The sequence below is a fragment of the Eumetopias jubatus genome, unplaced genomic scaffold (genome assembly GCF_037043125.1).
Source record: "Eumetopias jubatus isolate StellerSeaLion01/CBP00866 unplaced genomic scaffold, mEumJub1_p1.0 scaffold_6, whole genome shotgun sequence".
Lineage (NCBI taxonomy): Eukaryota > Metazoa > Chordata > Mammalia > Carnivora > Otariidae > Eumetopias > Eumetopias jubatus.
In genome coordinates this window covers 16,654,441-16,798,619 of record NW_028274812.1, presented here as the reverse complement: position 1 = coordinate 16,798,619, position 144,179 = coordinate 16,654,441, and the positions used below count along the sequence as shown (strand labels likewise).

The 144,179-nt window shown below is 45.1% G+C and overlaps 1 protein-coding gene across 1 annotated transcript; it reads left to right on the top strand.

Annotated features, from left to right (window-relative positions):
- The first annotated feature begins 39,086 nt into the window (after positions 1-39,086).
- On the top strand, positions 39,087-121,260 carry PPP1R14C (protein phosphatase 1 regulatory inhibitor subunit 14C). Its single transcript, XM_028103373.2, has 4 exons — positions 39,087-39,398; positions 94,176-94,259; positions 95,663-95,695; positions 121,186-121,260. The coding sequence occupies exons 1-4, from the start codon at positions 39,087-39,089 to the stop codon at positions 121,258-121,260; spliced, it is 504 nt and encodes a 167-aa protein (XP_027959174.1).
- Positions 121,261-144,179: the final 22,919 nt, after the last annotated feature.

Sequence of the window (144,179 nt, the reverse complement as noted above, 5' to 3'; positions counted from 1 at the left end):
AGAATGGGTGAGAATATGTAAATGGTCATTTGCGATTAAGTGCAATTTCTCTTATAGCATGTTCGCCACATGAACTATTACACAGTGAGACCCAGTATGATATATCCTGAGTGAAAGGAGAAGAAATAGCAAAAGGATACATTTTTTTTTTAAAGCTTATGCGTCAGGACCAGCCCTTGGAAGCTCTGTGGAGAGAGTGAGCCTTGTAAGGAGGCAGGATTCTGCACAGCACTGTTTATGGGGAGGGAGGAGCCTTTACATGCAGGCATGCTGGGGCACGTGCCTGGGGAAACCAATATCGGATCTGCCTTTGGCCTGAGGAGAGACGCTTCAGTGCCTTCCACCTCTCTGCCCTTCCCTTACACAATCCTATTTCCGCCCTTGCAAAGCCAAACTCCTGTTTGGGCTGTTCCTTGTATGGCACCTACTTAGCCCTTGTCTTGTAAGTTGGTCTGGAAAATTATTTACTCCATGTCTCCATTTACTCTACAGAAAGGTGAAATGAAAAGTCAAAGAATACGCTAGATAGTCAGAGATGGTGGGTTTGAACTCCTGTTGCTCGACGTCAAATGTAATGTTCTCTCTGCATTCCTGGTTACTTCTGAAAGAAATTCTCAGGAGGCTTCCTGCACTGATTTGCTCCCTCTCTGTTATTAAACTTCTAGCAGAATGCTAATAACATCCTTTGTGACCAGTGGTTTAAAACTGTTCAGAGACCGTGCGAATCTTGCATCCTGCGGCCACTCTAGCTAAGAGGGGAGATGTGTCAAGAGGGGATGGCTCTCTGTCGACCAGCCTGTTCTTCCCAGAGGCTGGCCGGTGGCTGGGCTGTTTGCAGGGGTCTGGTATGGGCCCAGGAGGGGAGAGGTGGGAAGGGAGTTAATGTTTATGGGACACCAGCGACCCATCCAGCTCCATAGTGGGAAGAGTAGAGACAGTGTTCTGTCTTCGGGTTCTCTGGCAGCGAGGAGGCAGGCTTGTGGCCGGAGTCAGCTGACTAATGCTTCTGCCTGGGATTCCAACTTGGAAGGAGAGGCCCCTGAGTGCAAGGAGAGTCAGGGATTACTCACGGCAGCAGCCTGGGGTGAGTGCCCAGTGGGGAAAGTGTGGCTTCCTAAGCAGAATATTCTGGGGGGGATCCTGGCTGGGCCTTGCCCAGTCTGGTCTCTGCGGTTGGCAAGCCTGGATTTCCAGCCCTCCCATCGGTCCTGAGGGACTCCCTTTCAACAGGCTCTTTGTGCGAGAGATGGTTTTTCTTGTGTGTGGTTGGAAACTCTACTGATGTAGCCATGAGGAGGTAGAACCGGAATTCAAACGGGTCTCTCAGATTCTGTAAACCATTATGTATTCTTCTATACCCAAGAAAGTGATTGGAATCTGAGTGACTGCCAAACCCTGTCTAGTTTGTACGTTTGTGAGAAAAAGGATTTCCAAGTACATCAGTGATCAGAGAGATCAATAGTGATCACACACACACACATGCACACACACACACACACGTTCAAGTTGATTGGCAGGTTTTCATGAGGGAAATTGATTAAGCTTTCCCTTGCTGGCATTTCCAAGGGGAGAGAGAAGACATAATGTTTACTGAGTGGTTGTAAGTGCAAGAGGCTCTGGGCAGGCCGCAGAAGTGGGGGTATTGGTTAAGAACAGATTGGAGAGTCAGATCTGATTTCATATTTAGGTCTGTTACTTAATACACCTTTCTGACCTTGGGCAAATGATTTATCTTCTTTGAACCTCTGTTTCCTTATTTGTAGAATGGGGATAATAGCTATTTCATGGAGGTTCCCTTGGCACACATAAAGTAACTCACACAGTGCTTGGCACATGGCAAGAGCTTCGTACATGGGAGTTATTCTTTTTATCTAAATATATTGCCTCGTTTAGTTCTTACAGCGTTGCTGGTAGGTGGGGGGCAGTTATCCTTTCTTGAATAAGTCTAGGAATCTTACTTGCTGGCACATCCTTTTACCACCTTCTAGAAGGGGAATGTGGGTGTGGTTGAAAGCAGGTGAGATGAGGAGGAAGACAAACAGATCTTTATAAAAGTTCTGTTTGAGCCTAAAAGGTAAGCTGGGTTATCTTTTTCCAGGCTCATTATTGCACTGTTTGTTCACAGCTACTTTGACCTGTTCATTACACCTGCCGAGACAAATTTAGATCTCAAAGAGGCCATCAGAAGCTAAGGGCCCCCCCGCATGTTATGAGAAACCATGATACAATTCCCCTGAATTGAGTTACCCACATTATCCCTCGCCTCCCAATGCTCGGGTGCCTGATACACCCGGGCGAGGCCCCCAGCTCCTAGCACCCCCACTGTCGGATGCGGCTTATGCCATGTAATGGGAGCCACGGGCAGGTTTTGAGCAGTACCAGTCGAGGAGCTGAGGCCACTTCACCAGCAAAGGGATGATGAATTTTGGGGAAAGAACTGAATCCACTCAGAAAATAAGTCAATCAAGATGTACTCACTAATGAATACATAGTAGCCATTCACGTTGTGTTCTACTACGACACAAGGTAACCTACACGAAACCTCTTTGTCAGTAAGCTTGGCAAGTAACAGGCATTAAGGGAATGTTAGTTCCCTTTCTCCTTTTCGTCTACAAACTTTTTTGGTGGCTTGTCAAAAAATTTCATCTGAATTAGCCTATGTAATTCTCGTAATGATTTTTAAGAGATGTGTGTTGCTTTTCGTTTCTGTGTTAGAGAGGTGAAAATTTGGAATTTGGAAGAATTTTTCTAGGATTGTGCTGTCTGGAAAAGGTAGAGCAGGGGCTCAAACCCAAATCTTTTGCACACCTACCTTGTTTTCATTCATTCCCCATTTGTGGATCATCTTCCATGTGCCTGGAGCAGGGTCGGGCACCAGCCATGGTCCCTGCCTGCAAGGAACTCCTGCTGGTTAGGGAAAGTCTTTCCTTTTTGCCATCCTGTCTGAGACAGCGCCATTTCTTTTTCTGGCTCTAATTAATGATCCATTCATATCCCAAGGCCCACGGATGAATAGCTATATTCAGGTATCCAATTTATGGTAATTTTCTTTGGAAGTCAACCAGTTTTGGGGCTCCATTTCAATCTGCCCACACATTTCATAGTTAAACTGTCAAAAATGATGTGGAATGTGGAAATATTTTTTACAAGGCCCCAAAGAGGGGCATTTCAGGAGGCTGTGACAACCCGACTCTCTTCAGTCGGGGAAACAGGGATGCCCTAGAGTTAATGCACACCCAACTGTTGTGTTTGTGTGTGTGTGTGTGTGTGTGTGTGTGTGTGTGTTAAGTCTGCTTTATTTTTCTTATAAGACAAAGCTGGGTTTATTGCTTACCCTGGAAGGGAGACAGCTACTCCAACCAAGGCTTGCTAGCATCTCGGAGGGGTAAGTGTAAAGTTAGGTTATTTATTGAGACTCTGAGGTCTAGTCTAATGCAAGGCTTTTAACGTGGTGCTTGATTACAATTGTGTTATTTTTTTTTAAAACTTGAGAATTAGCGCCTTGAGAAGAAAAGGCTGAGAAAGTTCTTTAGAGGTTTGGGGTTATTGTCCAGGTCAGGTCTTCCTCTCATCACACTGTGACATCATTAGTCCCACGAAGTCCAGCTGAGGAATGTAGGGACTGAGATACCAGGGGCCTGTATATGAGCGTGTAGGGCCACTTTGACTTAAAAAAAAAAAATTTATTTATTGGGGCACCTGGGTGGCTCCGTAGGTTAAGCGTCTGCCTTTGGCTCAGGTCGTGATCCAGGGGTCCTGGGATCGAGCCCTGCCTGGGGCCCCACCTCCCAGGACTCAGGCTTGCATCCCACCCACCCCCACCAGCCTCCACCTTTTAGCCTGCCTCTTCTGGCCTCCACCCTGCCTCTGGCAAGTGCTCAAGGGGGAGCCTGCTCTTCCTCTCCCTCTGCCCCCCCACTTGTGCTCTCTCTCTCTCTCTCTCTCTCTCAAATAAATAAAATCTTTAAAAAAATATTTGAGAGAGAGCAAGTGAGAGAGCTCATGGGTATGTGTGCAAGTGAAGGGGAGGGGCAGAAGGAGAGGGAGAGAGAATCTTAAGCAGACTCCGTGCTAAGTGTAGAGCCTGCTGAGGGGTTGGGTCCCAGGATCCTAAGATCCTAAGGTCAAGACCTGAGCTGAAACCAAGAATTGGATGCTTAACTGACAGCGCCACCCGGGCACCCCTGATTTCTCTTAGTTCACTGCTACTTCCCAGCTTAGGCCAAGGACAAAACCTCCTTTTCTTTCCACCCCCCAAAAGCTGAAACTTCCAGGGAACCTCATATACGTGACAAAATCATAACCATAGCAATCATGACAATACTAACAGCCAACATTTGTGTAGCCGGACTTTGTGCAGGCAACTGGGCTAAGCATTTTACAGGGATTCCTGGCCTTAAAACCCCATGACAATGCTGTCAAGTGGGAGCTGTTTTATTCTTACTTATGAAATGGGATAATGAAGCTTCCTGAGGTTTCATACTGGGATGAGGTGCGAAGTAAGGCTGGAGTTGGAGTCCAGCCAAGGCTCTGTGAACTCTTATCTGCGGTGCTACAGAAGCTCTCTCCCCTTTTCAAATTTCTCGTTCCTACCGCAGATTTCTCTAAAGCCGTGTCCACATGTTTGCTCACAAGGGAGAAGACTGACTCTCTGGGTACAGAGCTCCTCTGTTCTTGCAACCTGGTGGGTAGTGGAACCTTGAGTCCACGTTTGAGTGATTAGGTAGACCCTCCCCTTCTTGGGGGCAGAGTCTCCCCTCTTTTGCACTGTTCTGCCTGATTCCCTGGGAAGCCATCCAGGCAGGAACGGCTTCCTCAGTGACTGCCAGCCCACCCACTGGCCCCTCTGCCAAGGTGAATCATCACTGTGTGGCTCTTGGTTTCCTGAAGGTGTTTCTGTTGGGATAGTCCCAACAGCTTTGACGTGTGTTATGACAAGTCAGCGATGGAGAAGACACCGTGTTGGGCTGGCTGGAATGGATTTTCAAAGAAATAAGAGAAAACTGTCAACATAAAAGGTGCTGCTGAGAAGTGGGAGGATAGCACAACTGGTTCATTTACTTCCCTGGCTTTGGGCAGACATCTCTAATGGTTCCAGAGACATGACATTCTACCAGGTTAAAAGGCTTCCTGGTGGGGTGCTGGTTAAGTGTCTGACTCTTGATTTCTGCTCAGGTCATGATCTCAGGGTCACGAGATGGAGCCCCTCAGCGGGCTCTGCCCTGGGTGTACAGTCTGCTTAAGATTCTCTCTCTCCCTCTGCCCCTCCCCTGCATTCATGGAGAAGGAGACCCCACTCTTCCCTGTAACCTGTGTGTAACAGCTGAGTGATTATTTCTAGTAGCAACTCAAATTCCACCACTGCCCCCATTCAAGCTCAACCGTCAATTCATTTCTAATTATTTTTCCTTAAGTAGAAATGGACAAAGGATTGCCCACTTGGTGGAGGGGGTGATGGCTGTTCCACTTTATTGTCTTAGGAACAGGGGCTGCGGGGGAGGCAAGGGTGCGTGGGCCTTCATGGGAGAGAGGAGGGTGAGGGGAGAGGTGAGCCCCAAGCTCAAGCTCAGAAGTCAAGGGCCATGTCCCAGAGACCAGGAACCATGGCTGTAAGAACTTCTGGAATCTCTGTGGATGTTCTGGGTTTGCTTAGTTTTCTCACTGTAAAAATACTTTATAAAGAAAGGCTGTCTATCTATGCTTGCTTCCTGGGCAGCAAAAAGGATGAGGAAGAGGAGGTGGCAGGGTGATGGCTGAATCTTAGGATCCTGGGGGGATAATAGTCCTGAGGGCAGGTGAGGAGGCTGCTCTGTCAGGGGAGGAGGCAGCCTGAGTCTCGGCCACCTGAACTAACGACGAGACAGCAGCGTGCGACGTGATTTGGGGTCTCAGAAAGGGCCCTGACATTCAGGGGTGGAAAGACCAGGGGAGAGTTGATATGAATCCCAGCGTGGTCTCCAACACACTTGTCAACTCTTAGTAAAGTTCACGGCATCTTGACATACCCCTACTAACATCCCACCTCCTCCTGAACTGTGGCTTTTTCATTCCTTCTATTTTTATCTGTTCTTGTCAAAGATTGTTGTTTTATATGGAACTAAGGTGGAGAGAAGAAGGAAACAGACTTCTTGGAACAGGTGGACTTTAAAGGCGGAGCTTTGGGAACAGAGGCTAATTTTAGTTTAGAAGGAAGACAACCACAAGTAAGTAAACAGAACAAATGAAGAAGGGAAGAAACAGTAAAGAGAGCATATGGATACGTTATTCCAGTGTCATGTGTCTTATCAGATGCAATGACTTTGCAGTCTTCTACTTATTCAATAAGTACTTACTAAATACTCCACCATGCCTAGGAACCGCACTATTTGCTCTGGAGGAGGCATATAGGAATCGGAGCTGAAGTACCTAACAGAGGCAGGTGGTGACAAGTGAGAGAGTGAGGTCCAGAGCCGGTGCCACGGGGGCTCAGAGAAGGCGGGATCCATCTCGGCTGGGACAGTAGGGGAAAGCCTTGGGGGGAAGGAAGCCTGAGAACTAGGCTTTGAAGCATGGCAGGTGGGATTTGGTCATGTCAACCTGGTGGGACGTCCTTGGTGGGGAGAACAGCAAGGACTAAGGCACAGCATGAGCCAGGGCAGGGCTCAGTGAGAGGAGAAAGCCTGGCCGAAGGGAGGCCTGATGTGGACTGGGAGAAAATTATGTTGGAATGAAGTTCTGAGCCAAGATCTGGAGGTTCTGGAATTCCTTTTTGGTCAATGAAGAGACACTGGGAGCCCTGGGCCTGTCCATAGGTGGCTGGAAGAAGTGGTGGCCAGGCTGTGGGTAACAGTCTGGAGTTAGGGTGCCTGCAGAAGCCCACCTCCCCCTGCTCATGGCAAATGATGACATTATCCAGGTAATCAGCAGTGTGACCAGGCGCCACTGGGCTTCTTCGGGCTGCTGTGGCCACTGCCAATAAAAGAACTCCGAGTAAGAAAGTTACAAAAGTCAGGGCCCTTGTGAGGCGACTTGGTGTGATGCTGCACAATGGGTTCTTCTGACCCCATCACCGCTTCTCAGTGGTGGTTTGCTCTGAATCCTGCTCTGGTTAGGACTTCACTCGCTTAGGGTTTGGAAGCTGAACAACCCCCTTTTGTGAGGAGACTACATGGTAAGTGTGAGGGAATTGCCGGGTGGTAGGGCATACGCGTTAAACCCACACATTGTCACTGTCCTTGGGATGGCAGCTCCGCCCCCCCGCCCCCCCCCCCGCCCCGTGCCACTGACCTTCCACACTGGAATTCTGAAGAACTACATGAAGTGATTCTGAGCAAATTTGTGGAAAAGTACAACCCCAGATAACCATGACCAAATCATTTGTGTTCCTAAGTGTTGGTTTTTTTCCCACAGGGTGAGCAATTCTGTAGTACCATGAAGTGTTATCTAGATGCTGAATATTTGTGTAGTCACAGGGCAGGGCAGCATGCCATCACCCATACCCATTTTGAGGAGGGGTGGATAACACATGTATTTAAAACTGTGGTCAATCAGACTGGGTCCCGGGTTGATGGCACCAACTGAGCTCCCAGTGGGCAACCAGCTCCAACTAGTCATGTGATAAGGTATGGTTTTAAAAAGTGTTGTTATTTAGAATTTTTCATAGAAATTCCCAGAAGTCTGGTGGCATCCAGCCAGCATCTATGCATCGTAAAGAAAAGATACAGTTCATCATCTTTTGATAACTCTTCAGCTATTTAGAACTGATCTTTTATGAGCCCACCCAATGTAAGGGAGCCCCTCTCTCATTATCCCCTAATCTCATTTTCCTTTCATTATCTACATTAACCTATTTGTTTGCTTCTTGATTATCTGACCCTTCATGAGAATGTAAACCTCCAGTGAGCAGGAATTTTTCCACCTGGCTCACTGCTGTGTTCACACTTGTGGGGAACAGTGGGGGACCTACATTTTGCCCATTTGTTGGGTTAGGCTTTCTGCGTGCCCCTCCTTGGCGTCTGACCTCCAGATGTGAACCCTCTTCATCATCCCCCTCTGTCCTTCATCTGATCTGGAGCTTTACATAACATAGAGCTGGAAGGAGAACCTGCTTCTATAGGTCCTCATTAAGGTTTTTGTTCATAGGTAAAAGCACTTGCTGGTTCATTGACCCCCTTTGACATTGATTTATAATGTAGTTATAGCGAAGTCTCAATCTTTAAAGAAAGTTTATACGTATACTGAAATATAATTTCATCTTGTTTTCTAAATTTATTATTCTTTGCAATGGCGGAAAAGGGAAGGCAGGTAGGTGATGACATTGCTCTTTGGCCAAAGACCACCAGAAACCCACCTGTGGTTGAACAGGTTGGGTTTGTTACTCATTGTGGTGGGGAGGACCCACACCTTGGGAATCTTGAGGCGTTTCAGTGAGAGGGCATGAGAAAGAATTATAGCATTTGGTCTTGCATTCATTGCTTTTTGGGGAGGGTTTGATGAAGGGTAGCTTTGCTTTGCATTGGATGCTGTCATTAAGAAGTGGGAACAATTCTGTGGTTGTGTACCTTAAAAATTCTCATGGAGAAGGCAAAAAGAACAGAGGAGGCTGGAGCGTTGACTGGTAAGGAAGCAACAGTCACTGACATTACCTGGGACAGGAAGATGGTGGTCATTTTTGTTGAAGCAGTGTTATTATTTTTGTCTGTGTTCAGACATGATTATGAGGTGGTCCTGGTTTTGTCTTGCTCCATCCTGGTCACACAATGGCTTTGTCTGGTATCCATGTTCTGTGAAATTGTTTATGTCCAACAGAAGAACATCGGGGCCTAGCTGTGCATGTCAGGCCAGCTCCTGAAGGTCTAGAGCTTCACTCTTTCCCACCAACAAATCACAGAGGGGAGGCCTCTGCCATGATTTGGACGACCTACAGGAGCCAGGTGGATGTTATTTGAGCAGCACATGGAAAAGTCTCACCTCAAAACTCTCAGTACTAAAGTATAGGCTCCATTTTTAACACATAAATATTCTTTTATGAAGGTAAGATTTGCATTTAACATTTTAACAGTTCTGCCTGTATGGGAACACGGAATAATTTTTCTCTGTGTACAAATAAACAGGTTTACTTAAATGTTGACAATAGTGTTGCCTTCTCAAGTTCTCTGTTGCTTCCAACGCCATCAATATCTTTGTGGTGCATCAAGAGGGATTTCTTTTCTTGGCATCCAAACACCAGAGATCTACTAGGTGACAGTTTGTCCACAGGCTGAAGACCTGGAGCTCAACAAACAGGCTTGAGATGGGACACAGTTGTGTGCATTTAAGGAAAATTGCTTCCTGTTAAAACTTGGTAGAGGAACCAGGAGTGTCCTAATAGAGGCAGGGGCATTACTGTTTAAACTCAGACTTTGGGGGCACCTGGGTGGCTCAGTCAGTTAAGCATCTGCCTTTGGGTCAGGTCATGATGCCAGGGTCCTGGGATCAAGCCCTGTGTCAGACTTCTTGCTCAGTGGGGAGTTTGCTTCTCTCTCTGCACTCCCTGCTTACCCCCAACCCTTGTGCTCCCTCTCTCAAATAAATAAATAAATATAAATAAATAAATAAAATAAAATCTTAAACAAAAACAAAAAACTTCCTCATCCCGTGGGGAAAACGATTTGTTAAAAAAAAAAAAATCAAACAAACCAAAACCAAAACAAAAAACAAACAAAAAGAACCTCCCCCCAAAAACAAAACTCAGATTTTGAAGTCAGGCAGACCTGGATTTGAATCATCCTGGGCCTCCCATTTGCCTGCTGTATGACCTTGGGCAAGTTACTCAGTCTCTGTAGATCTCAGTTACTTCCATTATAAAGTGGTGATAAACATACCCATAAGTTTGTTGAGAGGAGTAAACCAGCCATGACAATGGGAAACATATTATTTGCATTGAATATGTGTGTGACCCGTGGTAGCTTTATTTATAGTGTCAACCTTAAAAATAAAATAGCCAGTTAATTTGGCAGAAAAATGCATTTATTCACGAAAAGCAGAGCAATTTGCAAATCAAGTTGGGCAAAGTACGGTAACCCATAGGCAAATCCAGAGAACAAAAGAGAGGGACTTGCTTTATAGAAGAAAGGAGATAGGTGGGAGGGGCTGTTTGGGAGGAAAGTCCATTGGAGGAGAGCAAGAGTTTGGGGTTGTGGTGACTTCTCATTGGCTGAGTTATGGCAGTTCTCATTGGCTGGGTTGTTGCTGGGTCAGCAGAAACTTTTCTTTCTTCCGGCTGAGAAATGCAAGCTAAGCTTCTTCCTGCTGGGTTCTGGGCAAGGGGTAGCACGTTAAAGCTCCGCCCTCAGGGCTTGCAGACTCCACTTTAAATGAGGTTTCCTTTACTCATTTTCAGAGTAGTTATCAGAGAATTGCCACCCAGCAATCATTCCTTTAAGAGTCCAGGGCGAATCAGAGGGAGATGACAGTGAGGGTCTTCCTAGGGTCTTCCTTGCATTCTTGGGTGGAGGAGAGGTGGGTGGTAGTTGTGGAAGGATTGTTTGATTTGGATTCAGGTGACTGAGGTGTAGTTCTGGTTGGTCATGGGGAGGCTTGTCATTTTGAACAAGCCTTTTCATCTTTCTGAGCCTGATTTTGTTTATTTATATAATCCGAATGAGAATGCCTGACTCTTTGCACCATGCAGAGTTAAGGTGAGGATGGAATGAGCCAGTAACAAGCCATGCATATTTATATGAGGGGACCACAAGGAAAGCATGCTGCAAAGGCACGTGGCATTATGAAGCATGAGATGCTGTTCATGAAACTTAGGAATTGATCATATACTCGCTCCTAAAAAGTTGCCTTTAAAGTGAATTTAGAGCATATTCCTTGTGTTTTTTAATTTTTGGGGGGTATAATATACAAAAGTACACAATTTTATGTATGTTTATCTCCATGGAACTGCTACCCAGATTAAAGTCAATGTTTCCAGCACTTGGAAGGTTTCATCATGCCCCTTCAGAGCCCATACCCCTCCCCCCCACCAGAGGTTGCCACTCTGTCACCACTGATTTATTTTTGCCCATTCTGTAACTTCATATAAATAGGATCATACAGTGTGTTCTCATTCATGTCTAGCTTGCTATGTTTTCACAATGATTATGAGAGTCATCCTGGCTGTGGGTGCCAGTAGTTTTGTTTGTTTGTTTTTGAAATGGGTGAGGAGCATTCCTTGGTTAATCACAGTTCTTCTGTCTGTACCAGCCATTCTAACGTTGATGGACATTTGGGCTATTTCCAGTTTTCGCCTATCATACGTAACACTGCTATGAACTTTCTTCTTTTAATGTTGGCTTCTGTTATATAATTTCAGATGAGTCTCCTGGAAGACACTTTGACCTTGACAAGTAATAGGAAACATCAAACATTTAAATGAAGGCTTCCACACTTCAAGGACAATGACCATTTCAAGCACCATCATTCTTGTAAGTAAATCGCAACTTTGTAAAGTGAGTCCCTGCATTATTTTTCTCTTTGGCACACAAGCAGAATAGTTCCCAGCAGCGTTTTGCATACTGCAGATTGGGAACCACCAGTGTGTTGTAAAGGAAGAAAAACTTTTTTTTTTTTTTTTTTAGGAAACAGAAAATAAGAGGAAAATTCAAACTCTTTTAGCTTGGTAAGGGCAAGAATCATTATCTTCAGACTTCTGTTTCAATGATACATGCAAGCGTTCTCTGGGTTGTAACTAACAATAAAGAAACACTTGTCCTGGATCCCAGAGTGATGGAATCTACAACTTCTTTCTGGGAAGAAACTAGCATCCCTGATAAAACACTGAAGATTTTCTGAATTTAATGGGATTAAGACTTGCTCAAGGATACTGGTCACCTATCCACCCAACTGTCAGTGAGTATCAGTTAGGAATCTAGTGACCTTTATCCAAACATTCCTTTTCTTTTAGTTGTTAGTCTAAGAATAACCATTTTCTTTTTCCATAAAATGTCCCCGCCACAAATAAAATCTTTGAATGGCTCACTAGAGGCCTTTACGGCAAGACTGTAAAAATACACTCTGAAATGTGTTCATAATTAGATTGATAAAGTTTCCTAAACACTATGTAAAATATTTTTCTTTCTGTGGGTCAGGATAAAAAAAGTCTGGAAGTCACTGAATCCAGGGGACAGAATGGTCGCAGACTGGTGGAGCAGAACATGTGGGAGTTGGTGGTTTCGCAGATAGGGACCCCAGATCTCTGCAGTGGATTACAGAGGCTCTTGTCCCCGGACAATACCTTCTAGAGAGGAGACCAGGTGTGGACTCATCCAGGGATCCCTGAAAACAGGATTTGTGCCAGGACATCATTCTGGGCCAAGACCTGCCTCTGTGTGAGACAGCAGAGTAGAAGGCAGGGGAAGAATGGGGCTGACTGCAGAAGGCAGAGGAGGAATGGAAGGCTTATTGAGGATTTTACTGGGGAGTGTGATTCCCAGGAAAGAAGGAAGGCTGTGTTACTGAGTTGCCTGCAGCAGGGGTCACTAGTCCCTGGATCATTGGGACCCCCTGAGGAGCCATCTGAAATGCATCTCAAGACTGCCCATCAGGGGAAGAGAGGGGAAGGACTTTCCATCACCTTCTGTGGGTTTGCCTGTAAGATGTTAACTCTCCCATCTTCCAGTTAGAGATTTGTGGGCACCAAGTGGGTTCCTGAGGCATCCTGCTTTGCATCTACAGGGAGGCGCTGGCTTGGGTGGTAAGAGACTTGAGGTGTAGGTGGAAGTGACTGGAGCTGTCAGTGGGTGCCCCAGTGGAGGCTGAAACAAAAGACAGGTGAGGTTGAGGGGGTCCAAAGTGGTAAATAAGAAATGTCCCATACAGATGGTGAAGCAGTAACACCACACAAGGTTATTCCTTGGGACAATGTTTAGGTCAGCAAGATAGAGACTGAAAATATTTAGACATTGGCTTCAGCCTTGGGTTTTGTTTCTTCCTAGTAGTAATCTTAGTACAGTAAAGTCTTCTTAATATATCTGCTCAGAGCTAGAAAAAACAACACAATGTTCCAGTTGAAGATTTACCAACAAACCTCACTTCTGAATGCCATTGCCTGGTGGTGCCTCACAAGGCACATATTGTGCCTGAGATCCTATCCAGAGCCTGGATGTCTGTGTGATTCCCATCTTGAAATTTCCATCTCAGCCTCTCTTCTGAGTGGAGGGTCCATTTACTTTATTATCTTTAAGAATCTTCCCATAGGAAGGACACCTGGGTGGCTCAGTTGGCTAGTCATCTGCCTCTTGGTTTTAGCTCAGGTCATTATCGCAGTGTCGTGGGAGTGAGCCCTACGTTGGGCTCCATGCTCAGTGTGGAGTCGGCTTGGGATTCTCTCACTCCCTCTCCCTCTGCCCCTCCCCCCACATGCTCTTTCTCAGATAAATAAATAAATCTTAAAAAAAAAAAAAAGAATCATACAAGTGGAACTTACCACACAACCTCTTGGAGACAGAAATCCACACCAACGTCCTGCCCTCTTGCCTTGTCAGTCATGTGATTGGAACACACAAGTCCGGAACCCCTTCGCACGGTCAACCAGCTGTGAAGTCCCAAGTCCACCCGTCCCCATCTGTAAGTCTGTCCTGTCTATTCTCTTCGCTGAGGTGGCTTAGTTCATCGCCTCTGCCCTGGGTTGTAGCCATAAATGGCCTCCTGACTGTTGCTCTGCTTTTATTTTCTTCTGCCAGTCGTCCGGGAGGACGTCCCTGACTGCCCAGAGATCTGGGGGCAGGGGTGGTGGGGTGGAACAGGAGAAGTCACATGGTCTGGTGATCCTCAACCCACAGAAAAGAAGTTGCCTAGGTGGGACCTGAGGTTTTTTATAACAATTACCAAAATCGGCTCTTGCTCGTTCACCAAGTCTACCATAGTTGTGATGTGATTCCCACTCCTTCCTGCCCTGGCTTATCCACTTGTAACCTTCTGGGAGGTGGGTTCTTGGACACTCAGTACTGCTTCTGGTCCCCCATAAGCAAGCATTTATGACATGCTGCAACGTGACTGTGTATGTATTTAGTGGTAGCTGGAGGTCTGGCGGTGATATTGGACCTACGACATGAAACATTCTTCACAAATACCACGGGAAGGCAACCCAAAGAAGACAGTCACTGACCAGCAGGGCCTTCTTGGCTCTTAGCCGGGCCTCGAAATTTCCTGTTTCACTTGCTGAGTAGGGGGAAAAAAAAGATGATTTTGGTCACACTCCCTTGGGGGTGGGGTGGGGATTTAACTGAGCGACTATTGGAAAGCATTTAACATGTAAATGATTGCCTAATGTTGCAGTAATATGGATTTCCCATGGGCCAGCTATGTTCAGACTTAAGTGGAGGCATTGAGAGATGTAAAATGTGGAAGATATATTCCCCTCAAAGCGCAGGGGGCAACCTATGTACATGGACCAAGTACAAGGTCAAAGAACGCAGGGCTGAAATGTAGGGGCAGAAATAGAGGCTGTTGGAGGAGAATTTGCAGCATCCTTGAGAGCCAGTCGTGGAAAAAGATCTACAAAGGAACCACCCTGGCCTTATAGTGTATTTTAGAATTATAGCTCACAACATACCCAGTGCATTTGCCTGGTTTTCCTAAAGTAGGATATTTTACCTGACTGGAGTTTCACTGAAGGTTCATGAGGCACCTTTTCTTGTAATTCTAGTTACCAGCTATTTTTCTCTGATGGCAAAATATGTGAAGGAAGGGAGAGAAATTCAGTCATCTGTTTTTTTGCTTACTTTGCATAATTGAATTTTTTTATTTTTTAATTTTTATTTTATTGGAGAATAGTTGACATAGGATATTATATTAGTTTCAGTTGTGACAATGTATTGATTAGACAATTCTATACATTACTCATGATTGAATTTTAAACTGTTCTTTCAAGTGTGGGCAGCCGGTAGACTGAGACAGGGCAAATCTCTGGTAGAGCTTCCCCAGCCATGGGTTAATGAAAGCCGTAAGGAAATAAGCATGGACGTGTTGCCTTCTATCAGTGTTTACTGTGTGACATGGAGATTAATTTTACTTTAATTAGAATCATCAGTGTGGTTTCAATTTCTTTAATGAATGCCAGGTTAAATCCATTACTTATTTCCCAGCTGTGAAAGAGTGCCATTCTTCGCTAACATGTGCATATTCCAGAGGTCAGGTTTTTCTTTCTTTATATAACAGGAATTTTTCCTTTTGTTGCATGGTTAGGATATTTAACTTGTTCATTCTGCCAAAAACTGAACATTTATTATCACTGCTTCTTAGATTGAATGGACTCATTTGATTTAGGGCAAAACTTCCCAACATCTAACAAAAATGATTTATTCTTAAGGCAAACGGGAGATAATTGCTTCAGTAGGTCAAACTCAGCACATCTGTTACGGGCTGAATTGTGGCCCCCACCTGGATTCATTCATATGTTGAAGACCTAACCCCTCATTCCTCAGACTATGACTATATTTGGAGATAGAACCTTTGAAGAGACGATCAAGGTACAGTGAGCCTTTAATCTAACCTGACTCCTGACTGGTGTTCCTATAGGAAGAGGAAATTTGGATGCACACAGAGACACCAGGGCTGGACACAGAAGAAAGACCAAGTGAGGACACAGCAAGAAGGAGGCCATCTGTAAGCCAAGGAGAGAGGTCTCAGGGGAAAACAAAGCTACTGGCACCTTGACCTTGAGCTTTGGGCCTCCACAACTGTGAGAAAATAAATTTCCATTGTTTAAACCATCCAATCTTTGGCATTTTCTTATGGCAGCCCGAGCAGACTAACACAACATCCAAAACCAAGTTTATTATTTCCTCGTTCAAACTCATTCATTCTGTGGCCCTCAGGGGCATTTACTGCTCACTGAATATCCATATAATTCCCCCTGAAAGCCCCGCAGACCTGCAGTTAGGTGGGGCCATGCAGTCATTCTGGTCTGTGAGTGACACCAGTCTCATCCCCTGTCACAGTGACCAGGGAGGCTACTATTATTCCAGAGGCGGAGCTCCAAGATGGTGGACGTTCAGTCTCCCTGGGAGACTGAGTGGAGCAAAACCTCCCACCAACCAGTGTAGGGGGTGTTTCCCAGGTGAGAAGTAATTCATTACTGTATTAAGCCTAGGATTTGGAAGCTTAATTTGTTTCTTCAGCTTAACTGTGTTTATCATGCGTGACCAGTACAATCTTTATCCTCTTGGTTCGTCTGGGCATGGAAGTTTAGCCATGCATTGGATTCCTCTCACTTCCTAATTCCACATCTGATAGGTCATTTGTCCTTCCCACGCTACTCTTGCAACATTCCATGGATCTGTCCCTACTTTCCATTCACAGAACAAATGATAGTGATGATGATGATGGCTCATTGTTCCAGGCACTGCTGTGGTGCATTACATATATGAAGTCATTGAATTGCACGACCTATAAGGCAGGTACTATTTTCATCCCCTTTTTCAGGTGAAGAAACTGAGGTACAGTGAATTTAAGTAACTTTGTTCAAGTTCACACAACTGGTAAGTGACAGAGCTGGGATTTGAATCTTGTCAATCTGGTTTCCATGGCCTTCACGTAATTTCATGGCATTAATGTCCCTTCAAGTTCTGATCCCAGTGCACACTCTCACTCTCTCATCAAGGACCACCCTCTACCCTGACTACTTCCAATCTCTTACTCTACTGACAGTCTAGATTGTTTCTCCAAACCACTCCTGCATTTGCCAACCTCAGTTTCATTGTTCAAGCTCTTCCACCAGAATCACTCTATTTCCCAATCCCTCTCCCCTGTGGTCCTCCCTGCCTACATCCTGTGCATCCTGCAGTACCTCCCTCATTTGCTACCTCTTCTGGGAAGCCTTCCTTGGGTCATCTTCATTCAACACTCTCCAAATCCCTGGCCTATACTTTCCTTTGAGCGCTCATGGTTTGCTTATTTGTATATGTGTTTATCTCTCTCCCTGAAGTATAACCCCCCTGAGCACTGGGACCATGTTTTCTTTTTCTCTAGATCTCCTCTATAGGTAATGAGCACCAGTGCATTGCACGTAATTGTTGAGTTATAGATGTCAGTTGCAATTAATTGAAACTTTCCTTGAATGCATTGCTACTTGACAGAATATAATAATTGTTACCCCTTCTCACTTTGGCCACAGTGGCTTAGAATTCCCAATCACACTGAGTGAAAGTGACTTTGTTAACATCAGACCATTTTTTCTTCATGCCTCTCTGCTTTCATTTCTCTGAGTTTGATGCTATTGCTTCTCATCTGTGTTATATTATCAAATTGCTTCTTTGGTTTTTATATTAGAACTGAGTTTCAATGGATTTCTATTATTCCTTAGCTTTGATTTATTGATTAAGGGCAGTCTTTTATCCTGGTGGTACTTTTCAAGCATGTGGTGATATATGTTCCGGCAAATTGAAAGAAAAGAGAAGGATGGTGTTCCTGCCTTTTCCCCTGCAGTCATCTTTGAGTATTTTATGAAGCCTCAGCCCTCTTGTCTCACGGGTGGGCAGGAAGCTGAAAGGAATGTAGAGTTTGGTCACTCCTGCCACACGTGTTTCTGATTCAAATGCAGGATGGAATTGAAACTTGAACAAATTTTCTGAAGACTTCAGGTGACCATTTTCCCTGAAGAATGTGTTTGTGTTAATTGAATTCTTACCTAAGCATGCATTTCCCATGGTATGGCAGCCATCCTCAAAGATGGCCTCCAACAGTCCTTGCGTCCTGGTATTTATGTTTCTTCTCTCACACTGAATAAGGGCGCAATCCCATGTTAAACGATAGGATATTGCAGGAGTGATGGGGTATAACTTCCAAGACTAGATTATAAAAGACATTCTGGTTTCCACCTTGCTCTGTTAGATCACTTGCTCTGGGAGAAGCCAGCCTCCAGATTGTGAGGACCTGGAGTAATCCTTTGGAGAGGTCCATGTGGCAATGAATTGAGGCCTGTTGCTAACAGCCAGCACCAACTTGACAGTGACGTGAGTGAACCCTCTTGGAAGTAGATTCTCCATTCCTAGCCATGCCCTCAGATGATCGCAGCCTCAACTGACATCTTGTCTTTAATTCAGGAAAGACTGGAGCTAGGTCGGCTCAGCTAAGTTGCTCCCCAAATCCTGACCTACACAATCTATGTGAGATGATAAATGCTTATATTTGTTTTCAACCACTAAATTTTGAGGTAATTTGCTGTGCAGCAATAAATAACGAATACACATGGCATGTGCAGTTTGATTTTACTGGTTTCTTTGTGAATCCATGGTCTTGTGTTTTCAGTTGTAACAATTTTTAGCAATACCTGGAGTATGACTATTCATATGGTAGAAGTAAAAATCAGTGGTATAAAGGAAAAATCACCATGGTTTGGTCAAATGCTCAGCATGGAGAGATTGCCTCAGTTTCCTGCTTCACTTGTGCCTGGACCCCCAGAACTGCCTCATGGCATGCTCACACTACCTGCTTCACCCCAAGACTCCTTTTGCTCCCTCCCCTGAGCCACCCTCACCCCTCCCTCAGGTGCATTATTGCTGCCATCAGGACTCAGAGGCACCCACCAGCCTCAGGTCAACCTGGACCTCCACGCCTCTTATGTCTACTATCATGCCTGATTGCTCTGCTGGGGATGTCATGACTTTGAGGACCCTTGCAGAAGACATTCTTCATCAATCCCAGAAGGAGAGAAAATGTGCCGAGAAGCCCATACAGGGGCAAAACCACCAAAAGCAGTGAAGTCTGTACTTCACTGAGGTGGTGGGTAGGAAGTGGGGAGAACATGAGTCATTCACGACATCAATAGACCTAATAGCCCCAGACACACAGACCAAGAGACCAAACTAGCTCCAGACACACCCGACCCCACACCATTACCTGAATGAGCAGGTGAAACCGCCCAAGGTAACTTAACACAAGACAGCCCTTACATGCTGGAAGTGGGGAGGAGGGGGGTAGGAAGGGGTGGGGAAGATGAGTCATTCACCATGTCAATAGACTGAACTAGATTCAGACACACAGACCAACAGACCAAACTAATCCTAAACACACATGACCTCATGTGTCTAGCCCCAGACACACATGACCCCACGTGGGGGACCTCTTTGACACCACTACCTGAATGAGCAGGTGAAACCTCCAAAGCTAACCTGCACTAGACAGGCAGTACATGCTGACATGGCAGACTATCTCCTCGACAAGTACGCCTGGAGACAAACAGCGAGAATGAGGTCGTGGGCTACTTCCTTCTGGCCTTGAAAAAGGTGGCCTGGCCTGCTGCCATCTGCTTCCGAAGGGGCCCCTGGCTGATGGGGGAGACGTCTGCATCCCCTGCCTGAGACACTGAATCTTCCCCACTCCTCTTGTTTTTCTTTTCTCTACCTTATTCCTTCTCTATGCTTTCCCACAGCAGCACAGTTAGAAAATGGGTCTTTGCAACCCTAAACGGTGCATTTGAAGCACTTAATTAGTGGACATTCTGCATCTCTTTAGAGGCAAGGAGTATGGAAAACATTGCACAAAATTCTGTAAGGATTAATTCTACTACTTTTGAAAGATAAAAATCGAAACAAATACTTTAAGGGCATGCGCGTTTCCTTTAAAATGTTTGCTAACACAAGCCATCTCTGATTTAAACATTTGCCACGGAGCTATACAATTTAGAGAGAAATTAAAGTTAAAATCTGTATGGGTAATGTAGTCAGTGTTCAAACCATACTGGATAATTTAGGCAAGAAAATATACCTCATTTACTTTGAGTGAATCTGCAAAATGCCATAGTTGCCAACTTTTCACTTGGTTCCGTATTGCACAGATAGATTTTTGGGAAAGATACCAATAATTCCAGTATAACGATACATACAACACCTGTCACTGCCCACCTCAAATCACTTAGGGCTCGATCCCAGGATGCTGGGATCATGACCTGAGCTGAAGGCAGACGCTTAACGACCGAGCCACCCGGGCGCCCCATCACTTAGGGTTTTAATCTGCTGATGCTCACTTAGAATGAGCAGGTCAAACTTGGCTACGTGTCTATTGACAGTGGCCTTAGGCAGTCTGATAGCTTATCTGAGCCCTAGGGTCTGAAGGCCCACAGACGGTTCTAGTCCTTCCAACCCTCCGAGGAAGCTCAGATCTTCCCTGTGGCTCATGCTCAACTCCAGGCCTGCCTGGTCATGGCTCTAACATCTCTGTCCTAATGTCCTAGGCCCCACGGTCTGGGTTAGAAAGCCGCCAGCCTGAGCCTGTGGGGCAGGGTCGGCTGTTTGTCCCTCTAGCTCTTGCCTGTCTTCCCCGGTCCCCCAGGGCTGACCTGCCCAGACTGGTTCTCAGTGGCACAGCATGCTTCCGGGACAGAATGGTGCCAACTGCCTTTTCCTATTCCTGGTGTCTGTCAGGTGCCTTACAAAGTGGTCAGCCCCAAATCCACTCCACCCACACCTCCACAAGAGCTATTGTGTTGTTGAAACTGCCACGGGCACTTCCTGGGAACGTGGAATTAATTAAACAGAAACCCACAGTGAACGTATGAGCAAATTCTAAAGTGTTTGCTCCTCCTGGGCTGCCAGGGCAGGAGAATGCTCTGTGCCTCTGACCTTGGGCAAGACACCGGGGGCCTCCAGCTCGCAGCTAGCGATGGGAGCTCACAATCAGGAGTCACGTTCTCGCTCCTGGGTAAGGGACGTCTGGAAGGGAACACTGTTCTCCAGGCGCACAATCCTTCTATGGGGGGCCAAGAGCCTCTTATTGTCCCCAGTTCTCTGACGTGGCCTGGACACCCGAGGACGGCCTGGGGTGAAACCCTGAAGTGGGTGGGCTTGTCCTGTCGCTCTCTCTCCCCCAGCACACCAGGTTTTCTCATCCTCTCTCTCATGCTCTTGTTCCAGGTGCCACCCCTTCTCACCACTGGCTCCCCACTGCCCAGGCCGCAGGCTTCATCTGAGGCCAGCTTCCCCCGGGTCTGTTAGGACATCGCGGGCTTCACCTTCTCACCTTCTCCTCCAGGTTCCACTGACTCGTGGGCTGAGCAAAGAGACCACAGCACCCCACGGTTCCCTCTGCTTCTGAGGAAGCACTGGACATCCTAGGATGCTCCGTATGCACGGGTAACATCTGCACTTTGTGCAGCCCAGTGCGGCCACGGGGGAAGCAAGTGCCGCCTGAAGGAGGGGTATGGGTGTGGGTAGGTGACAGGAAGCATCTCTAAGGTGGTGCGCGTCCTCAGACGAGACGAAGTCGGCGAGTCGTAGTTTCAGGCTCACAGACATATTCTCTTGTTTTTTTTTTTTTTTTAAAGATTTTATTTATTTATTTGAGAGGGAGAGAATGAGAGATAGAGAGCACAAGAGGGAAGAGGGTCAGAGGGAGAAGCAGACTCCCTGCTGAGCAGGGAGCCCGATGTGGGACTTGATCCCGGGACTCCAGGATCATGACCTGAGCTGAAGGCAGTCGCTTAACCAACTGAGCCACCCAGGCGCCCGACATATTCTGTTCTACTTGCAGGTTTCCTAAACGTTTATGTTGTTATCAACATTTTAGAATTAGCAGATTTCACATTAAAAAAAAATCTGTACTTCTGGATTCTCCTGAAAACCGAAGACGTGACCATGTGGGGCCCAAATAGATCTTGGTAGATGTGAAGAACATGCTCTGCGTTTAATGTGCAAATGTGCGGGCTGCACACCCATCCTCGGGCCCTGAGGGCTGGAGGCTGGGGAAGGCCTTGCTGCCAGGGGTGAGGAGCCACCTGGACCCTGGGTAGCTGGTGCCTGGTGCCACTTTGGAGGAAGTCAGAGTCAGGATGCTTGGCTCAGAACCTGCATGCTTGGAATCAAAAGAAAGTGACAGAAGTGAGCGATGAACTTGTACCTGACGAAACATGGTTTCACAATGAAGCTGATGTCAACACTTGTAACCAACTCAGAAGCCGTATTGCTCGGGAAGTTCCTTAGAAGCCACAGAAAATCAATTCTGCGGAGGTGGGGGCTGGAGCTCAGGGCAGGCCTCCAGCGCGTAGGACCCAAGCAGTCGCTCGGCACCCTCGCTTGGAAGGGCCTCATGCGGGGTTTAATGCTCTGTTGGTGTGGTCCTGAAATTACTACTAATCTTTGAACAAGGGCCCCACACCATACACCCTCCCCCAATGATAGAGCCGGTCCTGGCCGAGCTTAACCAAAGTGGGACCCCCCTACCTCATCGAGAGGATCTTTTTGAGACTGGATGCTTTAAAGAGATATAAAGTGTTGATGGATGCCCTGCAGCTCTGGTGTTCTGAGCAGAGAGTGATTTTGTTTAATACCGTGTAATATGGTGCTAATCAGAGAAATTAGAGAATCCGGTCAGTTGGTGGTAGCTCTCCTAGGAGAATGTGGGAAAAACCATGCCAGGCCTCATGTTAATCACTCCATAATACAGAATCTAACCCCATGATCTCGTTTCATCCTTGTAAGACCTCTGTGTGAGAGCTACTATTCTTGTATCTATTTTACTGAGGCTAAGAAAATGTAATATCTTGCTCAGATCAACCAGCTACTAAGTGACAAAGTCCAGATTCTAATCCAATTTGCTCCGACTCCAGGGCCTACTATGGATTACTGCCATAGTTAAGATTTTTGTCAGTTTTTATTTGTCAGAAAAGCCCAAAAAACAGAACTTTAAAGTAGTAACCAAAACTCTTCTTATAGCCTACAATGTTCAGAATGGAACATCTTTATTGCAAGTGGGAAATAAAGTTCAGGGTTTACCCATAATCTCACAGCTCTATGTGGCAAAGACCGTTAGGGGCCCATCAAAACCTGTGTTCCCCTTTCTTTCCTAGAGACTTTATGGCTGAACTCTATTTCCCAGGTGTCTTTGCCTCTTGGGTTCCTGGACCCAATTCCTGTGTGTGTGTGTGTGTGTGTGTGTGTGTGTGTGTGTGTGTGTGTGGTTCCCATTGAACACCAGGCAATTCTCTCTCACCAGCAGGGTGTCTGAGAATTCAACTCAAGTCAATTTTTTTTTTTTTAAGATTTTATTTATTTATTTGAGAGAGACAGAGCATGAGAGAGCACACAAGCAGGGGGGAGGGGTAGAGGGAGAAGCAGACTTTTGGCTGAGCAGGGAGCCTGATGTAGGCCTCGATCCCAGGACCCTGGAATCATGACCTGAGCTGAAGGCAGAGATGCTTAACTGACTGAGCCACCCAGGCGCCCCCAACTCAACTCAATTCTGACACTACCCAGATACAGTATCAGACCTCACAGATCTCACAGGTTAAGGGTTCAGTCAGACACAATTGTCCCTCCTCCCTCCCCCACCCCACCTTCAGAGGCCAGTTGCAAGTCTGGGTTGTCACCTGTACTTCTGACAGACCGACTTTAAATCAGAGGTTCCCACACCTCCTTGGGTTTGATTTATTTACTAGACTGGCTCACAGAACTCAGAGAAATATTTTACTTACTAGATCACCGGTTTATTGGAAAAGGATGTACCTTAGACAGATGAGAGAGCGGCATAGGGCAAGGTGTGGGGAAAGGGTATGGAGCTTCTATGCCCTCCCTGGGGCTCCACTCTTCCCAAATCTTCAAGTGTTTATCAACCTGGAAGTTCTCCGAACCCTCCTCTTTGGGGTTTTTATGGAGGCTTCATTAGCTAGGCATGGTTGATTAAATCACTGGCCATCGGCAATTGGTTCAACCTCCAGCCCCCCGCCTCTCCCCAGAGGTCGGGGAGTGAGACCAGAAGTTCCATCCTTGAATCACAGGGCTGACTCCACTGGCAACCAGTCCCCCATCCCCAGGTGAGCTTCCAAAGCCATCTTATTTACGTAACAAAAGATACCTTTATCAATCTCAACACTTAGGACATTGCAAGGGTTTTGGGAGCTGTGAGACAGGAACTGTGGATGAAACCCAAATATATATGAGAAATATATTTTGGCCATCTAAATGACCAAATATATATTTCTTACAAATAAAAATTTTCATATCTTGCAATCAGGAGTGGCCCATGTGACTGAGTCCTACCCAATAGATGGTGGTGTGTGCCATTTCCTGGCCTGGTTTATGGAAATTTACCCCATGCTGTTTTCCAGGCTTTCCTTTTCTGAAGGCTTGATTTCCACACCTGGGACTACCTTGAAAGTCACAACTGAAGATGACAGAGTTTTCATAGCCTGAGTGACTATGAAATGACTCCATAAAGAGGGGCTGCTACAGAGCAGGGCTGTTCATCCATCCGGAATTAATATGGGAGCAGAGCACAGACTTCTGTAGGGGTGGAACCGTTACGTATTTTGGATTTTGGCCATAGCAGTTAGTTATTCTAATGAACACACACTGCAATACTGATGTATAAGCAGGTGCATAAGCAGAGCGTGTGACTTGGCCAGATGGGGACAAGTGCCACATAAAATCCATGCATGGTGTTCATTTCCCAGAAAATAAATGTATTGATTACAGTATTTCTGAATAGTTTTAAGATGTCATTTAATGCCAATAAGGGCTCAGCCGACTAGCTCCAGCCTAGGAGGTGTCCAAGGGGGGTGGTTCAAGGAGTCCAGAAATAAACACGATCCACATGTTATCATGGCCACATCAGGTAAAACATCCCCACTAGCAAAGTCCTCTCAATCCCATTCTAATTTCTCATTTGCACTAAAAAGAAATTTACTAGAACTTCCAGGAGATTTGGCAAAAGGATGTCATCACTTGATCCTGCAAATAGAATCATCACTGCTGTGCCCTTCCCTGTCTGTTTAAAATTTAATTTCAATCTGGCCATTCTAACCATGTCCAGGGGAAATGTGACATCTGGAAAGACAGCTATTTAAGCAAACAAACGGTTCAGCTTTTTAAATAAATGAGATTAATTTATTTGCCAACACTACCTTTCCTCCCGTAGGAAAACAAGCCACATCTCCAGGTCCTTCCCAATTACACCATGCTTCGCACGCTGTACATGGCGTGTTACAATGGAAAGGCTCCTCTGTACTTGCCTGACTCCATGGGGAGAGAGAATTGAGGAAGCGAAGGCTTGCTGAATTTATGAAGGGCGCTGTGGAGTGTCAGAATCTCAGTTGGCAGTAACGTGAGTGTGTTGTGACCAGAAAGAATGTTCCCTGCAGGGACTCAGTACTGTCTCAGCACAATGGCCAGACTTGCATGGAGCGAGTACTTCGCAAACATTTGCTGGAGGAATGACTCTGATCCGAGGCTGCATAGCATCGGGTGCTACACTGCCTGGCTGGCTCTTACCAGCTGTGTGATTTGGGCAAGTTACTTGACCTCTCTGTTTCCGTTGCCTCATCTACAAAATGATGAGTTGTAAGGATTGAATGGTTAGTAGATGTAAAAGAAGCAATCGTGAGATGAGTTGGCATTTAGGAGCATATATGAGTATTGCTGTTGTTATTACAGTGATGGTATTAATATTCTCCTTGAATCTTGACTTTCAGAATGCTGACGTGATTCTCAATGTTCCTCTCTTAATAAGCTTGAGTGGAAGAGTATAGCGAGTTACAGCTTATCAAGATGGTATTTTCATGTCCAAATAGCATTTGGTATTTAAATATATGGTTTTTTTTTAATTAACATATGTAGTCATGTATTCATTATTAAATCTACTACTTGCCAAATACCATGCTAATAGGTAGTAGGGGTACCAAGCTAATACAGTAAGCCAGATCATTCTTTGTTTTCTTCCGAGATTTTATCATCTCAACCCTCTTGGTTAGAAACCATATTTTTCCAGCCTCACAAATTTTATGGAACCACTCTGACTTTGTATCTTATCTATTTAAACTTTTACAAGCTGGTTCTTTCTTGCCGGACTTTTCTGCAACATTCTTTAGTCTACTAAGGAAGTATTGGGTCTGGTTTCCATTAATTAAGAAATTAGCTGACATTCAGTGCATTTGTATAAGAATGAATACCTCCACTTTTTTTTAAAGATTAGATTTGAAAAAGTTAACTTCTAATTCTTTTTTTTTTAAGATTTTATTTATTTATTTGACAGAGAGAGACGCAGCGAGAGAGGGAACGCAAGCAGGGGGAGTGGGAGAGGGAAAAGCAGGCTTCCCGCTGAGCAGGGAGCCCGATGCGGGGCTCGATCCCAGGACCCTGGGATCAGGACCTGAGCCAAAGGCAGACGCTTAACGCCTGAGCCACCCAGGCGCCCCAAAAAAGTTAACTTCTAATTCTAAGTGTGTTATTTTGTATTTGTTTCCTTTTTTTTCCCTACAAAGTGAAAAACAGAAAATTTGCAACATGGTAGGATGGTGGATGATGGTGGGAGTCACTGACCAGAAAACGTGGGCTATGAGCCAGGGACGTGCCACCAGCAGGATGGGCATGAGCTGTCACTCTCTCTTTGGGGACCATGGTAGACGACGCTAGTTGCCTGATGTCATTCTTCCTTGCAGAGCCTGGACATGGCCTCACAGCCCAGCTCCAAGCCTCATGCTAAGCGGCCCCGAGAAGCAACATGAGCTGCCACTTGAGAAGAAACTTATTTTCCACCTCAAGTCTGCAGGAGGCTCTAGCTCGTCACCAGGTACACACTTGCTTTTAAAGGCTCCTAGGGCTAGACTAACAAAGTACACAAATTGGGTGCCTCAGTCGTTAAGTGTCTGCCTTCCACTCAGGTTGTGATCCTGGGGTCCTGGGATCGAGCCCCACATCGGGCTCCCTGCTCAGCACTGGGCTCCCTGCTTCTCCCTCTCTCACTCCCTTGCTTGTGTTCCTTCTCTCGCTGTGTCTCCCTCTGTCAAATAAATAAATAAAATATTAAAAAAACAAACCAAAGTACTACAAATTGGGTGGCTTAAAACCACAGAAATGTATTCTTTTCCAGTTCTGGAAGCTCAAGGTTAAAAAATCAAGTTGTTGGCAGGGCCATGATCTCTCCGAAGGCTCTGGGCAAAGATCCTTCCTTGGCTCTTCTAGCCTCTGGTGGTTCCTGGCAATCCTTGGTGTTCCTTGACTCGGAGATGCGTCTCTCCGATCTTTGCCTCCGTCATCCACGGTCTTCTCTGTGTCTCTCTAGTCTTCCTCTGTGTCCCTGGGTCTCCTTTCCTCTTATAAGGACACCAGGCGTGTTGGATCAAGGGCCTACCCTACTTTGGTACTTCCTCCTAATTACATCTGCATTTGTAGACAATGATCTATTGTCCAATAAAGTCACATTCTGAGGTTCTAGGGAGGGCATGAATTTGGGGGAGTTGGGACACTATTCAACCCAGCACAGGCTTGTTGCCTGTGTCATTTTCATACGGCTGGTTTATCCCGGTCAGTAGTTACCACCTTGGTGCTGAAGGATGAGAGAGAGGGCTGGTGGAGGGTGAGGGGGGGGGAGATGGGCGAATGGGGGATGGGGGGGCGGGGGCTGGGAAGTTGCCGGGTGGGGAGGAGGTGAGAAGTGGAAGGCATGTGGCAGGGGAGAGCCCTGTGAGAAGCTCTGCCTGTGAAGGGTTGTGGTGGCGGGACAGGGCACCTGGAATATGCACCTGGGGGAGGTAGGAGACCCAGAAATCAGGAAGAAGGACACACATCACCCACTCACAGCTTGGCTCACGGCCTGGAAGCCAACAACTGCATGCCAGGATGAGCAACGGCAGATGGCCCAGCTGACCTCCCCATGTGTGGGGTCTGCCCTGTGGCCCAGCCTGACTGATTGTACAGGACGGGATAGGGGATACGGCACAACAGGTAAATTAGATTCTCACCCTCTTTCCTAGGAAGACTCCACATTTCTTGGTTCACCAGAAGCATGAATTTACCAGCATTTTTATTTTCTGAAATGATGGCTGTGATTATAATCGCAGTTCTACGATATATACAGTGACAGTTTTGGAAGTACCTTGAGGCTTATCTTCATTCATTATGCTTTACAGCATTTCTGGGCTTTTCTATATAGAATCTTCAGAAGGGTTCAGAGAGCCAAAGGGCATTTGTGGAATTTTTAATAATTTTCTCTCTCTGTGGTTTGGGCAGCTGGGGCAGAGGAGGTTAATGCCATTTATTACTCATTCTGCAGCTTACTGCTTTGCTGTCTACACCGAGGGCATTATGCACACTTACTGCTTGGCTCATTTTCTGGGTTATAACATTATTGCTGTACCATGACATATAACATTATAATTTGGTCTGTTTCTGACATTATATATGCAACATAGTGTGGTTGATTTTTCTGTTATTTTAAGTAAGAAAGCTAGATAGAAATGCCATTCTCCAATTTTTCAACATGTTATGATTCCTAGGATCTACACAAGGTTCTGACAGACCATACTCTCTAAGGTTTTTTTTTTTTTTTCCTAGATAGGTAATTAGATTTTTTGGTGGTATGAGAGATTTACTTATTTATACAATCATATAACTATATCTAATCCCTTTATAATTCTATAATCAAGGTGTTTTGTCTATCAATAAATATCTACCCTTTATATTTCAAAACCATTGCCAAATTGCTTCACCAGTTTCAGATTGTACAGTGAAATTCACACTGTGACTGAATAGTGCATTTTTTAAAGAAATTGACATACTTGATTAAGCACTTTTGGAGGGTTGATGATGATGATTCTGAGGTTTTTGTGGAGCACAACTCCAGAGGAGAGTTAAGAGTGGGAAAGAATGGAAGAAGGCTGAGAAAGTTGTCACACATAAGACTGTCCCCAAATGGTCTGTGGCGGTGGTCCTCAACCCTAGCTGCACAGGGGAATCACCCAGAAATTTTGAGCAGCACCAGCACCCAGGCCTGGCTTCCATAGGCTTTGGCTTAATTGGTGTGCCATGTGCCCAGCATCGGATTTGCCTCCCACGTGGCAGGGACCATGGAACTGAACAGCCAGCAGGTGCTATATATAATTGCTGATCTATTTCAGACGTTATCAGTTTTCAAAGCAGAGAAGGGGAAAGGAAAAGTGACTTCATCAATAAAAACAAAACTTGGCTCCTCTAGACTTGGAAGTAGACTAGCAATCTTGGGAGGGGTGAGTTCATGCTCCTCTGAGGCTGCCTGTCCCCTGAGAGTCTCTCACGAGGACTCCAGGCTACACTGAGCCAAGCCAGAATGGAAGGAAAGGGGATGCTGAGTGCCCATGACCCTATGGCCTTGCCCTAAACACAGCCCTGTCCTAACACCCGTGCATAGAACTGAGGGCAGACTGGGGACATTCAAGTCAGATTTTACTATCAGCTAGGCCAGCCGAAGCAAAATAAGATCCCAGCTCCACTTCCTATAAAACCTTAGGTTGGAGGTAGGGGTTACTTAACTTCTTTTAGCTTGACTTCCTTATCTTTCATATGAACAAAGTCATCAATATTGTAGGTAGATAATCGTGTGGGATTGTGGGAAGTTTAATGATATAGCATTTATAATAAGATGCCTGATGCCTAACAGATGTCAGTGATGAGTAGCTTTTGGTATTGTTAGACTCAAAATGTTATCACCTTGAGTCGTTTGCTCCAGATAAGACTAGTTCAGGACCTGCCGACCCTGTTGTGGGTCCGCTTCCCCATGGAGGACACCATAAGCAGAGTGGAATTAGCTCTAGATCATCATCCCCAGTGTAATCACAAGGCCAAGGAAAAACCTTTTCTCCCATCTCCCTCTGCAGCAGCTAAAGAGTTGTTTCCAGAAGAAGGACCTTCCAGATCTTGAGACAATTGACGCTGGGAATGTCAAGCCCCTCATGAATAACCAGCCCCCTGTACCCTGGGATGGGGCCCACTGTAACACAATGCAACATGCAATACAACACAATCAACACAGCATAATAATCCCCACAGTCTTGAGAGACACATATGGGAACAGGGATGTTGATTCCTAAAGCAAGGATTCTCGCGCCATCCTCTACAGCAATGGTGTGCAAATAGATCTATCTCACACTTTCTTTACCATTTATCCATCAATGGCTACTTAGGTTGTTTACATATGTTGGTTATTGTAAATAATGCTGTAATAAACATGAAGGTGCAGGTATTTTTTAGTTAGCGTTTTTGTTTTCTTTGGATAAATACCCAGAAGTAAAATTGCTGGATCTTACTGTAGCTCCATTTTTTATTTTTTAAGGCACCTCCATACTGTTTTCCAGAGTGGCTGCACCAGTTTGCATTCCCACAAACAGTGCATGAGGGTTCCTATTTCTCCACATCCTCACCAACACTTACTATTTCTTGTCTTTCTGATATTCTCATTTTAACAGGTGGGAGGTGATATGTCATGGTTTTGATTTGCATTTCCCTGGATTAATGATGTTGAGCATCTTTTTAAATACCAGTTGGCTATCTGGAGTGTCTTCTTTGGAAAAATCTTCAGATTCTCTGCCCATTTTTTAAATTGGATTTTTTTTCTTTTGCCCTTGAGTTGTATGAGCTCTTTATATATTTGGGATATTAGCCCCCTGCCAGTTACATGATTTACGTATATTTTCTCTCACTCAGCAGGTCGCTTTTTCATTTTGTTGATGATTTCCTTTGCTGTGCAGAAGCTTTGTAGTTTGATATGGTCCCACTTATTTACTTTTGCTTTTACTGTCAGATTAAAAACAACAACAACAACAACAACACATCACCAAGACTGATATCAAGGAGTTTACTGCCTATATTTTCTTCTAGGAGTTTTACAGTGTCACGTCTTACATTCAAGTCTTTAATCCATTTTGAGTTAATTTTTATGTATATAAGATACTGGTCTAGTTTCATCCTTTTGCATGTGGCTGGCCAGTTTTCCCAGCACCATTTATTGAAGAGAGCATGCTTTCCTCCTTGCATATTCTTGGCTATTTTGTCATAAATGAATTGACCACATATAGTCGCTTTATTTCTGGGCTCTCTATTCTCTTCCATGGATCTATGTGTCTGTTTTTATGCCAGTACCATACTGTTTTAATTGCTTATAGCTTTGGACTCACCTCGGTTTTTATCAAAGTTTTCCGAGGAGGAAATAAAAACTAGTGTCTCATTCTCTCTAACTAGAGGACAATGCCCAGTTATTATCGCTATTATGATAGCTATTAAAGTATATAAGCTGTTTGAAATTACAAAATGGCTCAGGGTTTTGCAGGGTGTGGTTCCTGACCTGGTGCCAGAGGGCGAACGGTTTGTTTCTGGTCCACGCTGAGGTAAGTGCAGAACTCAAGAACTGGTGTCTCGAAAGTTTTAGAGACATTTGACATTGTCATAGGACAAGTGGGGTCGCCTGGGGTGAGGGGGCAGGGATCAGACTCGCTTGGTGCGTTGAAGGCGGCTCAAGCTACAGACCAGCTGTGTGCCTCAGGACCACACCTCTTCCCACAATGCCCTGGGAAAAAACAAAATTGGTGCTGCCCCACAGATGGCCTAAGGTGGTGGCCTTCTGACCAGTCCTACTTTTACAGTTTGAAAACAACAGCTGGGGGAGACTGTGACCAGCTGATGGTGGAGTCTTGATAGGAGTAGGGTTGGAATGACAATGTGATTTTACACCTGATGCCTCAGCCATGTCTCATAACAGCCTCCAACCAACCAGGTGCTCAAAAGCCAAGACTAAATGCCAGAGGAAGAGGTGACTCAAAATCCAGCTCAAGTGTAGGGTCTTGGGAGGTCTGGGTGACAACCGTTTCCTTTGCTTACCATGGAAACCTAGTAAGAATCCTGGGAGTATCTCTGTAGAGGGGAGAAGTGTGACTTCCTATGATTTAGAGGAACAGCTAGCATCAGACAGGGCGCCTGTACTGAGGAGTGATGAGATCTGCATTTTTGTGTATTTATATTGGACGATCAAGAAAAAAATGTGTTGAGCCAGAAGTGGGGATGGTTTCACTCATGTATTGCTTTGGGGTGCCTACCATGTTGTAAGCACTGTTGTTGGTCCTGAGAATACAGACTCCACTTGGTCACATACTTGTCTTCAGGGGTTTATAATCTGGTGGGAGGGACAGATGACCCAAAAGACTCCTTCCACCATCATATAATATATACTGCTATGTAATATATAAATATATAATAAATATATAAATATATTTATTATATTATATATATTGATTATATATATTTTATATATTATATAATATATATTAATTATATATATTATATAATATATAATTATATTAATTATATATAATATATTATATATAATATATAAAATATATATATAACATATGTAATATATAAAATTTAATATCTTATACAATTATATATATAATTTTCAAGTGGTCATAAGAGTGAGGAAGAGAAAGAGAGCAAGGGGACAGAGGTTCAGAGAGAAGGCCTGTCTGAGGAGATGACATTTGAGCAGAGACTTGATCACAGAAAGGCTTGATGGGCGATGTGATAGATGGTGGCCAAGGGGCAGACATGAGAGTGAGACCTTGCTAGGAAATTGGGAAGAGCTCAGTTAGGGAGGTGACTAACCCCAGTTGGGAGTGTGAAGGGTTAGGCTGGCACCATGGGGACCTGGGAGGTGAGGTTGTAGGCACAGACAAAAGTAGACAGGCAGTGTTCCGTATTTGGGAATCCCAGGCTATGTAAGGTGATGGGCAGAGTGAAGTGTGTGCGCCTGGGGGTGCAGTGGGGAGTATTTGAACACATGCTAGAAAAGAAAACAAGAGAAGCCTTATGGGCAATGTGAAGTTGTTTGGACTGTAGCCTGAAGAGAACGGGGAAATGTGGAGGGAATTTTAAGCATATGATATGATATGATCACATTTGCTTTTAGAAAGCTCTCTGTGGGAGCAATAGAAAGAATGGGCGGGAGGCAGGGTGTGGAGGCAAGCAAGGAGACCACAGAAGAAACCCAGACGAGAGTGTGTGGACAGAGAGGAGAGGAGAGGGCAGACAGGACCCAGACAAGCATGGGATCATTAGGGTTTGCTTATTGATGGATTGGACACAGTGGATAAGACCAAGAATTTCTAAGTGTAACAAGAAGTGAATGGTGTTACACAGTCCCGCCAGAAGGCAAATTGGAAGTGAAGCAGGTTCAGCTTGGAAGATGGTGTTTTGGTTTGAATTTGTTAATTTGGGGATGACTACAAGACATCCAGGTGCAGGTCCCAACCGAGTAAGCAGTTAGAGATACATGCTTACCTTCCTTTATTTGGATTTGCCAATGGGGACAATAACTGAATCACGCTCTAGGGTTTGTGGCAACAGGATGCCCATGGAGATGATTTCCCACTGCTTGCTTCACATCCCTGAAGTGAAGATGTGCCTGTGGCCATAATTTCCTGGGGACACTGTTGGACCAACAGTGAGTCAGTCCCCTCTGCCATGTTTACGGCATGTTATGTTCACACACAACAGCGGGCACTATTTTATTGTTTTAGGTGCTTTATTTCCAGTGACTCATTTTCTCTCAGAACAACCTTTTAGACAAGCACTGCTGATTGTTCTCTAGATGGAGACATGAGAAGGCACAGAGAGGTGAAGAGACTTGCCAAGGTCATACAGCGCCTATGTCGCAGAGGCCAGATTCAATCCAGGCAGCTGGGCGGCAGGGCTTAGGCTGGTAACCACCACAACATACTTGTCGGCAAACTGGAGGCTCTACCAATCCCTGGTGTCCTCCTGATCTTTACCCTCGAGGCCCTTCCCCATTCCCTGAGGGAGGAGCATGGAGGTCCAGCAAAAGGTATACCTTTATGTCCAGAATATTTTTCCTCTTTAGTTCTTTTGTGGCATCTTCAGGAGGATCACACACATGCCCGAGGTCAGCCATTTTGGGTCAAAGTCATTCACCAGAACACTTGATGACCTAATAATGACAGAAAGAGAGTGCCAGGGGAATAAATAACCAGCCCCGAGTGTGCCATGAAGGCTAAGGAGAGCCAGGATCTGTTCTCGTAGGGACAGCTCTGGCTGACAGCAGTGCTTTCCCAGCTCTGGGCTGCAACCCTTCAGTGGGTTGGGAAATCTGTTTAGTTGATTGTAACCAGCATTCCTTCCAAATAATGCAACGGAAGAGAATAGGACGTGTAGGGGGTGTATTACATGTAATATGGGTAAGTTATGTGTGTGGATATATATTTGGGTCATGACATAAATGTACTTCTTATCGAATGTTTGGAAAATGCTGAGCTAGAGCACTCTTTACTGTGCAGTCCACAGCCAAAAGCATACTCACTGTACGACTATAGCCCCCTTACCTGTGGTTTCAGTTACCCATGGTCAACTGCGGTCTAGAAGTGGACGAGCCTCCTTCTGACATGTCAGAAGGTCAATAGCAGCCGAATGAACACTACGTCATTCCCCTCATGTCATCTCATCACGCAGGCATTTTATCATCTTGAATCATCACAAGAAGGCTGCGTACAGGACAAATAAGGTATTTTGAGACAGAGATGCCACATTCACAATAGTATATTGTTATGATTGTCTTATTTCATTATTAGTTATTGTCGCTAATCTCTTACTATGCCCAATTTATAAATTAAACTTTATCATAAGTATGTGTGTATAGAAAAAAACATAGTAAATATAGGGGTTGGTACAGTCTACGGTTTCAGGTGAGACTGTATCCCCTGTGGAGAAAGGGGTACTGCTGTATCTTCTTCTCTAATGAGCTGATATAGGTGTCCATCTGTGTACTTTAACTCTACACATATGTGCATAGTGCATCGGCACTAAATGCGGTATTCCTTCAGACCTGAAGCTTGGACCAGAAACCTGCTCTGGCTCATGATTTGGAGAGTTGGTGGCCGGTAGATGGGAGGTTGTCAAAATGGAAGCTTTAGCAGGAGACAAAATCCCCGGGAGAGAGTGTGAATGAGCAAAGAGAAGAGGGTAGAATCTGGGGAACCATTTACCTTTAAGGCAGGGATACTGGAAAAGGAGCTCAGAAGACCCAGACAAAGAGGTGGGAGGGAAACCCGGAGGGTGTTGGCATGGCAGCCAGGAGAGGACAGAGTCTGAAAAGTAAGGAGAGGTTCAAGATTGTCAAATGTGGCAGGAGGTCAAGTGAGGTAAGAGCTGGAAGGCTCACACTGAATTGAGCAACATGGAGTTCCCTGGTGATGTTGGTTGGTGCTTCAGTCCAGTGGTGGCCACTCTACTGTGGGGGGACTGAATGGTGACCAGGGAAGACAGACACGGGGTGGGAGGATGGGCAGCTCTTCCAAAATGTTTGGCAATGAAATGGGGAGGGCAAGAAGCTGTTGGCCAGACGGGGGGTGACGTGTTCCTCCAGAGACAAATTTGGCCCTAGTGTTACAGAAAGACAAAATCTTCACGAGCGAGGCTTATAGGAAGGTGCGGGACATTTAGCCTCTGTTAGAAGGGATGAGGTGAAACTGTGGAATCCCACCGCCGACCCCCATCCTCTCTGAACAGACGAGTAAGAATTTCTGGCCCTTGTGGAGACAAAATTTTAGAACGGTAACAATGACCGCTGATGTTCTGGTTATTTATATGAGTAATGGCCAAGTTTATTTTGGGATTATGATTCCAAATTGTAATGCACAATGCAATCAAAATCCCAGAGTTGGGAGGAGGAAAAGAAAAAGAGGGTGAAACGGTAGCCAAAAGAAAAATGACACTGATAGGCTATCAACATTACTGCTATCACTGCCTAAGGAATAATGAAACTAATGGACTGTATTCTGAAAACAGAAAATGCCGTGGGTAGCTGATAGAATCCAATGGGACAGATTAAATTTCTTCTACTTTTATGATGAAAACCAGACTTGAAATTACTTTTGATTTGTCTTTTGGCTTTACCACCTGTTTGAGGGAATTCGGATGTAGGCACCTTATCACTGACATTTACTGATCAAGATAAGAATTGTCTGTTCAGGTTTGTGGGCCATGGGGACTGCCATTATTACAGCCTCAAGGTAGATTACCAGGTGTTGCATAATTATTGCGACATCTAGTCTGTAAGGAGTAAGGAAATTTGCATCTGAGTATAAATATTTGTATTTAATCTTTGTTTCCCTGGAGGGGTGAAAAAAGCTAGGACCCCTGATAAAGTCACCTTATTTAACAAACGTTGGGCATAGTTTTCAGAGATGAAGGAACTATATATAATTCCTAAAATAAACTTTCTCCAAACCAGAGAGCAATTTAAGAAAATGCAAAGCTATGAAGAAAGGATATTGGCGAATCTTCCTTAGGTTGCTTCACAGCACTGAGTAATTGCCTTAAGGTAAAAGCTCATCTCTTGTGTTCTAGAAAATTCTCAGACCATTCAAGTCACTAAAAACCACTCATTGTTTTTGATTAACCAGCACGTGAAGAATCTTGTCTAAATGGGTTAGAAATGAAAGTGCCTTGAACAAAAACGTATAGTTTGGAGATAAGAAATATTGCTGGTTTTGCTCAATTTAGTCATCTATGTAAAGGGTCTCTGGCCTGAGAATAAACCCCTTATTCCCAAATATTTTGAAATATGGAATTAAGTGTGTGTGTGTGTGTGTGTGTGTGTGTGTGTGTGTGTATGTATATGTGTCTGGCCTGAGAATAATCCCCTTACTCCCAAATATTTTGAAACATGGAATTAAAGTGTGTATGTGTCTGTGTGTGTCTGTGTGGTGGGGAGTTCCCTTCAAGTGTACATCATGTCCTAGGTGGAGCAAATGGATTTACAGGAAGAGGAACTTTCATGTTAGTTCAACTCCTAATTGTAAGTCAGGGTGACTCATTTGGGCAACGAAGGTCAAGGTATGTGAGGAAAGAGACAGACTCCTCACTGGCTATTTTTCTACAAGTGAAGATGCTTAAAACCCTAAGTTTCTTCTTAAATGTCTCTTAGTACCTGTCATTTTTGAAGTTGTAAGTGAAAGCTGAGTTTTAAGCACAAAGGAATAAAGGATCCTACACAGTGAAAAAAAAATTGACACAAGAATTTCTCAGAAAAATTTTTATAAACTCTTTGAAGTTGTTCTTGAATGACTGAATTCATTGTCCAAAGACTCAAAGGAGTTGGAATTGGTTGGAATTTTCCACTCTTTGCCATACTCCTGGATCACAGGCACAATTTTTCAAAATATTGGTAGAGCCAGGTCCTAGTGCCAGAATGAGGGAGACATTTTATGTAGTTTCTCCTTCATTAACTATAATTTTAGCTGTTTTTGTTTTGATTGAAATTCTCCTGGTTGGTTCAGTTGGTGAAAGCTGGGGCTAGCTAACTTGGACCAGTGCCAGATATCTGGAGCCAGACAAGCTTATTCTGTCATTGATCACCACCTCCTTCCACCACCCTCTTTCTCCTGGCCAACAGAGGTACCTCACCCTCTTGGCTACATGTTCAGGGTTTAGAACAACCTCTGATGCCCCAGGCAGGTTGGGGTGGAGGTGATGTGGAAAACAGTCATCAGTCTCTAGGGGCCAATCATTGCAGTTCTATGTCTTTGTCTGTGAAAAGTTGGGTGGGGAACCTACCTTGAGGACAGTTGGCTTCTTCCATGGGGTAGAGAGGTTTCAGCCTTGACCCCCCTCTAATTGTGATAGGACTCCAGCCATCCCATTTCACACAGTCCCTCACTAGATCCTTTACTTTCACTCTTCAGGGCCTGCCCTGATGATGAGCTTCAGGCATGGAACTCCGTGGGAAAATCCCTTCTCAGGCTCTTGGTGAAAACCTCAAAGGGATGGAGCGAAGCTGATCATAAATCTGGGTAGAGCAGATCAACCTGCACACTGGTTGATTGCAGAGCTGGAAAAGCCAGGGAGAAAGTTGTTGGTTACTTCTTTTATTTCCCTTTACAGCTGTTGGTCTAGAATCCCACACAGGGATACCCTAGAAAATGTTCAGAAGAAATCAACTTTATCTACTTTCCTTCTGAGAAACTTTTTTGAGTAGCTGCTGGTAAACCTCACCAGCTTTTTCAAGAAGTTTGTAAAAGCCACTTAATGTGTTGGAGCATCTTTGTGGTTTCTTTCAGTTGCCTGAACAGAAATGTAATGTTAGGTGCAAGAGACATATAGTAGTGTCTCCCTATGATTTTACATACATCCACATGCAGTTTTCTGTTTATAATTTCCCTCCCCATCTCTTTGCCTTAAACCTTTATAATAAGCTCATTCATTTGTAACTCTACTTGGCTGCCTGATGTTTTTAGAGTAGAATTAGTGCAATTGCTTTCCCCGGTAATAGAATTAGTGCAATTGCTTTCCCCGGTAAAAAGAGGTAGCTTGGCAGTGGTATTGAGAGAGAGGAAAGCTGGCTAGCCAGGGAATGCAATACTAGAAATGTAAGCCCAGTAAACAGCACTGACTCCTTTAGAGAAATGTTTGCTGTCTGGATGTCCCCAGCCTCTTAGCCAAGCGATAGATCAAGCCGGCAGCCCTTTAGATACAAAGATATATGAATGCTCTGCCTACGAATAAACACACTTTGTAAGGAGAGAAAAACTGGTCTGAAGAGAATTTCTCAGGCGCTTTGACTGTCTGATTGCACAAACATCGCCTCGTCAATCTTTCTCACAATCTGAGAGAGGAAGTGGCATGAAAAGGAATGTCTCTGGAGCTGGAGGGTGGGGACAGGAGGGGGGAGACGCTTCCCCGCCATCCGAAGAGGCGGGAGGGCAAAGAAAACCTTCAGGAGGAACCTGCGACGCGGTCCCTCCCCGCGTCCCTCTCCGGGCGGTCCTCCCTCCCCGGGGGCAGCGCCGGGGCCGGGGGGGGGGCGGGGGGGGAGCCAGGCCGCTGGAGGCGGCGGGTTTCGTGCGCTCGGGCACTGCTGGGGGCGAAAGGCGCAATTCCGCGTCTCCGGGAGGAGAGGCCACGGTCACCCGCGCGGAGGACCATCTCTAGCACAAGACCCAAGCCGGTTCTCTCCGGTGTCTACGCACAGGCGGCCGCGCGTGCCCACGCGCACACATTCCCGCCTCCGCGCGCAACTCCCACGCCCCGGGCCCTGTGTCAGCCAGGCGCCAGATCCGCCTCCCCTGGCGGGACCGAGAGGGTCCTCGGCGGCGTCTTTAAGGCCGCGGTCCCCGCCCCTCCCTCTTCCCCGCCCTCCCCCGCCCGTCCTCCTCGGTGTCGCCGCGGCTCCTCCCGACCTCCCCACGAGCCGGGCTGCCGGGCGTGCGCGGCGCGCGGAGCAGGTGCGGCCGAGCCCCTCGCATGCCGCTGCCCCGCCGGAGGTGCTAGCGGCGCCGGGCGCGCTCCGCCCGCCCCTCCTCCGGGCCGCACTCGGGCTCCGGCGCGCGCGGGGACATGTCGGTGGCGACGGGCAGCAGCGAGGCGGCCGGTGGGGCCGGCGGCAGCGGCGCGCGGGTTTTCTTCCAGAGCCCCCGGGGCGGCGCCGGCGGCAGCCCGGGCTCGAGCAGTGGCTCAGGCTCCTCCCGTGAGGACTCGGCGCCCGTGGCCACTGTGGCCACGGTGGCCACGGCGGGGCAGGTTCAGCAGCAGCAGCGGCGCCACCAGCAGGGAAAAGTGACAGTGAAATACGATCGCAAGGAGCTTCGGAAGCGGCTGGTGCTGGAGGAGTGGATCGTAGAGCAGCTGGGTCAGCTGTACGGATGCGAGGTACCTGAGCGGGGGGCCAGGAGGGTCGGGGGCCTCCCTCGCCACGCTGTGCCCACACCGGAATTCTCCGGGGCTCCAGCTCTCGGGTGCGCACCGCCCTGTCTCCTGGGGACCCAGCGCTGGGAGCGAGGCGCAGGGCGTTCTCTCTCCGGGGTGCCTTCTGGCGCCGGGGCGCCACCGTTGGGACGCCCCTGCCTGGGTCCAGATGCCGGGTGCCCGCAGAGTTGCGGGCCCCCTTGTTGGCAGTGGGGAGCGTTGGGTTTTGCTAAGCACCTTGCTTTTCTCGGGGCCCGGGGCGCCTCTAGGCTCCAGCTGCAGCTACCCTCAGAGGGCTCACCCCAGCTGCGCCTAACCCATCAAGAACAGTACTCACTGCTGAGATCCTGGCAATCCCGATTTCTGTGGAGGGGGAACAGGGAAGGGACCTGAAAGCTGCTTAACGGAGAGGAGAGGTTCTGGGGATCCCAGAGGACCCCTCGATTCCTGAAATTCTACATCAAAATCATGAGATGAACGCTTTCCCTTTTGCAGCCAGCCCCGACGCGCGTCTCCATAATTCATCCTTGCATTTACCCAAGCTGCACACGTTGGGCTTTGTTGAAGCAGCTTTTTTTCCCCCCCCTGGTTGAGCTCGGTTACTCCCGTTGATGGGCGCAGAGTGAGAGCCTTTGGCAACCTGGAAGGGTGCCTGGTGGAAGGAAGGTAGCTCTGCGGGTGGTGTGCGGGATGCCCCGAATCCACCAGCTTCCCCTCCGCGGCGACCCCTGTGACTTCCTACGGGTTCAGGGGCTAAGGTTCATACACAACTCCGACGGACGCGTAGATGCTTGATGTTAGGAGAAATATTTAGAATAAGCTGTAACAAACGTCTGCTAGAAAAATGACTGAAGCCAAAATGATTCCCCATGAGAGTCTTTAATAACAGCGATTCTGAATGAAGTATTGTACTTCTCTTAAGGGCGTGGAGTTTGGGAAGGGTGGGAGAATGGAGGGGATTAATAATTAAGGATTGGGCTTCTAAGTTAAAGCAGGTTTGTGTCCATACAGCTGTTAGCGCTGTTCAGCAAAAATGAAAGCCAGATGAACTCATTGGCTTTTCTCCTGGTTTGGGGTATTGTGTTTTTCACACATTTTATGGCCTATTGTGAACACATCCTTTCCTTAACATTCTCATGGTAGGAGGCAACAGCATCCTCATTAGGGACTACTGATGAATGATTAGGATATAATGAAGCTTGACTATATGACTAATAGGCTTGTAAAAATATATTGTTTCCCCAGCCTGGCTCTTACAAAAAAAGCCATTTTAATTGCATAAATAAAAACTGGCCAACATAGGAAGTGTTCCTGGGATTTCTTTCTTTCTTTCTTTCTTTCTTTCTCTTTCTTTCTTTCTTTCTTTCTTTCTTTCTTTCTTTCTTTCTTTCTTTCTTTCTTTCTTTCTTTCTTTCTTTCTTTTGAAGGAAGTTGGCAAAACTCTTTCAAGAAACACTGTATTTGATTTAGGTGGGATTACCGTTGGGTGGATGGATGTGCTCAATGTTGCCTCTGTAGAATCCAATTAATTTTCATTTATTTCATACTGACCTTTATACTCCATTTTGGATTTGGAGAAGATTTAATAGAAAAACTGCTGAAATGAAGAGTGCTTTAGCAGTGCTCCTTTTATGGGAGGCTAATTAGGTGTAGTTGGGGAAACTAGAGAGTTCTGGCCTCTTACCAGGTTGGCAAATCAAAAAATTTAAAAATTCTTCAGAATAATTGGGGAAAATGGTGGATTGGATGTTCACTGTATTGAACATGTAGGTTAGATACATATTTTAAAGGGTAAACATCACCTTGAATCTTTTCCTGGTACATCTCTTCTCCTATTTTAGACCTTCTGGCGTACAGCAAACTAGAGATTTGAGAGAGGGCTTTATGCGGCCAGCATGTCATTACAATGTGGCAAGTGTTTCTCTTTCAGTTGTTTGCTCTGTCATTTTAGGTTTAAGGAATATTGGTCATTGAGAAGGTTGTTGGCAGTTTGTAATTACCAAGCTGATGATACACCTTCCTTTAATGACAAAAAGCATGTGGACTCATAAATAGGCATATAAAGAATTGTTTTCTTCCATCTATTTCTCCACTGGTGGGGCTCTATTTTTAGCTTAGCTTCTCTGTAGCTTCTCTGTAGCCTTTCCTTGCTGATGGCTTCAAGTATGTCAGCTCCTGCTTTCTTAATTGAGAAGGACTAATCGCTCTGAATCTCATGAATGTAGAGGGTAGGGAATGTTCCTTTTACACTTAAAATTGGTAATGTTGTCAAATTTTTACTGCATGCAATTGACACAGAAAGCGAATTTGCCAAACTTCAAACTGGCCGGGGGCCTGAGCTTTCTGCCAAATTGGGGGAGATAATGAACACATATTTAATTTCAGAAGAACTTACATCAGGCCAGTCAGCAGTTGGATGACTTGTCCTTTTCGGAATAGAAAATAGTGATCTTTTGGAGAGGCATAAAGCATGATATTTAAAATTAGGAGTGGGAAAGAAGAAATACACAGAATAACTTCCTGGCTGCGGTCTTGTCTTGAAGTTTGCAGTGGCCAATTTTGTATGGAGAATAATCTGAAGACAGCCTCTGTGGAGTGCTAATAAGCTAATAAGACTAATTGATTTAGTCTTTACAACAGCCCTATGAAGAGGTTGCTGTTGTCTGTTTTACAGATGAAGAAACTGAGACCCAGAGTAAGAGGCTTTCCCAAGCTCGCAGAGCTGGTGAAGGGCAGGGCATGGGGATGGGAGTATGAACCGTAGTCGTGTGGCTCTGAGCCCACGTGCTAATCACCAGGCCCTGCCTCTTAAGTTTGCAGGGGCCCATGCAAGAGAACAGATGGAGGCCCTCACAGCATAGGTCTAAATATTTAAAAATAATGCATTTGAAATGAGCATGATATAAAATTTATTCTGTCCACCTCCCTTGACAATGATATCTCCATAGTGGCCTGGAAGGCTAGGTTTGAATTTTGGGACTTCTCAGACTTCTCAGAGCTCACAGCTGGAATGCAGCTGGAGAATCCCCTGGCCTCGTGCCTGCTTTCTTTTCTTCCCACCCACAGTATAGTCTCACCTGGTGAAGAGCATTGTGTCCACTCGCATACCCAATCTCTGTCTACTCTGTCTACCCTTCATCAGACCTTTGGCTCAGACCAGTGGCAAAGGCCCGCTTGGGAGGACAGATCTGGGAGGAGCCTGTTCATGCCCTGGAAATGGCTTGGTATTGGATCAGGAAACTCTGGGGATCTGCAGCAGAGCCTAAAACCAGACAGAGGGACAGCGGTTCCAGGTAGGTGGGTCCAGCTGGTCCTAGGAGCTCTGCAGGAAGATGGGTGTGGGAGGATTAGGGCCCAGGACCCATGGCTCTTCTGTCCCAGTCTAAGGGCAGTATCGCTGCACGCCACATCAAACAGCCTTTTGGTATAGAGATAAGTGTTTTTTATAAATTCTAAAATGCTTAGTTATGTTTATAGTTATTTTCCATTTCATCTTCTTGTACAGATAGTTAAATTTTCAGCTAGGGATTTGGTTATAATGGAACTATTAGGATGGATCTGTATCCTCATTGAAGAATTTCTGTTTTGAGACATTTTCATATCTCATCCAGATCCAGACAGCTTTTAAGAGTGTTTGAAATCTGGCATCGAGTCTCCTTTGACAAGTACTGCAAGATGGCTTACTGGATAAATCATATCATTTTTTCTCATCTTGCCCAGTATCAAGATAACATCTGTACTTCCAGTTTTGCAATGTGATTTGCTTTGGAAATAAAAGCCTGTTGTTAACCTCAGATTATTGAAATGCCTCTAGCAGCCTCGCCGTAAACAGACTTGTGCGCTGAAGGCATTTCCTGGGTTACCCTGGGGGTCCAGTTAGGCTTTCCCTTTGCTGCAGCTGTCTGCATTTTATTATTTTTATTATTTTTTAAAGATTTTATTTATTTGTTTGACAGAGAGAGAGAGAGAGAGAGAGAGAACGAACACAAGCAGGGGGAGCGGCAGGCAGAGGGAAAGGGAGAAGCAGGCTCCCCAGTGAGCAAGAAGCCTGATGTGGGGCTCCATCCCAGGACCACGGGATCATGACCTGAGCCGAAGGCAGATGCTTAACTGACTGAGCCACCCAGGCGCCCCAGCTGTCTGCATTTTAAAACGTGGTTTCTGGTATGTTATACCTTTGCATCCTCCCTGACTCCCTGTCATTGCTCCTTCTGTAAATCAGTGTTTTTCCAAATGTTTTGATGGTGACCCTAGAAAGAAATACCCTTTAGATTGCTGCCTGACACACGGACACATGGATGTATGAAAGACACATAGATTCAGAAAGCACCACTTAATATTACCATGTGTGCTAGAGAAAAAAATGACAAGGGTAGTGTAAAATATGACTTTATTAATGTTTAAATACAATGTTCTATTTCCTTTTCCAGAATTGCTGGTTGTGACCCTCTAAATTGATTTCAGGGGGCCCTGGGTGGCTCAGTCAGTTAAGTGTCCGACTCTTGATTTTGGCTCAGGTCATGATCGCAGGGTCGTGAGAGTGAGCCCCACATCTGGCCCAGTGCAGACTGGGCGTGGAGCCTGCTTAAGATTCTCTCACTCCCTCTCCCTCTGCCCCTCTTTCTCTCTCTAAAAAAGTTAATTAATTAAAAAAATAAATAGATTCCATAACATTTTTGGACGGTGGCATGCAGTTTAAAAAATACTCCTCCAGGGGCACCTCGGTGGCTCAGTCAGTTAAGCGTTTGACTCTTGATTTCAGTTCAGGTCATGATCTCAGGGTTGCAAGATCAAGCCCCGAGTTGGGCTTGGCGCTCAGCGGGGGGTCTGAGATTCTCTCTCTCCCTCCGCCCTTCCCCCCTCTCTGTCTGTCTAGAATAAATAAATAAATCTTAAAAAAAAAAAAATACTCCTCCAGAAAGGGAAAAGCCTAAACATATGTGATAGAATTAGCTGGTGTTTATTAAATGCTCTCTATGCATCAGGTATGATTCGTGTAGTCCTAGTAACAATTTCCGATATTCTTCATTTTGTCGGTATAGAAACTGAGTCACGGAGATGCCAGAAAGTTGCCCCAGGGCCCGCAGCTGAAATGTGGCAGTGCAGGGCCGTGTCCAGGAATTCCGATGCACCTTCCCCCTTGCACCGACTGCTTCTCGAGGCAGGACAGCACCAGGCACCCTCCGTGAACTTGTGTGGGTTGTGTACTCCCCAGAAGTGGCTGTTGGAGCCTCTGAATTGGCTGATCATGCCTGTAGGGGGAAATACCACCACCGGGGAGTTGTTCTTATACCTGGATCAGGCTTCTAGTTTTAAGTTCAGGTCCTTGTTTTGTATATAGATTCCCACTCTAACAACATCACATTTCCCTGTTTTGCCACTTTCTTAGTACCTGAGCCAGAAGGTAGAAGCTATTGCTTGGAACTTGGTTTGTGGATCATTTGGTGAATCTCCATGTGTTTGGGTATTGGAGAATGAATAGGCTTTTTAAAAAAACTGCTTTTTTTTCCAAACCTCCATAAACTCAGTCTGTAAAATATTAAGGAATAACTTAAACATGTTAGAAGTCTACGAATCAAAATTCTCAGTTGCCAAGGGAAGAAAAGTACTTCACACGTTTCCCTTTGGAATAGTAGTTAGGGAAATTCGGAGTGGAGGTGGTGGTTAAGAGAGTAAGTGTTCTGCGGCTAGAAGAACCTGAAGTCACCTCCTGGCCCCAGCATTCAGTAGTCGTGAGAGTGTAGGCAATTTCCGTAACCTCTCTAAGCCTCACCTTCCCTTATATTTAAGGGGATCACCCTGGCCTCTTTGCAGGATTGTCGTGAGGACCGAATGGGAAAGACATGGAACATAGCATCTCGAATGCAGTAGGTACACAGTCACTGTTGTACCTTGAACCACAACCAGCCACTAACTATCGCTGATTCTCTGTGATGTGGGCAGAGGACAGGAAGGAAGAGAAAACAAGGCATTCGCATCTATTTGGTGGTAGAATTTGGAGAAGTTGAGTGGATACTTTGAGGTCAGGGATGTCGGTATGTGTTTGAACTTGAACGTGGGCAAATCGTCTCTATATCATTCCCCTTTTCCCTAGAATCTTCCTTTTTCTGGAAGTTCCTGTGGGTTTTCATGTATGTATGGAGAAATTAGACGTCAATCTGCGTTAATTTTCTTTGTGTATGTCCTAGTGTGGGAGAGCACAGTTCTTCAACCATTAGGCATTTATTTGAATGAATGAAAAAGAGTCAGTCATCAGAAGACGTGCTTTAGCATTGAGTGAGTTGGTGGCGTTTCTTTATTAGAGTCATAGCTAGGAAAAAAAAAAACAGATTTATGGTTTTGTTACCATAATCCATATCCCACTCTCGCATTATTACTGTTTTATTTCAGTGTTGTTGAAAAGTACACCTACCTTCTTTGGCTTATTTGCTCCAAACAGGTGTTTACAAATCGTGGTTGCAGTGCCTTGATTTTTCAGCTTAGATCGAGAGAATTCTTTTGAGAATCTGATGTTCCTGGTGTCTCCCGCCCACTCTCTTTTCCTCTGCTTCTGCTGTGCCCCTGACATACTAGTTCTGCCTGCATTCTCGCCTCGGACTCACGCTTTTGCTTCCAGGGTCTTGTGTTTTTCTCCCAGCTCTGAAACGACCTGGCTGCACCTGGCTGCACGCTTTTGCTTCCAGGGTCTTGTGCTTTTCTCCCAGCTCTGAAACGACCTGGCTGCACCTGGCTGCACCTTGCCTCCTTGACAGCTCTCGGAGGAGGAGTCTCTCTTTCCAGATGAGGGAAGAGCAAAATCTGCATTGTTTCTTCCCATGTGGTGCGTGCACCTTGCGCATGATCTCATTTTGCGGTTTACTCCCTAGTCTCCCCAGGCCGTATTTGGCTATTTCATGGCTTGAATTTCAAGCCGTCCCCTGTCTTTTCAAGGCAACTGTCCCATGCTCTTTCCTTCCCTGCAGCCCAGTCCTTGGCCTCCTGCTGCGCCAGCCAGTGCGGCCGCCTGTCCGGGGGCCTCTTCCCTTCATTGTCCTCCTGCCTTGGGTGGGTTGGCAGCGGGGCTCCCTGATAGAAACAGCAACCATCACCGGCCACGAAAAACCCTTCCCTTCCTCAGTCCTGGATCCCCTCTGGTTGCCACTCTTACTATCTATTTTTCTGGATCTTTCTCCAGACACTGTTTATCCACCACAGCTGCCCCGAGGACCTTGCTGTTTCTCAATCCAGGGGGACCGTGTGAGGCTGTATTTGCCTGGGCCCTCCTGCCGCGTTAGACGCCCTTGGCCACTCCCCGGGGAAGCCTTTGGCTCCTGAGGCAGCCCCTCCGGGTCTCCCATGCTTCTCTAGCTACTCTTCCAGCCCCCTTCTGTGGGTTTTCTTTCTCTGCCCATCTCTTTGATCTGATGTTGGGCAGGGTCTGTCTTTGGGCCCCTGCTCTGCTTTCTGTCTTGTTGTCCCCCCCCCCCCCCCGCCTCCCGCTCTCGCACGTTCTTTCTGGGTGATACGAATATTCCTGTGGCTTCAGTTGCTGGCCATATGCTGACAACTCTTCAATCTGTATTTTTAGCCCAGATCTGTTTTCTGAGGACCAGACATACTCAGAGAGTTTTGAAATGGATAACTCCACTTAGATGCTCCATGGGAGCCTCGTGGTTAACTGGCCTGCAAATGGAGTTTACCTTCCTCTGCAGACCTCCTCTTCCCCCCTCCCCTCGGGAGTGAATGGCAGGTGCTGTGATCCACGGATGTCCCGGCCCGAGATACTGCTGGCATCCCCTCTCTTGCCTCTGCTCTCCACGTCAACACCTGGCAGTCTCAGAGCCTTGTCGACACTCAATCCTCATGGCTCTGCAACCGGTGCCTTGACTTCTCGCTGCCACCGCATTCGTGCGACGCCTTAACACTTCTCACTGATTGACGCTTCCATCTCAGTTCTCTGCAGTTACCACTGCCCCGAGTCCTGGTAGGGCCGCCAGCAGCAGCCCTCTGCTTTGCCACTAATGCAGCTCCCCGCGGAGGGCCAGGGGACTTGTACGTTTTGTCTCCCACAGTCAAACTTTACAATAACTTTAGGGGGGGGGGTGGTGTTCTCTTCATTTCTTCATTTTGTAGCGGAAGAAACCGAGACCAGAGTAGCTGTGACCTGTCCCTGTCTCAGGTCATGCTGACCCCAGAGGCACGTAGCCGCAATGCTGCCCAGCAGCTCAATTTACTGAGTTCCTACTGCATACCCCAACCTTGCAGTAACTCTGCAAGAAACTGAGGTACGGGGAGCTTGAGCAACAGGCCCCGGTCAGAGGCCACGTCCCTCTCAATGGCAGAGTCAGGAACAGATACATGTCTCAGGTTCCTGAGCTGGGACCTCCGCCTCTGAGCTCTCCCCTCCAACTGCCCCTCGCTGTGGTGATTCAAAGTGTTTTCTGAAATCCAGGCTGGATCCTGTTATTTCCCACAGCCTTCCTGACAAAGCATGAGACCTTAGGCTGCAGCCGGGGCTCAGGGGCTCGCCCTGCCCGCCTGTGTAGCCCCATCTCTTGCCCCTGTCGCTCACCCCTGAATGCAGCGCAGACAGGACCCCTTCAAGCTTGCTTCTCTCTCTGCCAGACCATCTCTCCCTACCTCTCCTAGCTTAGTTGTCCACCTTTTACCTCTTCTTCAGGCTCACCATTGGGATATCTCCTCTAGGAAGCTTCTCTGACGCATCCTCCCTGGCAGGCTGGCTGACAGGCCTCTACTGGCTTGTGCTTACTCACCCCTTTCTTGGAACACTTTGTGTAATCCTGTCTCGCAGCTTCGTGAGGGCAGGGTCTTGTGGCCCCTGCAGCCCCGGTGTCTCTCACACACCAGGGTGCCCTGAGGTGTCCAGCACCTGGCTGCCAAGTGAGTGTGACCAAAACTGGCCCTCTAGACCATCTTCTGGAACTGTGCGTTTCAGAAAGACACACCCCAAATTAACTGCACTAATGTAATTCGGCTCTGCCTGGGCTATAAGTCTACTTTTTCATTGTTGACTCAAAGTTTCGGTTCTCTCCCCTGCTTGTGAATTTTATCTGTGCTGTCTTTTGAACCTGTGAACAGAAAGGAAGTGGCAATGGAATAAAGTACAGAGGTAGGGGGATGAGAGTTTTCCAAGGAAGTAATCACAGGTTACTGCCATTCTTCTCTCTAATTTTAATTTTTCAGTATGTACAAGAATCCTATTTTATTTGCACAGTCATTGTTCATTTCTCTGAGAGTAGCTGTGCTTGCTGGGCAAAGAAGGGGTGAGTGCTTTTCCATCAGCAGATAAGATTCAGAGCAACGGGCTCACACAAGTCTTAATAGGACAGGGAATGTGAGCCAAAATTCCTGCCTCTGCTTCAAAGTTTGGGCCAGTAAAGTCTCACGAGCTTTTTCTGAGTCAGGACTGGGGCTCGGGAAATCTGTTTCACGGTGTAAAACCTTAGAAAAAAGGAGAGACGAGGGTGCGGATTCGTCTCTAACACATGACTTTATGGTCGAGGAAAGGCTTTTCCTTCCTTCCTTTCCTTCCTTCCTTTCCTTCCTCAAAGAAGGGCTTTTCCTTTTTTGAAGAATCCTTAGGGCAGGAAGTAACTTGGGAGTGTTGATTGATTGATTGGTTCATTCGTTCCAACAGATATTTGCAAAGATGCGGAAAGGGGAATAGGAAGCCTTCATCCTTGAAAATTGGGTAAGAGGAAAAGAAGAAGAAAGAAACCCTTTCTGTTACAGGAGAAGAAGGGAGGTGTCCATATGACTGAAAGCCCTTTGAGGGCAGAGACTATGTCCAGTTCCCAGTTGTCTTAGTGTATCCAGTATGTTTATTTACTGCATAGTGGCTCTGTGCTTCTCCCTTTACTCAAAGCCTGTTTTCAGGGAAGGATATGATAAATTCGTTCACTTTATAATGTAAATGACTAAACACCCTTTAATTATCTTTCATTTTAATAGGAAGTAAGGTTGTAAGTAAGAGAAAGTAATCTCTTACTAGCCGGCCGAACTTCAGGAATCAATGAACCAGGGCAGGATATGTTATTTGTGGGCTCCGGGTCCTTGTTGGCATCTATGAAATCTATGGAATCAAAGCATGTCCATTGTTCCCAGGGTATTATGGGAAGGACCCTGGCCTGCGGGACTTGATCTAGTTGGGCTGCTGCTTAATTAGCTTGATGACCTTGGCAAGTCATATTCATGATGGACTTCTGTTTTCAGGTTTTCTTTCCTTACCTGAAAAAATGAGGCTGGTTTAGGGTTTTTAAGCTCTACCCTTTAGAGCTTCTATGATAAAGGTGCCCTACACTGCAGAAAATGGGATTTATTAAAGAGAGGGTGGTATTTGAAGCGGTAATCGAAGCGTCTTTCTCTCTTAAGGCAAACCTGAGACAAGCATTAGGCTGGTTCACCAGAGGATCGTCGAATTGCAGAGCTAATTCCAGGAGCTAAAGTGAGAGTGTATCCATCCTTCCCTTGGCATGATCTCTTGTGTGACATGGCTTGGTTGGGAAGAATCAGATTGGGAAGCCTTTAAAAACACCCTCTTTCCCTCCTCTGGCACGTCCTACTATTGACTTCTAAGTTAAATTTGAAATCTTGACGCTGCAGATATCATAGGTACCCTACCCGCCTTTTAAAGAAAAATTTAATTGGGTTAACCTTTAAGAAGAGCTGGCGTATTTGACTTAAAAATTTTCAATGTATAACTTAGAATATTGTCTGTTGGGGGGCTTTTCCTGTTCCTATTATTTGTCCTTTACCTTGGCAGCTCATAATTGACTAATAGTGGTATTTATTTTTAACTTGTGTTGAGATATAAAATGAGCATCTGAGAGGGAGAATAGTAGCAGCTTTAGGAAATAAAATTTTTAAAAGTTGAAGGGTACACAATAGCCTAAATAAGAGGCTGAATAAATCTGTATAAACAAATTAATTTTCACCGGGGAATTTCTTCCTAGAGTGTCACTTTATAGTTCGTTTTAGAATGAGCATGACATGATAGAAAAAATAAATTAAGATTTTTCGTGGACACTTCTCGTGGGAAGTGGAGAGCAGAATTTTTTGGTCTTAATAATATTTGTTTATTTTGTATGATGATAGAATCCATAAAGCACCATCAGATAATCCCATTCAATTCACACAAAGACTCTGTGATAGAAGTAGCTACCTCATTCTTAAAAAAGATTTATTTATTTGAAAGAGAGAGAGAGAGAGCATGCACACGGAGGGGAGGGTCAGAGGGAGAGAGAGAACCTCAAGCAAACTCCCCTCCGAGGGCATGCTCAATTCCACAATCCTGAGATTATGACCTGAGCCGAAATCAAGAGTCAGACGCTTAACCGACTGAGCCACCCACGCACCCCAGTAGCTACCTCATTTTTAAAACAACAGAACAGAGGCTTAAGGGCACCTGCGTAGCTCAGTCAGTTAAGCGTCTGACTCGGGCTCAGGGCATGATCTCAAGGTCCTGGGATCGAGCCCTGCCTCCACCCCCGTGCTCCGCGGGGAGTCTGTTTGTCCCTCTGCCCCTCCTCCCCCTTGTGCTCTCTCTTTTTCTCTCTCTTTCAAATAAATAAATTAAATCTTAAAAAAAAATTAAAACAACAGAACTGAGGCTGAGAGAGGCTTAGTCCCATGCCCGAGTTTAAATTGCCAGCAGGAAATTGGAAACAGTGACCATGTGGCTCACCTCCCTCACCCTGTTATTTCCAGCTATTCTAGAATGTTTGCCCCCTACACCGGGCAAAGCTCTTCTGCTTAATTATTTGATAGATTTTCAAATATGCTTCATCTTAGTTGAACAGTTTACAGGATTCCATTGTATGTTTGCAATTTATTAGATGAACCATCAACAGGATTCAGCGGTTGCTTTAGAAAAATTCAAATCCATCAGCACTCAAGTATATATCCTAGGAAGTGTACTACTTATTTCTTGGATTGTCAAGTCTGCCCGGACAGTTAATATTGGAACCCTTACACTCTCCAGCTGTCCACATAGATGGAGTTTTGAGGTGAAAAGTTAGAAACGCACTTTAAATAAAACACTGGTTGCAGAGTGGGTATTTTATCCTACCTGTTTGAAAGCATCAGCTATTACCTGTCACATGATAGAAGTAAAGAAATGATGCTTCTAAATAAAATGTACAAATGCCGTAACAACTTCTTTTGCTTCTGCTAAAGGATATTTTTGTCCTGAGCTGCCTGTTGAATCATCTGTTAATATCTTTTATATTTTATATGTCAGTAGTACAACAGATGTAGATGCTCCGTTCATTTCTGCAAATGTTAAAAGAATCAAATTTGTTTCAAGCCAGATAGGTAAGGTGTTGAGATTTCAGATCGGTAAAGATGATTTTTCCGTTTAGTTCTTTATGAGCCAATACTCGACATAACAATTCTAATTAGTCAACTGGTTTTTCTTCTGTTGGTGATGGGGTGTGGCAGCTCTCTGACAAGTCAAGAGAAAATGAGTCATTGATTTGGTGCTAAACATGATTATGCTTGCCATAATGAAAAGAGCCTACAAATATGACAACTAAAAAAAAAAATAACATGTACTATCTCTGGTAGACAAGTGCCTTTTGTTAAGTGAGAATATTCCATTTCTTCATCAAACCCCAGCTGGTTCAGCATTCAGTAATCTTCAGCCAGAAGCAGTTTATATGGATGGATGTTTAAATAAAAACGTGTGTATTTAGGTAAATAGGACATCGTCTAAAGTAGCCTGAGACTTTAAAAGCGTTTAACTGCCAGTCATTTCTCAAACCTCTAGGATATTTGCATGTTAAACTTCAGAGAGGGAGAGTGGGCTGCATTTTATATGTGAAACATCCCAAGTTTGAGTTAACTCATTGCTCTAAAGAAGAAGAAAATGCGGAACTGGTCTGTTTATCATTGACACCTTACTGTAAACTGCCTCGCATAAAGCAGTTTAAGACAGTGAAGGAGGGCAAAGAATGAGAATACAGAGAATATATAAAACATTGAGTGAAGCGTAGATTGTCAAGTCAGCCATTCTGATGAAGCCACTGGCCCACCCCACCTCTGCAGGTGCGAGGCGGGGGGCGCTGAGCAGGTCTGGTGGGCAAGGCATGGAACAGCCTTCTCAAGGAATTCAGGCTGTCTTTTTCCCTCTGGCCCCACTTTACAAAATCACAACAAACGGAAAAGTTCCTAGATACAGCTTCCTGCTGGTGGTAGGAAATAAGTTGTCTCATTTCAGAGATCCCTTATTGGTTTAGACCTTGGGTTCCTTTTAAATGCTTAATGCCTGGCCTGGGTGGTTCAGTTGGTTAAGCGGCTGCTGCCTTAGGCTCGGGTCATGATCCCAGGGTCCTGAGATCGAGCCCCGCATCGGTCTTCCTGCTCAGCAAGGAGCCTGCTTCTCCCTCTCCCAACTCCCCCTGCTTGTGTTCCCTCTCTCGCTGTCTCTCTCTCTGTCAAATAAATAAATAAAATCCTAAAAAAAATAAACAAATGCTTAATGCCTGGCCTTGTGCGGGGCATCGCATTATAAGGAGTAGGCTTGGTCTGTCCAGAAGGATGAGGCAGGATCCCTGCACCTGCCTTTATTCACAGTGTGGTTATGAGTTGTCATCCTTGGTTTCCTTTAAATTTCCCTTTTAAATGATATAGCCCTCTCAGGGATGTTTTGAGGATTAATAATGTTAAAAAATCATCCCAGGAAAAGCCCATGATATTTGCTTTTTTATGCCATGATCGATTCATCCTTGTTGCTACAAATATTCAAGGTAGAGTATATTCTTTGGCTAAAACGAGAACAGAGGCTTTTGGAGTTTTTATTTTGAATTTTTTTTTTTGAGGGTTTGAAAATTTTGGTCACACACCAGGTTTTATGAATATGGAATAACCTTGCCAGTGTCTCAGAATGAAAAATTTTGTTGGGCTGCTTCAAGAGAATTACCTTTTCAGTTCAAGAGAATTATTGCATGTGAGTTAGGTGATAATATATCTATTATCATATAACATTCATTCTGGATAAGAATATTTTTCCTAGGGTGTCTTTCATATGTGCCTAGGAAAAGGGCTGCAAAGATGTGTAATAAATATTAACAGTGTTTTTAGTGTCATTATGGGTGATTCTTATTTTGCTTACATTTTGTCCAATGAACGCACTCCTCTTATGTGAGAAATCTAAGGTTATTTTAAAAAAGAGGTGGGCGCAGATATGCCTGTTGTCACCAGTAAGGAAAGGGCTCCCTGCCTTCAAGGACACCAGCTCTCCTGTCACAGGGCTTTATGATGTCAAGAGCAGCTTTCCTGGGGCTTTGCCTTCTCGTCGTTTGAGGCAGCCAGGAGGTTTTTATTTTTAATTGCAAATAATTAAGGAAAAAATAAGCTAGCAATTTTGTTCATATTTTTGATTCTTTACCTTTGCCAACTAAGTGCTGATAACACTTTGGGAAATCAGGGTGTCCTTATCTTTTTGGGTACAGAAACAGCATGATCAAGGAGAGTGCAGGTCCATGTGCATTTTCTGTTGCACTTGATCTTATAGACTCCACTCATTTCCAGTTATTTCCCCCGCCTTCAGTGAGGTTGCTTCCTACATTTGTAATGTAGTCAGATTGCTTTGTCACCTTCTGCATCCCTTGGGGTCCCCCAATCTCCTAAATGATTTTTTTTTTAATGTGCATACAAAAGGCTTACTCTTTGTGCTGTAAAGTTCTGTGGGTTTGACAAATGCAGAGTGTCATGTATTCTCTCACGATATCACATAGAATAATATCATCACCTTAAAAAAAAATCTCCTGTGAGTCATCCATTCAACTCTTTCCATTTCTCCCCAGGCCCCTGAGAACCACTGTTCTTGTTTCATTGCCATAGTTTTGCCTTTTCTGGAATGGCATAGAATTGGAACCAGATTGTATGTAGCCTTTTCAGACTGGCTTCTTTCATTTAGCCATAGGCATTTAATATTCATCTATGTCTTTTTGTGACTTGGTAGCTCAGCTCTTTTTATAACTGAATAATATCCCATTGTATAAATGTACCACAGTTTATTTGTCCATCCGGCTGTTGGAGGACATCTTGGTTGCTTCAGGTTTGGGGCAATTATAAATAAACCTGATATAAACGTTTGCAGGCAGGCTCTTATGTGGATATAAGCTTCAAATCAGTTGAGTAAATATGCCAGACGTAGTTTTAGATGCTGAGGGTCCAGGTGCCAGGGATCCTGCAGTGACCCAAAGAAGCCAAGTCCCTGTGCTCTAAACACAAGTACAATGAGCAAACCAAAGTGGGTTCAGCTTGGGAGAGGTGCTGTGAAAGAAATAGAACAGGCCACTGGGATAAAGGGTGAATGCCTGTGGCCTGTTTGGTGGGACCAAGGAAGGTCCTCTCTGGGCAAGTTGTCACACGTGAACCTGGATCTACATAATGAGAGATGACCTCAGCGGTGCAAAGGCCCTGGAAGCATGTGCCACTCGGGTTTGCTCATTTTAGTTGCCATCCAGTATTCCACGTGTGAGTACATCACACTTCTTTTTCATCTGTTCTAGAAGGCTTTGATGGGCATTTGAGAGGTTTCCAGTTTGGGACTATTCTGAATCGAGGTGCTGTGAACATTACCGCACATGTCTTTTGGTGAACATATGTCTGCATTTCTGCCGGGTTATATGCAACGTGGTGAGATTCCTGGCTTAGCGGGTGTGCATATGTTCGGCTTTGCTGCATATTTCCAGATGATTGTATATGGCAGCCAAGAGTAATTATACTGACTTACATTCCCACTGCAGTATAGGAAGAAGCCAGTTGTTTCACATCCTTGCCAACACTTGGTGCTTTCTCTTTTTCATTTTCACTCTTAAGTATACCATCACCTTGTGGTTTTAGTTTGCATTTACCTGAGGACTTAGAAAGTTCAGCCCCTTTTCATATGCTTATCGATACTTTGGGGATTCTCTTTGTGCAGTACCTGTTCAAATCTTTTGCCACTAAAAAGTAAAACGTTGAGTCAGGTTGTCTGTCTTACTGATTTTTATGTATCCTGGCTACTAATATTTATACATCCTAGGTATCAGTCCTTGGTCAGAAATATGTGTTGTTTGAGTATTTTCTCCCGCCTGTGAGCTACCTTTTTCACTCTTGTAATGTTACGTGTCTTTTGATGAATAGAAGTTCTTAATATTAATATTGTTCAATTTACCAGTTTTTTGCTTTATAGTCAGGGAACTTTGTATCCTGTTTGAGAAATCTTTGCTCCAAGGTCACGAAGATGTTATTTTTTGGATGCTTCACTGTTTTACGTTTTATATTTAGATCTGTAATCTATCTGAAATTGATTTTTATGGTGTAAGGTAGGAATCAAGATTCATTTTTTTACCCCTCCAGTTGACCCTGTACCATTCGTTGGAGATCATTCTCTCCCCAATGCACTATAGTCAAAATCAGGAGACCTCATTTGTGTGGGTCTGTTATAGATTCTGGTGAGTGTGTTTTAACGTTGGGTTGGGCCTTCCCGTCTTGCTCACAATACTCCCATTTTCATTTCCTGGCACAATGGCCCATGCACGCAATTGGTAAATGGTTAGTAAATATCAACTGTTCAAGGGGCAGGTCTGAGCTTGCCTTTAGACAAGAGTGTTTAAAATCCCTAGGCTCAGGCTCCAAGAAAAGATACTCAGATTTCATTTTAGAAAAGACTTTACTTGACTACTTAATTATATTTCTTCAACATGCCACAATATGGTTTTGGACCCATCCTGCTAATGAAAGTCCTAGGGAAGGTCAGTTAACTTCAGACTCTCCAGTCTGTAGTACTGTACCTATTCAACCATCCAGCCAGCCACCCAATAAATATTTGTTATGGGCCTACTATATGCCAGGCATAAAGGAAAGCTATTAAATAATGGAATTCTTTCCAGAGTTTCTGTTTTTAATTTTAGGATATTTGTTGTTTCTTTCTTTACAAGTTAAATGTTTCTTTCTTTACAAGTTGAATACTCAGTACAAGAAGGGTAATTTTTGGAATTTTCTTCTATTTCTAGGATAGCTTTTTCTATTTCAGTTACTTAAAAATTTTTTGTGTGTGGCAGTCTGGGTAAAGAGGCGATAGGCCTATGTAGTAGAACTTTTATGTTGCTATCAGAATATTTTAAAAACAAATAGAACCCTACAAAAGAAAAGAGATTAATTTTTTAAAGTGCATTATTTATTTTTAAAAAGCACATTATTAGTGAATTCAATGAGCAGTTAAATATTTTTCTTATTTTCAGAATTTAGTGCCAGCCCAAAGACCACATCCGGTGAAATGGAGACATGGCGTTTTCAGGAGGATGGCATTGTGTCCAGAAGGGGCCAGCCAGTGTCCTTACATCAGATTGCACTACCAGTGGGTGGCATGCCAAGGGCCGTTTTCGCTCTGCTACCTGTCCATCAGGGGACCTTGTCTGTTGATGGCTTCTCCGCAGCCGCCATCTTGCTCAGTTATGGTTGGGCCCTGGTTCATGTCATAGGACCTCTCTGCTCCTTGCCTCCCCCCAGGGATGTGCATGAGGAGTGGTGGGGTTGGCAGATGGTCGAAGCTGGGCCCAGCCCTTGGCATTAGCTGCTGGCAGGTGGGGCTGCCTCTGCCAGCTCGTTCTTGCCCACTGTTGCCTGTATCTGATGGTTTCCAGTTCTACCCGTTCAGAGCCCTTTGTGGACGCTGGAAGAGACAGCCGGGCAGCCGGGCCATGGCTGGCTCGGCCCTCTGCCTCAGGCAAAGCAAAGAGACTGGCAAGAGAACAGGGTGTCTGTGCTCTCGACTGTCACTTACGTGACGGAACTTTTATTCGCTTTCGGATTAATGTCGGCTCTGTTTAGTTTTTCGTTTGTCTCCTTGAATGTCTTATACATTTAGTGAAACCTCTGCTATCCAGAGGTCACTCACTAATTCTGTAGCCTCAACCATTTGGAACACAGCGAAGAACCTAGGAGAAAGTGGATGGGGGACTTCGAGAACCTGAGGAGCTGCCCCGGAGTTTATGTTCTTTATTTATTAGAGAGAGAGTCTTGGGCTAGGGAGAGCACATTGACTCTTACTTGAGCCACAGTCCTAACAAGCTCGGCCTCCTGACTTTTTGGTTCACCGGGGATGTAGAAGCAGCACACCAGGCTGCTCGCTCTAAGCACTGGGAGAAAGTGCAAGTGACAGCTGACAGCCTGACAGTAAGGGGGTTGACAGAGAATCTATAAAAAGCTCAGAAGATTGGAGCCGTCTCACAGAAGACAGAAAGAGCTCTGTGCATGCCAGTGGCCTGGAGGGTAATGCAGCACAATAGAACGTCTGCTCACAGGGCTGACCCGAGTCATTAAGAAAATATTAATTCTGTTGCTAACATTAGGTTTTCAGAAGAAGAGTCCCGGTGTTGGTCATCTGAAATAATTTGCTTATAGAGAACCATTGTTTCCCTCAGGGTAGTAAATATTTTTTTCTTTCTCTGTCTTCCTTCTCTCTTCCTCTCTCTCCCCCTTCCTGTCTCCCTCTTCCTGCTTTCTTTCCTGCTGTTCTCTCTCCCTTTCCTCTCCCCACTCTCCCTTACCCGCGCCACTGTTCCCCCACCCCTCCCCACCCCCTCCCCCCTAACTGCTTTCCCTCCCCTCCCCCACCCCTGCCCAACACAGTGCAGTTTCCCATTTGTCTCTGAAGGACACAGATATCCAGTGAGTTGCTGGTAAATGTTCAACAACTGGTTCTCAGGAGACAAACCAACCAACCCTGATTTATATAGCATTTGTACTCCTCCATGGTTGATCTCAGGCTACCATTGTGAAGTCACTGAGTGTGGAGCAGGAACGAGTATTTCCTCCACACAGATCCGGTAGGTGTAAGGACCCTCCAGAGTGTAGACAAGAGTGAAATGTAATGATGTCATTAAAAAGTGATACATTTTGAGCATTTATTAACTTTATTTTACTTGTAACTAACTTACGGGTATGCTTATATAATTTAATTTTTAATGACTGTGCTTAAGAGCTGGCTCATAAAATTCCTGCAAGGTTAACAGTTGTCTCTTGTGAGCTGTGAGCCTCTCCAGCATGTACCCAGCCCCTCGTAGCTGAGGGAGACTATGCGGGCTTACACGAGCGTAACAACAATCTAACTGCCTCTCGAAGAGAATCCCAGAAGCTTGTAGTTAAGAGAGACCCCTCATCTATTCTGACCTCTCCACCTGCTACTTTAATTCTCTCTGCAGCCTGATGAAAGGAAAGTCCCAGGCTCCTGCTGCTCAGATTTCTCATGTCCCAGGACAGAATCCACCGCTGACCTGCACGTTTGAAGGTGGAGGGACACGGGTTCCTCCGGCCCCAAACCAGGACTGGAATTTGGTCTCTTTCTCCTGTTGCTCTCCAACTTCCTTCTCAGGAAAACAACCCGAGTCCTGATTTCATAATTTAGCACAAGACAGTGTTTTATCTGTGGGGATTAACTTAATGACCACCATGTCATTGAGTAAAATCAGCAAATTTTTATTAGCACTTGTTATGTGGTAGTTGTTCAGTAGCTCCAATTTTTTGATGAAGAATTTATTTTACTGATCCATCATGCATCTATAAAGGATATTTATTATACAGGGCTTATTATATATTTATTCATAGGTATGTGTATATATGTATATAAAACCTATATGCGTATATGTATACACACACACACACACACTCATTATATGGTATTTCTGACATTTGGAACTAATAATTTAAGTTACTATAGAGAAGAAATATTTGATTCTCTTGGACCAGTGAGACCAGACAGCTTTCTGGAAGATCTTTCTAACCCTGGGGCATTGGTGCCTTTATGACACAGTGGAGCTCTTTTGTAAAGCTGGATTTTAGTGTGTGTTTATTAATGTGGCAGACCACACTAGGCTTACCGTAGGAGGTCCTGTGGTGTGGTGGGAAGGACAGGGCCTGCCGAGCAAGGCAGACCTGAATCTAAAGCCCAGCTCTGCTGCTCACCAGCTGGTGATTCTTCTTCCTTTGGATATTGAGAGTTGGTGTTATGGATATTTCTTCTTTCCTTAAGAAGACTTGGTTTATTATGGGCCTCAAAATAGAAGCTCCTTAGTCTGAAGATAAAATTCTTTGGAAATCCTATCTGACATCTCTCCTGGTGGGCACAGTTCTGTAACAGGAAGCAGTGGGTGTGTGGGTGCTGTGTGTAATGGGTGGGGAGATGGGCTCCTGGCAAGGAATGTGAGCGTGGTAATTTGAGGGGACAGTCAGGCCACTCCATGTCCCTGAGAGGCCAGATTCATCCAGATTCATCACATGGCCAGACGTGGGCACAAGGTTATGTTCTCATATCCCATGCCTGGGCCTGGGTATCTCTTTGTTCTAGCGTCAGCCATATTGCTGTCTTGTGTCACTCAATCAAATCATCTCAAGGCCAAACTGGCACTTGCTATGGCTTCCCTTTTTTTTATTGATGGTGTGGTGAATCACCCCCAAAAGACCTGGGTTTTGTTTGTTTTTGAAGTAATTTTAGATTTACAGAAGAGTTGCAGAGATACTGATGAGTTTTCCCATTTCCCTGTCTCCTGTCTACTTCCAATGTTAACATCTCGTCATGTACATTTATCAAAACCAAGAAGTCAACACTGGTATAATACTGCTGGCTAAACTATAGTCTTTATTCAGATCTCCCTGTTGTTGTTGTTGTTTTGTTCTTGTTTTTCCACTAATGCCCTTTTCCTCTAGCAGGACCTAATGAAGGATATCACATCTCATCTAGTGGAGTTTGTGTTGGCTCCTCTCATGTCCCACCCACTCTGAGCCACCTAATCCAATCTCTTATACCCACACTTTTTTTCGATTCTTGTGAATGTGCCTGGACTTAGCCCCAGCTCTTTACCACTCACATGTGGACCCTGGCCTATTATTTTTGGATTCCTATCCCCAGATTCTCTGACCTTCTTGGGAGCTGCCCAGAACTGTCAGGGGAACCATCAGAAAATGGACTCCTATGAGGTAGCTCAGATTTCCCCCTGACTGAAAGCTGAGCTTCCACAGCCTCTTTTCTAACCCTTCCAACATGATTTTGCACCACCTTCCAGATTCAGCTTCAGCCCTCTTAGGCAGATGGGGAGGTCTCTTGGAAGCCTCACAAACATTGCTCCCTATCTCACAATTGCCCAGCCTCGAGCCTTGCTGTGTGAAGGAACTGTGTTCTCCTTTCATGCTTTATCTTACTCAGTCTTTAGGATAGTACCTGCGGGGGAGACCAATTAGAAACTGAGGTGCAGAAAGGGTGAGTAACTGGCCATGGTCACACAGCCAGTGTGGAGTTGAACAAGGATTTGGACTGAGACTGTCTGACTATAGACCTTAGGTTCTTAAGCACTCCAGTCCCTCATCTCAAATTCAAGATGGTCCCATGAGTTTTGCTCATGCCATTCCACATTCCTTCACCCTTCTGTATTTTCAGTGAGGATCCTACTCATCCTCCAAAGCCAATTGAAATCTCATTTCCATGATTTATTTTTTTCATTTTAGGTTGAAATCAATCTGCTTACCCAGCATGTCTTAATATTTATAAATCAATTAGAATAAATGCTTTATCCCTCAGCTGGCACTTTCCGTATGCTTCCTGTGGGTGTGATTTCTTATTGGGTGGGCATCTCATCTTCCCAATTTGACTGTAAGCTCCTAGAGGGTAGGAACTTTGGTTTATTTATTTTTATTTTATTATTACTATTTTTTTAACCTTTATTTTTTTAAATTAACATATGTACTGTTGGTTTCAGAGGTACAGGTCTGTGATTCATCAGTCTTACATAATACCTTGTGCTCATTACATTACACGCCCTCCTTAATGCCCATCACCTGGTTACCCCATCCCCCCACTCCCATCCCCTCCAGCAACCCTGTTTGTTTCCTATGATTAAGAGTCTTACTCTCTGATTTCATCTTGTTTTATCTTTCCCTCCCTTCCCCTATGATCCTCTGTTTTGTTTCTTAAATTCCACATATCAGTGAGATCATATGATAATTGTCTTTCTCTGATTGACTTATTTCGCTTAGCATAATACCCTCTAGTTCCACCCATGTCCCTGCAAATGGCAAGATTTCATTTTTTGATGGCTGAGTAGTATTCCATTGTATATATGTACCGCATCTTCTTTATCTGTTCATCTGTTGATGGACATCTGGGCTCTTTCCATCGTTTGGCTATTGTGGACATTGCTGCTATAAACATTGGGGTGCAGGTGCCCCTCTGGATCACTACCTGTCTTTGGGGTAAATACCCCCTAGTGCAGCTGCTAGGTCATAGGGTAGCTCTATTTTCAACTTTTTGAGGAACCTCCCTACTGTTTTCCAAGGAACTTTGGTTTATAATATATTGTGTCCTCCAAAGAGTCCAGCATGTAGTCTCTGTTGAATAAATGTGTTTTAAGTAAGTGATTTCCTGGAATATCATTTGATAGTAAATAGTGAAGAGAGTCTCATTCTATTTGAAACATATTATTAATGGCTTGAACTTTGCTTATGGAGCTGCTATGGCACTGAATCACTCTCAAACAAATAAAACCCAAACAAACAATAATAATGGGCATGAAGTGTTTATTAGGTTCTGGGCTCAATTCTAAAGCCTTTCCCACATTAACTCTTCATCGTCTTAACAAACAGCTGTGGCGGGTATTTTCACCAGTCCCATTTTAAAAGGGTAGAAACCAGGCAAGGAGAGATCCAGTAACTCACTGAGAGGCACAGAGGAGCTGGTGGGGCAGGAAGGATTGTCCACTGTGGGCTGGGTCTCCTGGATCTACTTCAGTGAGGTCACAGTGGACACTTCTTCTTTTGTGAGATCAGAGGGTCATTTACTGAGACTACAGAACTTTGATATGCTGAGTGTCTTTTTTGAAAAAAGTGAGTTCATTACCAGTGTGAGCCTTTATAAATCTTTAACTCCTTGCTCTTTACGACTGCTTAGTAATTTCCTTTGTAAAATATTACTTTACCAATTAAAAGCCCAAATAAAGGCAAGCTCCCAAGTGTGGAACATTTCTAAATGCAAGAAAGTTGTTCTGACATTTTCTGGGTGGTGATTTGGTCCCCCCAGGACAGGGGGGTAGGGCATTATCAGAACTCCTGCTTTGTGTGCTTTCTCTTTTCTAATGCTTAATCATTTTACAGCATCTAACCATGTGTTACTGGGTAGCCATAACACATGGCCTTTCACTCTGCTAAGTTTAAAGCTGGTGTTTTTCTTAGAATCAGTTAAAATAAAACCTGGATGTCGTACCCCTGGCCTGTTTTGGGAAATGCAGTTTAACCATAAGCCAGCCTATGGTATTTTTAACTGATGTTCAGTTTGCTGGTTGTAATTACTCCAGTGGGTCCCAAACATTCCAGGGTTCTCTCTCTGGCAACAGGATCCCCAAACCTGCCACACCGAAGTCATAAATTACTCTACTAAAGAAGAATTCAAAACTCTACTGTGGGTATTTAGAATGCTGGCCTGACATGGCCTGTGCTTTTGTTGTTGTTGTTGTTTTTCCTTTCTTGTAGGTTTATCCTTTGACTGATTACCTGGTTTTTTGGGGAAAAGAGTTCTCGTGATAGCATTGAACAGGAGGGACTCTGTCAGGGTCTGTAGGTGAGGGGGTGGGGGAGAGTTGGGGATGGAGCTCATGCAATGCTTGCAGCCGCCCTATTGCCTAACCTGGGCAGGACAGACTGGAGCGATGCCATCTCGGCAGGGCAGAGTTACCAAGCCAGGGATTGCTTCTAAAAACTAAGCTTGAGGCAGGATACCCTTGGTACAATTTGTGTCTGGCTCCTTCCTCTTGTCTTGTTTCCTGCTTCTTGGCTTGTCATTCAGTTTAAATTGACCTTTCCCCTTGATTGTAGGTCTTGGTGCCAAAGGGATGACAGAAAAGCAACATCCTATTTCTATCTGTGCAGTCTTTTTTTTTTTTAATTTTATTTATTTACTTTAGAGAGAGAGAGAGAGCACAACAGGGAGGGGGTAGAGGGAGAGGGAGAAACAGACTCCCCACTGAGGAGGGAACCCGATGCGGGGCTCGATCCCAGGGCCCTGGGATCATGACCTGAGCCCAAGGCAGATGTTTAACTGACTGAGCCACCCAGGCGCCCCTATCCGTGCAATCTTATTTAAAATACCGAATAAGTAATTGGGCTCAGTAATTGTGACAACTTCCTTAGTTTGCTTGAAAGACTTGTTCTTGGTCTAATTCATAATCTGTTTCTTTTTGTGATGTTTTGGTGTATCAGTGGATTCATGTCTTGGAGCCAGCAGAGTTTTATGATCATCTTCAACTAGTTCCCATTCAGACACACTATGTATTTCGTAGAAATGAGATTTTCTCTTAAGCTGTTATTAGGAGTGAGGCCCACGGCAGGGCAGGCCCCTGTCGTTGCCACAGAGGTCTGTCTAGCAGAGGACTGGAAGGCGGGGCTGAATCAGGAGAACCTTGTGCTGTGGAGGACCCTGTGGGCCAGGAGGCGGGCTTCATCCTGACTGATGAGGCCACCCAGGGAAGTGGGAAGCCAGATCGCTAGGAACGGCCAGTTATTTAAGGCAGTCCCACCAGGCAAGTAACCCACCTCTGTCCTGTGTGTCAGCTGGCCTTTGCCTTCTGGCTTCCTGTGTTCCCGACTCCATGTCCTGTTTGCTGCCTTCTCTGTACTCGAAATTCTAATGTCCGTGTTACCCAGCCTGCAAACTTGGACCTACTTCCCAACAGATCTCTCGCTGCGTGGTTTTGTGCTAGAAGTTTCTGACACCACATTGCCCTCCAGACACCAGTAAGCCACTCTTAACACTCAGTGGAAAGAATGCAGGCCTTTCCCCGATGCTATGCGCCGACCAGAATGGGAATGAGCTTCTGCTTCAAGAAATGCATCTTGACAGTTCCGGAAAAACTAAGATACACCGCTTCTCTCTCTACCTGTTGTTTCTGTGAAGCGATCTGGGGAGAAGAGATGGAAAATGAAATGCTAAATTGGGCCTATATATGGGTCTTACTTAATGGCGCCGTCAAGCCAGGTTTATATTGGGAAGGGAACTATCTTGGTAGATAAGAAGCGAGAATTCTTGCCAGTGTGACTGAGGACTGGCCTCTGTCTGTTGGCAGCAGAGTGTAAACACAGGGTCATGTGTGGAGTGTCCCAGGGTGATGGAGCTTTTGTGAAGATGGAATTGTTTCATACCTAGGCTTGCTTTCTCTTCTCCTTTTTGTGGGCTTCTGTCCCTCTCTTCCTGGGAGGGGGAGCTAGAGAGTGGGTGGGGGGAGTTACCTTAATGGGGCCAATCGGACGTGCATCAGAACCCCAGGGGCCCGCCTGTCCAGTGACTCTCCCAGTGAGGAGATGGGGACAGACCTTACCACCAAGGCCCCATCTCCAGCCATGAAGATGGGCTTCTCTTTGCGGTCTATGTTTTCCCTCTTTTCTGTGTAGTTGTCCAGTTGCTCATCAGTCTAATGTTTTAACTTGCTCGAGAACGTGCTTTCCCCCACAACTGAGTGCTGTGATCATCATCTCCTGGAGGGCTTTGTGTGTGTGTCTCCTGGCCCCCCGGGATGGCCCCTCACCACACCAGTGGTACTATGGGCCTTTTGTGCAGGGGCTTTGTGCCCTCCATGTCTATCTGCATCCTGTGATCAGGGGAAGATGCCACATTGGAAAGGCTTACAGTGACCTGTCTCAGGCCCCCCTGGGAGCCTTGTGGGGAGACCAAGGTGGTCTGCCTGATAACCCAGCTCATGTAGGAGGCTGGGGGAAATGCCACGTGTGGGCAGGGGAGTGTGTTGGGGCCACAGGGTCAACAGGAGCCCTATGTGGGATGATGGAGGGGGGCAGGACCAGCTCAAGGATCTCTGGAGACGCTGGGCTATCACTGGAGGGGAAAGGAGTTATAGCAGGTGGAGATTTGTTACTCTCCTAATATGCATGAGCAGCCCTTTCAGTTCGCTCCTTCAATTTAAGTCAGTATGATTGATTTATAGACCTACTTGAAGCATCTCAGCCAAAGAGATGACTGTGGATGTCTAACCTAAGCATAGTAATAGATGCGTCACCTTGATTGCTTTGCTCCTCTTTTGTTTTTTGGAATCATTAAAGACAGAATTATACCTGGCTTTCAAAATTATCATGGTGATACAAAATACTGTGTCCAGAAATACTGCAGAGGATCTTTATGCCATTGGTTATCGTGGGACTACATGGAAGTGATCATCTAAGAGGAGGATGTAGCTACTAGTGGTTTGTCTCAAACCCTGACCCAGCTCGGGGAGGTCTGGAGGCATCTAGGTATACTATCTGATATGTGGATTTTCAAATCTCCCAGGTGACTCATTTATTCATTCATGGAGAAGGAGAAAAATGAGATCCTCTTGGAGGTACCTCTTGGATGACTGGCTCCAAATGTGGATGCTGCAGGCAAAGCGAGCTCTCCAGGGAAAGTCAGCCAGCTGTACTTGTTAGCTTTCTAGAGTCTTCCTGTTACTATGAGTGCAGTCCTTTTCAAAGCTCTGTTCTGTTTCCTAAAATACCCTGCCAATCCACTTCCTCTTGAGAGGAAGAGAGGCCTGTGGTGTCTGCCTGTCCTGAGAGTAGAGCCAGCGAGGGGAGGCATGGGGAGTGACCCAGGGAGGAGGGACTGCCTGCCCAGAGGCCTTCATCCTCACAGTGAGGAGGAGGGACTGCCCAGGTGTGGAGAGTCCCAGTAAGTGTCTAGACCTGGCGGCTTGGCCACAGGGGTCTGTCTTTTTAAATGGAACCTAACTCTGCAGATTTATCCTTTGTTTGAATCTGAGATATTTGTCTCATGTTAAATCTTGTTGCTTTTCAGAGTGATACAAATAATTGGTACTATCCATGATGGCTCTTACATCCGTGAGATGAAACAACCTTATTATTATTTTTAGAACAGGCGTGATGAAACCCAAGAATAAGGCCAGGCATAGTGTGTGAGGAAGACGACGGTTTGAGTCACATACTGATTGTATGATCTTGGGGAAATTACTTGGCCTCTCTGTTCTTTGGTTTCTCCGTCTGTCAAATTGGGGGTAACGAGATGTTGTGAGAATGAACCGAGGTGTTCTGTGTAATAAAGCATTTATCACAGTGTCTCGTAGATAGTAAGCACTCAGGAAGTGTTAGCTGTTATTAGAGTTGAGGCAAAGGAGTACAGACTGAGACAGATCTGGGCTGCCCCTCTAGCTGCATTACTGTGGGCTTATAATGGAACCTGTCCAAGTCTCAGTTTCTTCATCTGTAAGATGGGCGTTTTAGTTCTGCCTCCATGAAAGGGTAGTCACGAGAGCTACACCTGGTCGTGTCTGGGGAAAGCGCTTTAATGAAACACAAGCCCTTTGGCGTGGTGTAGTTTTATATCTTATCTGGTACACTACACTTGCAGATACATCTCACGAGCTCCTGAGTTTGCCTTTGGTAGTTTTCTCTGCTGTACATGTTGTCCCAGCCACACAAGCCCTTCTTGGAATAGTTGTTTTGAGTGTGTGTCTTGAGGACCTCCCTGGGGTCCCTGGGTGACATAGGCAGAGCAGTCTGTGTAAGCTCCTCGAGATGAGTGACACCAGGACGATTTTTGCGGAGGTTTAGGACCGTCACCACCAGTGTGGCTGGGCTAGGGGTGCACGGAGTGGGCAAACCGCAGGTCTGAATCTGAAGGAAGCCTGGGCACAGAGCTGTTTGGAGCGATGCATTTCTACTGCTGAACAGTGATCCTGGACCACATCCACAGGTGTAAGAGGGGCTCTGGGTGAAACAGGAGGGGACAGGGCCAATCTGCATCGTCTCTAGGAAGATTCATCAGTGTCTACATTCTTGTCACCGTGCATCTGAAATAAGGACAGAATGTCAAAGTTTAGGTTGATCTGGGTGAAAGGGAGGTAGAAAAACTATAGCTTCTCCCTTAGGAACTAATGGTCAGATTTAAATTTAGTAGTAAATGATATATATACACGTGTGTGTGTGTGTGTGTGTGTGTGTGTGTGTTTTAGGTGAAATCAAGTGGCTGTATCTTCAGAATTGCAATGTAATTAATTTTTTTTTTTTTTTTTTTTTTTAGAGAGAGAGAGTACATGTGGGGTGGGGAGGGGCAGAGGGAGAGAGAGAATCTGAAGCAGGCTCCATGCCCAGGGCGGCCCTGATGCGGGACTCGATCTCACGACCCCAAGATCATGACCTGAGCCAAAATCAAGAGTCAGACGCTTAATTGACTGAGCCACCCAGGCGCCCCCAGAATTGCAATCTTTATTCCCTCTATTTTCATCTGTTTGCCAGGAAGTGGCTCGCTGCTTCCGGCAAAGCTGGCATTTTAGGAGAGATTCTGGATGTGCATCGCCCAGCCTGCCATGCACCCGAGCTCCTCCTTGGTAGCAGTTATTTGGTGCTTTTTCAGGGAGGGGGGGGTTGTCGGGGGACCTTTTACTTCCTTTCTGCTCTGAGATTCAGGTTGTCCTGAGAGGAGACCCTTTACTAGTATGGCAGAACATTTTACAAATCTCGTCGTGAATATTTAACTGTGAATGAACATTGTTCTTTTCTGTTGACCTAGCTCTTTCCTTCTCTGTTTCCTGTTTCCCCAGGTAGCCCACTTCCCCAGTTATAGAATGGTTTCTTGCACATAATGGTTTTCTTGCTTATACCTTAATTCGGAAAAAATGTCACATATGAGCCTAGTTGTCTTGTTTCTAGATGTATAATAAGATGCTTTGTCCTTCGCCTTAATGGTAACATGCCGGGGAGCTGAGCCACTGAGGTCTGCTTGGAGTCTGCATGAACCGTCTTTCTGACAAACAGAGCACGCTTTGAGTGTATCTTTGTTAAGATCTTTCATTAATGTGACTTGATTTATTTTTGACTTGGAGCTATGACAAGTTTTCTTTTTCATTGCTTCTCTAATTTGAGACTTGAAATAAAATTACTTTATGCAGTAAATGGTTAGGAATATGTTTATCCCTTTCTTCTTCTTCTACCATAGCTGTTGCTAGATGAAGTGGGAAATAGGGTGCCGGGGTAGAATATGAGTTCGTTTTCTGGGAGTGCTAGTCTGACATGGGTTGTACAGCTCAGTAGCCCAGGTGCAAATGATATTAAAGAACAAGAAACCTTAGTTTTGTTATTTGACTGATTTCAGCCACTGTCACCAAATTGGTTGGTGTGTATAGGTGTTTAGGTTATGGTCGGCAATGGAAAAATCTTAATATAATGGCCAAGGGTGCACACTCTTGTGCAGGTCTGGACCTGCTGGGTGTGAATCTGGCTCTATCAGTTCCAAGCTGTGTACCTTGCTCCGACTATAAAATGGAAATAATACACCTACCTTATAGGGTCATTGTGATGAGTAAATGAGATGATATGCTATGTGTAAAGTACAGGGTATAGTACCTGTCACCAAGTAAGCACAATATAATTGTAGAAATCCATAAATACCCACTTAAAGCATAAATATTCTGCTGGTTTGTGGATTATAGCTTTCATGGTTACTGTGGTAACTTAGACTTTTCACTTTTGAAAGGGGGTGATTTTTTTTTTTTTTTTGAAATATGAGTTGTCTTGAACTATTAGCAAGCCACTGTGGCTAATGTTAGTTATAAATTTCAGTTGAGTTTTCTATAGTACAGTTAGCCCTAAAATTATAAAAAGGAAAATGAGTTGGTGAAAATGGGTTTATAAATTCAACTTTATCTCTCTACCTTGACAGAAAAGAAATAGAATGGAAAATAAAATTTTGTATTTTGTCTTAGGAATTCAGGCAAGTTCAATGTTCAGAAAAGTGCTTTCAAATGTCATGGTATAGAGTCATTACAAACCTACTGTCTAACATCTGAGTGTGGGTTTATACCTGAGTCATCAAACTGGGGAATTTCTTGAAATGAGTAAGTAAAACACAGAAAAGTTTCAGTGGTTTATGGAAAATTCATATTGATGCAAACATTTATAAGCCTTTTAATTTAACTTTATTTTTTAAGCCTATTTATCTTAAACATCTTAGAAAAGGTGAAGAGAGATGTGCTATGGTATAATGCACACTTTTTGACTCTACATATTTCTCTTGTTTTGAGTGGTCCCTTTTGATGTCAGGTGAGAGATTCTTCAGGCCTTTGCAGAAGATTAGTTGTCAAAATTTGATGAGCTAAATCGGGCAGGTTAAATATAATTTTCTTCTTTGATCTAGATGGACTCAGAAGTTAGTATCTGGGCTCTCCAGGAACTAATTTGCAGGTGTGGCACCCGTCGGAGTGTAGTAGTAAGTGCTGGACCTCGTGAACAGGTGTCCCACTAGCATGTGGCATGCGATGCTCAGCGTTTGGCCTGTTGTGCTGTTGAGCTGAGGTGGCTCTTCCACCGAGCTGACTCCCTCACTGACGCCACCTCTGGCTCACGGGCAAGTCTGACTTCTGTCCCATGAGCACCTTCTGTCACCTTCTGCTGAATATGGACGTCTGGCCCTTTGTCCCCTGTCCGCGCCTCGTTCCCTTTGCAACCAAGGGGTGTGATTCCTAGCTTGCGTTTGGGCGACATCAACTTTACCCCTGTGTTGAGCTTCTTTCTGCCGAAGATGTGGATAAGAGACCCTATTCTGTGTGGGAGCCCTCACTCCCAGTTCAGGTCTATTTCCTCCCGGAGAAAGAAGGGCCTCTTAGGAGCAGCTACGGCCCTGGTTTCTCCACTGTTGTATCTCGGAGCACACACAGTGACTGGCACGTGGCAGGCACCCCAGAGGGTTTGTGGGTGAGTTAATGGATGGGTGAATTTGTGTCTTTGAGCAGACCAAAGCTGGGCATGTGTGGTCCAGCGGAGAGTCGCCTGAGCAGGAAGTCATGCTCCTGACTCCTCCACCAGGGGTGGGCATGACCGGTGTCGCTTTCATACGCTGGATTCCTTGGCTGGGCAGCCAGCAGCTTCTCTCAGCTACCGTGCCACCTGTGGTTGGGTCTCGGCTGTCACCCTGTGCTGCAGGCCTTTCCCCCTTTCCATTCCAGCTTATTATCACCCCCTCCTAATTGCTAATGTGTGTGCTCTTAATTCCCCTGCCTCTCGGTTTAGCTGGGGTGTTACTTAACTTCTGTCTTTCTTTTTTTAAAGATTTTATTTATTTATTTGACAGAGGAGACACAGCAAGAGAGCGAACACAAGCAGGGGGAGAGGGAGAGGAAGAAACAGGCTTCCCGCCGAGCAGAGAGCCTGATGCGGGGCTTGATCCCAGGACCCTGGGATCATGACCTGAGCCGAAGGCAGATGCTTAACGACTGAGCCACCCAGGCGCCCCTTTCTTTCTTTCTTTTTTTAAAATTTAACTTCTTTCTGTGTCTCTTTGCCTAGGAAATGACAGCCGTGGTGCTGCCTGTCGCATAGGGCTCTGGGGGGGGGGGTGCAGGGAGTGACTGGCGTGGGAAGCACGTGGAAAGGGCCTGCGGTAGTCGTTCTGATCCCCAGTCACCCACGCTGTCCCGTGCACACGCACAGCCGCCCCTCCTGAGGCCCAGGCCATCTCTCCTGTGCTCTCGGCCTTGCCAGCCACCTCATGCTTTCCTGACTTTGTTCAGCTTGCCAGGGAGACCCGCCTCATAGCATCCATCGGAATCTTCTAGCAACAGTCCACTGTCTCCCTAGCACTCCGCTCAGTGTCAGTTGAAGAACGCACACCGATAACCCCTTGTTGGTTTGAAGACGTTGAGGTTCTGGCCTCGCCCCCTACTGGGGGCTCCAGGTTTCACCATCTGAGGCCGCTGCTGTATGGTGGTTCGGCAGCCTCCTGCTGTAATAGGACCTGAACGAGCATTTATATTTCCAGCAGCCGGTGACAAGTCAGCTCGCTGTGTCAGTCAGGATAGGCTAGGTTGCGCTGCAGTCAGGAGCAGCCCCAAATTTCACCGGCTAAAATAATGACATCTTACTTCCCACTCAAGCTGTGTAGCCCGTGTTGACCTGATGTGGGGGTTCCGCTCCTCACTGTCACTCAGGGACCCAGACCCATGAGGCTGCCTCTAGAAACATGCTTCTATAATTACCAAGCCAGGGCAAGGGCCCTGAGAGGCACCCATGGCTCCTACAGCTTCCACCAGGAAGGGCACCCATTGCCCCCACCTGCTATTCACTGGCCAAAGAGTCTCACTCCACATCTAGCCTTAGAGGCAGAGCATAGACTTACCCTGTGCCTGAAGGAGCCACTAGAGTACTTGTGACCAGAGAGATTTTGCTGATAAAGGGAGTGTTGCCTAATTGTTACTGTCACTCTTCAAAAGGGTTGCCATGCCTCATCTCCAGCCTCATTCAAAATAATTACTTAGTCAGAGACAAAAGGCATGAATCCCAGGAAGCTTCACAAATGGAGTATTCCTTCAGGATGGTCTTCCAGAGCTCTCAGGAACAATGAACTCATCCACGTTGAAGGAAATAACTATCTGTCTGAAGAGAAAATGTCCTAAGTAATCTTGAGTTGGGCCTCCAAGGAGAGTGATTTACATGAAAAGCCCCTCAGTTAACTCAATTATTTTATTGGGATTTTGCTGAGACCTTTTGTGTTCAGGGCTTATATGGCCTTTAATCCTGACTCATACGTGGGCTGCCATTGTGTAGATAAGCTCCTGTTAGATAATCATCGGAGGAAGCATAAATAAGCCTCTGGGGACTGGCCCCTCTGTGCTCAGCACTGAGCTGGGAGCTGGGGTTCTGTGGTTCTGTGGTAGAGTGGCTAATAGACAAAATGATGGCAGCTTGAGAGAAGCAGAAGCAAAGGGAAGTGTGCCAGAGAATAAGGGAAGGAGACAGCAGGTAGGGGAGGGCCTCCCCCAGAAGATTCTAGAAGGCTGAGAAATCAGCTCGCCTGAGGTAAAGAGGAGGGGCGTGGGGGTCAGGAGATGGTTCTAGGCCATCGGGCAGCAGAAGCTGGAGACCTGGAGGGGTCATACCGTGAGAACTTTTTAGGCCAAGTCGGGGAGTCAGAATTTTAAGTTTAGTTAGAAGCCATTGAAGTAGAGAAATGAGGTGGTCAGATTTGAATTTTATTTTATTTTTTTACTATTACAAAAGTGTATCGAACAAAAAAGTTCAATATGAAAATGTACACAACCTGATTTTTATATCCTAGAAAAAACAGGATGGGGGGGGCACACGCAGAAACAGTGGATTTCGCTGGTGAACACGGCCATCATCTCTGCTCCATCCAAGGCTATTTCCTCCCATCCCCATCATTCCCACATTGTTGGGTTGCCTCATCCCCACACTTTAATCCGTCAAAAGATTCATAAAGGGACCAAATCACCTCAATATTCCTTGGCCATGTCTGCCGCCATTTAATTGTGACCATAACTTCTTGCCCATACATTTTTTTCATCTCAGGAGAGGAGTTTTGCTTATCATGTCTGCTTGGCGAGCTCAAAGATGCCTCCAAACAAAATGCCTTGAATTTTTAAATTTAACTTATGCTTGATTTGTTCATTAGTTTTTATATGTGTTACTTCTTGGTATGATTTACATTTCCACAACTAATTACTTTCGGCAGTATTTCTGTTTTAAACCTCAAGTTCTGTTTTACACTGAATACCCACATTTAAATCTGATCATTTCCAGTATTTTTTTTTTCACTCACACAGAAAATTTAGCAATGTGAGAAAACTAAAGCAGAATATTATACTCGAATGTAGGTTCAGTCACAGCAGAGAGAGATCTGTTTATTCTCGGGGCTCGTTTGTTTCATTAGGTGATTGCTACAATTTGTTGTCTTGTCAAAATTTAACTTTATACGTATGGGTTTAAAGCATTAAGGGTTTCTAATTTAGAACAGATTAATCTACTTCTGGTTTTGTTGGTTTTATGGTGAGATAATCTATTTATTCAAATCTGTCTTCCTTTGGTAATAGCTTAATCAGATGGTCACACAAATATTTATACACACATTCTGAAACTATAAGTTTTGTTCCTAAATGACTGAAGGCAGATTAGAATTTTGAGAAGCCTCCGTGTGTGCTGCAAGTGCCAAAGGTCAAGAGAGAGTGAAGAGGTGCGGGGCGGGGGGACCACGGTGTTAGTGGTGGGGATGGGGTGGGGTGCGCCGATGCGGTGCTCTTTGGAGGTAGGACGGACAGGACTTGCCAGTGGATGGGTGTGATGTCCAGCAGGAAGGCAACGGTGGTCATTTGCTCGGGGCATGCTGTCCTGGGGGGGCAGTGCACCTGGGAGATGGGTGATTGGTGATGAACAGAACAAAGGGAGCCACCTGCTTATGGGATATTTAAATTACCCTTTGTTTGCTCACAAAATACCCACTCCTTTGAGTTCGTTTTTCTGGATATAACTGAAATCAATCCTTGAGGGTCTGTGGAATCCCTTTTCCCCAAAAGTGCCAGATGAAGAGCGATGCATTAAAGGGCTTTGCGTTCACTCCCCATCCTCCTGTATTTCTTTCTGTTGACACAGTGCCCACTCAGACAGTGGTCCTAATGCAATAGAGAAGATTTGCAGTGTTCTTTGATGACTTAATTGACATCCTCATCCCCTTTTTCATGGTCACAGTTATTGGATTTGAGGGGGCTCTGGTCTCTTGATTGGATAAGGAAGACACCTGGGTGTCCCTGATTGAATTTGGCAACCGTTCTAGTCTCATTGTGGAGGATTAGGAAAATCCCCAAGTCTCCTCTGCAATATATTACCAAACCATCTTGTATGTTGGAGGGATTTCTGATGATGGCTAAGCTCATCATGTTGATATTGATTGTTTTAGCTTCTCTTGCAGTGGGAACATTTTCTGACTTCACATTCTAGGCTACCCGCAGTTGGAACTTTAAAACCTTCCTTCAGACAAATGTTGAATGTTTTATTTTCCCCACATACCTCTGGATAGAGTTTGAAAGCCATAGACACCTTAATATCGGACAACCACAGCTTGGAATCTTAATTCTGGCTGGTTCTCTACTGACTCTTTGAGCTACCACCCCCTGAGTGGGCTTGAATTGAATCACACAGATCTGTTCTGGGTTGTAGTCCCCCACGCTCCTGGACAACAACACGTCCGTCCGGGAAGCTACAGGAAGGTGAAGGCCAAGAGAGTCACTGTTCAGCAAGGCTTTTAGCCGGACCTTAGTTTCCCATTTCACTTGCAGGTTAAAGAGGGAAGAAAGATGGTTTTGGTTCAAACCACCTTTAGATTAAGCTGTGTGACCTAAAACAAATCCTATAAGCTCTCAAAGTCCTCATGTTCTCATCCGTAATAATAGCACCTGCTACAAGGGTTGAGATGAGCGGTAATTAAACTCTTGATTGTAAAAGTTATTGGCACAGCACCTGGTACAGTGGTACTAATAAATATGAACTATTATTATTTTGAAAAAAAAAAAAAAAAGAGGACTGTCTTGCCCAATTTGGTACTTCTTGACCAGACCTAGGACCTTACTTGGTGACAGTTTGTGTTTTACACAGGTTTCTTAAAGAAAATGTATACATTGGCTCTAAGTCACTCATTCATAGCTGATTTCTGGTTCAAGACTTTGTCTTTTTATTATTAATCAATGGACATGATAGTCTCTGTTCTGGGACTGATTTACTGATTCTTAGAGGGTGTAGATCAGGTGGTTACTAAGCAGTCGTCTGGACAGAGTCCAGTAACCCTGGACAACTGCATAATAAAACTTATATTTTGAGCTCTGCAAACAAAGGCATTGCTCAGGTATGATAAGGAATTTGGATCAGGACTAATCTTTTCTCTGGCCTGGGTCTGCTGTTGGCTTCCTCAGACTCACTATAGCTCTCATTGGTGCAGGACTTACTAGAAGGCAGGTACTGTGTTAAGCACAGGACATACTATTTAACCCTTGGGACAGCCCAGTGAGGAAAGTTTTATTCTTATTTATTCCCATTTTATGGATGAGGAAATAGAGGTGCATAGAGGTTTAGGTCACACAGTGAGTGATTGGCAGAGCTGGGACCAAACCCCTGGTCTGCTTGGCTTCAAGTCTGTGTTCTTGAAGTACTGTTCCCGCTTGAAGGCAAAAGTGATGCCGGATTTGCATATTCCCTCGAGAGCAAATATTTAATGGGGGGACAGTCATGTGCAGGGAGATGTCTGAGGCCCACTGAAAAGGACCCAATTACATATTGTCCCCAGTGTTACTGGGACTTCATCTTGGAGGAAAAAAGAGAGCTAGCCAGACTTTCTTTTATGCAGATTCTGGCTTGTGCCTCTCTCCTGAAAGATGTATTGACTCACTCACTCACTCTTACCCCTCTGCCTGGACACACCGTAAATTCACGACGACGACGAACTAGAGGCAGGCCCCGCACATGCACTGCGTTTGCCCAGGCTGGCTGCTCTCCAGTTCTCCCAGACAGCAGCTGCCTTCCTCGGCACCTTGTCCGCAGGCCTCACCTCGGCTTTCTGGTTTCCCATCGAGAAAACGGGGACAGTTGGAGGGCGCTCCCAGTTCCCCACCGGCTCGCATGCCCACACACATTGCTCACTTCCTAGCGCGGCTGATGAGCTGTCTGAGGCCCCCGAAAGGGACTCTCCCTTCTGCAGTGGACTCCACCCTTCTGGCCTATTCAGGGATATTGTTCCGGTAATTTCCCCTCACTTTCCTGCTTCGTTCGTTCCCCGCAGAGTATAAACATGCTGTTCTTTCTTCATCCTTAAAACAAACAAACAAACAAACAAAAAAACCTAAAATCCTTTCTTGACCCCACTTCCTCCTGTTAGTTAGCAACCCTGTCCTTTTCTTCAAAACAACTTGAGAAAGTTTTCTGCACAGTGCCCCCCCGCCCCAACCTTTTGCCGGGGATACATTCCAAGACCTCTCGTGGATGCCTGCAGTGGTTCCTAGCACCGAGCCCTGTATATACTGTTTTTCCCCCATATGTACCTACCTGTGATAAAGTTTAATTCATAAATTAGACATTGTAACAGGTTAGCAACAATAACTAATGAAATAGAATGGTTACAACAATATACTGTAATAAAACTTCTGTGAAGGTGGTATCTCTCTCTCTCTCTCTCACGATATCTTATTGCACAGTACTCACCCTGCTTCTTGTGATGAGTGAGCCGATTCGATGCCTGCATGATGAGATGAGGGGAGGGGAAAGCGTTGTGACGTAGCGCTAGGCTGCTCTTGACCTTCTGCTTGGTCAGAAGGAGGGTCATCTGCTTTCAGACCGCCATTGACCACAGGTATTTGAAATTGCATATGGTGGGTGGGATGACTGTATTCTTGAACATCAAACCAGTCCCAGTCTCCCATTGTGTCTTGAATTGGCTCTAGGTTTCCACCGCAGCCCTGCTCTGAAGCTGCTTTGTTAGGTAATCGTGACTTCCGTGTTGCTCAACCCAATGGCCCAGGCTCGGTCCTTGTCTTACTTTGAGAGTTTGACACAGTTGATCTCATTCCCTCCTCCTTAAGGCACATTCCTCTTCTGGCTTCCCAGGCATCAAACTCTTTCCTGTTCCATTGCTGGCTCTCACACTTCTAATTTTACCCACCGGAGGCCTCAGGGATTAGCCCTCGGACCCTTGTGTACACTGCAGCCTTATTACAACAGCCAAGATATGGAAGCAGCCCGTGTCCGTCAATAGATAAAGGGATAAAGAAGATGTGGTATTTATATACCATGGAATATTACTTGGCTGCAAAGAGAATGAAATCTTGCCATTTGCCATGGACCCAGAGGGTACTATGCTAAGTGAAATAAGTCAGAGAAAGACAGATACCCTGGGATTTCATTTATATGTGGAATCTAAAAAACAAGACAAATGACCAATAATGTAAAACAAAAGAGACTCATAGATGCAGAGAACAATCCAGTGGCTGCTGGAACAGCGTGGAGCTAGGGAGAGGGCAGATGAACAAAATAGGAGAAGGAGCAAAAGGTACAAACTTCCAGTTATAAAATAAATAAATAAGGTCCAGGGATACAATGTCAAGTATATAGAAATATAGCTGGTAATATGTAACAACTTTGTATGGTGAGGAATGGTCGCTACGTTTACCATGGAGATCACTTTGTAATGTATATACATGTTGAGTCTGTGTTCTACACCTGAAACTAATACAGTATTGTACATCAACTACACTTCAGTAAAAAAAAAAAAATTTTAAAAAATTGCATGGTGGTAGATATTTGCTATTCTTTGGCATCTCAATGAGTAAAGGGGGAAGACTACTCGTTTAAGTACTCATGCACGTTGAATACAGTTATTGACAAATTTAAAGGTGAGATGGGGCCTGTTCATAAATACAGTAACTGATCCAAGAGGCTGTCTGTCTGTCTCATTGTCTCTCGATCAATGAAGGTAAGAGTTATGAAAAGAATACATGTCTACTTTCCCTCACATTTTCTTTACTTACACAGCTAGAGCAGTTGCTATTTATAGCCAGTCTTTCTTACATAAACCTGCACCACCATTTTATCTTCAATTCTGGGCCAGTTTCAAGAGGAAATTAAGTATTCATGCAGTTATAGGAGTTCCTCTTTTTCTTAACCTCAGTATTCTAGAAAATGGGTCTAAAGGTAGTTCTAGGCCTAAGTATTTTATTTTGGTGAGAGCTTCCATCTATTCACTGAATAAAAATTCACTGTGCATATATGTGGGCCAGATAGGTATGAATGTTACAAAATAAACAAAATATAGTCCCTGCCCTCAAGGAGCTCTTAGTGTGCTAGTGGGAACAACAGATATACATCTTGATGGGTTTTCGGGTTTTAATGTGCTAGAGGTCATGATGAAATTTAATGACTACAGAGCTGTGGCAGGCCAGAGGACAGGAGGTCCAGGTCCTAATACAGTGTCAGGTCATGGACAGTGGTCAGCCCGAATGACCTTCACCCCATCTCCTGATGTGCACCGGATCCCGAGGCTAGAAGGCCTGAGATCCTTCAGCCTGGTTGGGCTGACGAAACCATCTCCGTGAGTAGAGGGATGGGATTCTCCTGGTCTGTGTTATAAAGGCTGACTGAGAACAGTAGTCCCGGTAGACCTTCACTTTCTAAAGAAGAGTACTGCCAAGGCTTTCCAAAGGGCATCATCACAGTATACTGTCATTATGCCTGCCGAACTGCTAGCTGGGCTGCTTGGAACAGCCTAGAGGTTGGCAAGGATTTATGGTCATTCCGGATAACTGGACAATCATAAATCTTCCACCCTGCTTGCCTTTATAACAACTGAATTAGCTTGCTAGTGCAAAGAGCCATTAGGACTCAGAATAAATCATGCGGTCGGTCACTCAACAGACAATTATGGAGTGCTCACTAGGTGTGAGGCATTCTGTTTCCTCTCATTGATGTCAAAAGTTAGCAGAATAGCAGGGCATTGGATTCTTGAATCTAATTTCTGTTCCAAGGACTTTTTGGGTTTGTTTTTTTGTTTTTAATTTGCAAGGTTGTTTTGAGGATGTCATCTTCAAACCTAAGTATTCTCTCCCAGAAGAAACTAAATAAGGATTTGGGGAAAGATTTGTCCATGTCACACCTCTTTCTGGGCATGGAAACATAGATCAGCGTAGGGATTTGCACCTTTGTTATTTGCCACTGCTTTTCTCCTTTGAAAAATAGATCTGTAGTTCAATCAGTCCGTTTGTGGAAATCAAAAATAAAGCACGGCATCCCTTTCTTTCTGTGTATCTGCCATTAAATGAGTGTTGATTCCAGTAGCAAAAGTGACAGATGTAGATGAGGTAACAGCTTGCTGTCTTCTTAGTTGAAGCTTACTTTGCGATGGATCAGAGTAACAGAATTGGCGTTTTTAGAATGACTGGAATTGTATTTTGTGCTACTTGCCTGGGATCAAAGGTGAACCTCTCTCACAATCAGGACCGACAGCATTTTGGAAGACAGTTGAGGGTTTCTAGGTATAAGGAAGGTCTGGATGCTCTTTCTTTCCCTCCCCGCCCCTTCACATAAATATAACCTCTCACCTGCCACAGACCAAGGCTCAAACTTCAGCCTTAGGGGGCACTCAAATCTCAATGCAGTGTTTACAAGGATTATCTCCTGAACTCGCTTTCCTCAGGCCTCAGAGAGGTGAAGGATGCGGGAGTATTTTCTTGGGGAGGAAAAAGTCGGAAGAGCCCAGTGTAAGAGGCTCAGCTCTGGCCCATTGAATTCAAGCAGCACCTGCTGCAGATCCAGTTCAGGCGAAGACTGACCTTCCAGTTGCTGGTGTTTGTCTAGGAAGTCCCGCCGTGTGCCTCCTTCCATCAGCAGTCACTCCCAGAAGGGCCACACCAGTGGATCTCTGGCTCCAGGGGACACTCGGCTTGTGTGGGGAAGGCACTAAGTGTTTGAACGGAGTTGAATGTTCACTGCTTGCCTGGGATCTGGCCGATTAGGGAGATGGGTGCAGGTGGCCCCAGAGTTTAAAGGGTTGTTTTATAGGATTGGCAAATTGCTGATTTCAGACTGTTACGGGATGTCTGGTGGTGGGTATCCAAGTGGTTGAAAAGCATTGCTTTCCAGTGTGGAAACAATCTGGTTCTGACGTCTGTCTCCCTGTTGCCACAGGCTGTGAGGAGGAGGGCTGGCTTCGGGCTTTTGTGTGTGCTCTGGCTACCCGGTGTCAGAAAACGTCCCTCCGCGGGGCCAGGAGGCTGCTCCTTGGTGAGAGCTGTGTGGGGGGTGCGGTTTCCCTGCCCGAGCTCTGTTTCCCTCGGCATTCTCACCCGTCTCGCGTCATCCTGTGTTTTAAGACCTGTACGATGACAGATGCCGCGGAAGATGGGTTTTGGGGACTCGTTTTCAAAATGGAGCCCCCAGCAGGAGCTGAGGGATGCTCATGTGGGCCCAGGAGTGCTGTCTGTTCACAGAGGGTCTAGGAGAAGCCGAGATGAGCAGTGGCCGAGCAGCAGTGGCCTTGGGCAGGGCTCGGTCCTTGTGTGGCCCCTGATTTAGTCAGGATGGAGCAGCCACTTCGCGCTTGTGTGAGCTTTGCTTCCACAGCCAAACGACGTTCCACGGTGTTCTTTTGTGTAGCTGCCATTTGCCTTTGTCTTGCCCTGCAAACGGCAGGTGGGGGTCTCCTGTCTTGTTGACGGTGGAATCCTCAGCACCCAGCCCGTAACGGTAGAATGAAAGTTCTAGATGGGGAGTGGAGATCAGCAACCATATGTGAGGAGTGGCTCTTCCTTTTTGTTGTCACTCTCTGTCGGGGAGTGTCTTCCCTTTCTGCAAAGACACTCAACGCCTTCTGAAGCAGTGGTTTGCAGGCTAATTGGTTTGTGAATCCTCTGTGGCCCCTGTCAACCTGTGTAGACTCTGAGCTCCTCCTTACGCGCTGGGGTCCAGTGGCTCTGAGGGGGGATGGTGCCCAGGGATCTGCATTTTCATAGGGGCTTCTGAGGCAGGTGTTCTGTGAGTCAGGACTTGAGGAAGAGCACTTCCTGCTTCTAGCCGCCCAGTGCTCTGGAAGTAGGCTCTTCAGGTGGGGAGTCAACAATCGAAGAAGGAACTCTGACTCATTCCCACTGCTTTGATCACACACCTGGAATTTTCCACACCTTTGATTTCTTTTGTACCACCCCATCGAGTCCCGTGGGGACACTTTACCATTCTCTTCAAGTGCCCTCTAAATATTCAGTGGCATGACTGAAACCAGCTGACATTTAAAAAACTGAGTACTTTTATAGGAGAGCAGTAACAACAACAACAAAATCACTAGACGTACAATTAAAAATCAGGTAAGTTTCCCAAGTACCAGATCTTAAATAAACTCTATTGTAGCCCCGGGAGACTGGACTATATCACAGCCACTTCTCAAGGAGTCAGGGTCCTAATTACTTGCTTCTGTAGAACAATTGGCTTTTTCCCCCCTCCCTTATAGTCTTGACTCCTTCCCTGTCCAAGACTTAGGTTTATCCTTGGCACCCTAGGGTCGGTCTGTCCAGCTCCTGTTCCGTCTGGGGAACACTCCTTTCCCACTGTTGACTGACAGGTAGTGTAGACTAGTACAGACACTGGGTCCCTTGCCCAGACCCTGGCTGCCTGTCCCTTTGGATCATATCCTCCGGTGTGGATGTGGGCTTTTCTGTGACAGGCCCAGGGAATAGCAGTACTTACATCAACCATCTCCACAATGTTTGTAATGCGTGAGGCTCAGGTCTCCAGCTGGGGGGTTAGCATGTTCTCTGGAAATGGTTAGTTATTTCCCAAACTTGCCCTAGAACCTCGAATCCATTCATGTGTATTTCACAAAGGGTGTGTTCCACGGAAACTTGGAATCGCCTCCTGGGTTCCAGATTGGTGGTGAGTGCCTTGGCTATTTCTGATATGTTGGAATGCCCGAAGCCAGCTGTGACAGGGAGGCCGTCCCCGGAGGGCCCTTTGGCTGCTGTCCAGCCCTCCTCCGTAAAGGGCTCTGTCATTCTCATGCTGCTCCCAGAGTCACTGAAATCAGCAGGGACAAATCTTTTGCTCAGCACGGCTGCATCCTGAAAGGCGTAGAACACGTGTTGGCATAAAGCCATGCAGATTGGGGTCAGGTTGTCTGAGTTTGAAACTAAGCCCTCAGCCCCTGAGTCAAGATACTCAAACATTTCTGTGAAATCGCAGTGAGGATAGTACCTAACTCAGTGAACTGTTCAATCTTTAATTCAAAAAATGTTTATCAAGGGCTAGCTATGTGCCGGGCACTGTGCAAGGCACTGCTCTAGGGACTTAGAGTTTAGGGAGGGATACCAACAATGTAAAATTTTACTTGTGTGGTACATGCAACAAAGAAGTGTGTGGCCTTAGGAATACAGTTTCAGGGGTTAGGAGGTTGACCTTGTCCCAAGTGAGACCAGGGAAGTTTCCCCTTAGGAAGTGACTGTTGACTTCAGATAATGAGAAGAGCATACCACACATGCATGTGCAAAGGCCCTGTGGAGGCCTAGGTGGGGAGCATGTTGAGGGATCGGGGAGGGGGTGGAGCAGGGAGTGGGGCCTGGCACCCAGCACGTCTTGTAGGCTGTGCTAGCAATTTTGGTTTTAAGTTTGATGGGAAGCCACCGAAAGGTCCTCAGTAGGGCAGTGACAGATTTGTGTTCTTAAAGTTGCTACCCTGGCTACAGAGAGGTGACTTTGACCAAAGTCAGTTGTGCCCAGTGTGCCCAGGGACCTGCCCTCTGATCCCAGTGTGGCTCTTGGAGCAAGGCTTCATGTGAGGGAGGTAATGAAAGGAACTTCTGGCAAATTTTCCTCCTCAGGCAGAATGTCCCGGGGGGTGGCCCTGAGCTCTCACCTGTACCCTAGACGGTACCTGAGCTTCTGGGAAGTACCCCATACACCCCCTCAGCGTCCCCTCCCCCACCCCTGCTTCCACTGTTGTTAAATCTAGTATTAGTCTGGTGTATTTATTACAACAGATGAGCCAGTATTGATACTTTTATTTTTTTGGTGGGCAGCAAAGCAAGGTTTATTGAGCGATAGCAAAGGGATAGTACAAAGCTCCCAAGGAGGGAGGGGACCCGAGGGGATTGCTGCGGAGTTTCTAAGTCTAGGGGTTTTTATGGGTTCATTGGCGGGCTGCTTGAATCTGATTAGCCCTCCCTGCACCTGTCACCCAGTCAGGTTTTTGTCACCTACCTATCATATGGGAAAGGGTGGAGGGCTCCTTCCAGGGCGGGTGCAAAATCTTTTTAAGGGTGGTTTCCTCTTAGGGTGTGTGTGTGGGGTGGGGGGAGGGGACCTCCTGTCCCTGCCTGCCTGCCTTCCACTTAAAAAGGATTTTGATACATTTTTATCATCCAAACTCCGGAGTTTTCATTAGGGTTCACTCTATGTGTTGTACTTTCTATGGACTTGATACTAACGACATTTATCCACCATTACAATGTCATACATCTCACTGCCCTTAATTGCCCTATGCCCCACCTGGTCACCCCTCCTTTCCCCCAAGCCTTTGGCAACCACTGATCTTTCCACTGTCTCCATAGTTTTCCCTTTTTCCAGAACGTCATGTGGTTGGAATCCTATGGTATGTAGCCTTTTCCGGTTGGCTTCTTTCACTTAGCGATAGGTATAATAAGGTTCCTCCATGTCTTTTTGTGGCTTGAGAGCTCATTTCACCCATAGTCTTCCGCAAGTGGGCCGCGCCTGCTGGTCTGCGCCTGGAGGTCTCCAGGTGGGAATTGCAATTTCTTTTTGGTGCCTGGCATCGCTTCCACAATGACAGCTCCACACCATCTTCTCAGTCTTCCTCTTCTGTGTACCTGTCAACCCTGAACACAGGTAGCCATAGCAGATTTAGGAGCTTTCCCAAGATAGGAGATGGGAAAATGTCCAGATTCAGTATTCTGTGTTCCCGAAATCCAACACCCCGGCCCCCCCGATTCCCATCGGAATGATTCAGTCACGCGCAGTGTGGTGACAGGTTTGATAGTGTGGGAGGGCTGCCTTCTAAGAACTGAGCTGGAATAGGCATGTGCCTTTGTGACACCCTGGGTCTGAGTGTTTCCAACCTGAAGAGCTCTGCTTGGCCCTTAAGTAGTTTTTCTAAAAACGTAGGAATGGATCACCTTCTATCCAAAGACAGTCTCGGCTGTATTACTAAATGGAGGAGAAGCAGGACATAGCCACGTGTGACTTCTTAAGAGACAGGCTGCACATCCATTGCCTCTTGCTCTCCGTGGGCGACACCAGCCCTCTCTTCTGGAACAGGCCTTTATTCTCTCCCCATGTCCTTAGCAGCTGCCTGCAGCCCCATAGCAACTTGAGCTCATTGCCCGGCTGTCTTGTCCACATTCTTGACCTGCCTGATCCCTCCTGTCTTCTGCTTGATGTGCCTCTGAACGTGTGTGCCCACCAGCTCCCTCAGCACTGACCTGGGAACTTGCACGCAGTGCTCCTGGTGATGTAGGTGCTGCCGTGGAGGGCTGGGGACCTAGAGGGGTCCCGCTGCTGTGAATCAGCACAGGGAGCCTGAGGATGGTGGCCGTCTATTCAGTGCAACCAGAACCTTCGGGACATCCATTCTGCCGTGGCTAAGAAGGCTGTCCTCGCCATCTCTAAGAACTGCCTTAGCCCTCCCTTATTGTCAAGTACCTTCTTCGGATACCCACTTCTGCTTTTTTTCTTGTCACTTTGGCATTGTTCATGACCAGCTGTGCATGTTTGGCGTTCATCCGCAGAAACACAGAGCAAAGTGTTATTGTTTCCAGAAAGCTCTGCCTCTGGGGATTTTTGCTTACATTTCTCCCCCCACCCTTTCAATCTTTGTGGTTTTGAATAAGTTGGTGATGTGTTAGGTCTTTGCATGCAATTTTCAGGCATAAGGAGTGAAAGATGCCCCAGAAGAGACATTTACATTAAATTTTTTTAAAAGAGGGATCAGCTGATCAGACGTGCTCAGAAACCTTAGCCACGTCTGGGGTCATGTTACTGATCCTTGAGTTGGTGTGATAAGCCCCGGCACCATCGCGCTGGCTTTTTCTATTCGGCCCCATTTTACAGGTGTGGGAAAGAAGGGTCAGGAGGGTGTTACCTCGCTCCAGCTCACCCAGGTTGTAAGTGGCAGGAATGCAATTGATCCTGGGTCGGTCTCTCTCCAACCTCCCTTGCCAGAGATGATCACTTGTGAAAATGAATCGCTACATGTCAGGTTTTAGGAGGGTCAGAGACTTGGGGGTGGCGGAGGCCTGCCCCGCATAGCTCTTCAGCGGAGGAACAACTGACACGGGGTGGGGGGCAGGGCGGGGAACAGGGTTCAGGTCTGGGAAGGCACCTCTCTGGCTGGGCTCGGTGCTGTCCTGCTGCCTTCCCACACAGCTCCTTTCCTTAGCATCTCAGGGGCCACCCCGGACCTCTCAGCCCGGGCACCCCCCTCACCTAAATGCTGGCCCTCAACACCCGAGTCTAAGTCCCAGCGGCTCCTACCCACGATTGTGCCCACCTGCTGCTGCTTGATAGGCGTGCCCTTGACACCTGCACCTGGCTGAATGCTCTAGCACCCCCGCCTCGGGAATCGCGGGAGCTGCGCGTAGGCCGTTTGCTCTCTGAGGTCTGGAGTAGCCGTGACCCAAGTAAGAAGAGAATATATATTGCGCTACTGTCGCCTGGTCTAAGGCATGTTGTCTCTTACCAGGTGATTTCTGCCACCTTCTACGTGACTCTGTTCATGCCCATTCCTTGCACAGCCCAGGGTGATCCTTTCTAAGAGGTGAATCAGATCACGCCACCTCTCTGCTCAGACTCGGCTTTTCTCTCACTCAGGGGACAAGTCAGTCTTTACAGGGTCCCCACCGCAAGCCCACCACAGTGAACCTGACTCCTTGCAGCTTCTCAGATACACCTGGGCGCTTGCTTGCCCCTCTCGACATCTTCCTCCAGACATCCAACCTGGCTTCCCTCACTCTCTTCAAGGTCTTTTATTCAGATAGTTCTCTCACCCTGGGTAAAATTCTAGCCTTGCTGTTCCTTGCCCCTCTCCTCTGCCTATTTTTTCTCTAAAGTATTTCTCACCATTTGCTATGCGGTATGTGGTCCTTATGTGCTTATTGTGTGTCTTCCCCTATCAGGGTTTGATCTCCACAAGAACAGGTATTTTTGTCAGTTGTCTCTTCTTTCTCTCTGGCATCTAGAAAGTGCTTGGCACGTCATAGGTATGCAGTCAGTAGATGTCGCATGAATCTGCCTGGTGCTCTTAGCGTTTGCTGGAGATGTGCGTAGTTCTAGAATAATCTCGCAAGACCAGTAACGTGAATCTTCCTATCTATGAGTTGGTATTCATTTTCTATTGTTGATGGGTAGGACGGCAGCTCTGCCCTGGGCTGCTCTGACATGAGGCGGTGTGGCAAGTGATTTGCTCAGTGATAATAGCAAGATAATACCAAATCAAGCAAGTGAATTATCAACAAATTAAAACACAGTTTATGGTGTTTATAAAATAACGTCAGTGTTGCTCACCCTTATCACATCACGTTTTCTTGACCAAGAGGAACAGGGTGGGGCGCTCTGTGTGGGGTGCTAGGTGGATGTGGGTGGTGACAGTGCCTGGGTACTCTGGGTGCTCCCGACATGAACTTCAGCTGTGGGGTGTGTGGGTTAAAGGGAGGTACAGACTTCCTCTTCTGGGCGGCAAGAATAGCATCCTCTGTGGATATTATCTTAACCATCCCTTTACCATACGATAAAGTTTGGTTAGGCTGGTTCATTTTTTTTTTTTTTTTTTTAAGAGATGAGTTTGGGAGATATTACTGTTTGGCTTGGAGCCAGCTTCAACCCTTGAAGCTTATTTAAATTTTAAAATAAGTGGGTATTAGGGAAAGACCGGTAACATGGGATCACACCATTTACCAAGGGTGTTGGAGCTGGGATGACCTACATGTGTTTCCCCCATTTTGGTTCCATGGGAGGCCATCTCTTCCAGCCCCTCTGAATGCCTGGCCACCCAGGCAGGTGTGAGGTGGTCCCCAAGCCGGTGTTACCCATTAGGCTCGGCTCCATTCTTTCTGCTCAGCTTCTCAGCTGTTTAGGCCCCCATGTGCTTTGTTCTTCACTTGCTGGCCTCCCAGGTTCCCTCCTCAGGCTTGATTTGAGAGTATGCCCTCTGGCCTGCACCGTCTACCACCACAGATGCCTTTCCTAGTTTATTTCATTGTTTTGCTGGAACACTTCTTCCCCACATGGGAGGCCAATCTATTAAGATGTAAAACCTGATGTGTCTTGAAATGTCTGTGGTGTTTCTCTTGACTCTTCGTTGGCAGTTTGTGGGCAGGGAGGCATCCAGTTTGGAAATCATTTCCCCTCGGGATTTTGAAATTACTGCTCCCTTGCCTGATGACGCAGATTCTCTGCCTGCCCTGTGTGACCTCTTTCCTTTCTGAAAGCTTCCAGGATCTCCTCTTCGTCCCCAGTGTCTTGAAATTCCACAGCGATGTGCCGAAGGGCAGGCTAGGCTCCTTTTTTAAGTGGAAAAGATTTCTTGCAGTTTCCAGGGCTGATTTAAACATGTAATATTATAATATTTAAATATGTGCCACTTAAAACCAAGCATAACTCTTGATGCTTGTGGTTTTTCCAGTTATAAAATCAAATCGAAATTTCAAATTAGCGAGAAAGCACCCAGCCAATGGAATTCAAGCACACAACATGAATTTATGTGATGGCTAAGTCACTCCTTTCGAGGTTAGGAAGGAGGCCCAGCCCTGCCCCTGCACGTCCTGTAAGAGATGTCTTCGGCTTCACCTGGTGGGCATAAGTCACCAAGGTATGAATCTAACAGGTACTATATCTATTCGGTATTACTCATTAGCCCATGACAGTTAAAGTAATTCTGCCTGATGCCCACGTGTAGACACAGAGTCGAGTTAAAGGTTAAAGGATGCCCATCCAGACGATTCTTAGAATAAATATGCTTGTTTACAGAAATTTTTGGGATTGTCATTAAAATGAAAACATGGAATGTAAATATTTTCATAGGGAACTCACAGAATCCCTCGACTTCAGCTCGCCTCTATTCTTCCTAAGCCAGTGTCCCCTGCGCACTTACAGCAGGGGGAGTGCTCGGAAGTGCCGGCTGTGGGAACGGGCCTTTGCCCACCCCTGCCCCTGCTGCCCGCGTGTCCTGCCCCACGTGTGTCCGTCCGGGGCTGCCAGGGTCACAGGCTCTGATCGTGTCCCGCCCCGCGTGTGTGCGTCCGGGGCTGCCAGGGTCACAGGCTCTGATCGTGTCCCGCCCCGCGCGTGTCTGTCCGTGGCTGCCAGGGTCACAGGCTCTGATCGTGTCCCGCCCCGCGCGTGTCCGTCCGTGGCTGCCAGGGTCACAGGCTCTGATCGTGTCCCGCCCCACGCGTGTCCGTCCGTGGCTGCCAGGGTCACAGGCTCTGATCGTGTCCCGCCCCACGCGTGTCCGTCCGTGGCTGCCAGGGTCACAGGCTCTGATCGTGTCCCGCCCCGCGTGTGTCCGTCTGGGGCTGCCAGGGTCACAGGCTCTGATCGTGTCCCGCCGCACGTGTGTCCATCCGTGGCTGCCAGGGTCACAGGCTCTGATCGTGTCCCGCCCCGCGCGTGTCCGTCCGTGGCTGCCAGGGTCACAGGCTCTGATCGTGTCCCGCCCCGCGCGTGTCCGTCAGTGGCTGCCAGGGTCACAGGCTCTGATCGTGTCCCGCCCTGCATGTGTCCGTCTGGGGCTTCCAGGGTCACAGGCTCTGATCACAGCCCTGTTGGAGCTGTGAACTTGCTGAGAACCGTGAACCTCTGGCACATTCAGGGAGCCGTTAGGCTGTAGGTCACAGAGCTGGAAAACAATCCATGTTCAAGCTGTTTTATCTCAAGCATTCTTGCCCCTGTCACTGCTGGGGAGAGAAGTGAGCATTTGTATTATTATTATTTTTTTAATACAAACACACTTGACAGGGTTCATGGTGTAAATTTTCTGGCAGGTTCAAGTGTGTGTGCATATAGTTATGTGAGTGTGTGTGCACACGTGAGTGTGTGTGCACATGAGAGTGTGAGCATGTGAGTGCATGCATGTGCTTGTGTGAGCATGTGAGTGTGTGCATGTGAAAGAGTGTGTGAGCATGTGAGAGAGTGTGTGAGCATGTGAGACAATGGGTGTGGGTGTGAGTGTGTGCACGTGAGCATGTGCATATGTGAGTGCATGAGTGTGGGTGCACGAGTGTGCCTGAGTGTGTGTATGCACATGGGAGGCATATATGTATGTGTGAGAGTGTGTGCACACGTGGGAGTGTGTGCACGTACGTGAGGGTGTGTGTGGTTCCACAGGCTGGCCGTGCTTCGGGAGCCCGTGTGGGTGGCCTGAGTGCATCCTCATGCCTGGGCCTGTTGTGCGCGCCCAGCCGAGGTGGCCGCCTCCAGGTTACAGCTTCTGCCTGCACGGGGCTGGGCCTGCAGTGTGTCCCTTTATGGTGGCGATGTGGGGGTCCTGCGTCTCCCACATCTGCTCACGAGCTGGGAGCTGGCGGGAGAGGGTATTGCAGATGGCTTATCTCTGAACTGCTTGTTGGTTGGGAACTGCCCTCCAGGTCCCAGATGTGCTCCTTATTACTGCATTTTCCTCCAACACCTCTCAGGCTCGAAACCTGGATCATCTCTTACCTTTTCCTTCTCCCTCCTCTGACACCCAGCTCAGCTCCAAATGCCATCTGTTTTCTCTCCCTGTTAATCGTGGTATAAGATCTTTTTGTTCTTGCCACAACTCCTTCAAGGCCGGTTAGCTCTTGCCGGGCTGAGTGTGTGTTTCTCAGCAGCCTCCTCACCTCCTCACCTCCTCCCTTTTGCTCTCAGCCCTGCAGCCGGCCGGGCCCCCCTTCTGGCATTTCCCACCCTGGCTCTGGAGCCCTCCACGGACTAGTCTCTGCAGGATGAGGAAAAAACTGCAGCCTGCAGGGTGATGGATTCTGTTTGTCCTTTACAGGATTTTAAGGAATTGTTAACCAACTTTTAAAATATTGTGATACTTTTATATTAAAAATCTGTATTTTCAGCTTCTCCTGAAAAGTTAGAAAATCTGGCGGCACTAAGGACACGTTCCTAAAAGGAAGGTCACAATTGGCAGGAATGGAGTGCTCTTTGCTGTGTTTCTTCAGGGCATGTTTTCTCCAGTTTGCCATGCTCCCCGCTACTCCTTATAGCACCCCCAGGCTACCTTAGTGCTCATTTCTGTTACCTGTCTGCTTGCCCTTAAAATTGGCAGCACAGAGCTGGGTGACTTCCAGGCCAAGGACCTCTCTACGAGCCATGTTTACAACTCACATTGTCTTTTTGCCTCCTGTGTACCATTTTGCCTTTCGTGGGTAATCTCCCCTCCCCTCTAACCCTGTCCAAATCCTGCCACTCTTCAAAGTTAGCTTACGCATTCCTTGGTGAAACCCTCCCAGGCAGCCCTCGGTGGAAGGTTTCCCTCTCCTTAATTACTCAAGCACTTGGTGTGTGTCTTTCTCTTTTGGTGCCATGTTATTTTGTTTTGAGCTTAGACTGACAGTCCCTCCCAGGCAGAGTCTCACAATGCCTGACCCACAATGCCTTCCATATAGTGGATTCTCAACAGATGTATGACCAGGAAGATGCATGGTCATGATCAATGGGCTTGTTCTGTGGGTACCAACAGGGAGGCCTCTCACTAAAAGGGGGATATGTTAGCTGGTGACTTAGCCCAGGGACCCTCAAGAGATGGTTTCACTTATTGTCACCAGAACCACTATTTCACTTGGACAAGGGACCCTGAAGAGATTGTTTCACTTAGTGTCACCATAACCACTGATCTGTTTTTAATGGGGGGAAATCCTCAAACGCAACTAAACTCTGGGACATCAGAGTGAGCTGTAGCTGTGGTTACTGCCTTGTCAATGATTATTTATTCAGTGACGCGGCTCCATACATTTAAAAGTGCTAAAGAGTACTTCAGTCGAATGTAGAATATTTCTGCCCTCCTCATTAGATATTTTAAATACCAAATACACATAGGATTCTCTACTTGATACTAGATCAGTCTTTGCTCCCCAGGACTCTCCCGTGTGTACCTCCATGACCCATGTCTCTATGTCGTTGTGCCCCATGGTTTGGTTTTGGCATCGCCGACCTTCAGAACACACCCTTACTCCACCCTCCTGGCATGGACGCTGAGCTCGGACTCCTCCTAGCTACTGACAGATCAGGGTGGGGGTAATGAGAAGCATCATAGGTTGGTAGAAAGTGTCCATGCCCAGTGATTGTTATAATTACTCAGTCGGTGAAGACAGTTCGCATCAGGAAAGCCAAGCCTAGGTTCTCCCTGTCATATACCCTTGGTAATGGTAGTGACCTTGTGTTGCGGGGCGTTTTCTTTACTCCTGTCAAGCTCCTTTGAGAGGGAGGGAGGCTTTGCTTCCCAATGTCTGGGCCAGGGGGTAAGCGGACTCTAGGGCAGTCCTGTCCAATGGAACGAAAGGGTCTACATCTGTGCAGGAGCCATGGGCCACATGTGGCCCCTGGGCACTAAAATGTGGCCAATGTGACTGAGGAACTGAATTTTTAATTGTATTTCATTTAGTGAATTTAAATGAAAATACACATGTGGTTGCCATATTGGACAGCCCAGATCTCGAGGGTTGGAGAAAATGGGTCAAATGTAGCATCTGAGGGAGAACCAAGTGCATTCCTAATGAGAGTATTGCAGATGCCTTCCGTGTGGGTGGGACTCTGCGTTGCTACACAAGTAAGGGCCCATTTGACCGAATTTGGCAGGGCATCAAAGCTGAATAATGTTTGCAGGGAAACCCATTGCTCTGCTGTTCTGAGGAGAGCATTATTTACTTATTCTTTCATTTCCTTTAAGAATAGCAGACGTTGAGCTTCCCTTAGCTGTGACTCCTTGAGCAGGTTCTATATCCTGCTTCCTGTGCTTGAGGACGCTGAACCTTAACTTAAATATAGACTTTGTGTTCACACCTAATATTAATGCCAAACCCAAATGACTGTTTTGGGGAAGGAGTGGAGAAACTGAGGAGGATTCTGTGTAGATCGTTAGATAGGAACTCGTGGGCTTATTTCTTTCGCTTAGCTTTTCTTGGGTAGAATCAGCTGAAACTGGCTGTGGGTATTTTGGCCTTATACGGTAGTTTTTAAAGCTACACTGTGCTGTGGATGTAACCGAATTAATCTGTAACCACACTTACCAGAACATAACCCAGTGTGTGCTGGGCTCTGCTCCGAGGGGCCGATGGCCATTGGTTCGGCATTCATTGGCCTGGGGAGGTTCCCTGTGGGCTCCATCCACACTGTGGCTCCCCGGCTGTGGTCTGTGTTTGTGGGCTGCTGGCTGTTTCAGAATCTAGTGAGATTCTCTGTTGGTGTTTCCGTCCCCACCTGTCCTTTCGTTGTGGAAAGTCTAGTAGACCCTTGAGAGCTGTACCGCCATCTGTTTGTGGCTTCCTAAGTGACTCCTTTCAGCTGGGATTTCACATACACACAAAAAGAGGAGGTGGGGCACAGGCAGCTCAGAGTGACAGAGCGCCAGCATGGTGGGGGCAGGGGGGACGTGGTGGCGGCCAGGGAGGCTGATAGCCATGGATGGAGGGAAGCAGCATGCACATCCAGTGTGGTCTTTCCCAGCGTCCTGACCACGGAGTGCAGCCTTGGGATCCTCCCAGCATCCTCAGCCTGGATAGAGGCCACATCTGTACCTACCTCCATTTCCAGCCCCTCTTCCCTTCCAGGAGGATGGGTGAGGGGTATGGTGGAAAGTTCCAAACTTCTAATCATGGTTTGGTCTTTCTTGTGACCAGCCCCCATCCAGGAGCCTACCAAGAGTCACCTCATTAGGACTCAAGATGTTCTTACCAGCCAGGAAATTCTAAGGGATTTAGGAGTTCTATGTCAGGAACTGAGGTCAGACACTAAATGTTAGAACAAATGTTGGCACCCCGATTCATAAGGGTTTTAGGAGCTCTGTGCCAGGAACCAGGGGTCGAGACCAATATATACATTTATCATTTCACAGCAGTGTATCATATTCCTTAGTTTCCTCCAAATGCTTGGGTCCTCTTTTGTATTGGAATAGAAAAAAAAGAATGGTAGAGCGCTATTAGTAAATGCATTTTACTAGAAAGGAGATACCCAGGAAGTAAGCCTTGCTCTTGAAGACCAGGTGATGCAGCCAGCACCAGGTGGCTAAGCCCAGATGTCCTTCATAAAGGTCTCTCTCTCTCTAGCTTCGGCAGACACATCCCTGTGACAGGGAGGAGCTGAGGAGGAGGTGACTCCTACTGGGAAGGTGACATGCAAAATTGCAGCACTTTCCTAAATGCGATTATATTTCAGTGTTCTCAGAATGGCGCAGATCAGACAACAGAAATAAGAGGTAGCAAAGACCTACTCTGGGGTAGAAAGTACAGATTCCAAATTGGGGATGTCTTTCACCACATTCCAGCTGGACTTTCTTGCCCTCTATTCTGGATTGGATGTCTTTGGTTGCAGGAATATTACACTTCACTCACGTTGGCTGAAATAGGAATAGGGATTTACTTAAAGGTAGGCGGGCTTCAGAGGTGGATTGACTCAGTGACTCAGTGACTTGTCCAGGACCCTGGGTTCTTATTTCTCCTTGCTCTGCCCACCATGAATGAGGATCACTCCCTTTGTAGTTGCAGGATGGCTGCCAGTAATTTATGGCTAAGAGCTTCCCGTTTCCACTTTCAGTTTAGAAGGAGCGAGCAGGGATGCTTCTTGTGGAAAGAGCATCTTTTCCCAGCACCCCCACGGGTCTCAGTTGGATTTCCTGGCCTCTCTGGAGTCACTAGTTGGAGCTGGGTGATCCTGACCCAAGCACCATGCCTCAGAAATCTGCGGAATCAGATTCCCCCCAGACCCAGAGCTGTGAAGGGAGATGCGGACCTGGAATAAAGATCAGGTAGCCACCAAGCAAAGGGTAGATGTTGGGTAAGAAACCGTGACTCTCACTGCTCTTTCTGTAATCTGCTGAGTCCCATGCTATCCTCGTAATTGTAGTTTTCTACCAGAACGTAGGAAGTTGTCATCTTTGAAATATTACTTTCTACTGCTCGGTAACTCTTAAATCTTCTTTGCTCCCTCTCTCCCCTCCCTCCCTTTTCCCCTCCTTCTTTCCACTTAGCCCCTCCCTCCTTTTCTCCCCTTTTCTTCCGGCTTCTCCTTTCTCCCCTCTCTCTCCCCTCCTCCTACTTCCTCCCCTTCTCCGCCTTTTGGTCTCGCCTCCCCCCCAATTGCTGACCCCCCCTTCGTTAATGATCTAGTTATTTATTTAAGTTAACTATATTGGTTTGGTGCAATGTAGTTTCTCACTGAATAGAATGCCTTTCTATTTGCTCCCCCCAGGAAGAAGAAATGCCAGAAGTAGAAATTGACATTGATGATCTTCTTGATGCAGACAGTGAAGAAGAGAGAGCTTTAAAATTACGGGTAAGCAGCTTTCAAAATCTAGACCTTGCCCATCTTGGATGCTTGAATTGGCTTGGGTCTCCAGAACCTGGCATACACTGATCCTGCCCTAGGGTGGTGTTGGCACCAGGACTTGAGCAATGGCAGTTTGCTGAGAGGAAAGCAGTGGGGTGCTAGGTATCTGTCCCCCTGTACTGTGTCTCTGATGGTAAAGCAGGTCTTGAATCTGCCGGGTCAGTTCTCAAACCACCTACCGGGTATGAGCTTCCGTAGCTACATTTTCTTGGAGGAAGAGCCAGTTCTGCTTCCAGAAGTCCATTTGCCAGGAAAGGAAGCGATGCCCCACAGTTATGTGAGAGGAGGAGATGCTGAGCCAGACCCAGAGTACCCAAGCCCAGGACTCTGGTCTCACGGTTGTGGATTATTATCACCCATGGAATCCGTTTCTAGAGAAGATCGTTTGCAGCCTACTAAAAGACATATTATTAGAGTATGCTCACCTGGTAGTCTTCTAGTACAACAGTGGATGTTGAGCTGTCTCCTGTTTCCTCAGTCCAAAGCAATACGACATTTATTTCCTTTCTCACAGGAGGTCAAATCTATCGTTTTAAAATTTGCATTCGGGAGTTTCTAAAACCAATTAGCTTCTGACCTGTCATTGTTCTTAATGTTCACTGATAATTACTGTTAATGGCTGTCGGTCACCACCAGTGGCAAGTGATCTCTAAGGGCAATTAAAGGGCACGTTTTAATGTATTAATGTGTTCAGTGTGTTAATAATTACTTGTGTCCCTCATGTGGTGAACAGTCTCAGCTTAATGATTATTTCTTGATCGTAAATTTAGTCGGGACATGATAGCATCTAGTTACAAAAGTTAAAAAACAATAAAGCAGGCACCAGATCTGTAGAAAACGGAATGACATATAAAAGGTTTTTTAAAATTGAGAACTTCAAAGGGGCTTTAGCTATTTAGGCCATCCACTTTGGTTTCCAGGTGGGGACACTGAGGCCTGCAGAAGTGTGACAAGGTGGTTTGTGGTTGGATTGCAGCCAGGCCCCTGGCTTTCCATGTCAGGGGTGATTATTACCATTTCCCACAGGCTGTCTCAACTTAAGCATATGCAGTTTATTATTAACCAGTTTGTAGGCCAAAGGGAAGGCGCACGTGTGTTCTGCATAAACATATGCAGTTTATTATTAACCAGTTTGTAGGCCAAAGGGAAGGCGCACTCGTGCCTAGGAAGGTACAACTTTTGATATCTTCAAGATGACCCAATGGATGCTGAAATAAAGTGCAGTTCTAGACTGTTGATATGAAATCTGGATTTACCATGTGTAGAATAACACCATGAAGATAAAATGATTTTTAATTGATACTGAATTTTCAAATAATCAAACTTACCTTCTGTGTATTTCATTCTAGGAAGCTCTTGTAGACTGCTACAAACCAACAGAGGTAAAGAAATCGCTTTTCCTAAATGCCGTGTTTGAATTCATTTTTATTAAGCCAATTTGTGTATTTTTAAAGCCAAACAACAATACATGGTTTGGTTATGTATATGCTAAGTAGTGATTATTATCCATAAGTGAAGTGCATGCTTGACTAGTATTAACTTCCTTAAATGAATGCCCAAGCATATCTGGTTCAGGAAGACTTAAAACTAATGGAATTGGGTGTGTTGCTTGTCTTTTGCTTTTTAATTCTTTATTTAAATTCAATTTAGTTAGCATATACTGTATTATTAGTTTCAGGGGTAGAATTTAGTGATTCATCAGCTGCATATAACACCCATTATATCAAGTGCCCTCCTTAATGACCATCACCCAATTATCCCTAAAAGCCAAATTCAAAGGTAATTGTGAGAGGGTTTGGAATCATTTTAGCAAAAGTGTTAGGTTTATAACTGGAGAATACATTCTTTTAGTATATAGATATGCATTTTTAAGAAGCTTAAGGTGAAATCTGTCATTCAGAAGAATTGTCTTTATTGGAAGAAGAAATCTTATGCTTTGTTTGTGTGTTTATCATCAAGTAGATAAATATTAGTATAAAAAACAGTGGGCATTCGTTTGATTAGACCAAAGCATTTAAGGTATATTCCAAAGAGTGAAAGCATGGTGTAGAAATTAAGGATTTGATCAGTTATGAAAAGATTGGTAAAGGAAGTCCTTTTCATTTGTTCCTGTGATAAATCAGAGAAATGAGAAGATCCATCAGATGTTTTTTGCAACATCAAAGCAATGGTGATAGGACTTCTGATTTTTTGAAGTGATATAATTACAAAGTGAGAAGAAAGCATACTTCCACAAGAGTGTGTAGGATTAAAATGACTAGGGTGTTTTGTGATCATTTGGCTTGAGACCACTTACTTATTTGAGCTTTATTCTTATAGTCTCCAGTATTCCTTTATGCTGATTGCATCTTGCAGTCATAGAGATTTTTAATTCTAATTTTAAAATTATAAAGTTACTAAATATATTTTTAAATTAATGTAGTATATATGCATAGTTTTGAAAGCCAAAAATACAGCTAGGCTTATAAAGGAAAAGTAACATTGCCTTTCCCATTCTTCAGTCCCTCTTCCTAACGGTATATATTTTATATTTATATTTTATATTCAAATAGTTTTATACATCAGTACTTTTGGCTGTTTTCCTACTATTTACTCTTGTATTCCTAAATATGCAATTGCTATTTATTTATTTTTTTCATTTATTGGCTTAAAGGGAAATATGATAGGTCTCTCACTTTCCACATAATTCATTTCCCTCCATCCCCTTAATAAAGTTATTGACCAGAATTTTGTTGAATCAGTGGTCAAGGTTTATAGTATTATTATTTAAACAGATACTTTTCACTGCTAAGCCAAACAGTGAAATATGACCATGTCTCCTTTTCTGTATAGCTCTTTGTTTTTCCTGGAATTGATAGTTTCCTGTCTTTTATTTTTGTCTAGTACCTATTGCTATTTTCTGTTGAACTCTCCAGTATCTTTGTCAAACATGTAGTATCTTTTCTGTATATTCAAACCTGTCATTACTATGCCCCCACCTCAGACTTTCCTCCTGGTGCCCCTGTGCAACAATCTGGAGAAGTTATTCTCTGAGTCTCTTGAGTAGCTACTGTAATAAGATTTCTGTTCACTGTTGTCCTGTTAGATGCTTTGTTTCTCAAATCCCAGTCTTCCTCATTTTTGTGGGAGTACATCCTCCAGTAGCTTTTTGGGAAAAGATGCATAGAAGGTAAATGTTTTGAATCTTTTTATGAATGAAAATGTATCTTGATTAATAGTTTTGATGATATAGAATTCTGGGATAAAATTTATTATTAGAACTCAATTTTAAGGCATTATCCTATTTTGTCATTTCTCATATTAAAAAGTCTGATACCACTTCCATTCTCAGAGCTTTGTATGTGACCTATTTTCCCCCCTCAATTAACTTTAGGATTATCGCCACACTTTGAAATTTTACAGTGAGATGCCTCAGTGTGGGTCCTTTTTTTTTTTTATCATGTGCTGGATACTTTGCAGACTCTTTTAGTCTGAAGATATATGTATTTCAATTCTTAAAAAAATTATTTATTTATTATGATTTTTTATCAGTTTCTTCCTCAGTATTCTATAATACTGGCTCTCCTGTAACTTAGATGTTACATCTTTTAGATGGAGCCTCTAATTTCTTATCTATTTCCTTTTGTTGTCCCTTGATTTTTTGATTTTTTGTTCTGCTTACTGAAAGATTTCTGACTTTATTTTCTAGCCCTTTTATTGATATTTTAAAATTTCGTCTGTTTTTTTTTTTTAATAGTTAAGAGCACCCTCTTGATCTCTGTTCACTATTTTGCTTTACTGTTTCTTCTTGTTTTATGGACACATTTTATAATTTTTTTCTCTTTGAGGATATTAATCAAATGTTTAGTTTCTTTGTTTTTGTTTTTAAGACTTTTTTGCTCTCTGCATTGTCTCTGTTTTCTCTGAATCTCACTTTTTTTCTTTCTGTTTTCATCTGTCTTTGCTGATTTTTTGGCAGTGTGTCCATGAGTGTTAAGAGCCAGTGAACTGATTGAATCTGTGTAAAGTGAGCGCATCTTGTCTATTGGTGGGTCTCACCATGGATGACCAGGTTGCAAACCAAATTTTTTTTTGGTGGTGTGTGTGTGTGTGTGTGTGTGTGTGTGTCTGTGTGTGTGTGTGTGTCTGTGTATGTCTGTGTGTGTGTGTCTGTGTGTGTGTGTGTCTGTGTGTGTGTCTGTGTGTCTGTGTGTCTGTGTGTGTGTGTGTGTCTGTGTGTCTGTGTCTGTGTGTCTGTGTATGTGTGTGTGTGTCTGTGTGTAGGAAGTGGTCCCCACTCAAAATGTTGCTATTTGGACATCTTTTTACAGAAAAGATTTGGGTTTTGTTTTTGTTTTCTTAAGAGTTTGACCGTCTGAACTCCTTGAGGAGTTAATAGTTTGATTAGAGGCTTTCTGGAAACAGGACAGGGTGGGGGCAGGAGACCTCACCATTAGGTTTTTTGGGAAAAGAACTTATTTACAGTTATCTGGGGAATTAATATAAGAGTTAAATTAATTAGGGGCGCCTGGGTGGCTCAGTCGGTTAAGCGTCTGCCTTCGGCTCAGGTCATGATCCCGGGGTCCTGGGATCGAACCCTGTGTTGGGCTCCCTGCTCGGCAGGGAGTCTGCTTCTCCCTCTCCCTCTGCTGCTCTCCCCCTCTCCCTCAAATAAATATATAAAATCTTTTCCAAAAAAGAGTTAAATTAATTAGATATCTAGAGAGTTATAGTGTTGTGAAAGGTTAAACAAGAATAGTAAAATAGTCAAGAAAGGTGATAGAATTCACGTGTGCCGTGGGGGTAGGCGGGTTGCTGCCGAGAGTAGATCCAGACTGGTAGGTGTAGACATGCCATTTACTCACTTAATCATTCCCTTCTTCTTCGCTTCTCCTCCTGGTGGGACAGTTCATGTTCTGGTATTTAGGTAAGAAAGGTTGGACTTTCACGAGCCCTATTCTCTTCCAGTTGTTTCAGTATCTAGGAAGCAAAACATTCATACTTGTTAACAGCCATGCAGTCGAGTGAAAATGGTGAGTCTTGCTTCCCCCAGAACAAAAGTATTCCTCATCTGGTTTTTATAAGGAGGTTTAAAAGATGAAAGATGTAATATTTGAATACTCTTTGGAGTTCGAAAGGAGGAAAGAAGGAAAGGTGTTTACATGTGAACATCTCTGTGTTCTTTAGCTCATGGTTTCTAGAAATGGAAATGGTGAAAAATGCTAAGGAATTTCAGTCAAGTTCATTCATCCATTAAAGGGGTCATTTCAGAAAAGGCTGGCAGTTGGGTTATGATGATAAAAATCATAGCTTATTATTTTTCCGAAGCTCTAGAGTTCACATCACAGTAACAAGCACTATCTTATTTAATCCTCACAATCATGACTTGAAGAAGAAAGTTAGGTTATCTTGTCTATGATCTCACAGCAGTGAGCAAAGGGAGGATTCAACCCCAAGTTTCAGACATCTCATCTTGTGCTCATTCTTTCCCCCTGCCTGGCTTCCTAAGCTACTTGACTTAGAAAGACATTTAGGACATTAAAGGACTTTGTTCTATCTCAAATAAGTGCCTACCAAGTAACGATGTTCTTTTTAGAGTAGTCCTCTCTGAAGGTGCTATTTTCTGATCGAAGGATTTTGCATACAATTTTATGTCACTTTGAAGTTACAAATGTAAAGAAGGCATCTTTGCTGAATCAGGGACATTTATTTATAGTCTTGCTGAGGTGGGTGTGGGTGATGGGAAGACTGGACTTTAAGACAAGAGTCTTTTTTTAAAAATTTTATTTATTTGAGAGAGAGAAAGAGAGAGTGCACATGCGAGTGGGGAAGGGGGAGAGGGAGAAAAATCCTCAAGCAGACTCCCTGATGAGCATGGAACCCCACCCAGGGCTTGATCCCAGGACCTTGAGATCATGACATGAGTCAAAATCAAGAGTCAGATGCTCAACTGACTGAGCCACCCAGGCACCACCTAAGACAAGAATTTTATGTGAGCACCGGCACTACGTATGTGTGACTTTCAGCGATTTTCTCAACCTCTCTGAGCCTCCATTTCCTCCTCTATAAAATGGAGGTAATAACCACCTCTCTGGGTTTTAGTAACAATTGTTTGCACTGATAATTTTAGAGATAGTAATAATAATAATAATAATAATAATAGCTAAATAATTACTAAGCACATGTCAGGGACCGATCTAAGTACATCACATATATTAACTTATTTCTTCTTCACAAAAAAACTGTGCGATGACACTATTATTATCAGGAATTTGAGACATAGAAGGGCTATGTCATTTGTCTAAGGTGATATAATTAATAATTGGACAAGTCAGGATATGCACAAAAGCACATAGCATAAAGCTTGACACATGCTAGTCGAATCTGGTTCTATAGAAGGTAGTACTTCTCCATTACATATTAAATATGCAAAATGCCCCAGTTTGCCAATAATGATATTCTTGAATTATTCAATTTGAAGAGTGTACTTTAAAGAATTTGCTAATTTCACAGAAGTGAATGTTTTTTTGTGTGTCAGGTGATTTGGGTCCATGGTTTCATTTTATGTGGGAGCCTGGCTAATCAGAAAAGAACTTGTATTTTCTCATTTTGATTCAGATTCCTAGCTGTGGACTCCGGATGTGCAAATCTTTTCTGACTTGGACCTTTCAAAACATAGCAGTATAATTGTGGTCACCACACTAATGTATTTGTGACTGATTAGTAAGAATGGTGTTTTAATTTTTTCCCCTTGAGTAAATGACATTTCTCATGTAGCTGATATTAAAATAGAGCTGATTTAAATGTAGAAAAATAATGTTTCTATATAATGCAAGAAGAAAAGGAGGAATTTAATTTTGGCTAGTATTTGGATTTGAATGATCAGTAGTGGCAGCCTGGTGGATTATAGAAATTTGAGGTGAGGTGTTGGAGCCAGCTAGCCGGGCTAGGGAGAAGCTTCTTTTCCTATTTCTCATTATTACTTTGCATGGTTTTCAAATCTTAGGGTCACATAGGAGCATTCCCATTGTACTGATATGGTGGACAGAAAATGCATTTAATATGGGCTTGAGGGCATCTGTCTTACCATCTGTTAGGGGAGTTGTCAGTCTGGTCAATGGACTTGTAGAAATTTCTTTTTATAGTTGATGATGGCTGTGCCATTGTTCTCTGATAAACATCATATTTTTTTCCTGTGCATTTAGCAATCAGAGCCTGTAGGTTGATATGCATCAGGGTTTTATGCAGGATGACTAAGTCTGGGAGTAGGTGGTGAGAGGCATTTCTGGATCCCAGTAATCTGTTGGGTCACGGAAATGTCACGGACACATGATGGTGCAGGAAATGGATGTCTGATCATGGTTTGCAGTAGAAATTGACCAGTGGTTTTGGAAAGGCAGGAGGGCTCTGTCCTCCCTGTGATGATGGTAGGAAGGCAGGGTCTCCTTCTTTCGCCATGCTGTCGTGGTGACCACATCTCACTTTTCTGACCAACTTTTGTGGGGGCCATTGTTAACTCATCCTGCTCACATCGGTCTCGCTCCATTTAGCATTTTAACCTGTCCTGCAAAATATTGTTCAGCTATGTATACATGGAAGTAACGGTAGTGCTCAGAGCTCCTGTTCTGAGCTGATTGCAGTGGAGAGAAAAGATACACTGGGTATGTATAAAACGGAAAGCCTGCGTGTGTGACTAGAGGAGACATGGCTTGGCATTTTGCTATCTTCTCTCTATTCATTTGCTCAACAAATGTTTTTTGAACACCTTTGTGCCTATAACTAATCTAGGGACTTAGATAAAGCAGTGAACCCGGGAGTCCATTGAAAAAACAGTGTTTCCTAAGTTCACAATTAACTACGGTGAGAATTAAGTGCTCAAAGGATATTAAAATAGGAACAAAAAGACAGAAATGCCAGGATGTCTGCTTATCCCATGGTTTTCCACGTTGGTTACCAAATTGCCTAACTGGAATGTGATTTGAGCGGATCCATACTTGCTAGGGAAAGACAAGGAAGTAGCCATTTCACTCCGTTTAAATGGCTCAGAGTGACTCCATGCAGCGGAACCTTTTTTCTTCCCGCCTCTCGTGGGGTTTCCTCAAAAAAGACTGCAGTGTGGGGCTGGGACGAGAAAGAGAGCTCGAATGCTGGCTTAACGAGTTGAAATACACCCATTGGAAGCTGTCACCTTCAGAGCAAGGTTTCGGAAGAGTGAGAGCATTGGGAGCTTCCAAAGAAAGCCTGGAATCAATGAAAATGACATTCTAGTGGTGGTAACCGCTGGCTAGGAAAGCCTTATATTATGTTTTAGCATAATTAGGCAGGTAAGTAATGAAGGACTGGGATTTATTAACCAGAAACAAGAGTAACTTTACCAAGTAGCAAAAGGATTTTGGTCCCCGTACGTCCGTTGCTCACACACTTTCCTTAGGGCTCTTTATGCACCAGGCCTCCTCTGCCCAGGGAGAAGGAGCCAGGAGGGGCTTGAGCTAGCATTTGGACCCATATATGAGTCCGCCTCTGTGCTCTGTCTACCTCTTACTGCCTTTCTCTGAATTCTTACTAGGTCAGCACGAGCACCCATTTGGAATATTTATAAATCTGGTTAAGATTGTCTTCCTTGAGGACAGCAACCCAGAAGGGTTAGGTAAGCTTGCCAAAGACATGCAGTCATAGAGCAAAACTCTGCATTTCTCTTTTGGTCTTTATTCAGCACACTTTGCAGAGTTAGGGAACAGTCCACAGGCCCATTCTCATTTTCAACAGCAATTGTAAGCTTAGGGGTCACCAAGACCGTACTCATATTTGGTAAGTTGCTAGAAGGACCCATGGCACTCACTGAGCATTTCTATATCCATAATTTCGTTTTATCACAGTCAAAGGGTACAGATGAAAATCAGCCAAGGGAAGGATACATGGGCCAGAGTCCAGGAAAGTTCCAAACACAGAGCCTCCAGCTGTCCTCTCTTGGTGGAGTCCTGGACAGTGTTGATTCTCTCAGCTAGGGAGGGCGACGCTGTATGCAGAGTCTTGCCAACCAGGGAAGCTCAACTGAGCCTTGATGCCCAGAGTTTTTACTGGGAGTAGGTCATATAGACGTGGTTGACTGCCCATGTGGCTGACTTCAGTTGCCAGTCCCTCGGTATATTGAGCTGATATCACATGACCCAAAGCCCCCCAACTAAATCACACTGTTAGACTCTCTAGCGTGGCCCAGGGCCCCCGGGTAAACAAAGATACTTTAATCAGGCAAGACATTCCAAGGGCTTAGGGCTTGCCTCCAGGAACTGAGGACAAAGACTAAACCTCTTTTGGGGCAAGGTGAAATTCTTTACTGCACACTCTTAGAAGCAGGATGACCATGAGAAGAGGGATGATGATGACAATAACAGTGACATAAGGAAAGAAGAGGTAGATACCATTATAAGGGAGAGCCACACAGGTCTGGCTTTGGATGCTTCCCCCCTCCCCCCAGTAATTAATGATGGTTATTTTTTAAAAACACATGATAGAGGAGGTACAGGCTTTAAAGGACAGTGGACCTTTAAGTGACTGGCATTTTTGAATGATTGTGATTTTATGGCCTTTTCTTCTTTCATTAAATTCAGAATGAATGATCATGTTTTAAAAGCTGATCAACCCTAATTACAAACAGTTCCACATTCTCTTCTTGGGTTTTGACTTAATCCGGACAGAAGAAAATGCAATTTAAAGGCAATTTGACACATGACTTTTGGATTTCTAGATCTTTAGCAAAGGGAGTCATAATCAAAAACAAATCTCACAGCTTGTAAATTCAGTAAGATTTCATTTCAACAAGATTTAGGTATTTGTAGCAAATAATATTCTCCCTCATCAATAATGGGGCCCTTGATAAAATTACTTTAGTTTTTCTTAGTGATTATAAAGTTAGAGATTATAATTTTGCTGGATTTACTCCACTGATCATTTATTGTGGTGGGATTGTTTATGTGGGTTTTATTTTACATTGTCCGAATAGCAAGTGCATGGGTTCTGAGAAGCCAGTTATTAGCAAGTGAAGGAAGAATTGAATGCTGGTGAGGTTGAGTATGGGGAGGGCAGGTGAACTGTTCTGCTGCATACAAATAAAGGTTAGAATCTGGGTACAAAATAATTAGTCTAAGAGCAGTGGTCTGAGTCTCTAAAATAGATTAATGGGACTGCTTTCACCAGCACAACAAATTAATCTCTAAAGGCAAATAGTCAAGAAAATAAATGGACAAAACAGTGTCAAGTGGCTTTAAGTTAAAGGAAGGAAAGAAGAAAACAACCAGGGTGCAGTTAAGAAGACCTTCCGGAATTTCTTTTGGCAGCAGGGATTATAATGACGGCAGGCACAAACCCTTACCCGTAACAGATTCATAACCTCTTTTCAGATAATGAAAAATAGGATCTGTTCTGGCGTGCACTGTAAGCAAATGAACCTCTCTAAAGATAAACAACACTCCCCCTACCCTCCAAAAAAGAGGGGGAAAATTAAATATTCGTTGGTGAGTGATATTGGCGTTTGTGGTGCTCAGATGCCTAGGATGGCAGGGAGCAAATCCTGGCTGGGGGGCACAGGGCCGGAGACACCCCAGAGCTGTTTGTCAGTGCTGACTCACTGCCTGCCTGCTCGGCCTTCCATGTGACCTGGATAGGCAAGCTGAAAAAAATTTACAGTGTGATTTTTAAATGCTTAGCTGGTTCTTCGGGCGAGCACATTTTGCCATTTGGAACGGTTCTCAGGTGTTGCCATCACTTTTAAAAGAGGCAAGTACTACCCTTCCATCACCCTTGCCTATCTAAACTTCAGCGGACTTGGAAATTCTTCTTTCCCTCCCCCTGATCACGCTTTGCCTGATCCCCACGTCTTCGGAGGCATGTCAGGCTTTTGGGAAGTGTCAGGTAGCTCTGTAAAAGTTGTGTCATTTGACTTCGTTTTGCTGTCATTGGGCAGTGAGACTCAGCACCTGGAGCAGATGGCCCCTGTGAATATGCATTTTAAGGGGAGTGACTGGTACATTGATTGCGGTGACAAAGAGGGGACAGTACATGGGGGAGTCACTGAGCCACGTGGATCCCAGCCTTCAGAATCTTCACCTGCTGTCTCTCTCATCACTTCACCCTGGACTCTGCATCAGGGGTGGATGATATTTTTTGGAAAAGCAGGTTGAGCATTCAGGGTTCCGCTGGACGCCCTTTATGGGAGCTCGCATGATCTACACAATTATTGTGATTGGCGACACCATGCATTGAGCAACAGTTTTAAGCATATCCTTCAAAAAGTCCTTTTGTGGGGAACTACTTCTAATTAAAGGGCTACCACATAATATCCATTTGTCTTTTTAAATGACTCTAAATGCTTGAAAGAATGATATAAGTGTGGTTTAATTATGCACAAAGCAGTGATTTGCAAGATACTGTGGTTTCTCCTTTTCCTGCTTTCCGGTGGAGCCATCTTTGTTAGAACATCACAGTACATCCATGAATGTAACAGATGAATCACTTTGAGTGACAAGGGAAAGGTCCCAGACGCCTGGCCATGGTGATAATTACAGAATGAGTGTCCATCTGCCGCCTCTAGCCCCAGCCGGGGCAGGGGGGAAGGGGGTGGAAGCTGAAAGCCACAGGGCCCAGGAGGGATGGGGGGATGAGAGCTCAGAGCAGAACGTGCCGCTGGGACGCCATGCCCAGTAACAGTGCCACACGGCAGAAACTCCAGAGCGAGGAAGGACCTTCTGTTTTCACGGCTGCTGCCAGATCCCTTCAGAAACATGGTTCGGCTTTTCTCTTTCTTAGAAGTCTCATAAATCAGGTGGCTGCTTGTTATATAGAGTCAGGTTTATGAGGTCACTGGAACTGTTTCTTTTCTTTCTGTTGTTTCTTTGAGCTCTCTGTACATGTGTGCTTGTGTGTGTGTGTGTGTGTGTGAACCCATGTGTGCACACAGGCACCCTAGGCTCCACTCTTCCCCAAATGCTTCTCATCTTGCCCAACTCCCCCAGGTTGGCTAGTTTTCCAGTGCTTAAAGGAGAACCTTTAGAACATTTCTCCATAGTGCTGGGGCCAATAGATACTTTGTACAATCCCCTCAACACACACACACACACACACACACACACACACACACACAGAATTAGTGCACATTCTAGTGTCTCCTCTCTCTGCTCCTTCATTTAACTGCCACAGTTGTGTGATTTAATTAGTCCACGCATGTATTCCTTTACTTTGTAAAGCTTTGCCGAGCACCTCTTGTATATCACACACCATGCTAGGAAAAGAGGAATGGGGCTCTTGCAACTAAGTTGGAGTGACAGATACGCACGTGGATTATCTTACATACTTTATAGCTATAGAAGTAATGTTTTGCAGATTTTCTTCAGCTTGCTAATATTGCCCAATATTAGATTTCTGAGATTTGCTCCTGCTGATATAGGAGGCTCTAGTTCATTCATTTTCATTGCTGTATTGCATTATGATGCATTAACGTACATATCCATTCTTCTGCTGACACTCATTTAGGCTGTGTCCACTTTTTTATTATTATGAATAATGATGTGGTAAAAACTCCTGATCTGCTGACTCATGTACAAAGTCTCTCCAAGGAATATACCAAGGATTGAAATTGCTCTTCAATGTTGGCACGAGTTTGCATGCCCACCAGCAGGATTTGAGAATTCTCTTTTAACCTCATCGTTCTCATACATGGTTTTTCCAAACGGTAAAATTTTTGCCAATCTGATGAGATCTCATTGTTTTAACATACCTTTTCCTGACTGCTTACCAGTAAGATTGAACACATTTTTTTCCTCCATGTGCTTATTGGTTGTTCATGTTTCCTTCTTTGGGGATTTCCATTTCAAATCCTTTGTCTACTCTCAACTTGTTTGTGTCTTTCTTATTGATTTTTAAGAGTTGTTTATATATTGTGGATGACAATCCTTCCACCTTTATGTAGGTTGCAAATATATTTCACAAACCGTGGAGCTTATTTTGCATGTGTTGTCTTTTGTGTACAGAAGTTTTACATTTTTATTGAAATCAGTTTTATCCGTGACATCCTTTATGGCTTATGCTTTTAAAAGATGTGTGCCTAAGAAAGATTGCACTACTCCAGTGTCTTAAAGCCATCCTTTATGGGATGGCTTTCTTAGGCACACATGCCTAAGAAAGATTGCACTACATCCAGTGCCTAGGATGCCTGTGTGCACACATGCGTTCACACACACACACACACACACACACACACACACACAAGCACACATGTACAGGCTCCAGTCTCCTTGGGGCGCCTGGGTGGCTCAGTTGGTTGAGTGTCTGACTCTTGATTTCGGCTCAGGTCATGATCTCAGGGTCGGGCTCTATGCTGGGCATGGAGCCTGCTTAAGAGTCTCTCCCTCTCCTTCTGCCCCTCCTCCCACAGCTTGAACTCTCTCTTTAAAAAAAAAAAGACAATCTTCTTATATATTGTTCTACAACTTTTCACTTTTATTTTTTATGCTCAGATGTTTAAACCATCTTGAACTTATTTTTGTGTGTGGTGTGAAATAAAGATCTAATTTTGCATTTGCTGTATTGTTCCAGTACCATTTATTATGCAATCAGTCCGTCCTTAGCCCCACTGATAAGTAATCATCTTGTGTTGTATATCCAATTTTCCTAATATGCATAACTGGCTGTTTGTCTATCACTGCACACTGTCACAGGGATTTGATTTATTTTATTTTAAATATTTATTTTTTTGAGAGAGAGAGAGAGAAAGAGTATGAGCAGGGGTGAAGGGTGGAGGGACAGAGGGAGAAGCAGGCTCCCCACTGAGCAGGGAGCCTGATGCAGGGCTCCATCCCAGGACCCTGGGATCACGACCTGAGCTGATGCTTAACCAACTGAGCCACCCAGGTGCCCCTTGCCAGGGCTTTATAATCAGTTCTTGGCCAGGGCCAGGTGAACCCACAATTTTCTTATTCAAAGTATCTTCCCTGTTCTTCAATATTTCTATTTTGATTGGAACTGCATTAAACTTAAAGATTAATTTGGAGGTAAATGAGATCTGTATGATGGTTTGTTCAGGACACAGTAATAAAAACTGTGAATTCCTCAGGGTGAGGGACAGGTTTGAAGAAGGGATAGGTAACAGTGAGTTTGGTTTTGGTCATTTTGAGACTGATGTGCCCATGGAACATCCCTGTGGAGACCTCTGGGAGCCACGGGAATTGCAGGCCTGGATCTCAAGGGGGAAGACAGAGAGGAGGCCTGAGAGTATGAGGAAAATGGCTGACTGAGAGACAGTGCCTTGAGGAGGCTGGAAACCAAGCTTTGGAGAATGCCCACATTCCATCAGCAGGTCAGGGGGCAGAGGTAAGTGGCCAACAAAGGGGAGTGAGGGGAGGAAGTCAGAAACTTATAAAGAGAATGTAGAGGAGAGTGGGCAAGCTCTGAAAAGAAAGAAAGGAAGGAAGGAAGGAAGAAAGGAAGAAAGAGAAAGAAAAGGAAGAAGGAAGGAAGGAAAGAAGGAAGGAAGGAAGGGGGAGGGAAGGAGAAGGAAGGAAAAGAAAAGAAAAGAAAAAAATAGTATCTTATCACTATACACATCCACTAGAATGGCTAAAACTAAAAAGATTGACACCACCAAGTGTTAGCGAGGATGTGGACCAGCTAGAACTCTCATATCCTGCTGGCAGGAATGCAAAATGGTACAACCACTTTAGAAAACTGTTTGGGGGTTTCATACAAAATTAAACATACATTATACAACTCTGCCCCATGGCTCTGCTAGATATTTACCCAAAGGAAAAAAAAAAATATGACCACAGAAATACTTGCATATGTATCTTAATAGTAGCTTTAGTCACCATGGTTAAACACTTGAAACAACCTAAATGTTCATTGGCAGGTGAATGGATAAACATGTTGTGATACATCCTTACAATGGAATACTAGTCAGCAATATAAAAGACCAAACAACTGATACAACAATATTGGTGAATCTCAGAAACATTAAGTGGAGTGAAATAAGCCAGGCAAAAAGAGTACATGATGAATAATTCCAGTTACATAAAATGCAACCTGTAGTGACAGAAAACTGGGCTCGGACAGAGGGAGGATGAGCTATAAAGGGAGATGAGAATTTTGAGGAGCAATGGAAATGATCTGACCTTTAAATAGAAGTGGTTTTGTGATACTGTAATTTATAAGAAATAGATATATTTGGTCATTCAGATGACCAAAATATATTTTTCTGATGCATTTACTCCTCATTCACAGTTCCTGACTCACAGCTCCCCAAACCCTCAGTATTTCCTGAGCCATAAGAGCAACGGGAACATCTTTTGTTATAATACCTGGGCTCTTGTCCTCAGTTCCTGAAAAGCTTCAGAGCCATAAAGGTGAAATGGGTGACTTGTTATTTGTAACAAGCCCCTTTCTACCACAACCAGGTTTATGTTAATGACGTGATTTTTGCAAAGCACCCAAGGATGGAGGCTGGTGGCCAGGGGAGCCAACCATAACTATAAGGCTCAAACTTTCAGTTTCACCCCCTGATTTCCAGAGATGGAAGAGGGGCTTGAGCTCAAACCAGTGGCCAGTGAGTTCATCAATCATGCCTAGTAATGAAGCCTCTGTGAAAACTTTAAAAGGATGGTTTGGAGAGCATCCATGTTTGGGAGCCAGAATGCATCCATGTACTACTGTGCTGGGCTCCAAGCTCCATGAGAACAGAAGTTCTTTTGCTCAGGACCTTACCCTATGTGTTTCTTTATCTGGCCATTGATTCATATCCTTTGTAATATATTGGTAATCTAGTGAGTAAATGGGTTTTCCTGAGTTCTGTGAGCAGTTCTAGCAAATTAATCAAATCCAAGGCAGGGGTCGTGGGAACCTCCGAGTTCTAGCCAGTCTGTCCGAAGCACAGGTAACAACCTAGACTTGGGATTGGCGTCTGAGGTGGAGGGCTGTCTAGTGGGACTGAAACCTTTGCCTGTGGACTCTGATGCTCTCACCAGGTAGATAGTGTTGGAAGTGAGTTGAATTCTTGGACACTCTGCTGGTGTCAGAATTGCTTGTGGATGTGGGGAAGCCTTCACACACGCACGCACGCGGGCACGCGCGCGCATGCCCACCCCCCCACCCCACCCCCACACACTGGAATTGGGTCCAGGAACTCTCTCACATTTATTGTTCATAAATTATTCCTCAATAAAGTTGATAACTGAAAGCAAGCAAGTAAGCAGGAAAGAAAAAAAAGGAAGGAAGGAAGGGAGGAAGGAAGAGGGGGAGAGAGAAAGTTGTCCTCAGCAGTGTCAGATGGTGAGAGCTTGGCAGAGGCAGGGGCTGTGGGGGGCCCTGAGGAGTCAGAGCTGACTGGGCAGAATCCGGGTCTCAATGGGCAGAAAGGCAACACTTCCCTATCTTCTTCCTTTTCTCCTTCTCTCTTTCTCTCCTTTTTGCTCCACCCTCTTCCTCTTTCTTCTTTTCTAATTTATAAGTTAGCTAGAGTAGAAGGCAGCAACTTAGGGCTTCTGAGGTATTTATGCATTGAGAAGAGGCTTGAGCAGAATGGAGGGAAGGTTCGTGCTCTGGAGAAAGATTCCCAGAGCTTACCTGTAAAACACAGTCCTTTACATATCTGGTCAGCCCTTCCCCATATGTAAACATTAAAGGATTGCTGTGTTTATCATACATATTTCAAGTCATTTTAGTTTGGTTTGGAATTAGACCAAAATTACCCATCTTGGGTGCTTAATAAAAAAGATGTCCTCCCCGGATATCGTGCTACAAAGAGAGGGAATTGTACCATCTGTTCCCAGGCAATGAGTCCAGGTTTCTTATGGCTTTATAGAAATGTAGGCTTTGAATCTTGGTCTGACCATTCAGTAGCTGTGTGACCTTGGGCAAACCTCTAAACTTCTCTGGGCCTACGTTACAAGACAGTTACAATGATTAAATGAGACAGTACATGAAAATACCCAGAGTGCTTGTCACATAGAGGGTGCCCAATAAGTATGAGTTGTGTCTGAATCCCAGACAGGAATTCAGCGCCCGTGAGAGCATGGTACTATGCCAAACAAAATAGAAAGGTACACACTGTGGGAAAGAGTCATCCCCAGGTGAGTTAATGGATGAAAAGGTGAATGCAGAGCATTCTCCAACACAAAAATAGTACCCAGGACTGAGGTCAGGGGTAGGGGCCCAGGGTCATTTAGAAAGGTGTTTATTAATTTTTCTAAAAGGTTTTATTTATTTATTTGAGAGAGAGAGAGTGCACGAGCAGGGAGAGGGACAGGCAGAGGGAGAAGCAGGCTCCCCACTGAGCAGGGAGCCCGACACGGGGCTCGATCCCAAGACCCAGGGATCATGACCTGAGCCGAAGGCAGACGCTTAACCGACTGAGCCACCCAGGCGCCCTGCAAGATGTTTATTAAGAAGCAAGTTTTTCTGTTGTTTTAAGGGAGAATAGTTAGGTGGAGGGAAGGGTAAGGATTTCGCCTGCCGTGTGATAGAGGCCCTGGTCAAAGACTCAGAGGGTCAGAGGAGAAGGAGGAGCTAAAGGAGGTGGGACGTGGCATGTTTACTGCTGCACGTTTGTGAGCATGTGTGTCTGAGTGTGTGTGAATGTGCCTCTCCGAGTGTGCATGTGCGCGCGCGTGTGTGTGTGCAACAGGGAGCTAGGTGGTTGGGAAATGCCACTGAAGGCGTGTTTTCAAGTCCATTTTGAACACTTCATGACGTGAAGAGCGAATGCTCCTTTACGGCCTTTTTGGAGAGGGGGTCGAGCGGTGGCAATGGCTCAGCAGGGGTGGAAGCGGCCGTGGCCTTGACCTCAGGGAGGACAGTCAAAGGCAGGAATCTTGGAGGAAGGTGCTGTGGGAACCGAGACCCCAGCCCGGGCAGGATGAGAGAGGCTAGTGTGGCTTTTCTCAGCAATGACAGCCTTGTTGCCTGAAGCTGGGGACCCAACAGACACAGAGGGAGAAACACGCGCGTGACTGGGGTCACCGACGGCTTCTTCCAGGAAACGCTGGTGTTGCTCACAGCCTGACGTCAGCCCCTGAGCTGGGCACCTCTGTCTTGCTGGATGCCACTTCTCATCTGCCTCAGTTGTCCAACCGTTTCTACAGGGCTGTGTGTGCTGGTGTGTGTGGGGGGGGGATGGGGGTGGGAGGAGATGGCCACATTTCCCTTAGTGCTCTTGATTAGAATTTGTCCGGACTGGAACGATTCTTATCAGCATCGTCTCGACGATGAGGAGGAAGACGGCAGCAAGCACTTAACACGGCGCTCCCTGGGGTACAAGCACCTTCCCAAGCCCCTCACCGCTATTCATTCATTAAATTGTTAAATACACCAACCGTGAGGGCTCTCAGGTTATGGTGAGGAAAACTAAGGCATAGAGAAAATAATTAGCCCTTAAGCGGTGCACAAGGATTCGAACCCAGTCCCCTGGTTCCCGAGTCCATCGCTTAGCCATGTGGCCACACTGCTTCTTGCTCTATGTGCAGAGGGCGACTCCCTCCACATAGGAATGAACCCGTCTGAGATCTTTCTAGGCATTTGTTTCAAAGGGCTCGCTTATGTTTGTAACCCGAGGTCTTTATCTTCTGTCTCTGTGCCTCTTGCGTCACCGTACAGTTCACGGTCCTGGGGACACAGGGCCCCCATCTTGTTAGAGGCCACTGTGTGAGGTGGTCTGTCCAGCTGCAGTTTGGAGCCCTGCCCGGCTGAGCACAGCCTGGCCCTCGGCAGCCCGAAGCGGGGCTCTCTCCGAGTTGCAGACCTGGGATCTCGGGAGCATGTGGAAGAGCATGTGGACAAGAGCCACTGAGGTGGCCCAACAAAATAGATGGTGGGTCAGGGCAATGTCTGTTTGCCGTTTTAAAATTCAGGCAGTTCGTTGAAATACTATTTCAAATGTTAGGGAACCAGCTAATAAAAGAGGGTAGAGAGATGTTCAGCTAATAAAAGGGGTACCTTTAAGGATTGAGGGGGAGGGAGAGGAAGCTGGGCTGTCACCCCAGAGCAGTGGTGCTGGATTCTAGATTCCTTGTATTGACACAGAGCTTCTTATCTTTCAAAGTGTCTTGGAATTATGACCTTCTTTTAGCCTGTCATCCACGGGGAGAGGCAGAGTGGGAGAGGCAGGGACAGTCCCAGGCCGGGGCTGGGCAGGGCCGGTGCGCACTGTCCAACTGCCCACGGGGCACTCATGTACACACTTAGCACTGTGGCTCGTGTCTTACGTTGACAGAGCCTATTTCTCTGTCTTCCTTCCCTGCTGGCCTGGGCCTCTTAGGCAGGGCCTCTCCCTTCCTCTGCATCCCAGCAAGTAGGCTAGAGTCTGGTGGGGGCCTGGTACCTAGTTATTGAGCTCAACTCGCTTCAAGAGACCTGGATTCAAATACTCGCTTTGTGACCTTGGACAATGACTTATAATGAACTAGAACACCCATTTTTCTCATCTGTAAAATGGAGATGATAAAACTACATTAGATTAAATATGGTAATACGTATGAATAGGCTACACAGAGAAGGCCTTCAGTAAATGTTAATTCCCTTTGTTTTCTTTAGATTGAGCATGACCAGAGCCAGCTCCCAATACAGAACCCACATCCACCAGGGAGTTTGCATCCATCCTCACCCATCCTTTTAGCTGAGGACTAAAAGGTCAAAAGAGTCATGAATGCCCTTTTTTGAGTATCACAAAAGTTCATGTCCTTTGTGGTTAAGGAATCATTTTCTTGTGGAAATATTACATCTGGGGAACCACTTTGTTCATCCCTTCTTTTGGCATGTTCTGTATGTGTACAAGTCACATGGCAGGAGGCCGTATAAATGCAGTGGTAAAAGGTCTGCTTGAAGTTAGCCTGTTTCTTTATAAATGCACACAGAACATTTATCAAGATAGACATATTCTGGGCCACAAAGCAAATCTCAAATTTTAAAAGATTCAAGTCATACAAAGTACGTTCTTTGAATAATGGAATTAAGTTAGAAATCAGTAACAGAAAGATGTCCAGAAAATCCCCAAATATTTGGAAACTAAATGACACATTCCTAAATAACTCCTGGGCCAAAGAAGGAATCAAATGTGAAATTAGGAACTATTTTGAAATGAATGAAGTGAAAACCCATTATATCAAAATTTGTGAGATGCAGCTAAAGCAGTGCTTAGAGGTGAATATATATAACATGAAATATCTATATTGGGAAATAGGTTTCAAATAAATGGCTTTAGAATCCACCTTAGGAACTAGGAAAAGAAGAACAAATTAAAATCAGAGTAAGATGTGGGTATTTACCACAAAGATACAAATGTAGGGATCCAAAGGGGTACGTGCACCCCGATGTTTATAGCAGCAATGTCCACACTAGCCAGACTGTGGAAAGAGCCAAGATGTCCGTCAACAGATGAATGGATAAAGAAGATGTGGTATATATACACAATGGAATATCATGCAGCCATCAAAAGGAATGAGATCTTGCCATTTGCGACGACATGGATGGAACTGAAGGGTGTTATGCTGAGTGAAATGAGTCAATCAGAGAAAGACATGTGTCATATGACCTTACTGATATGAGGAATTCTTAACCTCAGGAAACAAACTGAGGGTTGCTGGAGTGGTGGGGGGGGTGGGAGGGATGGGGTGGCTGGGTGATAGACACTGGGGAGGGTATGTGCTATGGTGAGCGCTGTGAATTGTGCAAGACTGTTGAATCACAGATCTGTACCTCTGAAACAAATAATGCAATATATGTTAAGAAAAAAAAAAAGAAGATAGCAGGAGGGGAAGAATGAAGGGGGGGAAATCGGAGGGGGAAACCAACCATGAGAGATGATGGACTCTGAAAAACAAACTGAGGGTTCTAGAGGGGAGAGGGGTAGGGGGATGGGTTAGCCTGGTGATGGGTATTAAAGAGGGCACGTTCTGCGTGGAGCACTGGGGGTTATGCACAAACAATGAATCATGGAACACTACATCCAAAACTAATGATGTAATGTATGGTGATTAACATAACAATAAAAAAATTTTTAAAAATGATAGATGAGGTAATTAGTGCAGTAAGAATGGAAAGAAAGGGAATAGGAGGAAGGAGGTAGGGTGGTCAAAGATAAGTTATTTCATTGCATTTATAAAATTAGAAAGTTTAACTTCAGTTTTCTAAAACTTAAGATATATCGCTCTCTATTTTAAAGCAAAAACCTTTAATCATTATAAATGATATGGGCAGTAAATCTTCAAGGAGATTCTGATACAAGGTTATAAAATAAACTAATGAACCCTAAAAAAAAAATCAGAGTAAGATGAAGAAAGGAAATAATGAAGATGGAAGCAGAAATCAGTGAAATATAAAACAGAAAATCAATAAAGAAAATCAGTGAAACAAAAGCTCATTCTCTGAAAAGAACAATACAATTGATAAACAATACAATTGATAAACTTCCAGTCCAAGTGGAAATAAAGACAGGAGACAAATTACCAATGTCAGGAATGAGAGAGGTGACATCACTACAGTTTCTACAGATGTTATGAACCTCATGCCAGTAAATTCAACAACATCTATGAAATAGACAAGTGCCTTGAAAGATACAACTTGCCAATACAAACAAAGCAAAACAAAAAAACTCCAGACCCAGATGGCTTCACAGGGGATTTTTTACCAGAAATTTAAGGAAGAAATTATACCAACTCTGTACAAACTCTTCCAGAAACTTGAAAAGGAGGGAATACTTCCGAACTCATTCTGTGAGGCCAGCACTACTCTGATACTAAAACCAGACGAAGACATCATAAAATAAGAAATGTAGACAACTATTCCACATGAACATAGTTGCAAAATTTCTAAAGAAAATTTTGTCAAATTGAATGTAACAGTACACACACACACACACACACGGAAGGATCAAAATATCAAAAATCAATCGGTGTAAGTCACTGAGGAGGAAAAAGCCCTTTCTATAATTATGTCAGTTGATGCAGAAAAAGCATTTGGCAAAATCCAATCTCTCTATTCCTGATTAAAAAGTCTCGCCAACTAGGAATAGAAGGGAAATTTCTAAACTCTAGAAAGAACATCTGCAAAAGGTAAATGTCTACAAAAAGCTGATAGAACTAACAAGTCAGTTCAACAAGCTTGCAGGATATGAGGTAAATATATGAAAGTCTATGGCTGGCAACAATTGGAAATTGGAATAAAAATATGCCGCTTACCATAACAGCAACAATATTAAACACTTAGCAATAAATCTGACAAAAGATGTGCAATATCTTACACTGAGATCTATAGAATGTTGCTGAGAACATTCATTGTTTTTTCCACAAATTGATTTACAGATTGCAGTCTCAACCAAAACCCCAGCAGGTTTTGTTGTTGTTGTTGTTGTTGTTGTTGTTTTGTAGAAATTTACAAGTAGATTCTAAAACTCTTAAGGAGACTTAAAGGACCTAGAATAGCCAAAACAATATATTTTTTTAAAAGATCAACAAAGGTGGCACACTAACATTACCTGATTTTAGGACTTGTAAACCTATACTTAGCAGACAGTCTGGTATTGCCAGAAAGCCAAACAAATAGATCAGGAATTCAGCCATTCCAATCTTAGGTGTTTACCCAAAAGAAATGGAAGCATGTTCCATACAAAGAGTTTTATATGGATATTTTAAGCAGCTTTGTTTATAATAGCCCCATACTGAAAACAACCCAAATTTCCATCAACAGGTGAATGGATAAACAAATTGTGGTACTGCGATATAACAAAATGCTACTCAGCAATAAAAAAAAGAAATGAGCTATTAATAAATCCAACAATGTGGCTGAATCTCAAAATAGTTATGTTGAATGAAAGAAACTAAAAAAGTAGAAGACTTCTTAACAGCACACTCTCTTGGGTTTTCCCCCCTTCTCATTGGTTTCTCCATTTCAGTTTCCTTTGCTGGCCCCAGCGCTTCTCCCAGACCTTGCTTGCTAGGGGGCCTCTGGCCTTGGTCTTCAGCCTTCTTTTCCTCTCTGTTTACACTTTGCTCCAAGCTTATCTCATCGAGCCTTGTGATTCAAAGCGTTGCCACCTGCACAGTCCAATAGAATTTTCTGAAATGAGGGAAATATTCTGTGGCCCCATGTCTACTGGGGTGGCCACTAGCCACGTGTGGCTACTGACTATTTGAAATGTGACTAGTATGAGTAAGGAGTTGAATTTTAAATTGTATTTATTTTAATTAATTTACATTTAAATAGTCACACTATATCATTTATATTATAGAATATAGAAATATATATTACATATATGTGGTTGGGGGCTACTGCACCTCTTAGCCTTGGTCTAGATCACTGTATTTACAAACTATGGGTGGTAACGCATGAGCTGACCTTGACCTTTAGTTTTTTTCAAAGTAAAATATCAAGGGATACCATATATAGTAAGAGTTATATTTTTTTTCAAGAAACTTTTGTTTCTGTCTTTTCTCTCTGTGGACTAGGTTGCTGTAACTATGTATAGATTGCATGTAGTTTTTTAGGAGTTTTGTTTTTTAGTGCAAGGCCGCTGATTTAGGTGCTAGAGATGCCTAGATTTATGACCTCAGCCATGAGCTAAGGCGCCAAGTCATGTTCAGTTGTCTACCCGAGATCTCCCCGGTTTGTAAACCTGTTTTGTCTCCCCCTCTGGTTTTTCCTCATCTCAGCATAATGGGATGCTGAGATGAGGAAATGGGATGCAAAAGGGGGACCTGAATCCCCCTTTTCCCTGTCCCCTCTTCCCGTTTTACTGGAGGCCTCCATTCAGTCTAGCAACACAGTCTAGTGGCTCTGCCCCTGAAACAGATCCCACTTAATTTCCATTTTGATTTCCCTCACCTTTAAGGCCGGGCATCCCTTGCCTGGATCCCTGCCACAGCCCCAAACTGGCCGCTCTTTCATTCTTGTCTTTATACAACCCATTCTCCACATGACAGTCAAAGGGGGCTTTGGAAAAGCCAAAATCAGATGATGTTGCTTCCCTCCTTGAAACCCTCTGGGGGCTTTCCATTGCCTTAAGAATACTCTCTCCGCGGCCACATTTCTGTGGCCAGCAAGGCCCTGGAAGCTGACCCTGGCACCCCCAGCATGGCTCCCGCCCCACTCGTATTGGCCTTTCTGTGCCAGGGACACCCACTTCCTTGCTTGTTTCTCTGCAGGGCCTTTGCACATGTGCTGTGACCCAGACACTTTGTTAACTCTTTGTTAATACAGGTCTCACATCAGATGTCTTTTCCTCAAAGGGGCAGCCTTTCTCTGACTCAATTGGTGTCCGCAACCCAAGGCTGAGTGATCTGTTTTGGAAGTAAATGAGCTATATTGTTATTTACATAGAGAATTTTTGAGTAATAGGAAAAAGAGCCATCAAAGTATTTTTGATTAGAGATTCTTGAATCTTCTTTGAGAATCATCTGTAATCATTAAAATCCTTCTGTGCAAGTTTCTATATGGGGAATAAGTATTGGTCTTGCTATTTTTTTTAAGTTAGCGGAGTACCTCATTATGCAAATTTAATGAACACTTTAAAATATGTGTAATGCAGTATATTAACTTATAGACACAAATTAGTTAATGTAAAATTTCAGGAGTTTCATTGATGTTAATTTATTATAAATACAAGTTATTTATTGAACTTTTTAGTCACTGAGATTAATGCACATCATGATTGATTTTTTGAGATAATTTGAATTTAAATTACCAAATTACTTTTGTCTTGAAGAAGAAAGGTCTGTAGTTTAGAGTATATTATTCCTTATGATGTTTAATCTTTATTTTTATAATGATCTTTGTGAAAAATATAGAAATAGTGCAGAAGGATTACTAGTTATTAACTAAGTGATAGGATTTATGATTCTGACATTGCTTAAAAAAAAAAAAAAGGAGATCTACACTCAAATACTGGAACTTTCTACAGGAGTCAGTAGGTTCAGTAATAGGTTCCAAAACAATGAAACTGAAACTATATGTTTCACATTATATTGTCAAAACCGCATAGCAAGAGGTATAGAAATAGGAAATGCATTTAACTTTACAAAATGAAAACTGAATATAAGTGTGAGAATTTGGCATTTTATTTTATCCTAGAAAATTCTTTAAATTAGATAAAATAGTGTTTAGAAAGTTAAAACAGGGCCTCATTTTATTTCATATATGTGTTCCATTCTGCCCAAGGTCAGAAATGGTGGTGACGAAAATGTTTTTGTCCAGACGCCTTTCTGGATATGCTCTCCAAAGAGAATAATCAAAATTGCAGATTTATGCACAGAGATGTTAATTGTGGCATCGTTTCTAATTCTGAAAAGTCCGGAACCAACCACATATCCAATAATGGAGGAGTTAAGCAGATTGTAGAATATCTGTATAATAAAGGATCGTATAACCATTGAAGTTAATTTTTAGGAAGGCTATTTAGGGTTGTGGGAAAAAGCTTCTGACATAATGCTAAGTTAAAGAAAAGGACATATTTATTCAGCGTGATCTTAATTAGGTAAAAAACCATTTTCATGGTAGAAAATACGTTAGTGGTTCATTCTGAGGGGTAATTGTTGCTGGCATTTTCTAAGTTGTCTAGAAAAAGCGTATATTACTTTGTAATAGCAAAAACATTACAGAAAAATTTGGGTGGCTAACAAAATACTAAATGTTTAAGCTTATTGTGTTTTAGAGCTGGAGAGTAGTTGTGGGGATCCCTTGGCTCGTGACCAAGGGCTGTGATGGGCAGGGGAGATTGAGAGTGGTTTCTCAGAAGGCCAAATGGAGAGGAAGATGTCTTAGTGTTTTTGCTCTTGGTAAATTCCTGACATACCCACTGATGCCACTTGCTGATGAGAGTCTGGCTGTCTACTTTGTGACAAATATAAAAGAGGAAGACAAAGTAATTATTATCTAATAAATGTGACTGTTTAGGTAGCCAATATTTTAAAACAGAAGGCAACAATGAAAGATTCCTAACTGGTATAACGTGGGGACTATTCTCGATTGTTCTGTAGTCTTTGGGTGTTCATCTATGACTAGGATGTGAAATCATTTTAGTGGATCTCCCTCTGCATTACCCTTTAAATGAAATTAGGATAGAAAATAGAGGGTGTATTCTATATATTAAGTGTTCATTCTTTAGATTTTTATTTCAGGTATGTGTTTGAATGTACTGAATGGTAAATGTAAAATGTGGTTGGCTTTTTTAAAAAACTGATTTGCCATCAAAAAAAGTCAAAAGACCCTTTTGAGGTCTAGATCAGTGGTTCTCAGAATGATCCTGGAGCCAGCAGCAGGTGTCACCTGGGAACTGGTCAGCGGGGCACATTCTCAGGCCCCGCCGCAGAACTTCTGAATCAGAAATTCTTGGGCCCAGCACTCTGTGGTTTCCTAAGTCCCCCTGGTGATTCTGATGAGGACTTACATTTGAGAACCACTGGTCAAGCCTTGCTGTCCCAGGCATGGTCCAGAGACTAACACGGGCATCACCTCGTGGCCAGTTAGAAATGCAGAATTTCTGGCCCCAACCTGGGCCCTACTGAATCAGAATCCCCAAGCTCCCTGGGTGACGTGTATGCTCATATAAAAGGTTTATTGAAGGTTGAGAAGGCTGATCTAAACCACATGTGCCTTCAGAGGCCATATAGTTAATGTCACTGAGTGAAGGCAGCCTATGTTTCTCCCCCAAAGAGAGCAGCAGTGAGAAGGATTGATTGTGATGTGGGGTTTAAGCACCCTTCATTTGTTTAAAAATGTCCTCTATTGAAGCCACTGGGGTTGACACCTCCAACCAAACTCATCAACTCAAGATAACTGTAATTGACCTTAATAACTTCAAGCAGATTTTAATCTCCAACTTTAGTAGAGTGAGCCTGTCATATTAACTTCTTCTGATCTCTTCTAGGAATTTATCCAGGAGCTGCTCTCTCGGATAAGAGGCATGAGGAAACTGAGCCCTCCGCAGAAGAAGACTGTATAATTCTGGCACAGGATGGAACTCTCCCAGAGACGAAGAAGGGTCCTGGGATTTGGGCTTCATGAAGACATTTATTAAAGCATAGTTGCCCTTATGAGAAACTTTTTTTGGGGGGGGGTTGTCTATTAGACATTTATTCAAGAGTGTTCCTTTTTTGTTTTGGGAGTTTTTGTTAGTGTAATATTTTAAGAGCAAGAACATCACGACTCTGGTTTCAGCCCAACCAGGGGTTATCAAACCAGGCAGACATGCAGGAATGGGCTGATCCGGGCAGCATTTTCTTTGAGAAATTGCAGGTTTAGGACCTAACTATACAGGGATGATGGTTTTCTTACAACTAGTTTGGTAATACTTTTTCTTAAGTTGTACGATTGTCTCAGATGTCGAATTTCTCGTACATATATATATCTACACACAACCAAGTTAAAATGTAGATGTGAGTTTTATTTCACATTGATGGAATAAACTTGTGGTTGTCCTTTAATTGGAGGTCACAGCACATGGGTTTTCAAGAGGTCACTAGATATTCTTCATGTCATGTGACTGCTGCTGACCTTCAGCGTTCACTTTATGCACCAAAGTGAAAGAATTTAGTGTATCCGTTATTTTAATGAGCTACGCCACAAAAAGTTGAGTTGGTCAAGGGCTTAATTCATGGACTTTATATTATTTCATTAATTGGGATGCTTTGCCAGGTCATGTATTTTTTGCCTCGTTCGTGGTATTTTAAAGTTTTATGAACCCTTCATTTGAAGAACTGTTTAGATTTCTAGAGAAATGCCCATGCCAAGTGGTGTTTTGCAATGGAAAAAGGAAGCACTGTGTAGCAATTAACTCTCTGCTTTCAACCAAATACTGTGTATTCTTCTCTCTCCATGAAAGCAGGTCAGAAGGAAGTTAGCAAATCACGTATCTTCCTCCTTAGATGTAGATCTGGTCACTTCCGTGCCTGGGCAGCATTAGACCAGAGCGGGTGAACTGAAGGTTGAAGACTGTAGAGGTGAGAAAGGCTCACCTGCTTTCAAGAAAGTTGATACAGGAGCATTGGCCGCTTTGGAACGGTGGTAGAGATTGCATTTCTGGCTCCTCTCTATGGCATGTGCTGAGGATTCTGGCTCTTGGCCCCAATTATGCACCCTGGTGTCCTTGCTTGGAGCTAGGCGTGGGGCGCCTGCCCCGCGCCTCCCGGTGATATATCAGCTCCTTGGAGAACGATCAAAATTCAGAAGGCTGTGGGCTGGGTGAAAGGTCAGAGCAGAAACTCTTCCTTTCCCCAGGGAGGCGTCCACCGCCTCCCCACAGAAACCCCACCTACTGTAAGGCGTCTCTAGGCGGCCCTGTCAGAGGACAGGAGTCAGACATTTTATATCAAGGGTGCTCTGAACATATTTTATTTTTTAAAAGAACTATGTTTGTGAATTTTATGTATACTGGCAAGCTTTTGAAAATGTATTTAATTTTGTAATGTTTACCAATGATTTATTTACAAGCTATACTCAAATAAATGGAGCTGCTTACAACTCTGCTCACACCTTTGCACTGCAAGACATGTTCAAAGGACAGTTTTACTTTGTGAGATGTTCCACAGACAGGGGTACCAATCTCTTATATCTAGCTTTTCATTTCCCAGGTATTTTCAGGCGTTTGATCCTGGTTCTGTCCTGATGAGAGCAGAGTTGCTGGGACACATCCCTGGGTTGGGAAGGAAACCGAGAATGAGCTCTGTGTATTTGGTCCTGCCTGGCCATGTGCTCTTGGGCCTCTCTCTGGCCATGTGCTTTGCATTTAATTAAAACTCCCTTTTACCCATCTGATAGAAATTCTCAAGAAAATTTCAAATTAATCAGATATTCCAATTATGCGAGAATGCCATGCACCCTATAAACACACAAAAAATACTGAATTTGTAGGATTTCCATTAGGCCTGACCAGCTCAGGTTATGGGCTGATGAAGCAAGAGGCCCTTTGATCCGGCCACATAACACACTCTCTTCCTTCCCTCACCAAGGGCCTGGCATCACCTGACTCCCCTGAGTGGGATCTCCTCCTTGATTCCCCATCTCTACCCTCAACACACCCTCAATCACCAGGCTCTGTTTCCTCTGCTAATACATCTCATATCTATCCCTTGTTAAATCTTGCCTTGATTTCTGCAGCCATCTTGGGATTGGCTTCCCCATGTCCGGTCTTACCTACTACCTCTGATCTGTTCTCCACCCAGTAGCTGGAATAATCTCTCTGAAAGACAGCTGAGATCACTCCATCCCCTACTTAAAACCCAAACTCTTTACAAGGAATTAGGCCCTGCTTTTCCCGCCTCATCTTTTGGCCTTCCCCTAACATCCAGTCCTACTGAATAACTAGGGTTTCTGGAACATAGATATTTTCTCCTCTGAGGCTTTGCAAAAACTGTTGCCTCAGCCTGGAATACCCTCACCATGCACAGGCTCTATCTGGAAAGCTGGTCTACAGCCCTTCCTAAGTATGTCCAGAGCTTCTAGCATTTACCCCATCACAGCATGTACCCGCCATATTATTACTGTCTATTCACCTGTTTGTCTCTTCTTTTAGACTCTAAGATACTCGAGATTGGGACCGAGTCCTATAAATCAGGCACCTACTCCTGAGCCTGGCCCATCAAAGGAATCAATACATGTTTGCCAACTGAGTAAATATGATAAAGATTCTTCAGGAAAACTCAACTGTTTCCTTTCTGGTGGGGATAGTGGTTCTTAGGCCTGAAGGTGCATTTGTATCACCTAGGAAGCTTTAAACACAAGTCCTGGCCAATTTAATCAGAATTTGGAGGAGCAGACCTTAGGCATTTTTTTCACGCTCCCAGACTGAGCACCAGCTGGGCCATTGGATCATTCTCGCGGAGCCTGGCACACAAGTCTGACCTCACTGACCTCAGCTCACCATGTGGATGCTGTCAGAGCAGGTGGAAGCTGTGGCATTAACACGTTGACTCTTTGGCATTTTCTCTTCTGCTGGAGAGGAGTTACGGTCCAGCACTAGGGGAATGACTCCAAAGTACCTAACTTCTAGTTCAGTGCTCCACGTGAGCATTGAGACATCTAAGTTTAAACTTGATCCATTTATAACAACTGTAATAATAGTCCCCACTTAGGTATCACTGGGCTGAGTGCTTACCTGCCTGATCTCATTTAATCCTGACATGAATCTTAGGAGGTAGATTGCATCATCCTCATTGTATAGAAGAGAAAATAAACTCAGACGCGGTCCCAGAGCTGATATTCAAACCCAGTGCTGCTGTCTGACTCTAAGCCCCTTGACCATTAGGTTTTCCTGCCCCTCAGAAGGGGTTGCTCTCAGTTCCCCCCACAGGAATGAAAGCCAGGAGCTGCTTCGAAGGTGAGCTGAGCCCCTGAGCTGAGAGGTGGGGCGCGGGGGGCTCTGTGGTTGGAGCTGGTCCTCGGCTCCCTATGGGCTCTCCCTCACTCCTGATAACGGGATCCCAGGCTTTGTGCTCCTGCCCCCCACCCCACCCCCCCGCATTTCCAGGCTCTTCTTGCCTCTTCCCCTGACGAAAAGCTCCTGGACTTGGCCTCGGAGCCTCAGCATGGAGTACCTCCCATCAGTTTCCAGAGGAGGCAAAACTGGGAGTAAGAACAGCTCAAGGAAGGTGTTTCTCAATTCCTGTAACACAGAGATACCTAATTTTCATTTACTACCTAAAATCCCCATAAAAAATGGTGTGCGGTGCAGAATCAGTTATCAACAATAGATGCGTACGTGATTATGTTGGCTCTTTCCAAGAAGACGCAGTGGTTTGGGAACATGAGCTGTTTGGGAGCCCTGGCTACCATGTCCTCAAGGGACACTGACCGAAGGGGCCACTGCCGAGAGCAGCCAGTCTGGCCCAGGCACTTGGCCCACCGCTCGGAGAAGCAGGTGGGTTAACATCTGGGAGATGTGCCCTTCCTGCCTCATGGTGCAGGCAAGGCTGCCAGAGGGGGCCAGAAATGTGCTCCATGGCTTCGTTCTGTGGTGGGCCCTGCTGCCGCCCAGCCTGCTGGGATCTGCCACTTTCGGCTAGTCTTCCAGTATTGCTCAGCCGGACTCCCGGGCCCTGAGCCAGCCTTTCATGTGACTAACAGCTTGGAGAAAGGGAGGTCCCTCAGCTGACGGACACATCTCTGTCCTCACATCATTTTTGCTTCTGAGTCAAAGATCCTAGGGATTCCGTCCACTTCTCAGGAACCTTCTCTGCAAGAGGGAGAGCCTCCTCCCAACCCCACTGTCTCCTCCTTTCCCCCTGTCTTTGGTCACTAGACTCAGGGCCCTCTAATGGCACAAAGGGCCTAAAAAGGCCTGGTGGGAAGTACTTTGGGGTGGGGGGACCCCTGGTCTGTGGTCTAAAAAACCAAAAGAATTCAATGTATTCAGTAACTGGAGCTTTGTGAAAAGCCAGTTTCAAACTGGACACAGACAGGAATACCAGTAGTCTCCCCCATTGCTTTCCTCTTCTGGAATTTGCTTTAAGCCTAAAGAGTTTTTACTAAGAACTAGTGCTGTTTCCCTTTGGGATTGAGGATATCCCTTACCGTGTGTTTGTAATCTGCCTGTGAAAAATTGGGTGGCTTCTCATAGTCCTCTCTGAGTGAGACCTATCCAGACTCCACGGAGTTTCCTTCCACCCTTTTCGGACACAAGTGCCGCAAATGTTTCACTTTCTCAGTGTACTTATGCCATCATGGTATATCTTGGCTGGGGATGAATTGTTTTTATAAGACTGGATAATTCACCAGTTCTCTTGGCTCCGTGGGTGTTCCCGCTACAACAGGGCAGACGAGCATTTCAACAGAATACTGATATTAAAGCAACTACCAATCAGATCCTGGAAATCTGTTTTTCTAGTGCTTTCTTTGGATCCAGTGGAGAAAGAAGACCAGATTTCTCTGGGACAGCTTTCCTTCATCTTCAGGATTTTCAAGTGACTCCGCAGGATGGCCTTCTTGGGGCTGACCTTGTTCTGGTAGATTCTAGAGCCCTAGCAAGCATATGAGGGTAAAGAAAATTGTGCTTTTAACGTCATGGCCACGTAGACTTGATCTCATTTATATACATCTTTTTAATTCAGTGTGGTTGTTGTTGGGAGACAATTCTACACAGGTCTCTCATGTTTCTGCTGGCTTTAATTAATGTCAGTATTGGAAGATGGAAATACATTTCTCCCTCTAGGGCAGAGAGCAGGCAGGGCCTGAATAATATGAGTAGCACATTATTGCTTGTTGTTTTGAAGTTCCCAAATTCAACTCCAACAGCAGGTCTGTGACCATCATTTCTCTGTGTATCCCAGTCTGCCCAGTCATTTCTGAAACCAAAAATAGAAAATGAGTTCATGGAATATCTGGTGCTACCAGACTGGTTTCTGTCAGTTTGCGGGATGATTCATAGAAAGTGTAACCCAACACACCCTTCTGGGTCACAAGTCGCTTGAGCCTAAGTGATTTACTATTTGGTTTTTTTATTGTTAGTAGCAGGAAATGCTCCCTTGCAGCTGATTGTATTCATAAACGGGGACATTACTGACAAACCCCTTTTCTGAGGATTCATGGATAAGGAGATAAATAAGATAATTTATCTTTAAGAAATATTTTATAGCACTTAGCACAGAGCCTGACTCTTTTTAGCTATAATCCCAATGGGGCGGGGGCGGAGGGGGGGGACCAAAATGTACAATCTGTAGTGTAGGCTTGCCTCACTTTAACAGAATGCCCCAAAGCCCTAGAGACCTCCCTCTTTCTGAAATTAGTGATGAGTTAGAAGTTGAACAAAACCTGCTAAACTGTTTGGGGGAAAAAGATGCATAGTAGTTTTGTTTTGTTTTGTTTTGTTTCCTTCTGAATCTTATTTTCTGTTGCAAACAAGTGTGCTGAGAACTCCCTGCCAATATCTTTAAGCTAAGTGATCCTACAGCTACAGTTCACGTAGACTTCGGGGGTCCTCAAAACTTCTGAAACTTTGTGAGAGAGAGAGAGAGAGAGAACACACAGAGACAGCACCACACACAGAGCAGCAGAGAGAGCCCCAGAAAGAAGGACACAAAGTGGCAGAGAGACACTAACAGTTTGGGGAGGCGAGGGTCCGTGCTATCACCGGGTTCTCAAAATATCTGTACTGAGAACTGGTGAAGAACCAGGGCCTGCAACTCTGGAGGTCATAGCCATGCAGGAAGCCAGCGTTGCCAGGAGTCCCAGAAGAGCTGGTGGTAAGGCCAGCCTCCCCTCCTTGGTCTCAGACCTCCTTGACCGCATTTCCCAATCTCCTTCCTTCCCACCTCATACTCAGATGTTCTACTTTGCCGAATTCCTTCCATGGATGATAGAGTCTCCTGGACGCACTGCGTCAGGACCAAGTGATGGTCTGCCTGGCAGAGAGCACACTGGCTTGTTTAGGAGGCAGATTCCAGGTGCCTTTCCTCTTCTGCCTTCTGTGCTGAGTTCTGCCCAGGGGTTCCCATGATGACGGGCCTCTGGAGTAGATTCACTTCCAACACGCCCAGCTCCACGGTCTGCTTCAGCTGCCGACGCCGTTGCCTAACCAGCGCGCGCTGGGTATGAAAGGGCACCTGCAGAAAGGTCTTTCCTCACCCTAACCCCGGCTCCCACTCCCTGCTGCCATCTTGTTTAGGTTATCAAACAAACTCGCTGAGACAGGCATGTGAACACTGGTGTACAAGGCAGAGCAACGGGTGGGAGAAAAATCCATACTTTGTCATCTTGTCCCTGGGGAGAAAAAAAAGAGGAAAAGAAGGTAAGAACAAGGGCTTCTTCCTTGACAGACCACTTCTTTTGAGCATTCTTTTGTTGTTTCATAGGTGTTCCAAGAAAGAAGCTATTGTGTTATATGGGGGCTGGGAATTTAAATCCCATAAAATATTTTATACCTTCTAGGAGGAAGGAAGCTCTTAACTGTTTGTTTTACTCGTGTCTTATCATGGGTCTCATTTAATCCAAAGCACCGGTCCGTGATTTATGATCTTTGTATGGCGGAAACACTAAAGATACTTCTTCATGCCACGGCGCACATCAGTTGCACACGTCTTGTGAGCAGCAGAAATGGCCCCTGCCTGCGTACTTGCTCACCCTTCCACCACCTGAGAGTCAGATCCACCCATATTGTGGACCAGACAAAGCCATATTTCTAATGAGCTCCAGAGCCTGAAGGCAGAAACCCTGAAAGAGATAGGATTCCCATTTTGTTGCCAACAATAAATATCAAAATTAATGTTCATTTGGTGATGACTGTCTAGAGAAAAAAAGCAGACATGAAGGGGCTTTAAAATCCTAACCAATAATCAATCCAATGTCTCCCACGGATACTAATTTCATTACTAAGGGGCTCATAATTTTTGTGTTGTCAATTTTAGTGAAAAGTCCTTGAGGGTTATTCATTGGTCATTGGGAGAGTCAACATTAATGTCTGCCGTGGATTAGGAAAGGATGTTTTATGACTAACTTTTCAGATGCTTGTATTGAATTGCCCGAGATTGGAAGTTTCACTGGGTTCCACCCAAGGCTCCATAAAAGCTTTTAAATTACCTCCAGTTGTCAGAGCGAATTGTCTCCTCAAGAAGGTGGATGAAGCTGGTCCACTATACTGCACATCAGGTTTTTAAAATAATGCCGTGGCTCCCTCTGTCCTCCTCCTAAATGGTGGCCCTGAGGCTAAGTTCTGGATTTCAAAAGAAAATCTTCTGGGAAAAAGCTTAGGTTAGTAGAGTTGGTGGAGTCAACAGGCAGCGGTCAGTGAGCTTTCAGCAGCCATGGGGGGCCTCTTGCCCAACCCTCCTTCCTCTCGAATCCTACAATCCCGCCGACCATGTCAGTGCTGGGGACCCCACGATCAGACACCCATTCTCCCCCAAGTTAACCTGCGCATACCCCTGGTAGGAGCCTTAAACTGTAATCATGTTTGCTTTCGTCCAATTCCTTATTGGGGGGAGGGTCTGGGTGTGTGAGGTTGTTGAGGGTTAAAGGGGGGAATGGGGACCCCACCAATGGCCATTTGAATGTCATTCGAATTTCAGTTATCTCCTACAGCAACCCTGTGATGTGAGCAGCATAATGTCCCATTTGCACTTAGAAGCCAAGCGGAAAGAAGGTCAAACTCTTTGCCAAAAGACTGAGCAAGATAGGCATTTTATAAACTGATACCACACTTTAGGAAGGCAACTTAGAAATATTTATTAAAATATAAAATGTTAATATTTTTAATTCAATAGTTATACTTTTAAAAATGTACCTAATACTTGTACAGATATATGTGTAAAATTTCTTTATTAGTGTTTTTTGGTATAGAGAAAAAGGGAAACCAACTCACGCCTACCGATAAACATTATGTAGGTTTTCGAAGAAAGATACACCAACATGGTGTTGGTTGCCAAGAGAGAAAAGGAAATTACAGGGTAGGATTTAATGTAATCCCACTTTTTAAAAACAGTGTATACAGGGGAGCCTGGGTGGCTCAGTCGTTAAGCGTCTGCCCTCCGATCAGGTCATGATCCCAGGGTTCTGGGATCAAGCCCCACATTGGGCTCCTTGCTTGGGAAGCCTGCTTCTCCCTCTCCTGCTCCCCCTGCTTGTGTTCCCTCTCTTGCTGTCTCTCTCTCTCTGTCAAATAAATAAATAAAATCTTTTTAAAAATTAAAAAAATGAAAACTGTATATACATATGATTATATACCTTTAGAAAAGTGGAAGAATACTTTGTCATCAATGGCTACCTTGGGGTAAGAATATCTTGGGGTAGGTGTTGGGGAGACCACTTACCATCGATTACATTTCTGTAGTATGAATATTTTCTTTCTTTTTTTAAAGATTTATTTATTTATTTATTAGAGAGAGAGCAAGTGCATGCAGTGGGGAGGAGCAGAGGGAGAGGGAGAGTCTTAAGCAGACTCCAAGCTGAGCGTGGAGCCCGACGAGGGGCTTGATCCCATAACCCGTGAGATCATGACCTGAGCTGAAACCAAGAGTCAGATGATTAACCGACCAAGCTGCCCAGGTGCCCCACGTTTGAGTATTTTCTGATAAGGAGACCACATTCGCTTTTAGTGAAGAAACAAAGTTTGAATAAAACACGTTTGTGCAAGGTGCCTCACCGAGGGCCTCTGCGAGCCTCACACCTGTGTCCATGGCCAGCCGAGTGTGGTTCGCAGGCCTGGACTGTGTGCTTGGGCCTGGGTGACTGCACAGAGCATCTGGAAGGTTCCAACAGGCCCTGGCAGAGAAGATTTAGCCAGAGGCATTTTCCCTCCGAGAGACGAGGCTGATGGTCAATTGGAACCCAGTTTCCCGATCCCCAAAGTGTGCCTGTGGGCAATGTGAGAAAACAGGACAAAAATAGCATCCGGCTCCAGCAGGAAGGGTTAGGGCAGACCCTGAGAGTGCAGAGGCTGAAACTATATCCCTAAAGACATGGTGAAGAATTGGGGAGAGGGGGAGGGGTTTAATTTTTTCTCCAGAAAAGCAGTGGTGGCTGGAGCAGGTGCAAGATGGCCCTTCTACTGTTTATCTTGGGTAACTCCATGCAGCATGCATCCAGCCTCTGCATGCCCTGCCTGTCCAGCTCGCACCACTATGTGCTCGTTGTACAGAGAAACCCTGTCCCAGCTTAAGCTCTCACTGAGATTCCAAGTGAGATGGTTATGTGGGCTAGGGAAGTAGGGGCCATCCTGTCTTTTGACTCCCATCTTGTGATATAGGCCTTCCCCAACAAAGTATGGGTGTCTCTCCATATTCAAAATAAAAAAATAGCAAAACTCAGCATAGATTGAGGTAGGTCCTGGCTGCTAGATTAAGCAGTCCGCGATTCTGGTTTGCTGATCGGAATATTTTGTTCACACAATGCAAATATCGCAGAGAAAGGCCTAGTTCAGGAAAAGACCCAAGGGGCCGTGAGACAGAAAATGGCAAGGGAGTAGGTGAGGAAGGGCACAATCTTTATTGTGATTTTCCTGTGGGCATCAGGTTGATTTGAGTGAGAAGAACATTTGGATCTGTCACAACCCAACCTGGTGTCCTAGGGCAAGTGATTCTGCCCGGGTGTAGAAAGGAGCAAATGAGCGATTAATGCGAAAAGGTCCAGCACTGGATAAACAGCTGTAGAAATAAGGTAGTATGTTCGTCAGACTGGAAGCCTGAGTAGCTGCAAAGGTTTGGTGCCTATCACTCCCTCACTCAACAGCACTGGGCTTGGAACCAGGCCTGTACGCTGCTTACTCTCCGCGTGATTTTTGGTGCCGCCTTTGGTGCCTGCCCCTTGCTTGCTTCATCTATAAATTAGGAAAATAACAGGATTTGATTTTACACGTATATCAGCCTGTTATATAAAAAGCGCCTTATTACTATTCTGTAATTAGGAAGACACTGCATGTAGCTACTCAGAACACTTTGCGTGCTCATTTTCAGTTTGAAAAATAATGATCACTACCCTTAAGACTCTTGCTCTTCCTCTTCTCTATTCCTTCTTGGTCAGTTCCCGTGGCTCATCTGATTCTGCTAACCCACAAGTGTGGAAGCCAGAGGAAGTTCAGGGCCGTTGATAAGGCATCAAGGTCAAATGGAGGAGGTGTCTTTAGAAGTAAGTCTGGAACACCTGAGCTTTTTCAAGCTCTCGAATTCTGTTGTTAGACGCTTAGAGGACCTGAAAGAATTCATCTTTTTTTGGTCATTGTCTGTGGATTAGACTTTCTACTTTTTAATATTGAAATGTATTTGTATTATTTCTCCCTCTTGGGGTCATATCTGGCTGGTGTGGGGAGGTGGCAGTTGAGCAAGAATCCTCGATCCAATAGCCACCCCAGTGGGCCAAATTACAGGTGGGAAATGGCCCTCCGTATCCGAGGTTCAAAGAAGGAGAGATTAATCTAACGAGGCATACCTGGTTTTCCCAGCATTTCTCCAGGCCAGTGTTTCTTAAATGAAGGACAAGTTTATGGAAGATCATCTTTAATTAAAACCCGCAGTCATTCCCGCGAGGGCTTTGTGCTGTGTTCACCTCTTAAATTATATATTCCAATTAGCAGAGCCCTCCCTCTGGCTTCGAGGTTTTATTATTCACAGGTCTTGCCTCTCTCTGGCAGCTCAGGCTCTGGAAGCGTCTTCTGGAGGACTTCTTCTTGCTGCCTCAGCTTGCATTCTTCTCTCTCCCAGGGAGCCGTGGCTGTGAGCCAGGGAAGGGCAGAGCCTGCTCTCTCTTAACTCCCCACCCCCTGCTCATCACCACCCTACTGGCCATCACTCCTGCCTCTCCCCTGAGTTGGTCTCCACCTGTCTATAGTTTTTTAATGAAGATGTTGACCAGCATTTCCTGCTCTTTCCGGAAAGATGCGATGTTCCCTTTTTTAGCCAGAAAGCCCAAGGCGTAAACGGATTTCTGGGAGAAGAGGTAGAGGAACTTCCTTAATCAAGCATGGACCCTGCTGACTTTTCTTCCTAAAATCAGAAAAAGCCAGTTGATTTCTAAAATCTTCATCACTCAGTAAATTCATCATTGAAAAAGGAACCAGAAAATGTGGAGTTCCTTTCATGTGACCCACATATTAACCCTAAAAGACTTTGGCTTCCTGGAATATCTATTAGGAAGATCAACAGTAATTTTTTTTAAAAGATCACTATAAGAAACTATTTCTGGTGTCCAGAAAAATCTAGGCAATGATATTGGAATACTGATCTCTGTTTATAGCAAGCTATCATCTATTTATCTACTTGTCATTCTAGATAAAATCAAAGCCCTGGCCGACCCATTCCTTTCCCTTTGTAGAGGCAGCTATTAACCTGGATTTTATCTTTACCCTTCCCATGTATGTCTTTATAATTTTACTACTTATGTAAGTTCCATGAATGCTACCACACTTAAAACTTCATATAAATAGTATCATACTCCATTTCTCTATCTGCAATATGCTTTTTTACATGTGAGAATTTCCTGTTTTAATACTCATGGCCACTTCATTTATTCTAAGGGAGGTGTCCATTTGCTCATGCATGTAGGCCAGCTCTGACTTCTAGTGATGAAAAGCAATGCTATGGGGCACCTGGTTGGCTCAGTCAGTTAAGTGTCAGACTCTTGATTTTGGCTCAGGTCATGATCTCAGGGTCCTGAGATTGAGCCCCTCATGGGGCTCCCCACTCAGCTAAGGATCTGCTGGAGATTCTCTCTATTCCTCTCCCCCTCCCACTGCTCGCATGCATGCTTTCTCTAAACACACAAATAAATAAAACATTAAAAAAAAAAAAAAACAGTGCTATGATGGGCTTGCCAGGCAGGGATCTGTATGTGTGACAATGTCCACAGGTGAATTTTAAGATGACCAGAAAAGTTTGAAAAACTCCAGAGCAAACTTTTTCTGGAAAGGGCTAGATCCTATGTATTTTAAGCTTTGCGGGCCACAGAGCTTTTGACAGGTGCTGCCAGTTCATCTCTCCCCACCGCCACTTTCTGTACAACCCTGTAAAAATGTAAAAGCAATTTTCAACTCGAAGGCCATCCATACTATGCCAGCTGGATTTGGCCACCTTGGTGGCATAGTGTCCGGCCCCGGTCTGAGGATTGCTGGGAATGAGACTATCCATGCCTCTAAACTTACTAGATATCATCAAATGCTCAAGGTGATTTTGGAGAAGCACAAAATCTGGCATCTCCCCTTTCTGACTGATTCCCTCCCTCCCTCCCTCTCTTCCTTCCAACATGCTGCTTGCACAAACATTGATCATTTCTTTATACTATGGAACTTCTTGCTTGAGCTCAGATGTGTATTGATTACATTTGATGAATTCTATAGAATTCTAGAGTTCTAGAACGGGGCTTATCCTACTTCCAGAAACCTAGGTGTGGCCTGGGCAGGGGTGCAGTGTGGGAACTGTCTCCTGCCTCTAGGAGGTGGCGCCCCAGAACAGACGCTGTCATGCGGACCATGGGATAGATCGTGCCCATTGGACACATAGCCATAAACGTGCTTGAACTCTCTGGCATACTTAATGGTGCGTAATGAGTAAGGCTTTTGTTTTTATGACTATCTAGGGGGAAGAGCATATGGGGAATGGAGGTAATGCTGGAAGACAAAGAAAATATTAACACAGAACAGTCTTGAAAATATAAAAGTATGACAAGTCTTGAGGGGGTGAGTATGAGATCAATATTTATGATGAATATGTATGGTAAGGAGCTTTGAGAAAACGAGGAAATCCCAGGCTGTGGGCAGTGGGGTGTTGAACAAGCTCACGCCAGTCACACTGGACACTTTTTTTTTTCTTTGAGAGAGAGAGAGCATGCTCAGGTGAGCATGTGGGGGAGAAGAGGGGCAGAGGGAGAGGGAGAGAGAATCTTAAGCAGGCTCCACACCCAGCAGGGAGGCTGACACGGGGCTCTATCTCATGGCCCTGAGATCATGACTGAGCTGAAACCAAGAGTCAGCTTAACTGACTGAGCCACCCAGGCACCCCCCATCACCGGACACTTTTTAAATTATAATTACAATATTAGAGGAATGTTGGCTCTGTTGGATCAGAGAAGAAAGCGTTTTGCTCTCAGAGACAGTCTGTTGGCCTGGATAAAACCTGGCAGCCTGGAAGACCAGGGAAAGGCTAAATGGCCCCGTGGCCCTACAGGTGCTGTGTCATCTGGCTTTGTGAAGGATGTGGGAAGAGAAGGGAGTGGGGTGGAGGCTTTGGGAAGACTCCAGTGATGACTGCTGAGCTCTCTGCTTCGCACGGGGCCCGGAGGAAAGGGCAAGTCACCAGAGGCGACCGGAGGAGCTCTGCAAAAGCAGCAGTTTGGACTCTGTGTTGTGTAGACAGAGATAACTGGAGCGAGTCCCAGACACAGCCAGGAGAGGTGCTGTTGAGCAGATCTGCAGCGGGCTTGTCCACACTCTTGCATCCTGCCCCCCTGCGTGCCTGCACAGGACGCTGGCCCCCACAGTCCACACTCCCCACCCTCTCCTGCCCTTTCTCCATCTGCTGGCACCCGGGGAGGCCCCAGCTAGTGGCACTCCCCCCAGGTGACAGCATGCCTCACGTGCAGAGGGCACACACGTGTCTCTGGAGGCCCATTTCCTGCTCTGGGGTAAGTCAGGCCGTTCCCTCCCCACCTCTCAAATCACACGGTGGCCTGCTCAGCGGGGCTTAGAGACGCCCGCCCCGGGCTCTGTGTAGCCTGGGACAGGAGCTGGCCAGGTGCACTGGGGGGGGGGGGGGTGGAGGGGGAGAGGGGGGCTGAGGAGGAGCCGCCACGCTGCCCCTTTGCTCCCCTGGTCACGGGTCTCCTAAGACATTGCCCGACTGCTGGGACATCGCTCATGCGGACAGCAAGCTCGCAGGGTTGTGTCCCCCTGTCCTCCCCAGGCCACCGCAAGGACAGCCCCGGTGGCAGCGTATTGATTCCCTCCTTGAACTGACTCACGGTGACCTCAGGCCTGCGCCGTCTCTGTTCATCCCGGCTGAAGCCGAGCACCCTCTTTTTGTTGTCCCACGTTGAGGCCAGTGATGCGAAGTATGAACAAGAAGAAATAGTTGCCTAGCGTCTGAAAGAAATATGCCCTTGGCATTTAATCGCTGATATTGGTGTGGCATTTTGGTGCTTAAAACGTGTTTTTATCTGGGTTGTTGGATATGTGTGGGTGAGGCAAGTGTGACTTTTCAAAAGAAAATTTTTTATCGTCACTTCATAGATGAGGAATTTAAAGCTTGAAGAGCATTTCTGAAGAGAATTTTAGGCCTTCCCAGAAACTTCTGAAGTTCCCAGAGCCAGTATGTGATGGATCTGGGACTCAGATCCAGATCTTCAGCCCTTAATCCTGTGATTCTCAAATACTGTCTCAGTCAGGGTTCTTCAGAGAAACAGAACCAATAGGATACATGCAAATTAAATGAATTAATGCATGTGAAGGGCTTAACTCAGTGCCTCCCACATGGAACTACCCAATAAATATTAGCTATGAGTTCTATTATCATTTACACATCAACCCTAAATTATTTTGCTTTGAGCCCCACGCTCTTTGCCTGTAGGAAGTGCAGAGTTGTACAAATTCTTCTTCCTCAAGCATTTTCTACATTCCTAGGTTTCTACTGCTTGCCGTGCCGATCAGAAGCAGTATAATATTTAAATAATTGATAAAATATTACCTATGGAAGAGAATGCCCCCAAATCAAAATAATCAAAAGTAGTCTAGCATATTAGTTTGCTAGGACTGCCATAGCAAGGTATCACAAACTGGGAGGCTTAAATAGAAATCTTTTCTCTCTTAGTTCATTAGGCCAGAAGTCCAGGATCAAGGTGTTGGCAGGGTTGGTTTGTCCTGAGGGATGTGAAGGAGACTCTTTCCTAGCTTCTGGTAGCCTCAGGTGTTCCTTTGGATTATAGGTAGCTGTCTCCTACCTGTGTCTTCACATTCTCATTGTCTTCTTTCCATGTGTGTCTGTCTCTGTGTCCAAATTTCCCCTTCTTATAAGAAAACCAGTCGTATGGGATTAGGACCCACCCTAATGACTTTATCATACCTTGGTCATCTGCAAATATTCTGTTTCAAAATAAGGTCATATTCATGGGTACAGGGGGTTAGGATTTCAGTATCTTTTAAGGCGGGACACAGTCCAAACCATAATACCCAGCTCTCACAGTGGGCTTATTGAATTATAAGCTGTGCTTATGGTCTGGCCATGAGACAGTGCTCTTTACCTGATAAATAAAGAGCTAATTCCAAAGTACACCATGGAATATGCCCAGTGGCTCTAGCCAGGGTGATGTTGGGGGGCCACTATGCTGTTATTTTAACATTCACTGTGGTTACAGTTTAGCATCTTTTTAAATAGCTTATCTTTATATCTTCTGCTCATTTAGTTGGTGGTGCTAGTGCTGAAGGATGGGTTGGGACGAAAATTAGAAACAAAAAGCTATGACGAAGGGCGGGCACCGTGGTACACTATGCTATTAGCTTCAGAAGAAAGAGAGCTCGTGGAAATAATTAGAGATGATGCTAGATAATTTTTTAAAGCATTACTACACGGTTGTTGATTTACATGCTGTGAGAAGTTATTTCTCCCGCTTAACATTTAGTCCCATGTAAGAATTAGTTTTGGTTATTCAAGGCTTTGGGGCTGAATTTCTCCCATGTAATGTTATTGCCGTTTGTGTGTGTGTGTGTGTGTGTGTGTGTGTGTGTGTGTGTGTGTAACGCTGTGAACTCTCCCACCTCTTTCACGAGGATCACCTAATTGATACAGGTATCATATCACAAGAGATCACCCTGAAGCGTAGGGAAGGTGATTGTCCTCACTTTACAGGTGCAGTAACTGAGATACAGAGTAGTGAGAGGCAGGGTCCGAAGGGAGATCCCAGCCCAGACTCACTCCACAGCCGCATGTGGAAGGTTGCGGTAGGTGACAGGAACACACCACTGAGTTCAGGCTAAAGGAACTAAAGTCTCTAAAGCTCTTGAGAAAGAAACATTCTTACTCGTTGAAAAAGATGAAGTTGCCCCATGTTGATTCATTCCCCTGAATACTGTTTCTCCTTGAAGTGGAAATCAGATGCTTGATCATGGATTGTCTTGAGGTCTCATCCTTTCAAAAGTGAGTGGCCGGAAATCAATTGCCTGATTGAAGTCAGTCTTGCTCTGAACTGAACATCTGGCTGGACGGGGCCAGTCCCTCAAGCCAACGTGTTCATCACCTGTTGGGAGTATTTCCTGGTCCAGCAGATCCAGGTGCTCCACGGCCTTGCACACATATCTGTCCATCTTGTCATCATCTTCCTTCAGACAAGATCAGCTGCTTTCCCTTCCCTCTGTGCCTGTCTGGAGGCAACTATGCAGTGCTCAGCCTTGAGATGCTCTTGGGCACAGAGAGAGTTGCTGGTCAGCCAAGAATCCGAAGCAGGGTGGTGCAGAGCAAATCCAATCAAGAGCCTGTCAGTGCTGGGAAGTCTGCTGGATCCAATCAAGAGCCTGTCACGTGCTGGGAAGTCTGCTGGGTGCTGGAGTTCACCGGTGAATGACCGTAATGACCACTATTTTCTGAGGACCTACTGTGTGCCACCACAGCACTAAGCACTGCCCACGTATCACATCATTTTATCCTTATGGCATTCCTGTGAGGCTGGTAGGATTTGTTATGATCTCTTTTCACAAATAAAATTGAGCCTCAGCATTGTTAGAAAACTTGCCCTCAGCATTGTTAGAAAACTATCCAGCCAAAGGTAGGAGAGCCAGGACATTAATCTAATTGGTGTGACTTCAGAGCCATGTCTCAACAGCACTGTGAAAACACTGAGGGGCTTGTAGTCCAGTGGAAGAGACAGGCAAGCCAACAGCATTATGCTAGGACAAGGGCTGTGATGAGGGCTACGGGGACAGAGAGAAAAGACCCTGAATGAGGTCTTGGGGGGAATCATGGAAGCATGTCCTGTGTTGGATTTCTAGCTGTCTGTCCTCATGGTACCCTGTGATGGTTAATTTTATGGGTCAATATGACTGGGCCAAGGGCTGCTCAGATATTAGGTCAAACATCATTCTGGGTGTTTCTGCAAAGGTGTTTCTAGATGGGGTTAACATTTAAATTGGTAGACTAAGTAAAGCAGATTGCCCTCCCTAGGGTGGGTGGGCCTCACCCAATCAATTAAAGGCCTGAACAGAACAAAAAAGGCTGACCCTCCCCAAGTGAGGAAAAATTCCTCCTGCCTGACTGCCTTTGAACTGGGACTTTGGATCTTTTTCTGCCTTTTGGATGAGAACTGAAACTCTGGCTCTTCCTGGATCTCTAGCCTGCTGGCCTTTGGGCAGGAGCTACACCATTGGCTGTCCTGTTCTCGGGCTTTCAGACTTGGACTGGAATGAAACTGTTGGCTCTCAAGGGTCTCTAGCTTGCTGACTCACTCTACAGATCTTAAGACTCATCCACATTCATAATCATGTGAACCAATTACTTATAATAAATCTTTTTATATACATACACACACACACACACACACACACACACACACACACCTTTTATTGCCTATTGGTTCTGTTTCTTTGGAGAACCCTGAATACACACTCTGTCACACCACATCTCAGCATCTCATGACTGCCTGTTTAACTGTGTCTCTTCCCCAGGCCACACACCCTGGGTGGGCAGGGACCAGGTCTACTTGTTCATTGCCATAGCCTTAGCACTTCATGTGGTGTATGTAGGGTAAGTACTAGCAGGATGCCTGTGGATTGACTGACAGAATGAATGAGATGTGGAGACCCCAAAGATGAATGGGAATAAGCCAGGAGAAGGTATAGGAGGTGGAGGGATTAGACGCTGGAGAAGGATGTTCTAGCAGAGGGAACGGGACAACTCAGGTGTCCGGCTGAGAAAGGGTACCCTGAGTCTCGGACATCCGTGATTGGAGGTGTCAGTGAGAGGCAGGAGGGGTGAAGCTGGAGAGTCAGGTCACAATGAGCTTCACATGCATGTCACACCGTTTGGACTTTATCCAAATGGGGAACCACTGAAGAATTTGAGGGTTTGGAATTTATCTTGCGCTACAGCCCTGCCTGAGGTATTAATTCCATCTGGGCCTGGGTTTTGTTGTGGTTGGTTTTGTTTGTTTCTTTGTGTCATTTGACAAATGAGGGAAACATCTGCCTGGACTGATTATGAGAACCCCAAGGGAAGTGCCGTGCTGGATAAGGGGAGGCACGCTGGAAATCTGAAGGGGGCTGGTGGGCAGGCCCCATGTGCCTGTGGGGATGGGGCCCACCTCGCCTTTGGCACATGAGTACAACTCCGAGGCATCCTTCTGCTCTCAAGAGCAACTATCAGTAACATGTGATGAATGAGTCTCCGGTGACATCAGAGAGTTAAGATGTCTTCCTGGAGTACCCAACATCAAGGGAATAATTTCTGTCTTTGGAATGTCTAGATGAATAAATGATGTCTAGGAAGAGTCCCTGGGAAAGAATCACAATAGCGTGAGCAATCGTCTCTGTGTTAAAAGCAAGAACCTTTGAGTTCCAAGTTAAAAAATCTTGGACCCATTTAAGACTCATGTGTCTTCATGTGCCAGTTGGTATTTATCCACGCTCATACTATATGCAGGTCAGCTGCCGACAAGACCTTTTCATTGGTCACATGTACTCCTGGGTATGGGAATATGTGGAGGATAAGTAGATTAAATAAATATTGCAAAGCCTTCCAAACCCCAGTTTGCTCCCAGGGGAACGTATTCTATTTTTCCGAGCTTACTAGAGGAAGAGAGGCAGACTGATTTTCCTAGCAGTATGGTGGACAGAAAAGGATGGATAGGGTTTTGTTTTTGGTCCTGGGATGATAAAATGGTAACCAATGCTTTAAAAATGCCAGTGGCTTGCACAGCCTTAGCTGATGGGGATTCCAAAGAGCAGGCTGGGTTTTTTTAATTTGGGGGCCTCCTTGGGAACTTGGACTCTGTTTTTACACTTCTGTGGGCATCAAAAGAATCCAGCATGACTCATATAATCTGAATGTGCGGACCATCTAGGATGGAAACGCTACCAAATGAAGACAGAAAAGTATTGTCTAGCCTAAGGGCAAAGTTTTTTTTTTTTAAGCATATTTATTTAGTTTTTAAAGTAAGCTCGCCACTCAGTATGGGGCTCAAATTCACAACCCAGAGGTCAAGAGTTGCATGTTCTTCAGCCTGAGCCAGCTAGGTGCAAAGTGTTCTTTCCTTTCCCCTTTTCATTTGCTTTCTTGTGTATTACTTTCCTTTTCTTCCTACCTTTCTTGTCCTCTCTTCACTCTTAAACTGGTCCCCCCATCTTCCCTGAATTCCTATTGCTGTTGTTCTCATTTCAGGACAGCAAGGGTGAGGGCGCTGCGAATAAGCAGGTATATCATGAAGTGGCGGCTACTCGCAAATCAAGTTTATCCATCTCCTTGTCCAGTGACTGCCACATGCTCAGGGAATAGTCCCTTGTTTCCAATGGCTGGGGAAGCTGAATAAGCAGGTTGGTGACAGTGACAAACTACGACAGAGATTGAGTGCAAAACTGTGAGTATGGCCCCCAAGTGCTGTAGGAATTCAGAGAAAGTAGAGATGAACAAGAAAGCCAATTTTGGTGGGCAAGGAGGCCCACTCAAGGTGTTGGGGATTAAAATGAGCAAAGACAGAGAGGTGAGGAATCATGAGAAGACCAAGCTGGCTGCAGTGGAAGGGGGTAAGCCCTAGCAGGTGCACAAGCAGAGAACGAAGCAGGCCTAGCAGCAGCTGATACTAGTCTACATGGAGGGGGTGTGCAACCCCACTTCTGAAGCCTATCCAACTCTTGCTCTGTCTTTTCTGCTCCTCCATAACTGTATTTAGATCTCCTGTTATAACACTAACTGGTTGCATCGTAATGTACCATCTGTCATTATTTTTCTGCGTATCCAAATGTAGTTATCACCCATAAGGTCCTGAAAGGAAGGGCTATCAGAGTGATCTGTGGCACAGAGAAGGTGCTCAGTACAGATGGATTACTGTCTATACCCTCACAGGTAGCACAGGTGCTGTCATACGGTGGGCATTCAGCATATCTCTACTGAGAGTTGGGGTTCAGTTGCAGATAACAGAGTCCACTATAGCTATTTTAAGTAGAAAGGATTTAATACAGAGCATTAGCTGTTTACAAAACTGTCAGAAGGGCTCAAGAAGTGGGATTGTAGGCTGGGCCCCCAGAACTGGCTCTCAGGAGAGCAGGAGTATAGGACAGAGCCACTAAGGGAACTTCAGGAATCTGGGGTTCGGCAAACCACTGTAGCAAATGCAAGGCTCCAGGTCTTATCCCTTAGTCATACTCCAAGGATCAAGAAGTAGCCATTGCAAATCCTGGTTCCAGAGACCTTGATCCTGGGATCAGAAGCTACCATCCAACCTGTTGGCTGCAAAACCAAACAATGCCTATAAGCCCTGCCTGCCCCGTATACACCCCCCCCCCCCTTAACTCAGGTCTTTCTTCAAGGTTGCATGAGTGCATTGAGTGAATTCCAATCCTTAGGAAGCCCTAGTTGCAAAGCGTCTGAGAAATTCTGCTTATAATCTGTTCAAAATGACTCTAATATACGAAAGTCCTTAGAAAAATGTTGGAATAAGGAGCTACCAAATGACCATTTCTACTTCACTAAGTCTCTGAATATTCCTTTGTATATGCTGTTAAAGCTCAATGCTGGGAGCTGGCAAGAGGGAATATTCTCATCAGCTTCCTATTTGAAGCCTGTGTGATTTAATAGATCTACCTAGAAAGATCCAAACTCTTACTCTGTCCCCTGTTCCCAATTTGTGCTCAAGGCAACTACAGTTTGGAGAAATGACTTGCTAAACCAGTGTGAGGCAAGTCCCACGATGATTTCTGACAATGGCCACTTTAATGGGCCAGAGACAGAATCAGATGGGCCAAAGGCAGCCCATTCATCTCTCTTTCTTTGTCTTCAAATCTTGTTCCCAGACCCCTCGCCAAGACTGGATGGTTGATGATAGCTCTCAGTAAAGCTGAGAGTTCTCAAACTTTATACATATTTTTTTAATTTAAATTCAATTTAGTTAACATATAATGTATTATTAGTTTCAGTGTTAGAATTTAGTGATTCATCAGTTGCATATAACATCCAGTGCTCATTACATCAAGTGCCCTCCTTAATGCCCATCACCCAGTTACCCCATCCCCCCCACTCCCTCCCCTCCAGCAACGCTCAGTTTGTTTCCTATTTAAGAGTCTCTTATGGTTTATCTCCCTCTCTGTTTTTACCTTAGGTTATTTTTCCTTCCCTTCCCCTATATTCATCTGTTTTGTTTCTTAAATTCCACATATGAGTGAAATCATATGATATTTATCTTTCTCTGACTGACTTATTTTGTTTAGCACAATACTCTCTAGTTCCATCCACATCGTTGCAAATGGCAAGATTTCATTCTTTCTGACAGCTGAGTAATATTGCATTGTGTGTATATATACCACCTCTTCTTTATCCATTCATCTGTCGATGGACATCTGGGCTCTTTCCATAGTTTGGCTATTGTGGATATTGCTGCTATAAACATTGGGGTGCAGGTGCCCCTTCGGATCACCATGTTTGTATCTTTTGGATAAATGCCTAGTAGTGCAATTGCTGGGTCATAGGGTAGCTCTATTTTCAACTTTTTGAGGAACCTCCCTACTGGTTTCCGGAGTAGCTGCACTAATTTGCATTCCCACCAACAGTGTGAGAGGGTTCCCCTTTCTTCGCATCCTCACCAACATTTGTTGTTTCCTGACTTGTTAATTTTAGCCATTCTGACTGGTGTGAGGTGGTATCTCACTGTGGTTTTGATTTGTATTTCCCTGATGCTGAGTGATGCTGAGCATTTTTCCATGTGTCTGTTGGCCATTTGGATGTCTTCTTTGGAGAAAAAGGTTCTCAAACTTTCAAGAGGGCTTCTGGAAGCCTGCATTTAATGGGATTTGTAAGTGTGGCTGAGTCATACTTCATCAGCCTCTGCTTCCGTACCTAGCTCCAGGGCCAGGTAGGTTTCGTGTTTAGACATATTCCTGAGGGAGGGCAGCTCCACCCACGTGGTGGTGGAAGACTTCTTGAGGCTGGATTCCAACTGCCTCCATGCCTGCCACAACAGAGCACCTGCCGCTGAGTTAACTCATTTGCATAGCACGGCGTGACGCTGTCCCAGGCCCAGAACAACATGGCTCCTTCTTTCTGACGATAAAGGTATTAAATGCTTTTCTTAGAACATGGAAAATATGTCTAATAGGAAGAAAGAGAAAACTAATTTATAATTGTACCACCCAGTAACATTTGGGCGTTTTTTTTTCTCAGAGCCATGGGATTTTAAAAACAATCCAATGAGACACATGTACGTATATCTGAGTGAGGTCTTCATCGTGTGAATGCGGATCTTTCCTCTTATAGAGACATC

What these genes read in the sequence shown, in the direction of transcription:
- PPP1R14C (XM_028103373.2), top strand. Translation starts at nt 39,087, where the DNA reads ATGTCGGTGGCGACGGGCAGCAGCGAGGCGGCCGGTGGGGCCGGCGGC. An exon ending in GTCAGCTGTACGGATGCGAG is followed by an intron (nt 39,399 to 94,175) that starts GTACCTGAGCGG and finishes TGCTCCCCCCAG; the next exon opens with GAAGAAGAAATGCCAGAAGT. An exon ending in ACTGCTACAAACCAACAGAG is followed by an intron (nt 95,696 to 121,185) that starts GTAAAGAAATCG and finishes GATCTCTTCTAG; the next exon opens with GAATTTATCCAGGAGCTGCT.